Source organism: Danio rerio, chromosome 18, assembly GCF_052040795.2.
Source record: "Danio rerio strain M-AB ecotype USA chromosome 18, GRCz13ab, whole genome shotgun sequence".
In the NCBI taxonomy this organism is placed as follows: Eukaryota; Metazoa; Chordata; class Actinopteri; order Cypriniformes; family Danionidae; genus Danio; species Danio rerio.
Window position 1 is genome coordinate 18,506,018 of NC_141038.1, and position 117,001 is coordinate 18,623,018.

Consider the following 117,001-nt stretch of genomic DNA (forward strand, 5'->3'; position numbering starts at 1 on the left):
ATTTCTGCTAAAGCACATTAAACTTTTAAATAACACACATTATGCCTTTTTAGCAACTATATTTAATTGTTTTACCCACCGCGTTGGTTATAATGGAAATGATTTTTATTTGCATTAATTAATTGTCCTGTTTATTACATCTCTGAATTGATATTTTATAATTATATGTTATTCAAAGTTTATGTATAACTTTTACCTGCTTCATTTATGGACCATTCATATACGAGAAAAACTTTTAAAAGGAAACAAAAGGAACACAACTATTTACCACAAGTAAAATTGATTTAATGGACGATGGAAAACTAAAAGGGAAGTTTTTGGTTACATGAATCAGGAGCATTTTCAAGGAAGTACCACAATCTTTTTCTCGAGTTTCTGCTGAGGGAAGATGAACCTCCTCATGACGTCATCCAGTTCCTCGAGAGCGATTTGAGCATGAAGTTTGACCACATCATCTGGGTCTGATCTAACAACCCACTTTAGAGCCCGATACAGCTCCAGCAAAACATCGGCAAGAACCTGAAAGAGACAAAGAAAACACTTAGCAAGCAGATGTCCTGTTACTGTACAACTCAATGTGAGAAAAAGAACAAACGAGGAGAAGAAAATAATGAGTGCGATATATGTCTCTTGAGGCAGATGGTCTGTTGACCTTCCCTTACAGCTGGAAAGTGCTTTTGTGTGCAGTCAGCTGTTTTAACCTCACACCAGCCGCTGTGACTTATGGTTTACCTGGACGAGCCGTCTTATTACTCACTGCAACAGCTGGACAGAGTAACAACCTTTCCTCATACCAGAAAGAGTTTTCTCAAGCTACATCCTGGGAAACTCAACAGACGGCCATGACAGATTTGACCTTGCATTCGGGCCAATGCCAAGGGACATCAGCACCTCAGTCTGTGTGGTAAAAACTGTCCCATAAAGTGCATGTGCAATTTATCAGGGGTATGGGGACAAACTAGGGTGGACAATGGTGCTGTAAATCAGGAGGTCAAAAGTATAAAGGGTCAGTCGCAGAAGCAGTGGTCACTTTAGTCTACTCTGAGGTCATGGGATGAGAACATGTGTGTTTATAGAGAGTCTAAGATTTGTTTAATGTGAACAAACCCACCAAAATTCCAGATCCGTAAAAAAACTAAGCAGATGGAGATTCTGCAGGCTGACATGTGTAAACTTGGCCATAAATATATCATTTTATACAAGAATAAACTGCTGGTTTTCATACAAGAAGTTTCCAGTTTTCGAGTGGTGGGCCATTTATATGGATACACCTTAAAATACAACCATAAATAGGGAATGGTTGGTGATATTAACGTCCTGTTTGTGGCACATTAGTATATGTGAATCATTGATGTTCTCTTATATATACAGCATATAGTATATATACACTTTTTTTTACAATTCATCTTTATGTCTATAGCGCCTTTTACGATGTAGATTTTGTCAAAGCAGCTTAACATAAATAAAGAATATAGAGCTATAATATTTGTGGAATAATACAGCAATGCATTAAAGCACTTCAGACAGGGATGAGAGTAGAACAAGGATCCCTAATTACCGGAGTTTCTACTGGGACACAAGAATGCAAAATTACTGAGATTCGACTTTACTGTAAGCTACTTTTTAAGAACTAATATCATATCTGTTGACATCGCAGATCGAACACGTCATGCTAAAATTCTAATCATCTGAATGTTTTACCAGGTTACAACTCTTTTGCAATAAGACAGATACTGGAGTCTGTCTTTATAAGATTCATAGTTACTCCAGCAAGAATGGGAAATGAACTTCTCTCTCTCTGAGTCTGTTTTGGTAAGTTACATTAGCTTGTGTTAGTTTGTTGTTGTATACATTTGTGATATAGGTTTAATTTCACATACACCCAACCCCCAGATTTTGCACAAGAGTAATACATTCTACAAAGGCAATGGGCAGCATTAAGTATCTTTTTCATGAAATGTCTGACAGTATTGATTTATTTCATGACATTTACAATATATTATCAATTTATTGTTAATATTATGACACCAAAAAAACAGAATCTTGCCCGCATGGATGGAATGTCAATCGGCTAACATTCTATTGACAAAAACAAACAAAAAAAGAGAAGATTTTAATCAATAAAACACAAAAATCATTCAGTGATGTCATTTATATGGTCTCAAAACAGGATGCACATCTGTTGAAAATCCCTGCTAACAGTCCAGTGGATCAGAGATTCAATGTTCTCACATCTACATAAGATGAATCACCGCTCTGATTGGTTAATGTAGTTACAGCCCTAATTCAGAACTTGTGATATGTAAAGGTTTTGAAGAAGATTCTCATGAAACTTCAAATCCTAGAAGTAAAACTATTACCTATACACATCCATAATTATTAGTTTGACATATGTTGATGTTTTTGCACAAAAAAGTACTTTTCAATGACAGCAACCAACAAAGAGCTCGCTGGTATAGTAGGGACAACATTAACATTAACAAAGATTTAAAAATGCACAAATAGTCTACAATTATGTTTTTGATATGGTTTAGATACATTGCTTGTTTTCATCATGCACCCAGTGACCTGTAGGAGATAGTGTGGAATGAAAGGCATTGTTTGTAAAGTGATTGTGGCCGTGGGAATGTGAGTGATGATTATACAGAGCAGTGGTTGTGTTCTGCTGCAGGTGACCACTAAATAAGAGACTAGAAACTACAGCTGTTGCTCATCAGGGCAGATGCTGAATGAGTTCCTCCCACTGAACATGAGCACTGATGACACCACATCGGAAGACCTTACAACCTACTCTATAACCTCTCACACACACACAAAACACAGTATTCATTAACCTCAGAGAATGTCCTTCTGTTTCCAAAATTGTTTTAAAAACAATGTGTTTTCACTTTAAGAATCTGGTCTCATGTTGAAACTTTCCTTTTCCACAATTAACGGAAAATTCAGGATTAAAAACATCCTGTAAATAAGAATAATCTATTGAATGCCGATGAATAAACGTACAAAGGAAAGCTATTAAATTGATTAAGTGACATTAAACATTCATTCATTTATTTATTTTCCTACACATTAGTCTCTTTTTCAGAGGTTGTCACAGCAGAATAAACTATTTCTGCACATGTTTTACGCAGCCGATGCCAGTCCAGCTGCAACCCAGTACTTGGAAACACCCATACACATTCATACACTACGGCCAATTTAGTTTATTCAATATACCTGTACCCCATGTTTTTGGACTGTGGGGGAAAACGTAGCACCCGAAGGAAACCCGCACGAACACGGGGAGAACAAGTAAACTCCACACAGAAACGCCAACTGGCTTAGCTAGGATTCGACACCAACCTTCTTACTGTGAGGCGACAGTGCTGACCACTAAACCACCGTTTCAACTTTCCATCCATAAAAGACACCATTTTTATAGATATTAAGCTTCAAAATAAGTAGAAATGTTTCTAAAGCACCAAGTCAGCATATTTAAATAATTACTCGTGTATTATGTGACACAGAAGGCTGTAATGATGGCTGCTAAAATGTCAGTTTTCCTTGAAAAGTAAAAATTGACAATAACCAATAGATAATTAATTATTTATACTATTAGTATGTACAGAATTAGTATTTAAATTGGTATAGTCTGTTATTTATGTGATTTATAATGACTTATTTATAATAAGTAATAGCCTAGTGGTTAGTGTGCTGACATATGGTGCGTAATCACTTCAGGGCATCCTGAGTTCGAATCCCGGCTCGAGGACTTTTCCTGACCCTAACCTCTCTCTTTCTTTCTCCCACTTCGCTTCCTGTCTGATTACTGTCCTATCTAATAAGGGGCAAAAAGGCTCAAAATAAATAAACAAAAATGTGCATAGTTTAGAGTAGGTAATATTATTAGTTATTTATTCATTCATTCATTCATTCATTTTCTTTTCAGCTTAGTCCCTTTATTAATCTGGGGTCGCCACAGCGGAATGAAGCTATTATAATGAACTTATCCAGCATATGTTTTATACAGTGGATGCCCTTCCAGCTGTAACCCATCACTGGGAAACATCCATACACACTCATTCACTACTATTTAGCTTACCCAATATACCTGTACCACATGTTTTTGGACTTGTGGGGGAAACCGAAGCACCCGCAGAAAACCCACGTGAACACGGGGAGAACATGCAAACTCCACAAAAAAATGCCAACTGACCCAGCTGGGGCTCGAACCAGCGACCTTTATACTGTGAGGCGATTGTGCTACCCACTGCGCCACCGTGCTGCCAATCATTGGTTATAATAAATATATATTTGTAAACAATTAAATAACATCAAAAACATTGTATTTCTAATTCTAATTATTCTAATATTAGGAGCAATAATAGAGCAAGTCACTGTTCTGTATGATGTATTTTACCTTTATTAAAGTATAATATTCAATACTGAACAATTTGTTTTTTTAATATTTAAAAAAATGTACATTGATTTATCCTAAAAATACATATTTATTAAAAATTACATCAGGGGTGCCCAAACTCGATCCTGGAGGACCAGTGTCTTACATATTTTAGTCCCAACCCCAATCAAACACACCTGAACCAGCTAATCAAGCTCTTTCCAGGTATACTAGAAACTTCCAGACAAGTGTGGAGCTAAACTATGCAGGACAGTTTGGAGGGTTTGGGCACCCCTGAATTAGATAATTTATACTTTTATAATTTGTTTTTTGCACAAATAATGGCTTTTCATTTTTAAATACACACATACATATTTAAACTACTCACCTGAGTGGTTTTATCACTGAGGCCTCTGAGAACCAGAGCGATGACGTGGACAGCAGCCCTTCGAACCTCTGCTTCTCTGTCCGTCTTTATCAGAGACGTCAGACACATGCTCAACTGCAGAAACCAGAACACACACACACGCACGCACGCACGCACGCACGCACGCACGCACGCACGCACGCACACACGCACACACACACACACACACACACACACACACACACACACACACACACACACACACACACACAGGTCAAACACAAAGAACAAATGCAGGCATCTGCAATACCGCACTAGTTGATCTTAATGTCAATGCTACGGGTCGATTGATGCTTGAACACATGCACGCAGGTTTGCAGAAGGCTGATGGTCAAGACGCTTGAGAAGGGCCTGTTGCGGACCAGCTCTTTCATGAATAAGCAGCTCAGTTAGTCACGCTGACAGAGATGCTTATTCATGAAGTTCTCCACAAAGCACTGCCGCAGCTCAGTCGCTTACTGGAGATTTTCTTAACCGCCGTATGCACAAGCACTGAAACATAAACAAACTGCTCTCCAACTGTGCAGAGAAGTCACACATTTCACTTACTGGCAACAAGGATCAAAGAAAACAGCATTTAAATTTCCTCAAGGAAATGTTACTGTCACTTCCAAAGCAGCAGAAGTGTAATACTAAAATGTCAGATGAATACAGTTTGCATAAAACTTTAGCCACACGTATTCATCAGTTTGTATTCTTTGAAAACACAGTCTCAAATTGATTCGAGTCAGTTCATTTAGGTATATTTTATTTACATATGAATGTTTTAATTAACTAAAGTAAACAAAAATATTTAAAACTGTCTAGACTCAAATAAATGTATTAAAATGAAGCATGTTAGAAAGAGATCAGAAATGAGAATATGAATGAGAATACTCAATATAAGTCATTAATAAAAAAAGACAATAGCTAATCACTAATGCTAGAATAACACTGGAGACTCCTAAAATTTTATCGCATGACACCAGAGGGGGGAGTAAGTCACACATGTGCAAGTCACAAGCAAGTCTCAAGTCACAACCTTCAAGTTTCAAGCAAGTCAAGACAATTTTTGTCAGACTCAAGTCAAGTCACTGCGTATTTCAAGTCACGTCAAGTCGTAGACTTAAGTCTAACTCGAGTCAAGTCATGTGACTCGAGTCCCCCATCTCTGCTATATTCAAAAATTAATCAACACATAACGCAAACATCACTTTTACAGTAAGTTAAGTATTAAGCAGCTAAAAATCTCAGAATACTTCTGTATGCAAGTTAATTAAAGAAAAAAACTAACGGCAATTGTGACACTGGACTTAGGCTGGGCTGATAAACGATATTACATCGAATCACAATAAAATGTATGTCAATAACAATAATAAGCTCTGGACTTTTTTTTTTTTTTTAATCTATATTGATCTTAGAGCCAATCACACAGCAGAAATGTGCAGCAATGGGAATCTAAAAGTGTGTTGATATTAGAGATATAGAATTTTCGGCCACCGAAATATTATCAGCCAAAAATATTATGTCATTAAATGTACCCTCTAATTTTTGTGGTTTGATTTACTCTTTTCAATCTGGAACTAACAAAACTTTTACAACTGATACCAAAATATGTATCGTTATCGTTCAATATGGAAAATAATTATCGAGATTGCATGTTTGCCAGCCCTACACTGGACCATAATGATCTTTTTTTTTATGTGAAATTTAAACACCATCTGAAAGTGTTAGACACCATCTAAAATTGTTAGGGATAGGAAATAATTAGGTTGAAATACAACTATTTGTAAATCTAGAATCTGAGGTTTAAAAATTATTTATTTATATATATATATATATATATATATATATATATATATATATATATATATATATATATATATATATATATATATATATATACATACAAACACACACACACACACACACACACGTATATGTAAGTATATATATATATATATATATATATATATATATATATATATATATATATGTATGTATGTATGTATGTATATATATATATATATATTTTTTTTTTAAACCTTCATAAATTATTAGCCCCCCCTTTTAAATTTTTTTTCTTTTTAAAATATTTCCAAAATTATGTTTAACAGAGCAAGGAAATTTTAACAAATAAAAATAACAAAAATAAACACAAAACATGATAACAAATATAAAACACATAAACACATACGTGTGTGTGTGTATATATATATATATATATATATATATATATATATATATATATATATATGGAGAGAGGGAGAGAGAGAGAGAGAGAGAGAGAGAGAGAGAGAGAGAGAGAGAGAGAGAGAAATGAAGAAAATTAGAGTGAAAATTACCTTTACAATTGTTTAAACAAAGATGCATATTACTAAGAAAGAATTAAGATAATTAATTATGATATCTTTAGAGTAAGAAATTAGCAAAACATCATCATGGAAAATAGATCTAATATTTGTTGGCATAAAATAAAAATTCATAACTGTGGCCTATTTAATGTATTTGTAGTTATTCATACAAAAATATCAATACAATTTAAGAAGGTTTTGTAGTACAGGGTCACAATTCACCAACAATTTCAGAAATTTCAGTCTAAACATTCTAAAAACAAAATGTGATCATTTAAAATATCACATTTTATAATATAATATAATATAATATAATATAATATAATATAATATAATATAATATAATATAATATAATATAATATAATATAATATAATAGAACAGAATAGAATAGATTTAAAATGTAACTATTTCATTACATGATGCAAGCACCTCAATTTGAGAACACACATCAATTGTTACATAAAGATTTTAAGTCATTGATTTAAACAAGCAAATCAACTGAATTGATGCAGTTGGTGTTCATCCAACACACCCATCACCCATCTGCTCAGAAACCCTGATCTCAGCACTAGTAGTAGTAGTAATCTTGTGCAGAGGGATGTGCTTGTTTACACACACACACACACAGCTGTGCAGAGTAAAGAGAACCCTGACATCACAGCAGAAGCAGCCCTGGGCATCTGCTTAAAAAGAACTAATTACAGACTGAACTGAACCGCACACAGATTGAGCTTTTCAGCAGCCGGGCTGGTTGTCTTGACGTTTAGGTGTTGAATGCTAGAGTGGTCAGACTCGTACCTCTTGTGCCAGTGGTCCGAGTGAAAAGTTGAGACGTTGGCAGAGTTCACCCAAGTTGGAGAGGCTGCTGGCGCGAACACTGCTGTCCTCGTCTCGTGTGCCGCTCAGAAACACACCAATCAGAGGGCGGCCATAGTGTGGCGCGAGGTCGCCTACAAGACAAAGACAGGCTTTAATTTATTATTTGTATTTTTGGATGTGGTGTTAAGGATTTTTCTTTCTTTTTTATTGAGTATGGTTTAAAACCAAGTAAAATTACTGTTAACCTTTTTATTTTGTTACTCAGATAAAAATAGATTTAGTGATATTCATTAGAGCAATGCTGTATGTTGTTGCTTTAATTGAGAATTTACCTTGCACTTTTTTGTTAACAATTATTATTATTTATTTGTTTAGGATATATGGGCGACGCAGTGGCGCAGTAGGTAGTGCTGTCGCCTCATAGCAAGAAGGTCGCTGGTTCGAGCCTCGGCTGGGTCAGTTGGTGTTTCTGTGTGGAGTTTGCATGTTTTCCCTGCATTTGCGTGGGCACACTCTGGGTGCTCTGGTTTCCCCCACAGTCCAAAGACATGCGGTACAGGTGAATTGAGTAGGCTAAATTGTCCGTGGTGTATGAGTGTGTGTGTGGATGTTTCCAAGAGATGGGTTGCAGCTGGAAGAGAATCCGCTGCATAAAAACGTGCTGATAAGTTGGCGGTTCATTCCACTGTGGCGATCCCAGATTAATAAAGGGACTAAGCTGAAAAGAAAATGAATGAATGAATGAATGAATGAATGAATGAATGAATAGGATATACGTTTTCGGATACTGATTCCAATGTCGAATTTTTCAATTGTTTAAATAACTGTAATTAAATTAAATATTTACAAAAATAAAATATTATGTGCTCTTTGGAATATATAATATCCCAATATTTACCTATAATAGGTAAATAAATAAAAATTATCTTAAAATGACAATAATACTGTTTATTTTGGTGCAATATATCATACAACAAAAAATAGATATCATGACAGGCCTAGTTGATGACTTAAGATAGAAATCTGTTTATAACATTATAAATATTTTACAGTCACTTTTTACTTCATAAGACACTGAAAAATGGAGTCTGAAAATTCGGCTTAACCAACACAACAATGCATACATTATTAATATAGTAAAATACAGAATTTTGTAACTGTATTTTAATGAATATCGTAATTATTCAAAACTACAGAGTAATGTAAAGTGATATTAAATAGATATGATGGGGAATTAAAAAAAAAAACAACAACTCTGATTCTTCCTGATACAACACAGACAGCAAGAAGACATGGAGTGAGAGTTCAAGCCTGAATGCACAATGACAAACCACAAACACACAAAGATGAAGTCACCACTCCAATCTCTCCATCTCAGTGTGAAAGTCTGAGAAATCTAAAGCCCATTTCTACAGTATGAGCAAAGTCACCAGTTTTTTTTTTAATTATATTTATGTGTGTGTGTGTCTGTGTGTGTGTGTGTGTGTGTGTGTGTGTGTGTGTGTGTGTGTGTGTGTGTGCGTGTGTGCGTGTGTGCGTGCGTGTATTGTGAGGGCTCAGAAAAGGGCTCTGACAATTAAAAAAGCTCTTAGACTAACTATTAGGATTATTTAAAGTAAAATCAAGGATAACATTCGACAAACAGCCATTAAAACATCTACCAGGAGGGTCCAGAAGCTGCTGATTTTCCTGGCCCTGTCTGATATAGCATTCAAACTGTATAAAACCTCCCAGAAGCCATGTGCCAGGTCCTATTCAGACATCAATGTCTGCTTGTTCATCTGACCAATCCTCTAAACACATCAAAAGCCCTTTAATGGCTATTGTGAACTAGATCTATGAGCAGAAGAAAAAAAAACACAGAGTGTTAAAGCACACTTCTTTGATGCCACGCTTCTTGTTAACAGTGGCCATCTGTCTAATCCCCTATTAAGTGATCTTAAATCAGAAATCACACTTTTGATTTTCGACAGAGCGGATGTGTGTGTACTTTACGAAACAGCATGTTAAATGTAGCTCATACAAGTTATTAGTCAAGGATTTGATTAAATGAGTGTCTCATTAGATGATACTGATGAGCTGAAAATGTAAATGGAGCTCGAGTGTGTGAGTGAAGTGTGCGATGCCCCCTGCTGTGTGCGAAGACGCTATGAATGTGACGGAGAGCTGTGAGACTCTTTGTGCGATTTCGGCCGACTGGAGCAGCTGTTGGGCTTTTTTTCAGAGCGCGGTCTGTTAGAGTTGAGGAGTCGGGCCAAGACGACATGCCACAGACCCAGACTTGATCTTCGAGACACAATGAAGAACCGCACTCTTGTGCTAGGGATAAGCCGCTGCCTAGATCTAACAAACAGGTCCTGAAATAGATCATGCTTATTGAGAGCAGTAAAGAAAGAAAGACATTGTTGGTTAAAAGTGTGGGATTAGTAAGATTTTTAAATGTCATTTGATCCTTCGGAAATGATTGTACTATGCTGATTTGCTGTTCTATTGCAATCAATTTATAATAATAATGATTTATTTATATTATTGATGTTGAAAACAATTATTTCCTTCTTTTTTTAACACTTTATTTTAATTTTCATTTGAAAAAACTTACATACATACAGTACCACCTAAATCTTTAAAAGAGAGAGATGAACCATATATCACAGTTCTCTTAGAAGTACTACAGTATATCAAAGGGAATTTAGCTTACTACAAAAAGGAACGTAAAACCCTACCTTTCACCCCACCCATCTAACATTAATCAAAATGTTTGTGAAAGGTTTTGGTCCCACTTTATATTAAGTATCCTTAACTACTATGTACTTACATCAAAAAATAAATACAATGTACTTACTGTGTTTATAATGTATTTGAGAACACTTGTGGTGCTTTTGAATTGGGATAGAGGTTGGGTTATGGACAGGTTTGGTGGTATGGGTAGGTTTAAGGGTGGGTTAAGGTGTAAGGGATGGTCAACAGTGTATTTACAAATGTAATTACAAAAGTTAATTAGAGATTTAATTACATACATGTATTTAATCAAGCATAAGTACACAGTAAATACATGTATTTACATAATAAGTACATTGTAACAAACTTTTAATTCCTATTTATATATCCTAAGTACATATTAGTTAAGGCCACTTAATATAAAGTGGGACCAAGGTTTATATTAAAAAAGGCCTATTGTACATGAGTAACATTTACAATCATAATATGGAACTGGCTGGCACAGAAATTAAAAATTGAAGCAAGGTGTACATAGACAATGAAACAAATAGAGACAAATATAAATATAAAAAATTAAATAAAATAAATAATGAAATTAACATACAATAGTCTAATAAAAGTCTATGGGCTCTATTTTGACAATTCATACGCAAAGTGCAAAGCGCAGGGCGCAAACGCATTCAGGGCGTGTCAGAATCCACTTTTGCTATTTTAAGGATGGAAAAATCCGCTTTGCGCCATGGCACATGGTCTAACAGGGTTGAGCTTTTCTCTTAATGAGTTATAGGTGGGTTTTGAGAATAAACCAATCAGAGTCTCATCTCCCATTCTCTTTAAGAGCTAGTTGTGTCGTGCCATAGCACATTAGCTATTTACATGATGACTCTGTAAGTGGAAAAACTGAATGCATCACTAGAAAGAAAACAGTTAAAAAGAGCATCTACAAAGCGAGAATGAGAGATGAGCCTTCACATTATTTACTTTCACTTTCAGTCTCGTGGATAGGGAAATATGTTGTACGCACAGACATCCATTAGCATATAAATAATTAATTTTGTTTGTTAAGAGCAAAGGTTTGTTTTAAAACTATTTCTAAATTTAGTTCTAATTTCCAGCAAACGAATAAATGATTAAACAGCGTGGTGCAAAGTAAAAACGACTCTTGCGCAGTGCTGAAACTAGCAAACAACAATTGCGTCTCTCCTTGCACCGGGTGTATGATAGGGCCCTATATAAGTTCAGTCTATTTGCAAAAACACAATGAATTGTTTTCAAATCATTTTGAAAATGGACAATTTGTCATTTAGTGTGAATCTCAGTTCTAATCTGTGTGAATCTAACTGTAACAAATTTATCTAGCTCACATTTTAAAGGTGGGAACAGCACCAGTCTTTCGGGTTTTTTGCAATCCATATACAAAATAGAATTGCTAATAATCTTTTTTACAAAAAGATTACAAAATAATCTAGCTCCTGTTTATATAACCAACCTTCTGTCTCGCTACAATCCAACTCACTCTTTAAGATCTCAAAACTCAGGGCTTCTGGTAGTACCTAGAATAGCAAAATCGAGTAAAGGAGGTCGAGCCTTCTCTTTCATGGCTCCTACACTCTGGAATAGCCTTCCTGATAACGTCCGAGGCTCAGACACACTCTCCCAGTTCAAAACTAGATTAAAGACCTATCTGTTTAGTAAAGCATACACTCAATGCATCACCTAGCGGGTTTCACACATGCTTCTGCATCTTGCTTATATACACTATGAACAGCAGCTACGCTAATTATTCTCTTTATTCTCTATTTTCACCTGGGGATACTCATCCCGAGGTCCTCAGATTATGCGGAGTCACTGATTGGATCCAAGACCAGTGACGAGATGATCCCAAGGTTTCCATATCCGGGACCAGGCCATATCCTGAGCTGCTGCTGCGCTGATGGTCATGGTGAGTGGAGAACATGTGTCTGATTCCAGCGACGCTCCAGGGACAGACGAGTCTTCGCTGAGGCCATCTTCCAGCCTCCACCGCGGTGACTGAAGCTCTGCACAAGACTTTTGGCCAGCGTAGAAATTAAAATGGTCGTGCCCAACTGAGTCTGGTTCTCTCAAGGTTTTTTTTTCTTCACTCCCATCAGGTGAAGTTTTTTTTCCCTCTCCGCTGTCGCCACTGGCTCGCATGGTTCAGGATTGGTAGAGCTACGCATCGATGAATTTGCTCTTCAGTGTTGGAACTCTCAGTAATGATTAAATCACACTGAACTGAGCTAAACTGAACTGATCTGAACTTAAACACTAAAAACTGAACTACACTGTTCCAGTTACTATGACCATTTATGTGAAGCTGCTTTGACACAATCTTCATTGTAAAAGCGCTATACAAATAAAGCTGAATTGAATTTAATTGCGTGTCCAATTCTAGGGTCAGATTCCAGATTCATTAAATATACACTACATTTCACTACACTTCAAAAAGAAATTTAAATATAGTTTTCCAGTATGATTGCAATTTACTGCATGACCATAAAGAATGAAACAGAGTTCCTGTTGACACTTTGCAATTATTACAACATGAAGAGATTGTTGGATATTGTTTATGAAGTTTTGATTTAGAATAATGGAGCCTATAAACGACCTTATATTGAATCAGGTGATGTCTTGTGTTCACAGAACATGGATGTACATTACTTAAGTATTCATCCCACCCGTCCTCACAAATGGTAATACCCATTTCCTCTTGGCAGTCCTGTTTTATTTGATCTGTGCTGCTGTCCACCTACCCTAACAGTAGCTTGTAAAGGTTAGATAATTATTTCCTTCTTAAAAGAGTTTATTTTTAGAAATTTAAGAAAGTAAAAAAATATGAAAATGCATCCGATTTCTTTTTACAACATAAATGACTTTACACTCCCTCTTGAACAATTTAATGGAAAAGTTCCCCCAAACTTGTATTTACTCACCCTCAAACTTTTGACTGGTAGTGTAAAAAGGCACTAGAGGCAGTGTCTGTGCTCACCCATGGCTCTGCTGGCTCTCATTAAAACCTCGCCCACTTTAAGTCGTGTCTCGAGGAATCGTTCTTTTTGGGGGGGACCGTCACTCGCCCCGGTCTGATACTCTACCAGCAGTCTCTGCAGAATCTGCTCAGGGAAAGAGTCAGCCAACACTGCCAAGCCTGAAAAAGAACAAAAAGAAGCAATATATTTGAGAGAAAATCTGACAGACCCTCTTCAAGGCAGAATGAATATAAAACAGGCTACCATAGCATTAAAAAGATCATTCACACAAAAAATAAAAATGCTGTCATCATTTAGTCACCCTTTATTTGTTCCAAACCCGATTGTGTTTTTTTTTAAATTCTGTTGAACCCAAAAGAAGATATTTGAAGAATGTTGGACTACCTTAGGGTGTATTTTTCCAACTTTGGATGCTAATAGCTACCAGTTCCCAACATTCTTCAAAATATCTACATATTCCTTTATGTTCAACAGAAAAAAGCAGCTCATAAATATTTGAAGGCACCTGATGAAAGAGTAAATGATGAGTACATTTTCATTTTAGGTGAACTATGCCTTTCGAATCTTAACTCTCTTGCTCCTTACTAGGACTAAGAAGGGTTGAGAGAAGGTCCTGCATGACCATTCATGGGCAAAAGGTGAAATCATGTGGGTTGCAAACAGAGCGGCATTATGGACCCAAAATAGACCACTCCATAACAGTTTGTTGGCCCAGAAACGGTGTCCCTGAAAACCCCATAGTTGTTCCTTAAATCAGTGGTTCCCAACCTGGGGTCCGCGCCCCCCTAAGGGGGGCGCCAGAGTTCACAAGGGGGGCGCGGGAGAGGATAAGTATTGAGGTAGAAAAAGGCATAAAAATGCTCCACTATTATATAGGGCTGTACAATTAATCGAAAATCCGATTTCGATTTCAAACGATTATAAAAAAGCATTAATCAAGATAAACGATTATATGCATCATATACCGCCACCTTTCCAGCTGTGCACGCGTTGCTCTTAAAAGCGCGAATGTGTGTGTGCAGCACGCACACGCAGCCAGAAGCATGCGGCCAGTCAGCATTCGCTCTCATTTGCACACTGAGACGAGCAGAGGAGCGCAGACATCTAAAGTCATTAACGTGAGCGCTTTAATGGTCAAATAGGTGTCAAAACGCGGTGTTTCGTGATTATTTATATTAGCCCCCATTTGTGTAATAAACAAACAAGTTGAGAATCAAAAGACGTGAAAGAGAAACCATTAAAGAGACAGCGCGAAATTTTCCTGCTGCCGCCTGTTTTATCATTAATCAAACATAACGAGAAAATGCTTCTCTGAAGGATTTTTGTAGCTAAAGTGTTTTTCTTACAGTGAAGATGCTTAAAGCAGTTTGTTTAATATTTTTATTTAATTGTATTTATTTCTCTTTCCTTTGCAGGCTGGAAAATAACTGTATGTAAACACTTGAAGTCAGAATTATTAGCCCTCCTGAATATTAGCTGAATATTAACTTTTCCTGCCCAATTTCTGTTTCATAGAAAGAAGTTTTTTTTTCTGAACATAAAAGTTTTGATATATCATTTCTAATTACTGATTTATTTTATCTTTGCTGTGATGACAGCACATAATATTTTACTAGATATTTTTCAAAATACAACCATTCAGATTAAAGTGCAGTTCAAAGGCTTAATTAGGGTAATTAGGCAAGTCATCAAAAATATTTATTGCTTAAGGGGGCTAATAATATTGACCTTAAAATAGCTTTCAAAATATTTAAACTTGCTTTTATTCTAGCTAAAATAAAACAAATAAGCCTAGAAGAAAAATATTAGAGGAAATACTGTTAAAATTCCTTGTTCTGTTAAACATAATTTGGGAAATATTTATAAAAAAAAAATTCTCAGGAGCGCTAATAATTTTATTGTATTTTTTCTGATACTCGTTTTGAATAATCGTGATTACAATTATGACCAAAATAATTGTGATTATGATTTTTCCCAATATCGAGCAGCCCTACTATTATATATGTATTTTTTAGTACCAAAAAAAAAAATCAAAACACATGCTTAAAATTCCAACATAATAGTACAAATAATTAAAATAAATAACTTTAAATAATTATTTAAATTTTGCTCACTTGCGCAATGTGGTTGTCCAACTTCTCGTAAAGGCAAAATCAAAACAAAAATGGCAGAGAAACGTAAATGCAATGATTCTTTAGAGGTGAAGAAAAAGATTAGACAGTATGTCAAAGCCTACCTAAATTTTGGTTTTATTGAAGGCCAAGACAAGTTAAAACTGATTATTTTATATTTTGTATACATATTATATATTAATATTACACAAACACACACATACTGTATATATATATATATATATATATATATATATATATATATATATATACAGTACATATGTGTGTGCGTGCGTGTGTATTTATATGGTGGGGGTGCTCCAATGTTTGTATATGTTCATGGGGGGGGCCCCTAAGAAAAAGGTTGGGAACCACTGCCTTAAATAACCTAAGACTGATATAGTAATTCATAAAACTGCAGATCAATATACAATGCACCATTTAAGTTTGAGATCAGGTAGACTTTTAAGTCTCTTAGGCTCTTATTTCAGTAAAATTTCAGTACATTTCAATAAAATTTCAGTAATCTTGTGAAATTGCAATTTAATAACAGTTTTATAACCTTTGATGTCATTTTAATGTGGAAAAAAGAAATGAATATTGATACCTTTCTTACTGACCACAAAACTGAGTAAATAAACTGATGGTAACACTTTACATTACGGTTCCATTAATTAATGTTAGGTAATGTATGTATTAACACAGATAAACAATGAACTATATATTTCTAACACTTTTTATTACTCGTTTGTTATACCTATAGGTTGTTATTATATAATATAATACTTTATTACATGTTATTATAAGTTAAAAAACAGTCCTTCATTGTTAGTTTATTTTACCTTACAGTACATTTGCTAATGTACTTTGGATTTTAATAATACATTACTAAATGTTAAAATATGATTAACGAATGCTGTACAAGTATGGTACATCCTTAGTTTATGTTAGCATATATATATTAACTAACATTAACTAATGCAATCTTACTGTAAGGTGTGACCAAAATTATTTATATATGGGTAAAAGAATACTTTTTTAGTGACTGCATCAAATTGTATTTACAAAATCCATCATACAATTGATACAAAGAAAGAATATCAAACCCAAGTGTCTATTTAATTGTTTCAAATATATTTGAGCAAAAAAGATATCAGTGGAATAACATATAACTGTATTTTATAAAAATGACAGAATGGACCTCAAAACAACAACATCTTAAGTTTTTATTTTTAAAGCTTTAGTTGGTAAATTAACACAGTATCGTATCTAGTTTGTTGGATTAAAGCTCAAATATTTATAATACCAGATCAGCAGATATAATCTTACTTAAGATGCCATTTTTTCACACAGAATTAGGTTGATCAGCATTCTTTAAGTATGTTCCATATGTATGGATTGAGCTATACTAATATATATATATATATATATATATATATATATATATATATATATATATATATATATATATATATATATATATATATATATATATATATATATATATATACATACACATACATACATACATACATACATACATACATACATACATACATATATATATACACATACATACATACATACATACATACATACATACATATACACATATATATATATATATATATATATATATATATATATATATATATATATATATATATATATATATATATATATATATATGTATATATATATATACATATAGTGTGTTCAGACTTAAAAACCTCTAAGTGGTGTTTGAAATTTCCAGCGAAAATTAAAACTTTTCTCTGCCTTCTTTGTTTATGTTGAAATACTATTCTTCAAAGACCAGGAATAGGACTTATTTTTTGCCATAATCAAGATACTTCTGAACCTACACAGACGAGCCTGATAAAAATAGCTTATTTTAGAGGAAAATTTCAGACAGCATTTAGAGGTTTTTGCATCTGAACACATACAAATACAGTAAATTACATATGAAATCCATCCCATCTATTGCTATATTTAAAAATATTTTAAAGACTGTTAATTTAGAACAGTGCATGTTTTACAATTGATTATGGTTTATTTAATGTAGGCTATGTGTGTGTATGTGTTGTGACATGTATTTTTTTGTAACTCTGTCATATGCTGCCTGTCTTGACCAGGACTCCCTGGAAGAAGAGATATTGTATCTCAATGGGACATTCCTTGTTAAATAATGAAACAAATAAATAAATAAATATAATCATTAAGCGGAACATATAGATTTTAATATTTCAATAAGTATTCTGACCTGTACTCATTAAAATACGTAAAAGATTAAGTGATTACAATAAACTGTATGGCATTTTAAATTAATATAAACTTGTTGACAAAATGCTAAAATCTAGTGTATTTTAAAATACAGTTTCTTTACAATACAATTTCTGGCAAAATATTAAATAATTTATATTAATAGGTATTATTACACCATTTTGGCTTTGACCAACATATAAATTCTACATTAATAAAAATTTTTTTCACAATATATTCAATTCGAAGCCTCAAAATATGTTCTATTATTTATAATCACAACCACAAATAAACCCGATGATCATGCTATTACTCAAAAAAATCATCATTTAAACATTTAGGCAATAACAGGTGTAACTGTTATATTTCGCTGCATTTCTGAGAAGTTCAGGCTTTGTTTCTCTGGAATAAATGAATTACCTTGAATGGCGGACAGATACACAAAGGAGTCTTCATGCTCCAGGTTTTCCAGAAAGAGCTGCAACACATTAAAAAAATTCACCAAAATCTGAGCCAAAAATCAGGGCAGTGTTAATTAATTCCTTCATCTAATTATCACTGACAGTTTTTCAAGGAGCCATTAGCTCAGCTCTCAGCACACTTAACAGAAATGCAAATTAAAGCTTGTCTGTGGCCCGCGGTTTTTGAAGATTTAAATAAGTTTGGGTGAGCTGAGAGAGAATAAACGATTATGGCAAAATTAACACAACAGATAATACATTAACAGAACCAGAAATACAATTCAAATCATACTGAATCGAAATGAAAAAGAAGCTATTCACATCCCTGAGGTACACCTATGTTATCTGGTCTCCGCGTCCATGTTTAAAGGTGAATTGGTTGTATGTATGAAGCGCTGGGCACAGAAGAGGCTTTTATTAAAAGAATATTAGATGAAACGCTGCAGAAAGAACCTCATCATAACTAGATCCCATGAGAGTCTTCAGGCGCCCTCAAGCAAGAGGTTTTACACACCAAACATCTCACCTCATTTATAAAACATGGTCTAGACCGTCACCTACCCTCAAAACACAGGAGAACATTGAAAATCGCTGGCCCAAATAAACAGTGTCATCCAGGGAAGAGTCTGCACAAACTCCCAGGAGAGATGTCTATGGGACACCTGGCTTGAGCATCAGAGAGAATAATGCAGGTTCTATAATGATGGCTCGCATCAAAGCTCAATTCAAGAACTCTGAATGACCCGAAGAAGCACTAAAGGGGAAATTATTTAGTAAGTTAAAAATCTAAGAAAATTCACCAGACGTTTGCGATCTAAGAATTACAGCTGGAAATTATACACTGGATAAAAAGATAATACTACAAAAATGACAGATAACTAAAAAGGTGTGCTTACTTTATTTAATTATTGTTTGTAATAGTGTATCTATTCATGATCATGAATCATCCATTGAAGCTTTATACGAGAATTGCTTTAATAGGGAATCGAATGTGCAGCTTCCTTTTAAAATACATGTACTTGCCACATTATAATTAAAACAATTATAATAATAATTGGGCCCGTAGCCAGCCTGGTGAAAGTGGGCCTTTTTGCAGTCATTCATTGCATTTTCTATTTAATTATGAGGTTTAAATATTGAATTTAATCACATTTTAGGCACTATTTTTATTTATTTTTTTGCTGGATTAGCTTGTCCGATGGTCATCGTAACCATACTTTTTGATGCACCAAAAGTATATCCTAAAGATTTAGAATAAATAAATATGAAAACAATACTTGTTTTGAAAAGACAAAAATAAGAATATGTTTAAGTTTTTAATTTATTAGGCAAATACCAAACTGGCCAGCACATTCAACTTTCCTCAATCAGAATTTGGGATGCCGAATTTGGCACGGTGTGACTTCAGAAGGGGAATGACAGCTAACACAGAATTCTGCTTGCTCTTAAAGCCTTTTTCAATGGATTATTTTCACAATTCATTATGGAACAGCAGTCAAAATGAGCTCATGTATGGGACAAATTCTGGATCTTTTTAGTGAGGGGTGGGTTTTTTCGAACCACCCAAACCCCCTGGTTATTGGGCTGATGATAATAATAATAATAAAAAATAATAATTTCTTACATTTAAATAGCACTTTTCTGGACACTCAAAGCACTATACACATTTTTGGGGGAATCCCCCATCCACCACCAGTGTGCAGCATTCACCTGGATGTCACGACAACAGCCATTTTGGACCAGGCCGCACACCAGCTGATTGGTGGAGAGGGGACTGAGTGATGAAGCCAATTATGATATGGGCATGGTGGACAGAGAGCAAATTTGGCCAGGATGCTGGGGTTAAACCCCTACTCTTTTTCAAAGGATGTCCTGGGATTTTTAACGACCACAGAGTAAGGACCTTGGTTTAACATCTCATCCAAAACATGGCTCTCACTGACAGTATAGAGTCCCCATTAATATACTGGAGCGTTAGGACCCACACATACCACATGTTGAGTGCCCCCTGCTGGCCTCACTAACACCACTTTCAGCAGCAACCTAACTTTCCCATGTGGCCTCCCATCCAGGTACTGACCGGGCACAGCCCTGCTTAGCTTTAGTGGGCAATCATGTGAGAGTTGCAGAGAGCTAGCTGCCGGCAATGCATTTGTAAATGTGATGCTTCATATTAAACATTAGATAAAATGTATCCTTTTTTCATAATTCCCTATATTCCTATATTTTGTTTATAAGATGCATTTTATGTTCACTGTGGTACGCCGACTGCTTGTCTATGTTATTTTTGTGTTCATACAATTAAAAATTTTTCAAACAACAATAAAATAAAATAAAGGGACTAAGCCGACAAGCAAATTAATGAATGAATAAAATAAAATACATTTTAACTAAAATAAGTTTCATTGAACTTTAATTAATATGCACTGGGGTCAAAATTGCATTAAGAAGGCCAAACAAAATCACTTTATATTCATTTATTTTTTTAATTTTATAATTTATTTATAATAAATTTTTGTTAAATAAGTCATATGAATTAACCAACTGGTAGCCCTAAATAAAACCAAAACCTTTAAAAAATTATGAACATAATTTAGTTCGCCTCACTCCAAATCTAGTCCTGTGAATTTACAACTTAGAAAATATTTATTTACATCAGAACAAAATGAAAAAAAATTATAAAAAGAAAAAAATCTGAAATAAAAAAAGAGTATTTACATCAGAAAAAAGAATGAAAAAAAATCTAACAGACATTTAAATGTCATTCATTAAAGCGATAATGCAAAAAAATATTCATTAAATACAACAAGCCAAAACTAATTAAAGTAAAACTGAAATTTGTACTATACAAATACTGACAAGTCTGTCTCATTAAGCACTAATCCCTGCACGGCTGGCTTTACTTGTTTGATGTTAACTGGATTTATACAAACACATATATAAATATATTCCACTCACCGTTAATAGTTTGTCCTTGTTCTGCAGTGCTTCTCTGTCTCCATCTCTAAAAGAGCAAGTCAGTGAACGCAAAGCTACGGCTCGGGTGGGCACATCTGGGTCACAGGCCTCCAGCATGCACTCAGAGAAAGCTTTACTTGGTGAAATCTCAGGAAAGTCCTTCACTCTGGGTTTCGTACCAGGGTCTGCTGTATGTTTGGAATGTGAAAGTGGTTGTGAGGGGATCTGGGATCTGGAAGGAGCTCTAGACGAGGATGTAGTGGCTGGACTGGATTTTGAACTGTGGTTTGCAGGTTGAGCAGGACTTTGGGCTGTATTGTGTTGGCCAGCAGTTTTCAGGACAGTCTTAGGGTGATAAGCCCCATGTGTGGCAATGGTAGCCCTCAGATCAGAGGCCAGCTCCTGGATCACTGGTTCTGGGTGCTGCTGGGAAATCTGCTCTAGGTAGGGCAGCAGTTCAGCCATTGATGAATAATCTTCTGGAGTGAGCTGAAAGGAGATATGCGTTAACATTTGTCCGACATGCAGATTTTAGGTCTTAACTAATATGCACTTACATCAAAATGTAAATACAATTTACTAAACATGTTCATGATGCATTGAAAAACAATTTTGGTGCTCTTTAGATGGGATTTGGGCATACCTGCCAACATTTGTCCCTGAAAATCTTGGACACTAGGTGGGTTAGGTTCGGGTGTGAGGTGTCTGAATAACATTGTTAAAAACCAGGTACTGTGTACTGTGGTGTTAGTAACTGTACTATGGAGCATGTTTCATCAAGCCAATGCGATCGGATCATATACCAAAGTTGGCGAACCAGGGGTTTCACAGACTGTATCAAAATGCTGAGGACTGGGAGTTGAACTTATGGGAGTTTTCCAGGAGAAATAATAAAACGGGAGTGTTGGCAGGTATGGATATGGGTATGATTTTGCACAGGTTTGTTGGTATGGGTAAGTTTAAGGGTGGGTTAAAGGATGGTCAAAACAGTGTAATCTTAAATGTAATTACAAAAATAATTGCATAAGTGAGTAAAATGTCTAATTTTACACTATACCTCAGCAGCTCCAGAGAGAAGAGTGGCCACAAGCCCCATTCCCATACTGAGAGTCTGACTCTCCACAGGGCTGTCAATGCCACGCTCCAGGCTAACACAAGCCCTCTGCAGCATGGACACTATGAACCCCACCACCTGTGTGCAGAGAGCAAACACTGTTAGATGAACGAAGCATTTCTACTTCCGTCTAATGTCGAAAAGTAAAGACAAATCGGTTAATATGGAGCCCGAGACTGCACTATAATGATCACTACTGAAACTATGACCTAACCATAACCCCACAATCATGATGCCACATCAATTTTTAAAAAGTATATAAAAACATTCATTAATTAAATGAATAAATACTTTTTTAGAAAAACAAATACATATTACAGCACAATAAAAAGTGCCTTATATGATAGAAACTACTTGATTGAGTGATGTCATTTACAATGACAGAAAGCATTTTTAACCTATACTGCAGCCAACCACCAGGGGGACATCAAAATGTTTTGCTTCACTTTTAATGATGAGAAGGTACAATCAGTTGGGAAAGAGAAAGGAATAGATTTCTTGCATATTAATGTCATGGAACATTACAGCCTTTTTTGACACTACAGTATTACTAAGTGTATTTTCACAAAAACAATTCTTCCTGCCTTTAAAGGATTGTGTTTGCAACCATAGTACCCCATTTTTGTACTTTTGAAATTGGATTTTCAAAAGATTTTACAATGAACATGCACCACAAATATATTGCAATGATTCGATAAAAACATTGCAAGTGTCATCTGTAAGCAGAAACGAGATATAAATGTGGTATATGCAGAAGTATGCAGAAGGACTGAATTTTTCAGTAGTCTGGGTCAAATGCTTCCAGTGAATTTCATTCAGTTACAAAATCGCCGTATTTAAGGTCTGTTTTCTTTAAAAATCAACAATCTTCAGAGCCTGAGTGATATACAAAATAAAGTGGGTCTCAGAATGTACAAGAAGCACTGCATTAAATTGCATTTTTTCCGCACCTTGTCTTTAAAAAATGAAAAATTATTTTACCTAACGGGCATGTGCGTGTAAACAGATTTTCATTTAGTTTTAGGCTTGACAAACTAAATGAATGCTGAAGTCTATTTAACTGATTATATTTTAATTACATTACAACATCGATGCTGTAAACAAAACCATATAAAATAGAAAAAAAACAAATGAACCATTCACGGGAAGTTTATCGAAATAAGAAGAAACACTAGCAGTGCATATGCCCTATTCTCTCTTCTATGCTTGCAGACTGTCAGTTATGCCTGTCAGCAAAGCAGGTGAGAAAACATAAATACATTAATTTTTCACTAGTGTTATTAGCATCATCAAATTAGAAGCAAACCATCCTGGAGTTAGCATGGACCACGAAGGTTTTAAGGTAATTTGTGGACAGGGGGAGGGGGGTCATTATTTAGAAAACATTATTCTTAGAAACCAAATTCAAGGTGTACACCAAAAGAGTTATTGTTAAAGCCACTTTAAACTAGCATAGCTGCTATATAAGCCATAAGAGGCTCATGTATGTGCCCTAAATAACAGTCTGAGAGATTTCTTTGTTGTGCGTTAAATGGAACAGATATGGCCAGCTCTATTGTTAGATGGCCTACGTTACTCTTACCAAAATCTCAGGAGATTAGAAGCAGAAAATGATAAAACAGCTTTAAAGAGATTAGAGTTCAGAACTAACGCATGGCTATATTTAAATAACGCTGAATGAGGATCTCTATCACACCTGAGTGGGCTTGCGGAGCAGCTGCGTGTGAGGAAGACCCTCACACATGATGGCTAGTGTCTGCAGAAGAGCGAGTCTCTGTCCGTGTCCACTCACACGGCCCAGCAGGTGCTGCTCTAACTCCAGCAGGGTCAATGATGAGGTGTCCACTTCCTGCTCGACATCCTCCTGCTCAGCAGCCACAGCCGTTAAATCCTGCAAACAGCATGAAACGGATACATCAGATGAAGAAAAGGTTTCACTGTGCAAAGGACCTGTTTAAACCTGGTATTTTGGTCAATTGGTTAGTTAACATCCAGATTAGGGAAACACGTCTGATTTTCTAATCCATCCCTTCTGTCTACCTTTGATCACTTTCCTGATTTCTTCGGGGGGATGGGCACTATCTGAACTTCAGATCTTTCAAGCTAATAAAGTTAAATAAGCTTTTACAATGTATATGAATGTTAAAGAAGATGATATGGAGGAAAGAGCAGCAGCTTTCTGCTCTCTGACAGTTTCAAAACTGCATCAAATATTGTGGGGTTGCATTACAATCAGGACTGCTGGGAGAACATTGTGTTTTATGGGGTTTTTTTACCTTTAAAACCAAATTTAAACGTCCCATAAAGTATTTTGAAGCATGCATTTCTTATTAGAAATTTGACTTAATCTTAACTGAAACATGAAGACAGGGTGGGACATATAGTAGCTCCTTCCCCTTTAAAAACTAGCCAATAGCGTTTTGTTTAGTCACATCTCTGCCAGTCAGGTTTGTTGAGCTCAAGCGCTTTAAATGAAAAACAAATTAAAAGTGCCTTGAATGGAGCCTTTCATGTCAGATACTAGTAAGCATTTAACTGGTCGAAAGATTTAATGAGAAACTGATGTATGAGGTGATGTAAAAACAAAATTGATCTATTTAGGTGAACGGGACAAACTGTAAGCTTTGGATGTTTATATCAGGTTTATATCTTCTCATTTGCAAATTTTGTCAATGTTTAAAAGCACATTAGCTTACATACATCCTTAAAACTGACAAACTGATAATAACATCTAAAATATTGATTTTAAATCACAGGACTTCTACATTTTCTGCATTTTTAGAAATGATTAGGGTTGTGTCATGCAATGTTTCAATATTAAATATTTGGCCAGCAAGCAGGTAGTAGGTGGTCTTTTTTGGATGTTCAAACACATTTGACCACTTGAGTGTTAACACTAAAAATTAATTCTATTTAAATGTATTTTTCACAACCTCTAAAAGTGATCTAAAGTGATCAAAATGCTGTATTTTAGACCTCAGTTACATACTAATTTAGTTAGATTTGTAAACTCTTAATAGCAGATGTAAACAGATCAAAGTGTAGCATCCTAAAACAAATCCAGTGAACTTGGTATCTATTTTAAATCTCAATCCACTTTCATAGGATTTGTAAAAGTCAGTGTCGCTAAAGATTTATGGAGGCAATTTTCCAAATCTTTAGAGTAAGCACAAGATAATACTTAAGACGTGAAGTTCTAATAAATCTCTTTTCTTCATATTGAAGCCTTCTTGTGTAATTATTCTTGCTTTAGATTCTTGCAACAGCTTAGAGTGGCATAAGTGGAACAGTCTGGCAGAGTTCAGCACCTGAAGCAGAAGCAGAAAAAACTCTCCAGGCAGGTCACTATCCTTCATGTCTCCCAGTAACTGCACCAGACACTGGACTCTCCACTGCTCGCTGGAGACCTTCTCATAAAGAGCGTCATCTTCATCACTGCCAAAGCACACAGCAAAAAAAACAGGTAATTATTTGATATGAAATGTAAAAGTTTATTACAGTAACTATGGCTGCAGTTTTTCATAAAAACACACTCAGTCTGGACCACAAAGTCTTATGTTGCAAAGGCATATTTCGTTAACAGCTTAAAATACATTGTATGGGTCAAAATATTTATTTTTCTTCAAAAACAGTTGTAATATTAAGGAAAGATACTGTTCCATGAAGATGTTTTATGAATTTCTTACCGTAAATACTCTTGAATCATAATGTTTTTAAATTAATATGTGTTTGAGCACTTTATTCATATAGCTTTAAACCTGATTTTCTCTATATTTAGATTTAGTTTAACCCTCAGATTCCAGATGTTCAAATGGTTGTGTCTCATCAAAATAATGTTCCTTCCTAACAAACCACAGACCAATGGAAAGCTTATTTATTTAATAAATCAATTTCAGAAAACTGACCATTAAGACATCTATTTTATATATAATCTTAAACATAATTTATCCAAAACAAACATAACTTATTGTAAATCAAGTAGTTAAAATATTGCTACTTTCCGCAAAAGCCAATGCACTACTGAATACTGAAGGGTTTGGGTTTAATAATACCTTATTTGCTCTCTGACTGCAAGTCTGGCCCCTCCTTCACTGCCAGGTGAGAACTGAAAACCACATTTGACTCCACACACTTCTCCTACAAGCCCACACAAGCGTTTTAGCAGCATCAAACCTTCAGAGCGCTCTGAGTGAGACAGGCACCAAATGACGATCTCCTGGCAGGATGAGCTGTAATAAAAATAATTAACATTTCCCAAACACACAGTCTAGCACTACACTATAAATGCAAACTGACCGTAAATGAGAGACATTCTGTTTGGTGAAGCAAAATAACCCAAACAGTGGTGAGATGACATTTGCCAGAGCTTTCAGGAGCACATTTGATGTACTGTTACCCACCACGCAAATCTGTCCAGAATAAAATAACATAAATAAATGATGATATTGCAATTGCATTGTTTCATAAAAACTGATGATATTACAGAGCATGGCATAAACAATACAAGATGCTTTGCTCACTTTATACATGTCCTCGATACAGCGAGTCAGCTCCCACTCCTCCACTGCATCCTGGGATAGCTCATCACCTGCAAAGGTTTACCATTTTATTTTTAATGCTTAAATAAGTCAACATGTGCAACTTAAATCAGACACTAAAATCAGGGTGTGAATTACAGGGGGGTTTGATCAAGCATTAACCCCCCTAATTAATGCATGATCCCCCTGAAAGACATCAAAACAAGATGCATCAGGGGTCAGCCCTTAAAAAAGTGATTTGTAACTTATTTAATAATAATATTTTATGTTAATATGTGAATAATTAAATAATAATAAATAAAAATTTAAATAATAAGTTATGCAACTATGCTTTTGACCGCCTTTATAACGGTTCATACCATTGTGAATCAGTCTATGCAAGAAAATATAAATTCAACAGTCAGAAACTGGCAGATCTAGAGCACCGATAGACACCGTAGTGTTCACGAGACACTTTTCTTGAAATATAGATGTTTGTGTCTACATATAGCCTGAAAATAAAAGAAAATTAGATGCATAGTTTGTAGAGTTTGACCTACAGTAACCTCTTACTTAGCTTATCAGAGGCTATTGTATGTCAGTATACACTAAATATTCTTAAAAACAAGGAAAATGTTGATGTTTTATTAGTAAATATGATCTTATTTAAACAAATACATAAAATTGATTCATTGATTCTAATTCGCACTCTGATTAAATTGCAAAATGGTGTTACATTAGCAATTCCATAAAAATAAAAAAAATTTAAAATAAAAAACCTTGCCCTGAGTTTTTCCTCATTAATCCAAAAATGTTAAATAAGACAAAATCAACAATTTTAGTACTATGAAGTGCCGACTCTTATCCTTTTGATTAGCATGGTTTCTTTTGGAATATGCAGTTTCATTCACAGAATTTCTACAAAGTATGCTGTATACTGTAAACTTGCAAACTTTTTTGGTCACATTCCTAACGCTTGATTATTTTCCTCATTTAAAATATAAAAAATGTTAACAGATTGATATTTTTCTGACTCCATAACTCTGTGGTTATTTGTTTTGGAAAATATAAACAGATACTTATTAGGGGTGTAACGATACACAAAAGGCACGGTTCGGTTCGGTTCACGGTTTTGGAGCCACGGTTCGGTTCGGTACGGTTCGGTTTCTGTTTGCTGTGGGGTTAGGGTTGATGTTATGTTAACAGCAATGCTAAGGGACAATTCACTTAATAACAAGAACATCTTAACTTTTTCTTTATTAACTTTGTCATCGCATTTTTAGTACAGTCAGGATACCACTCGGGTGCAACTAGAATTAAATAAATACCTCCAATATAGACTAGTCAGAAAAAACTATTCTCTTTAGTGCAGCCATCTTAACTAAGTAAACTAAAATGAAATAAATAACTGCAGTGTAGACTAGTGAAAGATCTTCTTCAAAAACACCATAATATCCACATTCTCCGATGAGAGGCTTGATCTCTGTGCTGACACAGACGCTCATTTTTGATTATATGGTTTCATTTAGATAGATAGGTTTCCGTTTAAATTAATGAAAAATATACATATAATGTGCTTGTAAAGTGTTTTTTCATGACATATTCACCAGTAAAATACATTGCAGTTGTGTCAGAAACTAATGTTAGGGTTGTTGCCGGCTGTATGTTTTCCTCCCGATCACTCTCTCTCTCTCCCGCTCCCTCTATGCCGGTCATTTATGCAGGTCTGCCTTCACGACAGCGGATGACTGTCATTTCCGAAGGTCCGCCTTTTTGACAGCTGATTGGTCAGGAGACCGATCTATCATCATTTGGCGACGCAGCGCGGGAATGTAAAAAGCAATTCAGGAAGAGCGGGAGAGAGAGCGCTTTTTCCTTTGATCTCGTTTTTCGTGTATTTTTCTGACATGATTATGATTTTCGTTGTTTTTGCTTAACTTTCGTTTGGGTAAAATTATTTTGCATTACTTTTGCCCACTTTAAGAAATTTTGTGAGGTTTGTACATTTTTATTTCAATTGATTTGTATATTATTTTTTGGATCCGCTCCTTCCCGACAATATAGCTGTTCACTCTCAGTGTAAGGTGGATAGGGAAAATGTCATACGATTTCCATTTTGCAAACACGTAGAAAATGTATTGTTAAAGACATCAGGTAAGAGGTGAAGGTCATCTTTGTTTATTTTATTCAGTATAGGGAAGAATGCGGCGCTCAGCGATGAAGACCTTTTTTTCTTTTCATCAGTTTTAGCGAGGTAAGAGGGGTTATTCATGAGTTAGAATTGTTTTATTATATTTATTTCTTTTGTTTGTCTTCACTATCACCCCCTTGCTCGAGTTTAACTCATTTTTGTTTGATACTTTTGTTTGAATTTGTTACTTTATTATATTATTTTTATTAGTGTAAATATTTCTCTTTTTTTGTATATTTGGGCATTATTCTGGTTTCACTTTTGTACATTAAATCACTTTTGTTGGCAGTTCTGTTGCTTACACCCTCACATTGTGAAATTACCACACTTTTTAAATGTTTTTCCTTACAAGTAAGTTTCGTGAAACAGTTGAGACAGACAGGCAGGCGCTTTGTCTACTACACGAATTCTATTCCTGTACTCAACTGGAAAACCAAAATGTTTCCACACAGATGACTTAAATGTGTCTGGGGGATCTGCAATCTCAGTACTATGTGAAGCAGCCGTCCTGCGTCCAGTAGTAATGAGCGTGATGCTTACTCAAGTCACATGACATAACATGCACTAAAAAACTAACTTTAGAATATAATATTTAGAAAAAATCCTCATCATTACTAAAACAATTTAATCAAATATGATATTAAAGATGTGTTTAAATTGGTTCAATTAGTTAGAGACAAGTGACGTCAACCTCAACAATGGGCAGCAGGGGGCGTGAGAGTACCGCGGTACGCCACGAGAGTTTCGCGATACGTATCGTGGTTGGTGTATCGCGATATTTCGGTTCGGTTTTAATATCGTTACACCCCTAATACTTATATATAATGTTAACATATATTTTCTCAGTGTATTTTTTACTGCAAATGTCACATCCATAATGCTGGAATTGCTCATATACTAACCCGCTGCACAGCGATGAAGGGGGGAGAGAAGAGGATCGAGCAGGAATTGCTGCGCAAACTCAGGCCGATCCTGCACCATGATGATCGCCGCCCTGGTGGCCACTCTCTGGAACTGCTGTGCAGTCAACTTGTCTTTAAAATGAAGAAGCTCCAGAATCTAATCCAGTGAAATTATGCCATGATTAGAGTTCGTTTTTGACCTTGCATATAGGTTTGTGGATAACAAACAACAAAAAGGGTACATGCACAGCTGGTGTTTCTTCCCCTACCGATCAACATCCGGTGAATGGTTAATGTGACTTTTGAAAAATTTTATACGGTTCCTTCTACAGCATTGATGTTGTATCGTAATTAAAAGAAAACAGTTAAATAAACTTAAGCATTTATTTAATTGTTCAAGTGTAAAATGGGGTGACACGCCATGTATAGGCATGCATCATCAGGTTCAGCAGGCAAGTGTAGAAACTGCATTGAAAATACAGGAGTAAAATACATTTTAATATTTAAAAAAATAAATGAAATTGAATGCAGTGTTTCTTGTACATTCTGAGGCCCACTTTATATCATAAATCTCTCAGGCAGTGTAGATCATTGTTTTTTTTTTAAAACAGACTTTTAAAAAAAATTTATAAAAGCGTACAGTTTTGTAGTGGCATACAGCTTACTGAAAATTTAAAGTCCTTCTACCCTATATACTCTTACTTTTGTTATTATAAGTCTACATGTATTTTTGCAAAACAAACATGAAATATGTCTGCAAATAAATAATGATGGCAATAATCTCCCTCTTTTGACCGTATTAAGAAAAACATCACTTTACCTGTGGACATACTTGACTGTAATAGTTTTCAGCAGAGGGCGACTGCTGAGGGCAGGCAGCAAGAATCTTGGACACAGCATCACACTTCCTCCATTCAGAGTCGCCACCTGCTGGTCAGAGATTTGAGACACAGGTAAACATAATAAAACCACATGCTGAGTATTTATAACTGTCATTAAACTGTATGATCTCCCATGGAATAATAAACCACTGGAAAGAAGTTGGGGATTTGAAGGGAATTTGCCAGTACAAGTAATGTATTGGTTCATACATTTTTCCACTACTATTCAAAAAATGAGGATTATATAACTTGACTGAACCTGCAGACGCGGCTATTTATAGGATATATGCAAAACATATTTGCCCGCTCACAGGCTTATCGCTTCATCAGTGTTATTTTTATGATATCTAGCCATTGGAACTCACAGGTTTGTCTCCTTTACGGAGTGGAGCTTTTTAGGGTTAATTATAATATCCGAGGAAAAATGAAGGTGGTTCCAGGATGTTGCATTTTTTTTTTTTATCTTGTTGGGGGAAAAAGCGGAGAGGAAGAACACAGGTTGCAGTGCACTTGCAAATCTATTTGGACTCACAAATATGCAATGTTTAAGTTTGATGAAGAGCATCTAAGCTCAAAACATAACCTATGATGAGAATTTAATATTTAGGAATGGTGGTGAGCCTACTTTAAAGTTTTTTTGCCAAATATTGCTAAAAATGCATACAACATATACAAAATAGGTTATCAGTGATACTTTATTTATTATTCTTCTTCTTATTATTATTATTGTGTAAGTGTTTTGGATTTTATTATCATGTAAGCTGTAAATGTATAAAAAAGTATTAAATATTCATTGAAGGCAGCAACACCAAAGCTCCAATAATAAAAATGTATTAAATTAAAAAAGCTGACACAAAGCGTGAGACACGTGACAGCTTTTTTAATTTAATAAATTTGTATTTTTGGAGCTTTGGTGTTGCCGCCTTTAATGAATATTTAGTTAGCACCTTTTGTGTTTTTTGGCTGAGCACCCAGTTAAGAGGGATGTGCATGCTTTTGTACATTTTTTAAAAAAATTATTAAGGTAATTATAATATGGTAAAATTAAAAAGGTAAGTTGCATAAAATGGACTTTTAAAAACTGTATGAATCAGTTTACAAACACAAATAGGTTATGGGTTTTGAAAGCACTTTTATAGTCAGACACATATGGTGATTATATTTGTAATATAAATAATTTTTGCAACAAGAAATGCAGTATTGGTAAACAATTTCTTTCAAAAAATATTTTAAACACTTTTTTGAGTATATATTGTCTATATACTATATAGTCTATGTGTGTGTCTATAAAACAGTAATAATGTGAAATAATTGCATTTTTTAATATGTTTTGTGTTTGCATTCATTTTTAAAATGCTATTTATTCTTGTGGGGAAAAAGTTAAATTTTGAGCATAATTATTCAAGTCAATGGTTTTTACTTCTTTTTTTACCACCAAAGGTTTGGCTAAATACAGATTCAATCAGGCAAAAGAGTTGGTAAATACATTTAAATTAAATCACAGAAAGATCTGTATTAAATAAATGTTCTTTTTTTAAGCATTGCATTAATAAAAACATCCTACTATTTCACAATATTACTGTATTACAAAGTTGATGAGAAAAGTGACTTCTTTAAAATTGAAAACAATAATAATGTTTATCGCAAACCTGTGACTTCCACTATTGAAAATCTTGTCATTTTGTTCAAATGTGAAAATTCCAATGTTTTTCTGAAACAATCAGCACTCTTTGAACTCCTTAAATTCATCCTTACCTCCGGTCCCTTCTAGAATGGCCCTCACCACAGCCTGAACGCCCTGTGGTTGCATTAACCTGTCAGACAGCAACTGTCCACTCAGTCTTCTCAGCCATGGAGGAGCCTGAGCAAGAGCTTTCCCTCCTGCTCTGGATCCTGAAGATCCCTACAGCAGAATGAAGGTAGAAACCATGGTTCACAAAGAACATTATATTATGTGGTCACACACATACAAACCAAAAATAATTTAGAATAAAGCAAAACAGCCACCTGTTTAGGACCCCCTTGGAGAACAAGCAGTTCTTTAATGACGATTGGCTGATACACTTTTCCCAAAAGATTATGGAGTGATTCTCTGCAGGACTTGCGCTCCTCTACTGTCAGACACTGTGAAACATTTGCAATAACCAAATAATCTAGCATTAGACAGAATGAAGCTATATTATATAAAATTGTATTATATTATATTATATTGACTCTGGAGGTCTAATCTGCTGTGGCGACCTCTGATAATCCTGGACTAAGCTTAAGGAAAACAAATGAATGAATAAATGAATGTATGAATGAATGACTGAACATTAACATGAATGAATGAAACTGGTAATATTTACTGCTATTATAGCAATTAGGAATTACAAATAGGAATTACTTATATTTTAAGTTTTGATAATTAGCTTTGATTTAGTTTTTTGTTTGTTTAGTTTTTTTTTTTTTCAGTTTAATTACCAACACATTTGGTAATACTTTACATCATGACGAGCATTAATAGTACGCAATACATTAGTAAAAGAATATGTTTCTTTTAAAAAAATGTAAAAAATGCTCTGTATAATTGTATTTATAAGTATATTTACTTATTTATGAAACCATACTGTAAAGTAAACATTTGTTCGTTTTCCATTATTATTCTTACTCCTATTATTTAAAAATATTAATTGTTTTATTTAAAATTATTGTTTAATTAATAAAAAAAAATGTAATTTAGTTTTTATTTTCAGTCAGAAAAAATGCTTTTTTTCAATTACTTCACTACATATATCTCCTCCTCTGTGCACGTCAGGAATCACACATAGTTTAGGCCAAGCAATTAAATAGAATAGATTATTTTAACTTTATTTTTAATATAATGCTATTTTAATAAGTTTTGTAAGTTTTAGTACTTAAACTTAATTTAGCCTAAATTTCATGTAATTGTCTTTATAATATTTTTATTTAGCTATAATGAGTTTTTTTTTTTTTTAAGTGTAGGCTTTTGTACTTCAACATAAAAAAGTTTAGTTAGCTACAAAGGTAAAAAATCTAATTTGTTTATAAATAATAATCTTTTCTTTAACCTTTGTGTTTTCATTTATTGCTTAATATCCAATGTTTTACTTTAATAACATTTAGGTTTAATATTCAGCTCTATTTCAGTAAAGCATTACAAACATTTACATTTTAATATAAAAACATTTCCAGGATGTTTAAATTGAGTTCCAGAATATTTCAGGTTTCCTTTCTGATTCTGCAAAAATAAGAAAAGTCCCTAAAAAGTTCAGGTTGTCCATTGCTTTGGAAACCCCCTTTTAAATATGTGTACAATTTCACCTTATGGCTCTTTGCACCATCTCCATCAGGCCGCTGGGGTCGATAAGCCAACTGACATAGTGCCGCCATAATATCACCCAGATGGCGTGTAAAAACAGGAGTTGCCAGAGACGAAAGTGCAGACACCTCCAGCAGCACATTAGTCGTGACAAGAAGTCGCCTTTCACCCGCAGGGGCCACATCAAGTCGGACTGCCCCTTCTACAGCTGCCCCAAAAGCCGACCTCAGTCCCAATGCTACCCCGACACCGGGAGCCAAATATGGGCAGAGACCCAGAGTGACCACAAACTGCAGCACAGCACCCAGTGTCTTCTGCTGGGCCACACTGAGAACATCTGGGGGGAGTGGAGGAGCTGCTTCAGGGGTTGCCAGATTTGGTGCCGCAGGATGTTTGTGAAAGGCATCCAGGAGGCGCTTCAGGTGTCGAGCCAGGCAAAGCAGCAAGAGAAGACATTCCTGGACAAAGCTCCATGTTATGTCCTCAGTGTCCCTGTAGAACCATGTGACGACTCTTCTGACCTCTTCCAGAAGAGGACGGACTTCTGTCAGATCTTTTGCCTCTGAAATTTGCTCCTGAAGCTCAGACAGGTTCCTCTGGAGGGCTGAAAGCAGCGCTGCTTCTGTGGTTTGACCATCGCTCAACTGCCCATCTAGAATGTGTGCCAGAACATTTTAAATGTATATTGGATTTCAAGATTTGTCATTAGTAGGTACTTGTTTTGAATAAAATGTTCATTTGAGTTTCGTAACGTGTCTTCTAAATTTCAATAACATTATTATCATTTAGAGCAATTACTTAAAAAAACAGTAATAGATTAATATAATATATTTCATGTTTATACACACACACACACACACATATATATATATATATATATATATATATATATATATATATATATATATATATATATATATATATATATATAAATATAGTATAAATAATAACATTCATATTGGTGCTCTTCAAGACACGTAATCAGTAGTCTAAATAATAAACACAGCTTAAAGTTTTACTCAGAACAGGATCTTTTTTTCCCGACATGTATGTAAGAAATTTATAAAACCTAAATTTTACACAAACCTCCACAAAATAATATATTTAGCTAACGTTAAATGGCTGTCGCTATTTATTATTGAATGTGTGGGAAAACAAACACTGAAAGTGATTAGCTAGTCTTGTTAATATGTCAGTAACTTTACATGACAAAGGGTTAAAAATGTTATTTGTGCTTTACGAAAAGAATAATAGTATAAAAATTGTTCAAACAATATAAGGGCGAGTTAATAATGACAGTTTGGAACTGTTATCTGATAGATTCTTTAAGACTGTAACGTTAAAGTACTGGTTGAAATTAACGTTAGCCAACGAATAATGATAACAGAGAACGTGTTCTGAACAGGATTTGTCCGCTCTTGTAATGTTTTTCTTACCTCGAATAGGTTTCGTTAATATACTGAGAGACTTTATTAATGCTGTGGTCATCTTGCTCCTCACAGCAATGTGTTGCTTGTAAGACTGTCGCAAAGCTTCAACGTAACTACGGTTGAAATTAAATATTTTCATAATAAAAGTCCTTCGATCTCAAACGCAGCAGGTTTATGTAAAAAAGAAAACAAATACTTTAAAATATAACTGTAGGCCTACTCTAAAAATATAAGTGATCACAGTAAGTGTAGTTGTGTGAAGGATAGTGTAATGTGGTGTGAATAATACAAACTGTTTAAACAATGTATAACAACTAATAAGTATTTTGAGGATGACTGACAAGGGTTTTTGGTAAAATTGTCTTTTTATAGTCAGTTTATAGTGACTTTTTTATTTTAAAAAATCAATAAACAAGCCATAAAATCAGAAAAATCTTAAAAAAAAACAAAAACAAAGCTGCTTTCCTCTCTAATTGCTTGTATTTGACTTATTAATAAAATTGTGAACCCACAAAAAGCAGAATAAATACTGCAATTTTTTAAAAATAATCATCCTCATTTTATGGTAATTATGATAATACAGAATTGTTATACTTTTCACATGCATGTCAACAACAAACTTTAAATGATAATTTATGAATGAATAGTATTAATTATTAATCCTCCTGAGTGAAATATGATCCAGAAACCTTGACAGTTTACCCATTTATAAATCTAGATAAAGATGAACGAACCCATCACTGATATACAAGCATAGACTTTATTCAGTTTGTTTTACAACATAATACCATTTGGACAAACTACAAAAACAAAGCATTCTGAATCTAATACATTCGATTGTTATCATTGAAACATGAACTTAATATAACTATTCTTGTCATTGACAAGATTAATATTTCACGCCCAATAAGAAAGAAAGTTGAGCGCAGATCAAAAGTTCACATATTTGCAAACCTTACATAAAAGTTCAATAAATAGTAAATAAGTTATTAATATATAAATAAATAAAGCCTAAATAAAGTAGTGTTTTACTATATTACAAGCAAATCTTTCTTGAAAGAGTGTTGGTTTATAAACTTTGAAATAAATCATGTGACACATGCAACCTTTAAGCTTACGAATGTAAGCATATCAAATAATGTAAGTACCTTATAAAATTGTATTTTAAAACAAACACTACTCGGTACATGAGACACGTCTCTACAGATTGGTTCTTAATTTGTCCTCGGTTATTGTTTAGGCACTGCACAGGTACAGGCCACAGGCACTTGCACATGTTCAAATGTGAAGGAGTATTTATCCGGGTCAGACGGGCATGGGTGCTTCTTCAGGAATACATGAGTTTTGAACACAGGCACAGAGTTGTAGGATCTGTTTAACTCCCCGTTAATGATGCAGCCATCACACAAACACTGCGCTTCCTCATATTTTGAGGGGTACATGTCTGGGTTTTCCACAGTTCTGAAGAATACAAGAGATATACAAATTAGCTATGATGCAGGACAACACTTAATAAAAGTATAAATGACCTAACAAAGTTCTTGTTTCAAGTAGTTCTCAACTTTGAGATATTTGTTTTTTCTTTTTGAACTCAAAATAAGATGTTTTGAAGAATGTTGGAAATTAGTAGCCATTGACCACATCAGGGAAAAGATTCCAAGACTCCATAACATAACATTCTTCAAAACATCTTATTTTGAGTTCAACAGAAGAAATAAAAACTCAAATGTGTTTGAAACGAGTGAAGAGTGAGTGAATAATAAAAGACTGGTCATTTCTGATGAACTAACCCGTATTTACGCAAATGTTTGAATGATTGTATGTTGTTAAATAAAAACTACAAAACAGGTTTGTTCTCCATTAATTTGAATAAATAAACAAATTGCTGTTTTTAATTAACCAAAACGGGCAAATCAATATGTGAAACTATTATCAAAGTACTAATATATCAGCATATATTTAAGGTTGACTATAAATTATTTACATTAACAGTGAACGGTCTGATTAGGTCAGTAGTTACTTAAGCTGCTTTTTGTTTTTGTTTGTTGTATTTGTGAATATGATGTGAATGTCTCAGTTGCAAGATTGTGTTACTTGATTGTTAAATGTTCAGCATGTAAATAAAAATAGCAACAATTAATGATAAAAAATAATTAATATTTCTAGCTTTACGGTCTAAGATTTCTAGCGTAATGTTAAGCAGGTGTTATAGAGTGGATGGTTTTCTGTACCTTGTCCGCCAGGGGGACAGCGAGCGATGTTTGAGATCATCGGAGGCAGTGCGGACAAAATCCTCGCAGGATCCTGCCGGGTGATGGACGGGCTGGACGGGCGGGTGTCTGGGTGAAATCAAAGAGCGCAGCAACTTCTGGTGCGCCTTACTGAACCCATGGTCACAATCTTTGAAACAGAGATGTTTTCCTTCCACTTTGCTCTCCGACAACCAGACGAATAATAATCCAAAAAACAGCGGGGACTGCAATAAATTCAATACACAAATTAAATTAAACATTGTGATAAAATCTGTTTTTTTAAATATAGATGAAATTAATAATTTCACATATTAACGATTTAACTTTTATTTCTGTAAAATAATCACAGCTGTAAAGTTTCTTTTGCTACTTACCCACATAGTTTAATATCAAAAGTGACTCGGAGTGATTGTTAAATACAGCTCAGGCGGTGTCGGGCCTCAGCTCAGGACTGTTATACTTTTCTGCACTGCTATGAGGCATTTTTATAGGCAACTTACCTGTATCCATCACTGGGGAAATCCGAGTCCTATGAGGAAATAGTAATAAATATTTACTTCCTTGCTTCCTCTTTCAAATGAAGCGATGTATACGCAAGCGTATTATGCTCTATCTGTAAAAAAATAAAGTCCTCCAGTTTTTTTGTATCTAACGTTAAAAGGATTTAATTTCAATTGAACACTTCGCTGTTTGTATGTTTAATTGATAAGTTAGACTTGCTTTGCTCTCGTCAGCCGCTAATCCCCCTTTTCCTCATCTGAACTAACGTTAGCAGTAAATGATTTCATTCATTAAACGCGGTACTTCATTCATTAAAACATGCTTATTCTGTCTGCTTTGACAAGAAAGGAAACGTTCAACTAAAGAGAAATACTGCAGGACAATTTATACATTCGCCTCATCATCAACCAGCATCTGGCATTTTACTAAAACTAACCGGTAACAAAGGTTTCATTCGCTAGCTAACGTTAATTTGAACCAACAATGAAAACAACTCTACAATCAATAAAAGACATCGCTCATCTTAGAATATTACTGAAACCATTAATTGTGTTTACAGTTAATATACTATAGTAACACATATTTGAAATAACTAACATTATTAAAGGTTTATAAATGTCTTAAATAGGTTGTCCATTAATAATGCATTAACAAGTGAAACCTTATTCTAACATCTTTATTTAATACGCAGAAGATTCACACAGTTGAAATAAAAAAAAATCCCCCTTTTTCTGAGCATTTTGTGACCTTTTTGAATCCTTGGAAGAGTGAATGTGGAGATAAACTGTGGGGGCCCCCTGGATGTTTTGGAGATGACAAATAAGCCCTCAATAACAGGACATTCATTAACTAAAACAAGGTTTTTATGGCAGTTCTGTCTCTCTATGGGGTTGCCATCACGGGACGAGACCAAGTGAATTTCCCAGCATCATCCAGATTAGCCACATCTCCCCAGGAGTCCCCTAAACTTCATTGTCTATACGTTCTGCCGAGAATGTGAAACTGAAGATTTAAGCCATTAATCAATCAATCTGACATTAAACATGCCAGAAACAAAAGCTTGTTTGATTTCCTTTAATTAATTAGTTAAAGGAAATCAAACAAACGTAAGTCAAGTTTGAATGACAAAACTAGTTTCATCATTTTGATATGCACTGATAAAAAAACAGTGACATCATGGCCTAATTATTAAAAACAACTTAAGTAATGTGGGTGTATCATAGTGAAGCGTTTAGGATTATTGTGACGTTGAAGTGTACAAACAAAAGGAAGATGTATTACGTTCCAACCCGGTCAATGAATGATCTCACTCAATTGCTGAAGGTGTCGATCGGAAGCTGAGACAGCAGAATAGTGGAACAACAAACAGGGACAATAAACGAATAAAAGCAGAGGAACCCATGATGGAGGAGTGCACACACTGATAAAACACCCCACAGTTCTTTCCATCGGAGAGAAATAGTTCCAACAGATTATTCTCTTTATCAAAATAGTTTATTTAGAAGCTTTTTTGTCACAAAAAGCAAGACTGAATTATTCCTCATCTCCAGGCGTCCCCATTGCAGCCTCTCACACTTTCAACTAAAAATGAGGGACAAATAAAATGCAGGTTTTCACTTGGAAAGCTAGTGGGAAGGGAAGGGGAGGAAAAAAAACAAAGCAGAATCTTTAAAAGAAAAAAGAAGCAACATTTCACATCACTGTCATTGGTTCTCTGCAATCATAGTTTAAGCAACGGGAATTCTGTCGTCTGGCTGTGTAGATGAACATGGTGAAAACGGTAAACGCTAAACACATGAATGTGGAGGATAGACAAGTTCACTGGACTCTCTGAAAAGGCAGTTTCAGATTTGTTTCGTTTTTTTTTAGTAGGACAGATGTCAAACGCGTAGATCTGACACATTAAACAAGTCTGTCCTCTGTAACTCCTCAGAAAATGACAGGAGAAAAGCAAGCAGAATATGGCAGGATGAAGAGCAAATATGTGCAGTGGATGTACAGTTTATCTTTGAGATGCACTACAGTAAAGACTCCATCGTTCTGCAAAAACAAACAAAGTGACCGGCGCCACTTCTCAACTTTATCACATCAATATAAAACCTAGACAACCTCTCTCTGAGGGCAAAATGAGCAGAAATGAAACGACGGCCTCTTTTCCCCCACCGTTAAGACATTTACGGGATGCCTTCGGAGTTCAGAATCATGACCATTTCCTTTATTTCTGCCAAACACTGGGCATTGAGCACAACATGGATGTCCCAGATGATGTTAGATTAATTATTTCCCAGGGATTTTGGCCCGTTTGCGGGCTATGGCGTCCTCCACAGCCTTTAACTGTTTTAGGAGCTCCTCGCGGCGTGAAAGGGTGCTGCTTGGTTTCCCCGGAGCAGAACCAGAAGCAGAGCCGGATCCGGCGCCAGGCGCAGGAGGTTTAGCTGCAGATGCAGCAGCAGGACCTTTCCCAGAAGACTTGGCTGGAGGAGATAAAGGACGCTTCCTGGTGGGGAGAAAATAAAGAGGTTGGACGATGAAGTACAAATGGGATATTTTTAAATCTTCAGTCTCAGTCATATGATGATAAAGCTGGTTATAAAACACCTTCAAGCACATAAAAGGAGAACTAAAGGTGAACAAACATGGGGATTTTCACTGATTTATACCAGCTAGACTAACAATAAATCTGCTCAACATAAAGAGTAAACTAAATGTGTATGTTTGTACTTCTACAAAGATACTAATATCTCTCCTGCAAACAAATTTGAATAAGTGCATTCTTATTTTCTCCCTACATGTTATCAGTCGACTAATGGAAATCACCAGACATCTGAAGGGATATTCAGAAGAGTGCGACTGAATTGAAGTCAGACAGATCATATCAGATTAGAATTCACTTAGTATTTTTTGATTGATTATCTTTTTGTGCTATTAGTTTGCTTTCTTATTCATATTTACAAAGCATTTATTAAAGTTTATTCATTCATATTTTGTCATTTAATTTGATTTTCATTCCTGTTTATTAACATTTAACAAAAATTTAAGTTAAAATTTTAGAATGAGATTGTGCATTTCTATTTAAAAAAAATAAAGGTCCCACTTTATATTTAGTTACTTTAACTAATATGTACTTACACGGGAATGAATCATTTGTTTCGATGTACTTGGTGTGTAAATGAATGTTTTTACATTGTACTGGAGCTTGATTAAATACTTGAGTGCATTATGCTTTAGTTATCTTTGTAATCGCATTTATAATTACACTGTTGACTATCCCTTGAATCTTATCCCACCCTTAAACCTATGCATACCACCAAACCTGACCCTATAATGACCCGTATCCCACCTCAAGAGCACCAGAAGTGTTCTGCAATACATTATGAACACATGAAGTACATTGTATTTCTATTCGGATTTAGGTGCATAGTAGTGTAAATTAATATGAGGAGGGACCAAAATATACAAGTATATTAAAATTATATGATAATATATCATTATAGACTACATAAATATTAGAATATTATAATTGTAAATGAAGTTATCAATTAACTAATGGAAATCACCACATATCTGAAGGGATATTCAGATGAGTGTGACTGAATTTCAGGCCACAGATAAGACTCTATAAAATCACATTGTTCTTTTGGTCAGAAAACAACTGTCCTCTGACTGAGCTCGGTTTCTCCAAAGGATTTTTTTCTCATGATTTTTTTTTTGTTCTAAGGAGTTTGGATCACCTTTGGCTTGTTTTATCTGTTTCGCTCCACTGACATTGAATGCGACTGAAACCTACTGAATCACTGCTGCTGACTCATTGAAACAGCACTTTACATAGTCTTCAGTACAGTAGTTTATAGCAGAATAAGACTGGTTTCATAACTAAGAATTCTATTCAATTCAATTGATTCAATTCAACCAATCATGACAAAAAGAAGGCAAAAAGAAGTTGAATAAAATGCTGCTTTTATAATAGTAAAAGATTGTTTAGAATCCTTTAAAAATTAGCATGATGTGACCTGACTGAGAATTTATTTGGAGTCTTGGATACATTCTCACGGCTGTCATATATATTTTGAGAGACAAGTGCGGAAGATCTTCAGTTATTCATCAAAACACCACTCTCAGCTGCCTGGGTGCCACTGGGATGTTTGCTAATAGTACAGTGTAAAAACATCCTAATTAACAGTTTCCTGTATTTTGTAATTCATAGGTGTTTTCCAATTGTTAACACTTTTAAATTTCATTATGGGACCTTGATCTCTGCATATACTATTTTTGATATTCAAGTTTAACAAAATGTCTGTGTTGGTCATGTAAATTAATTGGTCACATGAAAATGGTTAAATTAAAACCAAAGAATATTTGGCCTGTTTTTTGTGTTTTTGTTGTGATACACACACACATAAACACACACACAGCTGAGGCCAAAATGATTAGCCCTCCTGTGAATTTTTTTTCTTTTTCAAATATTTCCCAAATGATGTTTAACAGAGCAAGAAAATTTTTACAGTATTCCCTATAATATTGTTTCTTCTGGTGAAAGTCTTATTAGTTGTATTTCGGCTAGGATAGCAGTTTCTAACTTTAAAAGGACAAACCATCGTTACACAATGACTTGTCTAATTACTCTAACCTATCTAGTTAACCGAATGAACCTAGTTAAACCTTTAAATGTCACTTTAAGCTGTATAGAAGTGTCTTGAAAAATATCTAGCAAAATACCATCTACTGTCATCATCAACAATAAAAGAAATCAGTTATTAGAAATGAGTTATTACAACTATTTTGTTTAGAAATGTGTTGATTTCTGCCAAAACATTGAGGGGAAAAATATATAGTGGGGTTAATAATTTACACTTCAAATGTTAAATTACTAAATTGTTAATGAATCACTTTGATTAAGCATATAAATACAAGCACAATTTTTAAATCACAAATTTGTTTTTGTAATTTCGCATTTTTTTAGACCTAAAAAATAATAGTAAGATAAACTCTCTGCTTGAAGTGTATTTAGGCCTTAAAAGTGTGATGACTGAAGAGAACAGTGGCATTTGGTGAAAAAACTGTCAGTGTGTACCTTTCTCCTTGTGACGGCATCGGGCGAGGACCCTGACCTTTGGGCCGCTCCATTCTAGGAGACATCGGGGGCCGTCCAGGCATTCTCCTGTCTCGACCTACAGAGAGTTTATAAAATAATGCGTTAGCAAATATTGCAAACTAATCCTCTGACTGCATTTTTGGACTTCTGTTGAGGCAAGAGATTAACCACAATCAGATATGGACTTCTGAAGTAGGTTTCTAATGGGCATTAAAGCTGCATTTAAACAAAACTGATTTATTAAACAAATATATTCATTAAAATAATATTTTAGTCATCAAACATATTTAGAAATTGAAAGATAATAGAATAAAATAATAGAAAAAAATTACAACCAACAAAATTCTAACTAAATTTCCCATTATTTTGCTTCTCTTAATTTTCCTCCTTTTAAAAGTTTATTGAAACATTTCACAGAACAGAACATTCAGTGATAGCAGCAATAATAAAACAATAAATAAAAAAACAACAGAAAAAAGTAACACTAGATGTAAATAAAAACAAATTACAAAAAAAACAAAGTTTCAAAGGAGCTTGAAATACTATGTCCTCTTCAGATATATGGACATATGGGACATTCTACATGTAGTATAGATTCAAGTTTTTCTATCCACTGTACTATTGTGGGAGGGTGTGGCTTCATCCAATTTATTGTAATAGTCTTTCTTGCACTTAGTAAAAGTATATATAGTATATATATCTCTGGTTTTTATTATATATCCTGGGGTATCCCTTCAAGCAAGAAAGACAGGGGAGTAAAAGGTAGATCTACCTGCATAATTTTCATTATCTCAATCTTTAACCCTTGCCAAAATGCAAGTATCTTCGGACATTCGTAATTACCCACATTCCCGTAACCCCTTCAGCATTCCTCTGACTGTGGACTGTTAGCATATTTTGAAACCATCAATGGTGATCTAAAAATACCCTTATGAGATTCTGAACATATGTTTTCCCAAATATCATCCTCAATTTTTTTATTAAGTTCGGATACCCATTTTGCCTTTATATGAAGGGTATTATCTGTTGAATCCAGAATCAGTCTATTATATATTTGTGATATTTGTAAAATGTGTCTTATGTGTCCTTTTTGTTTTTTTATATCAATAAAATACTGTTCCACATTAGTTGGGACTTTTTAAAATATTTCCTTTTCTTTAAGATTTGTAATATAGCTTCTTAATTGTAAGTATCGAAAGAAATCGCTTGATGACAACAGAAGTTTGTCTTTAAGATAAGAAAATGAGTGCATAGTTTTTTTTTTTATTAAATAACTGATCAATTATCATAAGACCCTTATCGCACCATGTTTTAAAAGTGGCATCCCATTTGGATGGTAAGAACTCAAAAATAAATTTGGTTGTACTAGTATTTGGACTGTTATCGTTAGTTTTTTTGTTCGATAAGCTCCATACCTACAAAGAGTTCGTAAAATAATTCTTTATCAAATACTGCAAAGTAATGCTCTGATTGCATTTCTGTACTTCTGTTGTTGCAAGAGATTAACCACAATAAGATATCAGACTTCTGAAGGGGTTTTCTAATGTAAATTAAAGCTGCCACGTGGTGTTGCTTACCTCCATCAGGTGACATTGCCATCCTCTTGCGGAGAGGCGAAGGGGGTCTCTCTTTATCAGAAGGAAAGTACCTTTTCCTATTGCTCCTGTCGGTTTGCTGCTGGTCAAAGAGGAATAAAGAGGTCACTGAACCATCGTGTACTTCTGCGCAGCTCCATGGCCGTGACATTCATGTGTTTTCTCCCATTTACCTTGTTGAGCAGGGTGAGCTTGATGTCCTTATGAGAGCCATATCCTCCTGGAGGACCCATGGGCGGTGGATGCATTGGGTGACCTCGGTTTCCAGATCTAGGCATGTCAGAACTGGCTTTGGATGGGAGACCGGATGGGTCCACTCTCTTTCGCTCGTCTTTGAAAGGCTCGTCTTTCTTTGGTGGTTTACCTGTAAGAGTTACACCACAAAACACAAGTGTGATTATTTATTCTATTATAGACCGCTTTGAGGGATGTAAACAATAATGATGGTCCTAATGAATTTCCTGTATTACACCTCTAATTTTCACAGCATCAAAAAATCCAAAAAGATTCAAATTCTGTTAAATAATGTTATGGCAGCCATATTAACATTAAGATATGATTAAACTGCCTTTTGTTACAGTTATGGTAACAAGGGGGAAATGGGCCAGTGACATTGCCACATTGAAATGGTCTATAATACTGATTGCTTTAGATGATTTATTTTCTGGGTAACACTTTAGATAATGGTCTATTAGTTTACTAGCATAACTAAGTATTAATCATAGACCAACATTAATGATTGCCTTATTAATATCCGAAGTTGTACAAGTTATCATTAGCATTAGTTAACTACTCTGTAACAAAAATGAATGAATAATGTAAAAAATGTATGACTTATTGTTTGTTCCTGCTGGTGAATATATAAGTAATGGACCATTATTTTAAAAGGTTTTAGTTTTGATTTTAGTATAGATTTTAGTAATTCTGAACTTTTCTTTTATTATATTTCTTTCTTTCATACTAAGCATTTATTGATGTTTAACAATTTCATGTTTAAACTTAATTGTATTATATTATTATCAGTGTTTTTTATGACATTTAATTAATGCTGAGCAAAAAATAAATACGATTAATTGCATCCAAAACAAAAGATTGATGTCACAGTATATATGTGTGTGTGTGTGTGTGTGTGTGTGTGTGTGTGTGTGTGTGCACTGTGCAGAATTATGTATATATAAATACACATACGCATGCTCATATTTGAGAAATTGTTTGTTTATATTTAGATCTAAAATATATATGTATATGATTTAAATTATATAGATATTTAAAATTCTAAGTAACAAATTGGTTTGTATAATTTTGTTATTGTTATAATAATACACATATACATTATGTATAAACATATGTTATGTACAAAACCTTTTATTTGTATGAGATTAATCCTGAAAAGGTTTGTATCAATTCCAGTATAACTTTTTGCAATTTTTTTATGTGCTTCTTATTTATTTTTAAATATTATAGCATTATAATATGATTATATACAGTGTAAGAATAATTAAGCATAACCCCATTTTGAAAATGATTATTTTATCCATTTTTCAGTGAATATAGGCAATGTATTTTGTTGCATTTAAGCAAAACAGATTTAATAAACTAATACATTTGTTAAAATAATATTTTAGTCACCAAACATATTTAGAATTTAAAAGACAATACAATTACTTTCAAGCAAAATATTGCAAAAGAAAAATTACAGCCTACAAAATTTCAACTACATTTCTCAGTTTTTTTGTTTTTTTGCTTCTCTTGATTTTTCCTCTTTTTAAAAATGGGATTTTGATATTTGTTTATTTAAATTCAGTATTTAAATTAACCAAAAATTTATTCATATTTTTAATATATTTAAATTTAGAAGTTTAGTGGGGAAAAATATGTTTTTATATACAAGTGTAATCATCTGGAACAAATGACCAAAATCGATCAAGGAAATAAAAGACTTAAGAAGGTTCAAAAAAGCTATCAAAACATGGTTGTTTGATGAAGATAATTAGTTTTCATGATGTTTGAGAGTGTTTTATTTTATATGTTATTTGATTGTGAATTAAGTTGTGGCTGGAGGGACATCCGCTGCGTAAAACTGTGAAAAATGTGGAGGTACTGTTTGTTTTATGCATCATCTGTATTTGTAGCCATACTTTGTTTTATTTAACAGCGATGACCACAATGCAAACAAGCCCAGGGCTTTGTGTTTTTTATCCTTGACAGTTTTTATTTTAAAATGGGATACCTGTGTTTTTGTACAGCTTGTCTAAAATCTGTCAAAAAAATTTGATTCGATTTAAAACTTGTATTTAATATTTTTCTATTACATAAACTTGGCTATACTAGTTTTTGGACTGCTATCGTAAGTCATTTTGGAAGATAAGCTGCAGATTTGGCTTCAGTACTGACTAATCTAATGTATACGCACAACTATAATACTGTATAGCTGTCCATTAAAAATATGAATTTAAAAGAGAGATTTGTGAGGGGTGTACTTATATATGCTGAGCACAGTAACTATTTTCCCGTTTGTAATGTTTACAAACTCAAGTTTACTCAAATGCCCAACAAATGTGAAGCCACTGACAACCAGTACCTCTCTCTTTGTTGGGGCCCCTTTCCCGTGGGGGGCCTCTGTCCTTGCGAGGATGTCCTGGTGTGGGTGAACGGGAGCTGGCGGAGGACACTGGACTGGCCAAATCAGCATACATGTCATCAGAGTCGGCACTCCTGACCGAACTACTGCTGGAGGAGGCTGAGGAGACCGACGACACACTGCTGACCGAAAGAGACCTGCCAAACAGAACATTTAATAGACGGTTCATTATTCGATGTGACACTTGATGGATACAGTCAATATAGATTTAATACAAATGTTATCTATTGTAAGTGCACAATATTTTAACTGCATGGGTACACTAAAATAGAAAAGAAAAAGTCATAAAAAGTTGGCACACTTAAATTAAATTAGTCTTTTGAGAGCTAAAGTGAAGATTTTTTTTACTTTTTGCTTACTTTTTATACATTTAAACAAAAAAACAAAACTTTATTTCAGATAGATAACATAAAACTGGTGGTGGTGTCGAGAGACCCCACCCCTTATGACTGTGAAGCTCTTTAGGTGTATGACCATACACAATAAACGCGCTATATAAATACACATGACATTACATTACATAAAAAAAATACAGTAGAGGTTTTTCAAAGCCTCCCATATTATTATTAATATCGTTAATTTGAAGCGTTAGTTGAAGTGCATTAACACGTTAATTAATTAATGAAGACAATTATTTTATTGTGCAATAATGCAGTTTATATTATTTTAAAGTCAAGATCACTGGCTCTGACTACACGCACCTACAAACAATAGGTCACCGCTGGGGTGGGGTGTCAAACGTTGGCTTGGAATGATCGTCATCACACATCTCATGACTCTCGTGACTCATCATGACACTCGCTCTAGCTCACTCACAGGATGTTTTTTACTTCAAGCAAATACAAATATTTATTCATTGTCCAGTACTAATTTGAAGTGAAGTGTTAAGCATTGTTACCCACACTCGAACATGGTCCTCTGTTCTAGTGCAGTGTTTAGATGCTTCCTTTGTCTGTGAAACACATTTCAGTCTTTACTAATGAGCTGATGATCTGAAACGGGTGTGGAGACATGGATAATGTGTAGTGTTAGTGGTCCTCCAGGAACATGGTTGAGAAACACTGCTCTAGTGCGCACATAGAGGGAAGTGAGAGAGTGCACACACACACAGTGAGCATACACCCAAAGCAGTGGGCAGCTATTGATTCCAGCACTTGGGGAGCATTTAGGTTTTAGGTGCCCAACCCAAGTGCAGCTCCGCTGAGTATGGAAGGTATCACAACCAATCTTCAATTCCTGCCGATAACAAGTCTAACTCCCTAAAAATTAGGCCATAACTGCCCTTTAATATACAGTTGAAGTCAGAATTATTAAACCCCTTGAATTATTAGCCTCACTGTTTATTTTTTTCCCCAATTTAGGTGTAATGGAGAGAAGATTGTTTCACACATTTCTCAACATAATAGTTTTAACTCATTTCTAATAACTGATTTATTTTATCTTTGTTATGATGAAAGTAAATAACATTTTACTAGGTATTTTTCAAGACACTTCTATACAGCCTTAAGTGAAATTTAAAGGCTTAACTAGGTTAATTAGGTTAACTAGTCAAGTTAGGATAATTAGGCAAGTTATTGTATAAAGATGGTTTGTTCTGGAGACTATCGAAAAAATATATAGCTTAAAGGGGCTAATAATTTTGACCTTAAAATGTTTTGAAAAAAAAATTTAGTTAATAGTTGGTATTTTGTTTGAATTAAAATTTACTACATGACCATTAAAAATGTATGTTTTATACAGTATGAAAGGAGCTCGGACTTACTACATCCACCATTTGTCATTATCAGATGACCTACGCACATCTGCTTAACTTCCATTCATGAATTCACTTGCTTTGCATCATGGGATAGCGTAGCATCCATCAGATGCGCACTTCAGAATCTCGCCGGAAGTAGTAGGTAGATTACTTTTACCTACTGTTTCTCAAATACTATGAATTCAGACTAACTGAATTTAATGTACTATATAGTATGAATATGTGCAATTTTGGATGTAACCATGGAATATAGCCAGAAAAAAGTCTATTTGCAGCTTTTGAGAATCAATATCAAATCAGCCACTTAAAAAATAACTTTTTTTGGCACAGGCCTAGTTGGAACACTGTGTTGCGACATACCTAGACTTGTGGGATCCGGACCGGGAGGCTGAGGCAGAGGAGGAACGAGATCTTGAGCGTGAGCTGGAGCCAGAATAACTGCTGCCACTTACACTGCCGCTCACTGTTCGCCTGCAAGAGAAACAGACAGAAACCCAGTCAAAATATCAGTCATGCACTGGAGATACTAGTATAGTTAGTTAATATTTAGCTAGTGTACAAGTATAGTTAGTGTACTAGCATGCACTAGAGACACTAGTACAGTGCAGTTCAAGAACAAATGACTGCTTACTACAGGCGACAGATTTAGTTTAGTCTGAAGCAGTTTAGTTATAGAACGAGCTCATATGAACTCGAGGAGGGAGTGAATTAATCAATCTGAACATAAAGATTCAAAGATTTTTTAAACATTTTTTTATGATCAAGACCACAGATGAGTTCTGCAGTCATTCAAAAATATTCAAGCATAAAATCCAAAGCAAAGGGAAGCATCTGTCACATTTTTCTGCGTCACCACACACAATGTTCCTCTTTACAAAAAAAACTGCACAAAATAACACATTAAACGGAAGCTAGTAATTAAAATGTATACCGAGAAAGTAGGCCACAAAAAATTACAAAATGAACTATAAGCTTGTATTACATTTAGCATATGAACTACCTTTTCATCTGCGCTCAAAGGGATTTTTTTCATTCAACTAATCTTTTCCCTCAAATTTGATTTTCCCCTTATTTTCTTAATAATCATTTTCCTGGATTCTGCTTTAGTTTTTCTCTGTTATTACCAACCCTGAAACATAAAATAAGTTAATTATTCATTAGTAGGGATGCACCGATATGGATTTTTTGGCCGATACAGATAACTCTTCATACTTGGAGATATATATTGGATATATATAGGCCGATAGCTATAAATATTTCAAAATGTTATATTTTTATCCAGCAAACTTCATAAAAGATTGACATGCTCTTATGAACTGAAGAGTCTATACTCAAAAAAAAAAAAAAAAAAAGCTATAATTTCAAAATTGCAAGGTGATTATAAAGACTCATTTTCCAGATTTCACATAAATCAGCATGCAAAATATAAATTTCCTTTTCTTCATAGCAAACTAACATGCAACTTGACTGTTGCATAAAAATAATAGGTTAAATAACAAAATGGGATTTAATTAACAAGCAAGTTAAATAAATTTTAAACAAAATGAAAATGAAAAGGCTAAGGACTAAAACCAGCTCAAAAGTTCCTGAATAATACATGTTACAGTAATGTACATATGTAATGTCCAAATAAGAGGTGTTTTAACAGTTCAGAGCCACCGTACAAGCGAAAAGCTAGATTCATCCTATTTGGCGTTTTAGATTCTTTTGAACACATGTAGGTGCTGCTTGTCAGTCAGACAACGCTTCTGTGTTTGTTCTTGCTGTGAATTGCGGGAAAAAATGATCGATGAAAAGTTTAGATAAACCGCTTTGAGTTACACTCAACTGTAGGCGGAGCATCTAAGCATTGAGCACAGATGACTTTATGACAAACACAGAGCATAATATAAAGACAGAATGTGTGACGAGTTGAGAGCTCCTACGCTGGATTCAGTGGCCGGCGCACCGCACCTCTCCCCCGTGCTGCTCTAAAGGCTGTCAGATCAGTGTGTGTGGGTGTGTGTGGTGACAGCCCTTACGCAGGCTTTTATAATCAATATGAATATTCCGATCTAACTGAATAAATTTTTACATCAACAACACATGGCAAGCAATGCATTGATAATAACAAATAATCATATTAGATTACAAACAGCCCAACGAGTTGTTTAGCACGTGTGCATCGCTGCTGTGATGTTTACACATGTAATATTTTTCAGAGGCGATTTAATGCAAAATACACAATGACACTCAAACAAACATCTCTACAATGATAAGGAACATGGTTATTAACGCACAGCAATACCACATGAAGGACGGACTTTAAAGAAATAAACAATGTGAGGAAAGCTCCATTAAAGTGCACTGGACAAGTCTATGTGGAGCCAGGCAAACTGTTTATTCGAGTCTCAAAAAATTCGATTAGCTCCGCTATGATGTTATTTCACTGACAAATGTCGTGAGCCAAGAGCGCATTCATGTAATACAAGCGAGGGAATCTCTGCTTGTGCACCGATTTCCTTTGTTTGTGGACAATCTCAAAATTTGTTTTTCTCAATCTCAAATATGAACTGCTCCCACACAAATTTTCTTGTGCGCTCTCAGTAAACTGTTTCCCTCTTCCTTTCGTGCTTTTTGCTATGATTTTTACAAGTACACTATTTATTACCAATAGCCAAAATATTAAAATAGACTTACATAACACAATTTTAATCTAATAAACCATCCCATTTTGGCTGTATGTTGTATGATGAGATATTTCCAGTTTCAAACACTTAAAAAGACACAGAGAATAGTTTTATTTTAAATACATTTATTACACATCCAAAAGGTGCACCATACTAATAAAATAAAATAAAAAAATTAAATATAACTAATGCAAGCAGATATGTAACTGTGCTTACAACATTTGTCAGTGAAATATTGCCATACTCCGCCAGCCCAAACACATCGATGACATTTCATTCGCCGCGCACACTGAGATTGGCTATTGCAAGTTGACCTTTTTTGTAGTTGTAATACCGCAAATTACAATTGGACTAGTGAAATAAAGAACTACAACACCACGAAAACCTAGCAACAACAACAAAAAAAAGAATTTAAATGAGCATTAGATATAGCGTTACATGGACTTCAGAAAAATAAGACCTGTGCAAAAATATTTAAGACCTAGAACAGCGAATTTAAGACTTTTTAAGGCCTTAAATTTTTTAAAACATTACATTAACTGATAAACATTCTGCAAATCTCTCCACGTTTTCCACAATGCATTGCAACCACATGTGTGTTCATGCAACTTTGGTGAATAAAAAATCTTTGACTACAAAATAAAAAAAAATAAAAAAACGTGTCAGATCACATGCTTCAAGAGTTCAGTAATGATAGAAAAGTACAGAGAGCTGGCAGTCCTTTAGTGAAAACCTGAACACTTTTTTGGCAAAGCACCCATACAAATTCCTGCCTGTGTAAACAGACGTTTTTTTTTTTTCTTATGTTAAACTGTTGAAAATTGTACCCTGCTGCTTTAGAAAGATGATGAAACAATACACCTTTTCATAAGCTTCCAGCATTTCAAAAGTATTAAACAAAAAGAAAAATCTAAACTGTAGAATATTCTGTTGACAAACATTTCTTTAGCAATGGGATATATGCACACAGACTTTTAATTTCAGTCAGCCAGCCCTAGGGCATCCAGTAATTTTTCATCCCATACAAAAATTGACGCGTTTAAGACCTGATTTCTTTAAATAACAGCAAGCTTTACTGCCTGGCTGAGATATAACATAAAGCGGGTATCAGACCAAACAAGACGCTGCAAAAAAAATGATATTTTCCCTCACCATGTCTTTAAAACATGAAAATTAATGTTACCCCAGTATTTTCAAAGAAATTTCAGTGCTGGCCTGCTGCTAATGATGACGCCTGAATTTAAACAATCTTTTTTCTCTTTGTATGCTTTAACAACTAAATGGATGCTTAGGTCTATTTAACCGAGTGTATTGTAATTAGATTAACCTCCATTGAAAAGTCACATAAAGCTTTTACCAGAAGATCATCATTGACTGAAAAACACTAGCTGTGCATATAGCCCATTTATAACAGAGCATACTGTTGAAGTAGCAGTAGTACTTATGTTTATTGCCATATCATCACCATTTGTTGTAACATGGCTTATAAAATTGAATGGTTGAACACTTTAAAATAATGTTAAATAAGTTATTTATATACTTTCCCTTACTATCTTACAGCTTTTATTAATAATCATAGTTTAACATTTACTAATGCAAATCCAAAGTACTTGTTGACATTACCTAATGCACAAGAAAAAAATTATTTATGTTCATTAACTAACAATAACAAAGATGAATAAATATTCTAATAGATGTATTGTTGATGTTATTAAATACACTAACTAGGGTCGCAGTTATGAAAAATCATAATTGTTGATTATTCCATTGAAACTGTAATTGTAATTATTACAAATGTACATTTATTTTTGTTTTCATTTAGTATTAAATAGCTTTTTTAACCACTGTTTGAAGCAACTGCATGCCATTATATCATATATAAAAATAACAATAATAATAAACAATCATGGATATTCTTATTGCAACAAATGTCAATGTTATGGTGGTTTAGTTCCTTTAAAAACGCATGAAAAATATGCATGAAAGTGAATATTATAATCAAATGTTATACTGAACACTGTATATAAACTTTACTGTATAAACTAAAATAAACAAGAGCAGGGAGTGAGCTTGTCTTTTGTATGTTTACAAGAAAAATTGTAAGTTTTTAGGGTCCATGAATACATCTCTAAAAATTCAATTCAGCAAATGTCCACAATGTCATTCAAGTATAGCTAAATTGACACAATGCAAATACTAAATGTTTGTATCTTGACTTAAAAAGACTTATGTACCTTACATCAACCAAAAGGATTTTTCAAATCAGTTTTTTTTAAAACTGTAATCTTTTATAAAATTGTGTTCTTTTGTGCGCAATCAGACTTAATTCCACAAAAACGAGAAAAAGAAAGATCTTTCAGATATGGCAAGTTACCAACAACCCACAACACCAAAACCACAGAGCAACAACCTCCTCCAGGTTTTGCATGGGCAAGTACCAGCAACACTTCCAGATGTTCCTGAACAGCATCTGGTCGAACGCCAATGACATAACGACAGTTGATAATAAAGATGACAAGTCACAAAAACCTCTTTGTGCTGAAGCATTAGGAGCAACCAGCGGGACAGGAGATTTTCCTGAACGCCCACACAGGGTATTCCACATCCACAGTGAAACCTCACTCTCACTGCTGCAGGTCACAGAGCTGTGACACAAGCTTCCCTGTAGTGGAAAGAGGATTTCTAGACACACACACAGACGTATTCAGTGTTGAGCCTAGACACTGGTGAGTGGGTAATGGTTCCTATGCAAATCCACTCTAAACAAATGTCAAATCAACCGCAAAAAGAAGGAGAGAAAAAACAACAACAACACAAGCATACTATCAAGCAATGAACAAAAAGTCCAGCTCTTATGGTGATGCAATACTTTAACCCAAGAGAAAAATTTGCTGTGTATCACATAATATGTAGGTCATTGCATGCACCCCTCCTCTTTCTCTTAGAAAAAACGAACTAAAAAGATTTAATAAATAAATGGATGAATACAAAAACATTACACAAATCCATCAAATAAATCACCATGAAATGCAAAAATACCAAAAGCAATAATCATAATATGTAAAGATCTAGAATAGTTTGAACAAGCTTTTACAATTATATCAATTACTATTAGACAGTTGCCTTACTGTAAATAAACATTCAACTGTTCTGTATAAGTCAATTCAGAGAAGCAAAGTAGCTATTTGTTGTTAAAGCAATCATATTTTCTACTAAAATGACACTATGTTGAAAAACATGAAAGTATACAGTATACAAAAGGTTTTTATTTTAAGTAAAACATTATTCTATATAATTCCATGTTAACTAGTTTACATGTATTATAACGATCATTCATTATTTTATTTTATTTTATTTATTAATCTGGGGTCATCACAGCGGTATGAACTGCCAACTTATTCAGCATATGTTTTACGCAGCAGATGCCGTTCCAGCTGCAACCCATACACTACAAACAGTTTAGCTCACCAAATTCACATATATCCAGGCCTTGACATTAACACCCGCCAAACCACGGGGAAAGTCATAAGCGGGTAGATTTCAGCAGTGGTGGGTAAGACAGACACTTCCACTAGCCACTTTGGGCTGGTTGAAAATAATTTTACTGGATAATAATTCTTAAAAGCAGGGTTCGACAATAAGGATGGTCCAATATGCATGCAAAGACGATCTTAGAATTGACAAGCAACACGACTGGCAAAAATAATTGCGTTTGCGCGAGCAATAGAAAGTAGGTGAATACCGAATGAGAGGATAACCACTCGCGCTAACAGTTGAGGTGATGCGTGCGACTGTTTAAAACGCTTGCGCGCTCCCGTTGCCTTGCGTGAAGCAACTGTGTCTAGAAACACAACTGATGTGATCAGTTCTCTTTCTAATAGACTAGACAAAAATTAATGAACATGCACCCACAGTCTTGCTGCTTTCAAGAGTTCCAGATTTGTCTTTTTGTAAGCAGCACTGGTTGCTTTCCCTTTAACCTTTCTTTGAACAGATTATTTATGTGTGTGTGTGTGTGTGATCATCCTTTCATCAGATGGTATGTTTTTTCCTGCTTTCTTTTGTGTTTACATGGTAAATTATCATTTTTTACAATAATATTGCTTTAATGAGAGATTAAATCCCCATTTATGTGTAGTTAACTGGTGATCTGGCACCTTAAGGCAGGACAGATTACTGTGAAAATGCTTTGTTAAATAAAAAGTACAGTATACAGCTATTTTTTGCTTGTTTAAAAGAAATAATTAATTGTTTATGTTTGGTGTGGTCGGAGATAAATTTGTTAAATCCTTCATTTTGAGCTCTAAAAATTATGTGAAATAAAAACTAATTGTAATACTATAAAACTATTATGCATTTGCTCATGAAAATTGACGCATGTGGATATAACGCAAAATCTAAATCAAGTAATTTCTGCATGTCAAAGTCATATTTATGGGTATAAAATATATTTTCCCAACAATAAAATTGTGGCTAGTGAAAATGGTGAGTGGCTAGTAATGTTGGAAAACTACTAGCCACAGTGTTTGGTAATCAAAAAAGATAATGTCAAGCCCTGCCGATATCGCATGTCTTTGGACTGTGGAGTGGAGCACCTGGAGGAAGCCCACGCGAACACGGGGAGAATATTATTAAGATGATGAATCAAAACATTTTTCAAGGTGCAGTAGGTGATTGTGGTCAGAAACATTTTTTGTTGTTCTGGTAGAAAGTCTCTTCACATTCCAATATTAATAAATAAAGTAAATTATCTAAATGTATTTATGTGTATTTTTATTTTCTGTTTGAGGCATAAAACTAAAAAATGTTTATCCAATACAAAATTGTTGGGCAGACAATTTCCATAATTCTGATAAGTAGCCCAAACTGTCTGTCAACTAATGTAGATTTGTACCCCGTTCACACAGACAGATCCTCCATTTGCGCGTTCTCTCACTCCACGTTCACTTGTAAACAAGAGAGCAACATCGGTAAAAACAAATGCTGAATCAATATTGGATTTGAAAGAAAGATGCACCATGGCTGAAGTATTTCTTTTAGACATGTAACGTTATGTTTTAAAACCATTTTAGTCACGTAAAGCTGATGTAGATTGTGTTGTGTTATGAATGGGTTATATAAATGGAAGTGTTGTTCAGCTACTGAAATGTTCCAGCCAAAGACTGATGCGTCTATTTTCAGTTTCATAAAGTTCCTTTTACAGCATTGATAATGTAGATTTTTATTTAGTTTAACAACATAACATAAGTAAATAGCGCTATTCAGCCTAGCCTGCTTTACTGAGGAACCTGTGACACTCGCCCTATATTGTTTACCATGCTACTTTAAATATTCGGTCTGAAATAGGATGCAAGTATGGCTTAGTAGTAAGTGTTATTCCTTCACGCCACTGGGCAAACACCAATAAGCATACAGTGGCTGCTTTAGGACAAAGCGTGTGAGACAGTGAGACCAGTGATCCTTGCATGGATGAAATATTGCACATTATGACAAGTTTTGCTTGCTAAACAACTGAAAACATGCTAGATATAACACAATTTTTCATTGAGAATTGTAGTATTACAACGTTTTCTAACTGGGGAATGACATGATCTAGTAGGTCATCTTTAATGTGCGCGTTTGTGATTTCAGGAGGCGTGGAACGGCAGGGGAGGAATTGTGTTTCAAACTTATTACGCTAACTGGTTAGCAGTTAGGCAGATCAATTACTGCACCATTAATAAATCTTAAAAGAAACTATTGCATGTTTGACTCAAATGTAAAAGAGTGTAGTTTCTATTGTCTATACATCAGGGATTCGAAGCTGTCAAATAGATAAATTACTTTTCAGACATAATAAAAACAAAATTAAGGATGTAATTAGTCATTATTTGCTTACTTTTTTAAAGCACCCTACCAAGTACTGTGATAGTTAGTGGCAGAACATAAGGCAAGCTGTACCTGCGAGGTGGGTTGTGCTGCTGTCGTTCTTTCTTGCGTCCTTCTCTCATATTGGGTGGCTCTCTGGGCTCTCGGGGGCCAGGAGGTCTTCCGGGTGGACGGGGGTTTGGGGGTTTTACTGCCTCTGTAATTGGCTTGGGTGGTTTCCCTGGCTGTTCAGGCAATGATGGGCTGGGCATCACTTTGGGAGGCCCTTTGTCCCTGCGAGGAGGTGGCAGAGCACCAGGCTTCAACGGGTGGCTGAATGAAAAAATGCAATTTCGTGCACATGCAGTGAGTGAACGGCAGGAATAGATATGACAAATATAACTAGAAATAAACAAATATAGCTTCGTAACTAATTCTAAACCACATTATACACGTTTCAAATAACATTTGATCAATTATTCAAATTCTTACCTCAAACTTTGTAGTGTATATATTTTTAAAAAATATTTTAAATGAGCTAAAAACAAGTTCATTTACCCTTTTGCTGCAGCAGGAGGCTGTTCAGCTTTGTTCTTGTTAGCATTTCTTTGTGCCGAGGGGCTCGGAGAGGGTGAAGAAGAAAATGATCCCGATCTAGACAATGAAAAATAAAGCTTTTAATAACAGCAACCATTCACAGTAAAAGTTCTGGGAGTCATAATAAGTTAGCATGACTAATCATGACATTAATGTAAACTGTAATGTCTTGCCTAGAGCGGCTCCCGCTGAAGGAGCTGTGCTGAGAAGAGTGGCTTGAGTAGGAACTCATCGAAGATGACCGTGAACGAGATCGAGAGCGGGAAGAGCCAGAACCCGTGAATGAAGAGGACCGGGATGAAGACCTGAAATGTTATAGAAAGCAAGAGCTAAAAACATCACAATATGGATTAAAAGGAGGGCTTACCCTAAAACAAACATTTCAAAAAATAAAAAATTCAATCAATGCTCATGTTTACCAATCTTGACTGGCTTTCTTGAGTCAAACAAAAGTTGCTTCTGATTTTGTCTATATACAAGTCAATTGTGTCCAAAACAACATTAGATCTAACATAATTTTATTTCATAGCAAATTACAAACACTGAAATCAAATGCTATATAGTTGGTGCTACATTTGGTTTGAAACGTCAAAACTGGTAGTTAAAAAAGTAAAATAGACGTATATACTATGAATGAAATTCAGTAGTGCTACATCAGCCATTTGGTTTAGGCATAAACAGAAAATCTGATGCATTTAGTAAACAAAACGTGAGATCTTTCAAGAGTTTTGAAGTCACAGTCTGATTGGTTGAATTCTAAATGATTTACGTGAGCTGTAGTTTTACATTCTACACGGTCCACATGACAGCAAACAACCACATATAGGACAAAAAGCCATGTCACAAGGCCGTCAACTAAACAATGGGTTTTCAGAAGTTGTCCCTGGTCAAAAAAACACGCATAGAAATCCAGTCCTTCTGCTGACAGTGTGAAGGTCAAGCTATACAAGACTATGTCCCACGTATTGCCCAGGTGTTGTTACCCCCCCCCTGAGGCCAAGATGTTTCAATAGGAGCTCTGCATGCTTGGAGTTTTTTCCAGGCGCTATAAGTTGAAGAATGCTAATTTTTGAGCAAACACATCACACGTCAATGTCACTTTTGACCCTGCGGTGTACTCTAATTACAGTGGATTTTGATTGTTTCTATTGTCCGAGGTGTCAGCCAAGCTTAGTGCTTGTCAAAAAAGTGCCTAAAGATCAACATTTAAGCTTTTTTTAATCGTCTTTTTTACCAATACTCAAATTTTTTGCTGATTTATTTTAAATATAGATATTAAATAAATGTTTCTGGCCCTCTAACACACACACATACAAAATCAAATACAATCTAAAGCTATCAATACATTTTTACATTAAAAACATTATCAATACATTTTTTACATTAAAAAATGTCATGTGAAATACTTTACCAGTGCTGTTGGGGATGTTTTCATCCACTCTGGGGTGGTTTTGAGGTATAATTTTGAGTTAGATAATTTTTTTAAAAACATGATAGAAGAATTCAACATGTCTTAAAGGAAAAGTTTCGAGTGAATTTTTGATGCATAAGGGGGTGATCACACCATACGCGCTAACAACCACAAGCATTTTGAGCGCTGCTTATGCGCGTCGCGTGCCCTGCACGCTTGGCACTTTAACCGCCTGCTACGCCTCGAATTTTTGCCCTTGCGTGCAGAGCGCTCTCAGCAGAAAAAAAGTCAACTCTGAGCGAAAAAAGCATGTTATGTCAACATTACATGTGTTTGTGTTGTCAAGACAACAATGGAGACTTTTGAAGACGGAGGAGAGACTAGTGGTTACTGCTGTGGGTTACCCAGAGCTGTATGACTTCACAAATGATGTATTTTACAATATTATTCATTATTAAAATTATATTAATATTAACAGCAACACTCTCGCACAATATTCAGCTGATTCAGTCATTGACTATCGACATGAAAAAGGGCACCGCACTACTTTTTTTCTTGTTCGGTGTGATCGGCCCCTTAGAAGTTAAAATGCACACCTATAAATCAATTACTCATTCTTTCCTAAAAAAAATAAAATAGGCCTATAAACTACTGTGTATTGCAACAAGTATATTACAACTAGTTATATTATTAAACATATATTTTTTTTTATTTCCCTAAGATTTAGAACCAGGTTTTAGTGACCTTGCAATAGTCAAAAACACATAATTTTCCATTCTTGTATGTAAAAAGTCCCAAATACAAGTGTTTTTGCAAGGCCATTCAAATATATTGCTCATTTCTAACTAGGCATGGGATAATAACCATTTTCAAGGTATACAATGGTTTGGAAAAATCAAGGTTTTAATCTCGCCAAAATTTTCTGTTATACCGTTCCTAAGGTATATGTACATTTTTTTTGCTTTGTTTTTTAGTATCTTCACTAGTGAAGACAGCAGAAGTCAATGATTCTTTGAAATATTTAGCCTGATGTGTTTACTGTTCAAAAATATTCTAAATGTTTCTCAGAATATAATATATTGGCTGAGTCCAAAATCACATACTACTCAGTAGGTACTGCATTTGAAAATGTGTTTACAACTCGACCAATAGAAAAGTACGTTCTCTATAAAGTATGAATGTAAGAAGTATGAATAGCTTAGCGTATATCGGATGTGCACTTCAGAATCTCACTAGAATTAGTAGGTCATCCAGGTACTTCTCACATACTGTTTTTCAATTCCTATGAATTCTGACATACTACTCGGCTCTCTTTATATTTTTAGCCTACTATATAGTATGGAAGTATGCGACTTCGGAAGCAACCTTTGTGTTCAAATTGGAAAAAAAGTTCTTGTTTTTTGCCCAGACATTTAAAAAGTATATACAATACTGCGAAACAGTGATATTTTTATCCAAGTTTATCTTACCGTTAGAATCTTATACTGGCTCATGCCTATCTCTAACATCTGATAGCAGCAGAATGATCGCAGCTACGGACAGCTGCTGTGTTAGGAGAGCAGAGATGACTCACACCTGCACACATCATTTACCCCTTCACGTGTTATAGCGTTGCTGATGAGCAGACCTGCGACTTGCTCTGTGTGTATATTCGTAAACAAACACTTGCTATCGGTTCATGAGATTGGCCAGATTGGAGAGTACCGATCAGGTCATGAAAAGTGATTATCGGCCGATACCGATCTCCGGCCAATCGATCAGAGCATCTCTATTGATGGTGCCAACTGAACTGTAAAAATGACCAATTTTTGCTCCTCCAAACAGGGAAAACCACCGACAAACAAGAATGCATGACTACATTGTGTCAAGGCTTTGCCATTTTTATGAAAGTCAATGGGGCAAAAAGAGCCCCTAACATAACAAAAGGGCATTCAATTTGAACAAATCAACAAGAGTTAACTCTAATTTCGATCAACTTTTTCTTAGAATAAAAAACCCTTATGGGCTGCTTTTACTAACTGTGAATAACAGTTAGGGATGTCAAAAATCACAGATTATAGTAGCAATCAGTACTGTAAATTTAAAAATGGAAATTTCCTGCTAACATACATATGTGCAGTTTGTTAAACACCAGTAAATGTCAATTGTGTTCACATACTGAACAGATATGATTGTGATTGGTGTCAATCAATGATCCCTGTAGCCAATAAGAGAGAAATTACACCAATGTTTTTCTCAGTAGCGCAATGACACGTGTCTTACCTAGATGAATTGGAAAGGGAAACTGATGATCCAGATGGCCTATGTCGCCTACGGCCACGTGGAGGAGAGCCCATGAAGCCTGGTCGTCTTCTAGGAGACTTAGACCGGCACCAGGGGTCGTTCCATTCATCTGGCCTCTTGGTCACCGAGAGCATGTCCTTCTTGGTTGGTGGCTCCATTGGCCCTCTGTAAGGAATAGCAGAGAAAGAGAATTTCAATAATGCATCTATAGTCTTTCTTTATTTGGCAAACATCTCAGTCCTTTAACAATACAAACAACTGCAATTTTTAGAATGAAAACCAAATGTTTGCCATTAGCAGGCTGATTTTCTACTTTCTCTGTTAAAAAATAAGCTGCGTCATTGAAATGGTAAAGTCAGTATAGATTTGATACCATGTGAGTCTTCTTTAAACAAGAAAATACCTGTTCATTTCCTGAAAAACAATAGAAACCCCCCCAAAATCAGCAAATGCTGTTATCAGATATCTTCACATAAACACTACTGTGCGATGTTAATTTTCAGTGCCATACGTTACACACCAAGTGATCATGGTGAGGCCGATTTGCTATAATGGAATTTTTGAGATTTAACTTCAGGTAAAATTACAGCAAATTGTAATGCATAGATGCAATGTTTACGGTTGCAGCAGGGTATTCACTTCTCTCTTTCGAAGCAATCTTTTCATCAGGAAGCTTAAGCTGCCAACAAACTTCTCATAAGTATCAAATGTCTCTTCTGTCATTGGTTCGTGTGAATACCTTATGTAAGTCTTTGTAACCAAAAGTATGCATGACTTTCCCTATTATTCCGACAAAACATACTTGTTAATCTTAATCAGTCAGGTGATATTCAAGGACAATTTCTTAGCACTCTTGGTGTCTTTAGGAAAGTTTTCACAAGATGAGCTCAAACATCAAGGCTTTTTAAATTTATGTCAACTGATCGGTTGTGAGAAGCCCCATCTTTAATTTGTCAGCTGTCACAAGTGATAAATAAAGAGCACAATTTGTCATAGGACTGCATAGCTTAACTGTTTGTTTTGTGGAAAAAAGAAAAAGAAAGTCGTCCAGTAACATTTTCAATCAGTACTATCAATCTCAGTGCTTTCCATACATAGATTTTACTTGAGCGGGCGGCCCAGGTATATTAACGGTTGCCCAAGTATATTTGGTGATATTTATTTTTTTATTATTATCGTCTTTTACATTTTTTTGTATCTGGCCAATAGCCAAACACCCACCATCGACTAACTAGTGGAAAATCTCCTCTTGCCTTACACGTTGTGTGTGCGCAAGACAATCTCATGTGCTCTGCAAAGACTCACATAGACATGCCTTTTTGGGACTAAAAAATGCATCTGTCCGGGGTTTCTAAATTTCCTAAAATGTTCGAGATTCAGCTTTTGGTTTCGCTTTCTAAGCTATCGTCATTTTTATTTAAAGTCTTTAAAAACATTATATAATTAAGACTTTGATCTAAACGACTCAAGTAAACTTTTCAATCCCCTCAAAAAGGGCGAAATTACATCTAAACTGGCTGCAAAATATATGTACAACATTACAAAAGGTTAATTAACTCATTTGCCTTACTTAAACCGACACTTTTTATTGTTATTATTATACTTTTTAGATTTTTAGTACATAGACGTTTTTATTCCTTCATGAAATTTTTAAAATTTGAAGATGTTGATTTATTACATATTTTATACGTAAGTAACATGCTTTGAGAATACTGTACACAATGTCAGCAGCAGATTTTACCCGTCAGTGGGTGCACATGGCTCCTGATCAGAATAAAAGAACAAATAGCGGATTTCTTTTTTTCTTTCAAGAGACTTAAAAAACAAAAGAAAAGAAACAGTGTCATAAATAAAAACATTGCAAAAAATCACTTTTTTGTGGCATGTAGGTAACCATGTGCTGTGGGTAAAAGTACAGCGAGTATACTTCAAACATGTGGGAAGCACTGAATCTGATATGGCACCTTAAACCTATACACTTAAATGGGATACAGCACATTCTCTGAGCTAACCTGTGTAAAAATGGTGATGAAAAACACTGGCACCTCGGTGAACATCTTAATCGAACTAGATTTGCCTTGACTGTAATTCACTCTTTGTGCTGTTTCTATATAAAGATAAAGAGCAGAGACTACACAGCAAGTCTAAGAACAATGTCCAACGTTTACACATTAATTTGTGTGAATAAGCACTTCAGACAATGCGATTAAAGTGTTTAAATATCTTATTACTCTAATTTAACTCTGTCTATAACACTTAAAGTTATATGACTCTGGATTTATAATTCTAAGCCTAGTTTGATCAGTTTGAACTAGAGGTCTCGATATATCACAAATATCACAATATTTATCCAGGAAAATCAAGATTCTTTCAAATGTTTTGCTGTATTATTAACATCAAGTAGACAATAATACATTTTTACAGATTAGGGACATCATCAGAGTGAGAAATTGTCCCCTTTAAAGTCCCCATGAACTAGAAGCTGCAACCATTTTTTTTTGTCTGTATTGTGACACAGTTCCTAGAGAAACTGAATATTAAATAAGAAAACTGGGCCTGGCTTGTTTTTTTGTACTACAAGTTGAATGGATGTAGTAAAGTACGCATTTCATTTAGAAAAATTGGGAAAGGGGTTTGGGGAGATATATTACAACCTTACATGCTTAATCTCCTCAGGTGAGCATGCTTGGGGGAAAAAAAGCACAGCCACATATGCCATTAATGTTTAACCGGCGAGGAGTTAAAACAAATAAGACTAACACATTAAGTTCCATGACTAATTCTATGAATTGCATGAGTGTATATTGGATGTGAATTTCTGGCATGATGTAAAACAGTTATATTGAGACAGAGGTGCCAGTATTGCAACAGGTACAATGAGCACAATATTACAATATTTTTTTCAAAAGCAGATTGCGAATACTTGATCATTTACATTTACATTTAGTCATTTAGCAGACACTTTTATCCAAAGCGACTTACAAATGAGGACAAGGAAGCAATTTACACAACTATAAGAGCAACAATGAATAAGTGCTATAGGCAAGTTTCAGGTCTATAAAGTCTAAGAAGGAAAGTATTAGTAATTTTTTTTTTTTTTTTTAGTAATTTAGTTTTATTTTTTATTTTATTTTTATTTTGAGCACAGTTAGTGGTATATCCAGAGAGGCAATTGCAGATTACATCATAAAACATCATATCACACACTGCAAGATTGAACAGTGTGGTGTTTGAATGAAGTCAATTTTATTGTTTAAAAGCTCAGCATGGCAGACTATCAGGGGCTATTCACAGTTTTAAAAATGTATAAAACAATTAGCGATGTATTTATTAGCCATATCTGCCACATATACCCCGTATTGGTATTGGTATGTTTAGCAGCCCTTGGATAATATGATAAATAAATAATGTATTTTTCAAATTAGTAAAATAATAATAAAACCTTTTTTATGCATTAAATAGGCAAGTTGCCATCAAATTAATTTTTATTAGTTAAGAAATCGAGATCCCAATTTAGCAAAAGCTTCAATATTCATGCACATCTTGTCAGAGAAAAGGTGCTCAGTCATCACTAGTAAATTTCATACAAAGGCCAGAGGGCGCTCTTGCATGGAAACTGCAAATACCCTGCTAAAAACATTTTATTTAATGTGGTATTTCCACATGCTTTAAGATGTTAGGTTAGCAGCAACACAAAGCCCTAGCTCACATATAATCTACGCAAACAACTGTCAATCCGCAGAGTGGTTCTCAGATTTCATTACTGTGTTGATTACATTTTCCACGATTTAAGGTTATTGCACACTGAATTCGAAAATTTCGCACATTAAAAAATATATTCACTGTCACAATGCCTCCAAAACTTTCGTCCATCTTAAAAAAAAAAAAAAAAAAAAAAAAAAAAAAATATATATATATATATATATATATATATATATATATATATATATATATATATATATATATATATATCGATCGAACCGGGTTAGATTTTTTTCTGCTTTTCACATCCGAATAATCGCTTTGAGAAGTGTTTTGGCAGTTCAAAGCTACCGTACAAGCGAAAAGCAAAATACAGAATGTCGTTATTTTAGCAACAAATAACTTTATGACAAACACAGTGCATAAAATAAAGACAGAATGTGGCAGACAGTTGAGAACCCCTGTATGCTGGATTTAGTGACTGGCGCATCTCTGCCCTGTGGGAGGGTGTGTATGTGTGTGTCCATACATATTCTGGCGCAGCTCTTTGATAATGAGCTGAACTCTCCTTCCTCAATGCAGGATTGGATGAACACAACATGCAGCCTATTCCTCTTTCTTCTTCTCCTTTGGAGAAGAGAACAAAAAAAAAAAAAAAAAAAAAAAAAAAAAAAAAAAATCGCTGCTTGAACTGATTTGGAAATGTTTTTTCGTAATGGATTAATACGCATAGGACGCATAGGAATTTTTCGCATGTGAATACGAAAAAAAAAACGCATACGAAAATTTCTGCCTTCAGTGTGCAAAGACCTTTACTCTGTGTAGTAAACGCTGTACAATCTGAAAACAGCTGCTGGAGATTTACAGCTGATTACAGAGCCGGCTTTACTGCAAAAATGCACAAAGAAAGGGGAGGAAAAAAACACATTCGATTAAAAAGCAGCCCTAAGCATATACTTGCAATGAGCCTGATTTGCAGCTATCAGACTGATACCTCATATGAGCAGTTACTCAATATTTAATGACACAGATTAAATTTTGGGCCACAAAAACTTGATTGGGACATCCCTAGCCTTTAGTGTAAATCGTTTTGTCAAGGAAATATTGTGGCCTATTTGCTCTATAGTAACAAAATAATAACCGCTTACCTTAATATGCAATTCACTTTTTCCATGAGTAATACTGAATTAACAGTGTTATGTCTGAGTTGTACTTGGCCGCCATTCAAACACCATACCAGAAAACACAGATAACATAAATGAAATGGAGACACCACCTCATATTTCCCACACAGTTCCTGTTCTGCAAAGTTAGTAAACAGTTGTTTCCGGCAACTTGATGCCTAGTTTACAATCTTAAGTTTGTTTATTTCCCCAAGAGGATTTCCCCAGCATTTGAGCTTCATGAGGTGATAACCATTAATAATATTTAGAAATTATGTCGTCATTTTTGTTTGTGGCTTGCTCCCTTATAATCACTTATATGTGAATTTCTCTGGATATTTATTGATGGAGCTCTTCTAAATCAGACTCAATTTCTCAGAAAAGGTGGAAAAAGTTTCTCATTCCGTTCTGGCAGATTAAACTTGTCAAGTACATAACATTAGCAGCAATGCCTGACCAGTTGAACCTCCAGTAACCATATGGGCACGTTGAATTTCTCTGGATATTCCAGTTCAAATGCAATATTGAGCAGCAGTTAAAAGTGTGGGAGTTTTTGAAAGAGTTGCTCATTAATCCTCAGCTTAATTAAACATTCTTACATTAAGCTATTAGCTAAACTGAGGTATTTCCACATGATGTACACTAAAGTATGCCTTGAAATGACTAACGTGATTCAGCTAAGCACCTGGAATGTCCTTTCGGGTGATGTTAAAGTAAACAAACTTGAGACTATGTATTGCAGGGTATCTAAAAATAGAACAGACAGGCCGAGCTATTTTTAGATGTAGAATCTGAGCTCATTTATAATTTCCTGTTTGTAGGGAAAAAAAGGAAGCACATCATTCTGTGAAGAAAGTGCATGCAGATGTGTAACACGGCAAATCCCCAGACTAAAAAAAGGGTATGTGTTTCGTGTAACTGCATAAACATTTTTTTAACATCTCAAAGCATGCTATCAGATTTAAGGTCATGTTTTTTGAATATGCAGTTTTACATTTAGAAATAGGTCTAAAATAGCCTGCGAATGCATTTTTATGAAGACTTCTAAGAATAAATGCATTATATAATCCATGCGACAGAAGTTATATAGCAATATGTTAAATGACAGCACATCAAAAGTAAAAAAAAATTAAAAAGCTATTTATACACTCAAAGTCTGACTTTATTTGATCAAAAATAAAGTAAAAATGTTATATTGTAAGTAAGTACCACTTTCTATTTTATCTGGAATGTTTCCAAACGTAAACGTGTGTAAAAGATTTACACATCATTTCATCATCGCACTTAAGGGCATGTGTCAGAGGTACTGGTTGGGTTTATCTCAAAGCCAACATACTGGTTGACTTTTAACCTGGTTCATGTAATGGAATTGTTCTTGTCGTCATATACATTGTTTGTAAAATCTATCTCAAGGTTGCGTTAAACCAGAAAGTTCCTCAGCTAGCTCCAGGCCATAAACCTACAGAGGTTCACAGAGTTTAGCAGTGCTATCTGACGATCTTTCTAAGAATCACTCAGGAATTAAGACACTGAGGTGAGGGATACACTGTATATACCGCAAACACCTTATAAAATAATACACACTCACTTTATTTTAACTGTTAAAAAAATCCAGCTTGCTTTAATTTCTTAATTTGATTTATAGAAAATTAACCCAAGATGGGAAAACATCTGGACTAAAAAATAAAGAAATGGAACTTAATTTTATGACTGACGATAATGTGAAAATCCATTTGAATTAAAAAGCTATATAAAATATAACAATGATAATTTTGTAGGCATGTCAAACAACTTTATGTGACTAACCAAAGAGATTTTCACAGATAACGCATTCATTTTCTTTGTTCTGTTCATCTGACCTTATCAACGGAGTTCACCTAAAAGTATTTCTTAAAGCCTGTAGACAAAAAACAAGTCCTTCGGTTTTCCTGATTTCTGATCCCTGCAAATTACACTGGGGGATATCGCATACAATATGCAAGACTGAAGTCACTGAATTGTTTTCCTAATCACAGGATCGAGCGTGCATTAAACACGGGGTGTAACCCAATCTCCTGGAAGATGATGATGAAACTCCTCTTTGGAGGTCACACCTCTTTGGGCAGGTTATAAAGGTGTGCTGCACTAAAAACAGACACATGTATTAAAAGACATGCAGGCTGTAAATCGTTTATTTTGGCAGATCATAAAACATAAAATTTTATATAATGCAACGGTACACTGGAGTCACAGTTCAGTATGTGCAACAAATCTCCAGTACATACCTTTTCTGTTTATTTTAAACAGGCAGAAGTGTTGTGTCACAATCAACTACAGAACTGAAGGGCTTTTTGTGATGCAAGAGAACAAAATAATGACAATATTAAAAAATAAATAAAATTAGGAGATTGTATTAAGTTTTTAAAGGTTAAGTTCAGTCTTCTCCTTAAACAACAGAAAAAACAACCCTGTATTTAAATGTAATATTCAGAAAGCTTCAGAACTGAAGACTCCTTTAAGGAAAATGTAACACTGTGTCCATCCATAACAGCAGGTGCAGCAGACCAGAGCTAAAGTATGTGTGTACATAGGCACTCACTTACAAGCCTGCGAGTTCACACGATGAGACAGTATCTTATACTTTCGTTGTTTGACAGACGAGTGTGACTGTTATACACTGGCGACTTTTGCAGCACCCCATGTTTGGACAATGTGTAAAGATATAACTATTTCAACTTTCATCCACAGCAGCGCTCGTTTGTCATGCATACCGTCAGTTTCCTAGCTGCGAGTAGACTTAGTGTCCCACTAGTGACGATATACAGCCATATCGCACTGTTACGAGTGTGATATTGTGTTTATACAACAGTTCGACGGCATAATCGTGTATAAACAGAAAATCCAACAAAGAGAGTCTAAAAATTCTTTTGTATAAGGAACTACTTTCTTCCACTGTTCATACACATCTGCAGCTGACGTCAGAAAAACAGAAAGCATTGCTACTTCACCAACGTAATTTTAAAGATAGTATTTGAATGATTCTCTAGCGTAATGTCTAAAGTGAAGACAAAACAGGTGATTTTGCTCACATTAAGATTATAAAGCTGAACAGCATGAAATGCCATCAGTCTAGAGACATTTCCCAGTATTTCTGTTGCAATAAGGAGATCACAACAATTACCCCTGAAAAAGCCAAAGCAACGTGAACACAATCAGATTACTGTTGTGTTTGCGATAAGTAAAAACATGCAAGCATTTCCTCTTTCTTTTTTTACTGAAATGGTTTGCAGTAACGAAAGCAGAAGACTCATTAGAAACAAACAGACGGCCAACTAAAAAGTAACTCGGACTTGTACAAAAAATGGCCAACGCAAAATACATACATTCCCGATATGAGAGTCCCATCTCACAATCAATACACTACAATTACTATGGTATAAATACAGCACTACAACATACAAAAGAGAGAGATTGAACTAGAATGTCACTCACCAATTTTATAACATTTTGATCAGCTGTAGTTTTAATATACGCAGAGCTTTTCTCCTCTAAGAGCTTATTATGCAGTCTCTGTCATCATCTTGTGGATGGACAACATCAACATTCGTAGCAGTGCGATATGGCCATATATTGTCACTGGTGGGACACTACTGGCCTGTTTCCACTAAGTAGTATGTTTGGTACGGTTTCGTACGCTTTTAAGGCCGTTTTCACTGTCAAAAGGTGTACCGAACCGTACCATACCACTTTTTTGGAACCCTTTCGAAAGGGTACCAAAAAAAAAAAGGGTACCAAAAGGCGGACCTAGATGCGCAACTGAATGCTATTGGTTTACAGAGATACGTCATTGCTTACGCAACAAGCCAGAATAAAAACAAAAGAGCTGCCATGTTTAAAATACACAGCCGAGAGATCTTTTACAGCGTAAATATATATACACATAACAACGAGCCATGGTCAACCCGGGCTTAAACAAACCTTGTTGTCGTCTTGATGAACAGCCACAATGCCAAAAAGAAGAGCAGATTTACCCTGTGCCCCTTAGTTTTTTACGAGCTTTTGCTTTCTTGCTTGCGCTTGCTCCGCGTCTATATGTGAAATAACAAACTTCTTGAGCTGATGATAATAACGTGTGCTTGATTATTGACATGCTTTTGAAACCAACTGACAGAAACTGACAAAAGCGAGAGCAAAGCATGAAAAAACAAAGGAGAAACCGGAAAAAAAGGAGCACTTTTTTTTTCAGCAAACGTGAACAAACTGCCATGTTTAACTATTATCATCACCTTTTAGACTAATATGAACTCAGACTGATGGAATGGAACAGAGGCTACATGTGCTGAAGATTACACACAGATGAGAGGTTTTGATGGTATATATTTTGTGTTGTTTTTAAACCTAAATGAGGTATAAATGTATGCTGTGTGTAGTTCTTCTGTAGTTGTGTAGCAACATAACAGAGACTGTAAGGGTCTGTATGTGTTCATATATGTTGCATTTATTTATTTATTTATTTAATATAATTACAGACGTTACAGTAGGCTATTTTGCACTGTCATGGATCTGCAGTTATAATCAAATCCTGTTCATAAAAAAGTTAGTAATGAACAATTATACAGAAGTATTTGTGTATAAAGCGTTTGTTTTGTGAGAAGTGTCAAGTTGACATTATTTTGTACATTTGATTCCACTTTAATGAAAACATTTTATACTTGATTAATGGAACCATTTAGCAGAAAACGGCATGTTCTACTATAGTTTTTAGACCTAGGGCACTGCCAGTTTGGAACATCGCTGTGTCTGACGTCACCGGGTTGGTTCAGTTCCCTCAGCTGAACAGATACAGTGGGAGTAATGGATTGAACACAAAGAATGCAAAGCCTAATTCAACCCTATGCAAGAAGTTGTGGACATAGAGCTGGTGCAAATACATGTGTGTCTAATAAAAATATATATATTTGTTCTATTTTTTCTTTTAATTACCGATCACACGGAGAATTGACAGCCTAATTGAACCCAATGCACAAAGCTGTGGGCGTGCATCGCAGAGCTGGTGCAAATACAACAAATACAAGCATTTAAGTTTCTTAAGTAGTGTATTTTTCTTTTGTTAAAAGCTTTCGTTTGTTGCGCTGTGGTCCACTCTCTCATACTGCTCCATCGCTGCCTGACGAGGGGGTTTACATTCAGACTAATCCAACAATTAAAATCATACATGACTTCATGCTTTACTAAGCTTGTGGATTATGTCAAGACATATTCCCTTTTCGAGTCGATCAACCCCATCTCTCAACATGTATGAAAAATAAAAACAACGGCACCCATCTTACTTTGGTTTAAACACGAGCAGAGGTGAGAAGCTGTAGTAAAGACAGCTGTTACGTCGGCACCGGACTTGGTTGAAACCCAGACAGGCAGTCAGGCAGCGTAATACAGAGTGGACCAAAGTGCATCAAATGATTGGTAATTAAAAGGGAAAAAATGAAAAATAGAATATTTATATATTTTTATTAGACACGCATCTGATGCTTGTGTTTGCACCAGCTCCACGCCCACAACTTCACACCATAGGTTAAATTAAAATATTTCAAATAAACAAATCAAATAATAATTCAATAATCATGATCGAGTTAAAGGGTCTGCCAAGCTGAACAGTTAAAGCCTCTGTTTTTGCTCTGTTTTTAGTGCAGCACACCTTTATAACCTGCCCAAAGAGGTGTGACTTGCAGTTTCATCATCTGCTTCCAGGAGATTGGGTTACACCCCGTGCTTGATCCTGTGATTATGAGAACAATCCAATGACTTTAGTGTTGCATATTGTGTGTGATATTCCCCTGTGCAATTTGCTGGGATCAGAAATCAGGGCAACTGATGGACTTGTTTTTTCCTGCAGGCATTAAAAATTTTTTTCCTAATTGTCCTGAGTCTATTTTTAGATAAACTCAATATTATGCATATATGCAACACAAATAAAACAAACCATTGTTTTACAATAAATTGCCTAATTACCTTAATTTGCCTAATTAACCAAGTTAAGCCTATAAATTGCACTTTAAGCTTAATACTTGTATCTGAAAACTTGCTATGTAAACATTTCAGGTTAAGTTTTATGTACTGTCATCATGGCAAAGGTAAAAGAAATGAGTTATAAAAAACAACTAATATATTTAAAAATGAGTTAAAATATATGCAGGGGGGCTAATAATTCAGAAGGAGTAATAATTCTGACTTCAACTGTACAAACATATAATACATACAGTGTATATATCATCTGGCCTTATTAACTTATTAACCTTATTATTAAGTTCACCTAAAAATAGACTCTGCCCAAATATTTCTTTTTGCATGCAGAAAAAAACAAGTCTATCAGTTTTCCTGATCCCTGCAAAGTACACTGGGGAATATCACATACAATATACAAGACTGAAGTCATTGGATTGTTCTCCTAATCACAGGATCAAGCGTGCATTCAAAGCGGGGTGTAACCCAATCTCCTGCAAGATGATGATGAAACTGCAGGTCACACCTCTTTGAGCAGGTTATAAAGGTGTACTGCACTAAAAACAGACAAATGCTAGATAACAGAATTACAGAGCATGCCGCATGTAACTGTTCAGCTTGGCTAATCATAAAATATAGAATTTTATTATATATTAGGAGTGCAACGATATACTGGAGTCACAGTTAAGTACATACCTCTAATTTGAGGTTACAGTTTCGTACAAATAAGGTACAACAGGAATAACATCAAATCTCCAGTACTTGCTTTTTCTGTTTATTTCCATTATTGGCACTCACTCACAAACTTAAGAGCTCACACAATGATAAAGTATCTTATATTTAATTTCTTTGACTGATGTGTATCGTTATATCATTATACACTGAAAATCTTTACAGTATGTCTGATAATATTTGTTCTTCTGAAAAAATTCTTTTTTGTTTTATTTCGACTAGAATAAAGGCAGTTTTTAATTATTTTACAAGCCATTTTAAGGACAAATTTAGTAGCCCATTTAGGCTATATTATTTTCCAATGGTCTACAGAACAAACCATCGTTATACAATAACTTAGCTAATTACCCTAACCTGCCTAGTTAACCTAATTAACCTACTTAAGCCTTTAAATGTCACTTTAAGCTGTATAGAAGCGTCTTGAAAAATATCTTGTCAAATATTATTTACTGTCATCATGGCAAAGATAAAATAAATCAGTTATTAGAAATGAGTTATTAAAACTATTATGTTTAGAAATGTGCTGAAGAAATCATTTTACCTTTCTATTTATTTTTCAATGCTTTATCAACTTTATGGTAGCTCGCAGACAAACTTCTGAAGTGCCTTGCAACTTTGTAATTTGCAGTGCATCAAAACAATGTTTTCAAGCAGCACCCGCAATTCATTCTTAAAATGTATAGTTTGCCAGTGCAGTCAGCTCTCTCCAGTCAGGGTTCAACGCTATGCCCGATCGGGCCAGTGGTTCTGATTTTTACTTGCCCGGCCAAAATTTTCACTGGCCCCACCTAAAAAAAAAAAGTTAATAGCTATTTGACTGTGTGTGTGTGTGTGTGTGTGTGTGTGTGTGTGTGTGTGCGTGCGTGTGTGCGCCTGCGTGCGTGCGTGCGTGCGTGCGAGAAAGGCTTAACGAGGTTAATTAGGTTAACTAGACAGGCTATGGTAATTAGGCAAGTTATTGTGTAACGATGGTTTATTCTGTAGACAGTCTGAAAAACAATTAGCTTAAGGGGCTAATAAATTTGACCTTAAAATGGTTCATAAAAAATTAAAAACTGCTTTCATTTTAGCCAAAATAAAACAAATAAGACTTTATTCAGAGGAAAAAATATTATCAGACACACTATCAACATTTCCTTGCTCAGTTAAACAAAACTTAGGAAATATTTTAAAAAGAAAAAAACAACAAAGTGGGGCCAATAACTCAATATATATATATTTACAGTAATTTTTGAAATGTTTTTTAAGGAAAATTATTCAGTTAATCAAGGCTATATTTATTAAATGTAAAAAAAATAAATTGTTAAATATTCATCAACATTTTAAATAACTGCTTTCTTATTGTATGTGGTTTCAAATAAAATTATTAATCCAGACATTATTGCTTTTATTACTATTACCATTAATAAATATAATAATAATTAATATTAGTGATTTCTGAAGGATAATGTGACTGGAGTAATGAAGCTGAAATTTCATCTGTAAAATCACTGGAATAAATTAATAAATTAAATGATAAACTACTTTTGAACAATTATTTTATGCAACATTTCACAATTTGTATTGATGATGAAATAATTGCAACCTTGGTGAGCAGAAGAAGCTTATTTTAACATGTATAACAATTATACTTACCCCAAACTTTTGACCAGTTGTGTGCACTTTAAAATGTGCACTTTAATTTTAACAACCCACACACATCGTCACCAAATATAAATCAGAGAGGTCAGACTTTCTTATACAGAGCCTCATTTCAATTGTCAGGTTTTGTAAAAATCTATCTATTGAATTAATCAATCTATTAAAGAAACGTTGGCTAGAATTCTGCATTTTAGGCTTACATTATAGAGAGACAGCAGATGAACTGAGACTTCATCAGATCGCGAAGATCAATGTTGATCTGTCTTTTGAGCTGTCAGAGCGGAAATGAACAAAACAACTGGCCTAACACAACATATTAAATGATTAAAATATGGAAAAATTATCAGATATTAACTTCGGTCAATTTTCCTAACGGATAAACCGAGATCAGGTTGGATAAACAGTTCTCGGTAATATTTCAGCATGCTTTCACTTTCGCATTTACCGGTAAGAATGACATCTCGCCCTACTCATCATTCTCTCGTCATATAGCCGTATATATGGCTCTTACACAATCATAATACACTGTGACATAGCCTGGGTGGTTAGTTTGTTGCATTGTTTTGTTTTCTCACTACAATCGATCCGCTCAATAGAGCAGAGACTGTCTCATTCAGGCGATCTCGGACTGATTGATTTGGCGCGGGCGCGGATGCGAGCGCGGGCGCGGATGCGAGCGCGGGCGCGGATGCGAGCGCTGAGCGCAACTGCTAGATATATGCCAAACAAACCGCGCTAACAGGGGAAACGAGACAGATTCTGAAACAAACGTCTATGTGTTAAAGCACCGTAAGATTGTATTTGCATACAATTGACAGACAGTCGCAGCACGCAGCTCTGGCTCGATCTGGCAGGCAAAAAGGCAGCACTGGCCCGATCGGGCCAGTAACATTCTGTACACTGGCCCGAAGGTCTCGCACGCTGGCCCCGGGCCATCGGGCAGTCCTTATTGTTGAGCCCTGCCAGTAGGAATATTTGCGAACATGAATTCTGATTTATTAAAAAGCATTTGAGGAAATACCTTTAAAATGATTCATCTATCCAGCCACTGATGTGGATGTTGTCAGTTCATTTTCCTTTATTTTGTCAAAGAAAACATCACAATAGAAGCAGCAATGCAGAACATGACTGCATTTTGGTTGTTTTAACTGGTTCGGACCAGAGAAATCATTGTGGTGTAAAACGAAACTAAAACCTGTGGAAAAATTCTACAATGTATTATTGGCCACCATAGCTTTGGACCTAAAGAACCTAACCATGGGTGTGAAAGCACCCAAGTAAACAGGGAACATTTTGAAATATATAAATTAGGTAAAAGAAAACAATGATCCTTGTTTACACATTTTATAATCATAACATTTTGAACTGTAACAAATGTTCAGATAATTGCTGACATAAAGACTCCTTTTGACATCACTCATTTTCAAAAAACAAATCTGAATGACAAATTCTTTTATATTTCATCACCTCGTTATTCAGCTCAGCTTCTGACGTACCACGATGAAACCTACAAAGCCAATCCGAAAACATATAGTTGCACAATTCCAGCATTGCAAGAGCAGACGGTCATAAACAGCAAACAATAGCAAGTGCTCTACCTTTAACCTGTTTTGTGGCATACGTAACTATTCTGTGCTATAAATAGGACCAAAAAAAGAAGAAAGAGGATTATGTTTTAATGCTTCCACCCCCATTTCTTGTATTTGTGGTTTGGCATAGTTCCAGTTCGACTAATAGTTCTCTTTTTTTTCTCCACAGGTGAAAAATATGCAGGTACATGAGAAAATGTGACATTGTAGAGCGTAGAGTACACCTGCGTGCAAAGCTGTGAAAAACACAGAGCTAATGCATAATGACAGGGAGGACAACAGTTCAATTAAGACTTCAGAACGCCTTGACAGGATGGTGAAGTCTGGAATATTACAGGCTGGTGAAAGTCACAAATTAAGGAGAAGCAGAACAATAGATCAATACATAACAATGAAGCGGGCGACACAGAGGAATATACCAGATACTAACACAATAAAAAAAAAAGAGAACCAGAATCAATTCCACTTCTGGACAACCCGTGCTTCCAAAAAACACAGTTCAAGCAAGCAAACAAACAAACCACAACTGCCTATTTAAAGAAAGATTTATTTAAACGACAAACTACAGAAGCACATGCAATGAATTTGATTGTCAATTAGGAAATAAAATTCTAATTTAAATAATAAAAAAGTAAAGTCACACTTTATTTTGATGGTCCATTTGTTGAATGTAAGTTACATTAAGTCGACTGTTAAGTTGGGATTAGGGTAGACTTGGACAATAATTCGATATCAATATATATCGCAATAGATTTTTCAATAACGGTGATATGATTTTGTAACTCATTTCCAGAATTTTGAGATATATATATATATATATATATAAGATCTATACATTGTATCATTTGTCACTGAATGACTTTCAGTGCTCAGCCATCAGGAAGAGCGCAATGTCACTTGTATGATGACGTACAATCACAGACATGCTGCCAGCAGCCAGCAGGTTCGGCTTTTAAGTTCCGATAAACTTATAGTTTTGGTGATCTGCAAAATGTGCGGGAGAGTGGTGCCAACTAGCAGCAGGAACACATCAAATCTGTTCCGCCCAATAGAACATACTGAGAGTCAGAAGATGAGGCATCATAAAAGTTTAAGCCAACCTCCCCGACACCGAAATTATGTTCAAAACATATATGAAACTTGCGCGTATATACATTTAAACTTGATGTATGCATACACCCACATACATATAAACTCGATCCTTGCAAATACTCCCACATTAACACACGCACATTCATAACTTCATCGCTGCATTTACTCCCACATTAACACGCACATACATAACTCCATCCTTGCATATACTCCCACATTGACGCACGCGCGCGCTGCATGCTGGTATAGCAATCGAACAAACTCACAAAATAAAATTCACAAACATACTGATCAGGAATCTGGCTATTGTAATGCTGATGAAATAGAAAGAATGTATTTAATAGAGGTATTAAATCTGTTAAATAATAAAAATGTGTTATATAAATATTAGTCAATATAAATAGACTATATAATTTATATAAGAACTATTTTATGTTAAACCTTTTAATTTAATTAGGTAATTACATAAACAAATAAAAAATACACAGATAGACCCCTTAAAGGACGTTCAAGATGAGAAGCAACCAGAACTATGAATATACTCATCTGTTTGTAAAGGTTAAATACAAATAAAAAGTGAACATTCATTTTATGTACTTTTTTATTTAAAAAAAATAGTTATAAGAGCCTGGAAGTATTAAAGACTTTGTGAATTCAGTTTGCAGACATTTGTAGGTACAGACATCTATTGTGTGCGTTCTTGGCAGTTTTTTCCTGTCTTTTTTAATATTGTCCATATCGATATCAGAATTATATTGTATCGACCGAAATTAGAAATATAATGCAATATAAATTTTTGCCATCTCATCCAGCCCTAGATTAGGGCCAGTGTAAGTTGACATGTACTTGCAAAGTTTCTTATAGTCAGTTAAATGTTTGTTGAAGAAGCAGTATTAACAAAGCAGACAGTCAACTAATACTCAAATGCAACATCAAAATAAAATGTTACCAAATTTAATTTAAAAAAGCAGAATTTAAAGGATAAAAAAGATTGTAAAGTTTATTTTTATTTGGTAGAAATATTAACACAATTATGAGTTGTATATTAATGTATTTGTAATTCAAACAGTAAACACTATGCAAAATTAAATTTCTAGTTTTCAGACAATTTCTACTTTATTACAAAATTATATATTTTTTAAAGACACCAACATGAATGACTTCTGTATTGTATTTGTTTCTTATAGTATTCTATTTATATATTTAGACATGGACATCACATCAAAGTTACAGGGTTTCTGTAGATACCATAAAAACCTTTTTAAGACCATTGAGTATTAAATTTAAGACCTATAACCCAATATCAAAAACACGCATATACAAAGAGAAAATGCAATAACAAAATTAGTTGCAAAATAATTTAAAAAAAAAATTGACCGTACTGAAGACATGTTAAATGAAAACAAGCAAGCTCTAGTTGTAAACATACACTTTCTTTTAACATAACCTGTCTTTAAAAATAAAAATTGACAAATGTTTTAAAAGTTTTTAAAACTATAATAAACTAAATGTATGCACAACAGCCTGTCCAAGTTCGTGTCCTCAGCAGTAAAAACATAGAGAATGTTATTTCAAGGAAAATAATGCACGCCAGATTGAAGCCTATACTTTACTGAAAAGAACCGGCAGTGAATAGCAGGTTATAAAGTTGTAAACAATGTTGAGTTTGTTGCACAGAGTGATCATTTTGCTCCTTAGTCAGGAGCTGCGCAGGTAGTAATTATGATTTGCATGTATGTTTTTTTTTCTCAAAGGGACGGCACCTACGACATGAGCCGCACTCCGCAGTGAAAGTTTAATTGAAAGTATGCACGTCATTTAAACGATCAGTATCACATTTTAGACTTATTATAATAACAAGCATTTGATATGTTTTTCTTTCAAAGCAAACACATAGTGTTGTGCATGATAATAAACATTTAAAAGTGCCAGTATAACTACTCTATAATATTGATATAATATAATATTATTATTATATACTATAATATTGCAAGAGGGAATCAAGCAAGTGGATAATAACAAATGTCTTATTTTACCATCGGAGAAAAATGTCTAATAATATTCTCAATGACAAATTGCAAGCATATGTCTCAAACATAATAATTCAATTTCAGAATTTTGAATAGTTGCATTCTGTTGTATCACGTTACTGTTCATTAATGACCAGGGCAAATTTAAAGTCTATTCCACTCCACTGTTCCAAGTCTATACAAAATTTAGCTATTTAACTAACAGGAGACCTACACATAGGGCTAATATAATTATTATTTTACCATATATTTGAGAAATAACAATAATAATAGCCTACTTATATTAAACTTTATTTTACATCTACAGAATCACAAGAAAATCTTAAACTTTATTCCAAGCTAATTTTTAAAATAATTTATCCAGAATTGTGCAGCTCTTTTACAGTTGCCCATCTGTTTTACAATTTAATAGGCAGAATAAAATAATATTCATTAAGTTAAACACAGTTTCAGGTATTTTTAGTGGTGGTGGTAATGCCCCAACTAGTGCCGCACAAATTTAGCAATCGTCCCACATTTGGTTTTGTTTAATGATGGTCTTGCTAGAACATATAGTTACGCTCTCAGGGCCAAGGCTCTCAGTAACGCATTCACCATAAGACAACCATTTAAACCTGCACCACATTGTGTATTTCGCATGATGAGAAGTAATACAAAGGACAACTAATGGACAAGACGTGCATATGAAAGGAACTGCAACCGATCGGACGTTGCAGTTTCTGAATAAATTCCGTGATCCAGCCGCAATGGTATTATAATGTAAAATATCAAGCCTAACTCTATCAGATGCAGTGGCCTGAAGCAAATCAATGCAATAAAGTGTAACTTACTAGCTAAGCATGAGGAATTTATGAACTGACATAGCACAAAACAAAAATGAATAAACCTCTGAATGCATGTTCAAGCTGAAAAAAACAGTACAAATTAATACAAAAATAAATCCTTTTGGAAAAAGTCCCTATTTATAACAATAATAATGAGTTTATTTTCACTGTAGTTTTACAAAAAGGTTTAACTTATATTATTATCATTATAAAAGACTTGTTTTCAGTAATTAGATCTGGTTACATTTGATCTTTAAATGACAGGTAGCAAAGCTCTCAAGGCTTGTTTATAATATATTAGAATTATATAATTATTAGAGGTTTAAGATAACTACATATGTTAATAAACTCCACACATTTTTTGTGGGAAAAAAACAAACTATTAAATTATAAATCAATTGTTTTGTGAAATTAAAAATTAAAATGATTTTTTAAAATAATTTTATAATTATAATAAACTTTAATAAAAAAAATAAAAAAGCCATATCACCCATTCCCATTATATTTATACAAGTTATCATATAAAAACCCTCAAATTGTAAAACAAATCCCCCCCTACCCCAAGTATCAGTCAATCAAATGTGGTGCTGAGACACAGTTTCATCCACTGCCAAAGTTAAGAAACGTATTGCATTATTTAAAACATCAATTTCCTTAAAACAATCAGTCTTAATCTGTAGCATCAAATGATAGAGTAGCGATGACCCAATAACAATCAATACGCACAAGCAAACACTCAAACTTGCCTTGACACATTTAGGCACAGCCAAAAGAGTGATCATGCACACCTTTCAACGTCAGAGGGAATTGCTTTGTGTGTCAATATAAGATGACAGTCCTGTCTTCGCCACGCCTGGGAAATGGCTCACGCCATGTCCAAACATAATTGTTTCCTTCCTGCATTCCTTAGTCAAGCAAGAAAACTCCCTTCTTTCGTGATCACGTGCTTGATACTGTATAGGGGTGATTTACGTCAGCTTTTTTTAAAGACGTAACAATACACAACAATGAATCTCACTTTCACCTGTGTTGTAGGTGATGCAAAGTTACATAGCAATTCCAAAATCATGCAACGTTTGCTAGTTGCATGAGCTTATTTCCATGACATATCTGCAGGTTTCAGGAGGATATTAAATAGCAAAATTCCTACCTTAAAACACTTACAAAAGTTTCATAAGTAAATGAATTATTGGTAAATCTGAGACACATCCTCGTATTTTTATAGTGCAATATAAATGGAGCTGCATTGGGGCCAATGATTATTCTGATAATTCTAATAATTATTTAGCAATATTTTTGTAAAATAATCGGATAAATAAATATTTTTTCATTTGACATTTTGCTTATTAAAAATATATTTATTAATGTTTTATTATTATTTTTAATATGTAAAAATGCAAAAACCACAAATCGAGTTCAATGATCTTTAATTTAGACATTTTAAAGCTTAAAAAAAAACAAATTATGCTTTTAAACAGTTAAAAGTTGTTCCCTCTGTGATCGTAACAAAGTTAGGAATAATCTAGAAGTAAAAAATATCTATATTAATTCGCGGGTCACAAGTGTTCTGAACCAGTGATCTGTGAAAATTATGGTTCAACCGTGATCCGGTACATCCCTAATTATCATGGAGGCTATAGTCTTCTTGGAGGCATTTACTGTAAAACTCTCTCAAGCCTTGAAGGACTAGGGGTGCATGCTTTTTTTTCCCAGCAGCCAGTTCTGTACCCTTTATTGATTAGGCAGCTGTGTATCCTGTTGATAGCTCCTCAGTCATGTGAGCAGTCAACAAATCTATAAGGCATACGTTGAAAACAAATTTCATTATCTATAATAATTCAATTCCTTGTTACAGCCCTAAATAGAAACCAAATAATGTACTGTCACACCTCTTTAAATTACAATAAAAATTTTATAGAGGACTAAAAATGTTGTAAACATTTTCGTACATTAACTTAAAGCTACAAACAACAATAAAGAGTCTAAAAAAATTTTATTCAAGCTTAACTTATTGGTAAGGCTTACATGAACAACCTATGACAAACATGGAATTGGCTGTTTTTTTTACATTATCTAATCTAGTAATTTTTTTTGTCCCAATTACTTGTTGAAATTAGTTGGGTTGCCTAACCTTTTTAATGAGAGAATTACTTAAACATACATTAGTCACCTTTCCTGCAATCTGTAGTAACGCATCAAATCAGCATCTGTTTTTGTAATAAAACTAAAAGAATCTGAAAGATCAATCTTTGATTTATAAATAAATATCATATTCATGCATCATCTTGATTTACTGCTATTCGTCCCCTCATAAAAACCGCAATTACATGTTGAATGAAAAAATGTAAACTTACATTTAATGTCTAAACAAATGTTTTAGCTTAGAATGTTAGTTTCTCATCTGTTTAACACTTTGAAGTTTGAAGTTTAACAGTAATTGATTTGCTGTCAGGACTATAGCCTGCAAAATGGAAAAAAATCTTGTGAATTTCTAACTTTTACAGATAAGGATTCACCTGTGAAATGTAAGGTATGTGCTGAGGAAAAAATGTTGAATGCTTTTACCATTATAAAGCAATGTCACGGACCTCAGAGGATACTCTATGCATATGGGTTTGCTTTAAAGTAAAGCTTTTCAATGTAAGAAAATGTGTTTGAAAGAAAACCATGTGTTTTTCCAAAATCAGCTTAGTCTGTCTCCTCTGCTGTAGCTCATATGCATTTTGTCTATAGAATTATAATATTCACTATTGTAAATCAACATGACTGGTAGATGTGTCCATGCACAATGCCCAGTTAATACACTGTGGATTTGTGTTCACTGTTGATAATTAATTATTAATAAAGTTGATTACTGATTATAAATTCATATACAGTTATGAATTTAACTGATAAGCCATTTGAAAGAAAGAAGTGACTTACTATTATTTGTCTTCGCATGGTAATCAATTCATGAATGACAAATGTCTAAATATTACATCACTTTTTTCCCAAACAAAGGGTAGTATTGTTGTTCAAAAGCGGAATGGAATGACAAACCTTACTTTCTATATAACAATGATGTATTTAATCTTGAATAAAGCATGAGGCAGTTTAATAAACCACACAGTGTGAGCGCAGTGGAACTGAAACTCCACGTGTACAGATCAATGGTAAGGGCATTAAGCATGATCATGCATTTTTCTAAGATTTTGTAAGGAACAATAAAACTTTCTGGTGACACTACCTATGCACAGCAGGTTACAGCTAATTAGGAATGCACCAAAATGAAATTCTTGGCCAAAACCAAAAAACGAAAAAAAGGGAAGCAAGGCAGAAAACTGAAATAAATTATGCCATGTGTTAGTACTAGGAGTGTGACGAGATGCTTACTCCACGAGACGAGACACGAGATTAGGTTCATGAGAACAAGAGACAAGATCATGATTTTTAAGAAATCTTGAAAGATGAAATATATGAATGGAAGATAGTCTTTTATTCAACTTAAAAAGAAAAAAAAGGAAAGCTATTTAGCTTTTTTTAAATCAATATTCAATTAATGGTATTTTATATTTATTTTAATGAATTCTATGCAGTAAAGGAGATGTACACACTGCTAAATATTTAGCTATAAATTACTGACTGGCTTCTCCCCTGTACAGTTTCACATGAGAAATCAAACTCATTTTCATTCTTTTCATTCTCTTTCTTTCAGCGAGATTAATTTATGTCCCCATGACAATCTCTGATCTACTGAATGTAAGTGAAGTAAGGACTGATAGGATAGTTGTTTTAATGTAATTTGATACTGTACGCAAATAAAAAAAAACATCATAAACGAACGATGAACTAGTGTTTGGTGATAAGTGTTTGTGTGTGTGCAAATGCATGGAGATGTGTGTGTCTGTGGTCCTTTACTGACTGGGTAGGTGCAGAAAATAGTGTCAAACAGCAATTTGTGTATTGCTTAAAGCAGGGGTCACCAATCTCTGTACTGGAGGGCCGGTGTCCCTGCAGGGTTTAGCTCCAATTTGCCTCAACACACCTGCCTGGATGTTTCAATTATACCAAGTAAGACCTTGATTAGCTTGTTCAGGTGTGTTTGATTAGGGTTGGAGCAAAAATTTGCTAGACACCAGCCCTCCAGGAACAAGTTTGGTGACCACTGGCTTAAAGTATGAATCAGCCTTATCCTGTGGCGAGAGATGGCTAAAAACCATGTTAATAGTTACGGTTTTTAAAGGTCTGTACTGTACTCTGAAAATGCGACTGAAATAGGAATACTCCATGCCTTAAATCTATTTCGTGTTTACAATGATTTCGACTTTCAGCACATCTACGGATGGGTATCGTTAAGGTTTTCATGTTATTACTACTTTTATCGATACCCCTTATCGGTTGGGTACTTTAATGGTTCTCTTATTGGTACTTTTTGTGGTGTTATTCTATATATAAGAAGTCAGAATGATTAGCCCCCCTGAATTATTATCTCCGCTGTTTAATTTTTTCCTCAATTTCTGTTTAACAGAGAAAAGATTTCTTCAACACATTTCTAAACATAATAGTTTTAATAACTTGTTTCTAATAACTGATTTATTTTATCTTTGCCATGATGACAGCAAATAATATTTGACTGGATATTTTTCAAGACACTTCTATACAGCTTAAAGTGATAATTAAAGGCAAAACTTAAAGTTAATTAGGTTAACTAGGCAGGTTAGGGTAATTAGGCAAGTTATTGTATAACAACAGTTTATTTTATACCTTATCAAAAACAAATTAGCTTACACACACACACAATCATGTTTTTAATGTAAAATAAAGCAAAACCAAATGGTTTGAAGGAAAATAAGTTCCAGTTTTTAACCTTTTTTCTTTTAAAGAAAAATCAACATGTTTGTCTTTTTTGGCAAAAGTCGAGATATTTCTTGGTTTCTCGTGCTTGCTGCAGTTGAAAATACCCTCTTTTAGTTGCAAAATGCATTTAAATAATCAATATTCATGTTAACAACATAAAAATTAGCTTTTTATTTTAGAATTTCTTAATAAGAATAGTTTATTATTAGGATATATTTGCAAATACAGTAATGTAAAAGCATTTTAAATGTTTAAGATTAATTTTGGCTACTACAAAAAATACTGCTTTCATTGTAAAAGAATGTGTGTATTTATTTAACTATTACTATTATACTAATTTTAAAGAGACCTTATGTGATTGACTGCTAGCAAAACAATGTGGATGATGTACCTTTAGCTAGGCAGTAGAAACTTTTCATTTGTCTATTTGCAGTTACTGCACTTTTGAAAGATGCTCAGCCAGATTGCTTGCGTTTCTGCTTGTGCAAGAAAACAACTTGTTGCGTTTGTGCACTCGGGAAATACAAACAATTTATTTCTCTGCCACTACGCAAGCTTACGAGCTGTGTGTATGTGCAAGCCTGTGTTGCGAGCTATGTGTGTGCGCTTAGTGCAAGCGTCCACTGAGCATGCACAGCCAAGAACTGAAGGCTTTTATGCTTGACATGCTCGCCTTTGTACTATTGGGTGAAAACACAAGCATTTCTCCTGTGAGACTGTCAACTGTACAGATGAATATCGCAAATTAGAAAAGGTTGATCAGTTACATTATGCTACTGTAAGTAATGTTTATTCAGCAATAGTTCTCCAGTACCAATAGCAGAACCTTTAATGTCAGAGCTTATCGAAACTTCTGTCTTTCATAATGTCGCACCGATACTGATAAATTACAGAGTTTCAGTACCCATCTAAAAGCATATCTAAAGTGCTATTCCATCACTTGAGCCCTAATTTGTGTGGCTGGAGTTGTAGCCTCTGTCGGGTGTGGCATCCCCGAAGTTCGGTTAAAAGAAATTTTTATGTCACAAACACCCAACAAAAAACGTGACATGCACAACACTGAGACCAGCCTAGGTTGCCAGGTGTGTGAAACGGACTTGATTTGTGGTTCAAATCCAATCCTGCCTCCAATCTTCAATGTTAATTTCACCCTCATGCTTCATCAGAACATCACAACTCACAAGACAACTTTTCACCTCGACACGGGACATAGATCTCATCACACACCTAATTAGTACCATTGTATTTGAGACTAAAATCAATTTCTGTTTGCATCACAACACGCTGAAAGCAAATGGTCTGTTCTGATACTGTTTTCTGGCACCTTTCTGGACTTTGAATGAGTCTGAAACCTAGCTGTATTTGAAAGAAGCTTTCCAATTTCATCGAAGATATCTTAATTTGCATTCCGAACACAAAGAAAGGTCTCAGGAGTTTGAAATAACACGAGGGGGAATAATAATACTAATAAAAAAAAACATTTTGGGTGAATTCGCCCTTTAATAGTACACAATTTAGTCTCTTTTACCTCCAAACTGACTTGGAACAAAACTTTGCCTTTTCGTTTCTCAGCAATTTTTTTAATATGCACATGCAGGGCCCTTTAGTGTCATATTTATCCATGACAGGCTTAAAACTGCTGCGGTACTAGCATACAAGCACTAAGCAAAACATTGTTTCAATAGCTACTATTGTTAAAAAGCATATCCATATTTAACCCGTATGTATAACCCAATACACATTTATTTAGTCAATACTGCAATCTACCCAAGCTGTCTTAATTACTACATTCACAAGAAATGGGATAAGAGTCATTTGAGACACAACAAGGTTCTATGAAGTCAAATCAATTAGGTGTGAATTTCTCTCTACTCAGACTGGTAAATGACACCATACAAGTATCTTGGAAAAGGCTTACAAAAAGATCATTGACCCCCCTTGAGGGGATTTGGAAAAACTAGATGGAATATTGCCCATGTTTTGTGGAATCTTGGCTTCATTAATGAAATGTGAATCTCTTTCTATCTAGGAAAAAAAAGAGCTGACCTGTCATGACCAACAATGGTGTAGCCATGAGATACAAACAACCTGGAAATTTCCCATAAAGTGACCATAATCTAAACATGCAATCTGAGTCTGTGGTTATGCAAGTGCAGCACATTGATAAAGAAGTTAGTGTGTGAGGGGAAACACGAAAAGACTATTGTGATAATGTCAGGAAAGACCATAGCGCCGGAAGATTCAGAGTCCATGAACTTCCAAACAGCTTGCTGTAGACAGTGAAAGTAACAACAGTCTTTAGCTCCTCAATTTGCAATGAACTCTCAGTTCCACAAATGCAGATACTCGCAATTAGCACATCAAAACTGTAGCTTATTTCTGCACTTCTCACTTCTAAATAAAAGAACCAATATGGTGTTCATGCAAATCCAAAACCACAGCTTGTGTCAGCTTAAAATCTGACAGACCAGCATAAAACAAAACAGATACTCGAATGAATTCAAAATGCCAAAGGATTTTGTAGTCAAATTATAAATCCATTAAAAAATAAGTATCAACTAGGGGTGTGAATCTACACTGGTCTCATGGTTTGGTTATGATGATCATGCCATCAATTCGGTTAAATTCGATATATTGGTGCATCACGGTGCATTGACAATGCTTTCCATCCAGTTTTATATTTTACTTAGCAATACATGAATTCTTGTACAAAAAATGTATAATCTATGAATAAATTTATATTTATATATTATTCGTAATACAATTTTGTCCTTTAATACAAGCAGTCAAATATATGAACTGCACCTTTAATTTTTATCTGCTCAAAGAAAACACTCTTTTTAAATGCATCAAGCAAAACTCAAGAACATGCACAGAAAAACACGAGCAGTTATAGCAAATATACTAATGTAAATAATATACCGCTTGCTTTTTGAGCGTTGTTGAGCGAGTTCTTAAACGCCTGTGATTAATTACGCATTCAACAGAAAGGGCTGCTTTTGGCTCTTGCGCTTTTTAGCAAACAGTGACAGACACAGATGTTAAACGGCCTCAGCGATCACCTTAGCCCCTATAAACAGCAAAGCAGAGGAGAAAGCCCGATCTGCAGACACGCTCGTATCTGGATCCACAAGTATAGTTATTCAGACCCCCTAGTTTTTCTTGATTCCACAATTGCTGAATCCTCATCCTGCAAAATTCCTAATTTGAATGCAAAATAAAACTCGCAAAAATACGTATATAATCTCATAAAACATTCATATAATCAAATTATATTTATTTCAGTTTGCAATTAATTGTTTTACAAGACTTACAGACAATGCATACGCAGCACACGTGATGTATTAGAGTATCTCTCATTACATGGGAGTGGGGGAGAAATTGTTTTGCAGCCTGTGCAGTGAGCAGATGTGGATGAAGCGCGAGTGATTTACATGTGAAGTCACTGCAAAGATTGGATTAGACATCTTGTGGCACAAATTGTGCTTTTTTGCATTTGACGCACTTCAGACTAGAGGTCGGCATTCGACCAGAGCATGATCATGCAGATCATGCGGGACCCGACCAGATTTCTGCGGCGCGGGAATTTATTTCCAAATAACTCGCGGGAGCGAGATGATGTCAAATGCTCTAGGGAGTGAAATCTGAGTGAAACTAAGATTGTGGCTAAAATAAGAGTTATACAACCTTCCTTTGGCTTAATCCTTACTGTTTTAGATCTGATCTTGTCTGAGACCAAAATAAAAAAAAGCTTTATTTTTTTTTTCTGTGTCATTGTGTAAGATTGCACACCTAACACAGCAGGCTGCCTAATATGGTAAATTATATATATATATATATATATATATATATATATATATATTTTTTTTTTTTTCCCAAAATTGTCAAAATTGCTAATTTCTGAGAATTACCTCAACAAAATCAGTCATATTTAATTGCAAAAAAATAAATAAATAAAAAATAAATAAATGAATAAAATAAAAAAATAAAATAAAAAAATAAATCACAAGAAAAAATTTGTGTAAAACTCAGAGGTCTGGTTAATGTTGTAACAGCGGAAAAAGGAGATAAAACATTACCTTACGATCATGCCAGCAGGTCAAAGCGGCCACAGAGAGTGAGTGAAAAAGAGTTTACAGCTTCCATTTATTCCTAGCTGGGTTCTGATGTACTTCTCTGATGTACTCATAAGCAATGAATTGTGCACAGTTACTGAACCAATACCAAATTGTTTGCGTCTGCATTGAAGAAACAATTAATTAACTCTAAATATTAACTACCTATGGACTTAACCCAAAGAAGCTATTACTGAAAAAAAAAATGTAATGAAAAAGTCAAAACAAATATTTTTATGTTACTTTAACTTATCTTAATAAGTTAATCAAATCAAACAAAACTTTTTAAAGTTAAACCAAGTTTCTTGTAGGATACAGATGTTAATTTTTGATGCAATTAATTGAGTAAGAAAGAAAATAAATGCTTGATGACAAGACTTCCAATTTTTGTTTCTTTTGCATTTTCATCACAAGACAAAGTAATATATTAAGAAAAATAAATAAATAAGAAAACAATGATAAATAGCATAACTTAGTTGTAATAAAAAAAATCCTAGATAGATGCAAGTTGAGATGACAAAAAAGTTGAAGGCATCAATAATTTTTTACAGTGTAGTAATCCTCCTTTTCAGATTCAAAAATTGCGCACAAGTAAGCTACATAGCAAATTATACTATACAAACTGGTATAAATCTGCACAGATTTATTGCTTTTTAATGTGCAACGAGCATTAGACACTATGACTCCTTTGTTAGTATCCCAATTGAGAGTATTGTGAATTTTTTCAACTCACCTTGGTGGCATGTTTGTGGGCGATCGTGGTTTGAGCGTCTTCTCCTTCTCGTCTTTTTTCTCTCTTGGCTCTCGAAGAGGTCTTTCTCTCGGCCTTCCCTCCTTTTCGTCTCGTTTCAGACGATCCCTGTCCCATTCATCCTTCCTACGTCGGCTGTCCTTCTCCCGTTCCCGTTCTCTCTCCCTCTCTCGCTCTCTCTGTCTGCGCTCCCGTTCACGGTGGTCTCTCTCACGCTCCCGCTCCCTCTCACGGTGCCGCTCGCGTGGATCTCGTTCCCGCTCTCGGTCCTGATAAAAACAAAAAAATCTCTATGTCTAGCATTTGAAATGAACACTAGATTCTGATCATAATACAGCAACTTAAATGTCATTATTTTTGTCAATTAAATACATGTCACTATTATGTAATATAACTTTGGACATCAAAACCTTTGCTCTTAAGTATCAGCTAATATGTAATATATAAACCAAACTGATTCATCTAGTTTGATCCGCAAGTCTCCAGAAAAGACATGATCAGGGATGTAATGACTCACAGGGGAATGGGTTGAAAATTGATGCAAGTGTGTGACAATTCCAATCAGTTGGGATTTTAAGTGAATAGATTCATGATAAATGTTTTATGTAACAGCTAACAGTTGTGTGTACTGCCCACTTGATTAACCGTAAAGCTGCTTTGAAACAATTATTGTAAAAAGCACTATATAAATAAACTTGAGTTTAATTGACTTAACGTGTACTAGTGGCAAACAAGAGCAACGATCTCCACCGGTTTTTACCAGTTCAAATTTGTACGTTTAAATGGATGACAGTAAACATGACAAGTAGTGAAGAGAACAAAGCTGACAACAGGTATGTTTCCATCCAATAATGCGAATGAACTTTATGCGTAAAACTAGACTAACTCATAAAAGCCGCGCTAAAAAAGCAGCGTTTCCATCTAACTAGTCAAAGCCTACAAAAATTAACTGGCACCAAACACCAACAGTAAAAACTAAATTTGCTGCAGTGGGAGAAGCTGCGTCAATCTTTTCATCTAATAGATGACTTGCGCCTCAGAACACAATCCTGACACTCAGTAAATGCGCGGTGGCATTTGAAGGTGTCAGACACGAAGCACAGAAGCTCTTGATTCTGGAGGTCATTAATAATATAATAACACTAATACTGAGATGGTTAAGGCATTAAAATGCAAAGAAATAAACAGTAATTTAAGCCTTGCTACATTTGTAATTCCATAAACACATAACCACAATTTATATCATTATAAAGATAAGCGTGTTCATATAAACACTATAAATAAAGACTTTTCCCTCAATCCCCGGGTCTGAATGCAGACTCAGTGCAGCAGGTCTCTTGCCCTGTCTAATTTAACCATTAGCCCAGCTGATAATCTAGAGGATTTAGGCAAACACAGCAGCACATTGATGTGTCTAAATGTGAATGAACTCCTGATAAAAGATAAAGTCCACCATTCTCCAATTCTCGTACTGCTCTCCTGACAAAAATGCTTGCAGCACACACAGCTTTGCTGTATAGACCCTGACAGGGTCGCGGGGAAAAAACATGCAAAAAAAAACCTGTGGATCAAGGAAACAAACAGATACGACCCTTCATGAACAGCTAAATACTGTGTGCCGTGGGTCCATGGACGCGTCTTACCCAGTCATCAACGTAGGATCTCACAGCTTGGCACTGGCAGGTCTGCCTTGCCTTCGGAAAGCACATGCTCTCATAAATAATTAAGAAGCTGGCTCTTCTTATAGCATAAGAAAACTCCACTAGGAATAATCATGAGAAACCAATTTTGATCCTGCCCCAAAAATCATTTTAAACCCGGAAGCTGAAATTAGCTGACAAAAGCTCAAAAAATTATCCAGTTTTCCCCACAATTAAAGCTAACAGATGCTAACATTGTCCTACCTGATGCTCAATACACACAAATCTGTTCAAATCTCAAAAAAAGTACTCAAGGGTTTTGTGAACCTTAAAGAAATTAATACATAATTTTTGATAGAGTTTGGGGACCTTTTTTTTTTTTTTTTAAAGATGGTGGATTTGGAAATGTTTTACTAGGTGATTAGTAAAAGAGGTGATATTGTATTCTGATGAAAAATACTAAGAAGCCTTTTGGTTTGTTTGTTCACTTGTTTACTTGTTGGTTTATGTTATATCTGACACATGGAAATGTGTATGTACAAGTTAAAATATAACAAAAAGGAATTGGTAAAAAAAGAATAACAACAACAACAACAACAACAACAACAACAACAACAACAACAACAACAATAATAATAATAATCAAAATAATAATAATAATAATAATCCAAGAAAAGAAAAGTGGATTTAAATTAAAGATACGGATTTTGTTTGAACAGGGTTTTTCCCTGCATAAAAATGATCAGAAATCGCAGTCACGGTTACCATTAGACCTTATGCAATGCCCAGGCACTGGTCACGTATTTAACTACATATAAATGTTAGAATAAAAAAAATGTTTTACTTGATAAGATTACAAGTTTATTGCAAAATGTGTTTTTTTACCAAGTAGCAAAAATGTCATGATCTAGATACCACCTTTGCCCCAATTTGAACTAGGAAAAAACCTGTTGTTTTCATTTTTTAATTTGACTTGGAATAAAATTGACTTAGACAAAAATGCATTTTAATTGTACAGAGAAAAGTGCAGAATTTGAGAAATAATAGACAGATTCTTTTCTAAATTCAGTTTGTTAATAAAAATAGTTTGAAAAAAAATCGTATTATGAGATCAGTATCAGGAATCGCATTGAATCCTTAGTTGTGTGAATCGTTAAATCACTTTAAGAGATGAACAGTCTCAATGTAGGCTTCTATTCCAAAATAAAATTGGTCAGAGAAAGCAATGTTTTGCAGTTTCATTTTTGCAAATTTCATTTCTGCATGTCATTTGAGCTCCCAAAGAGCCAAACATGTTTGTTTGTTCTAGAACAGTTGAGCTTCTGTTTATGTTAGTTGATAAAGGTTTAGCAAGTAAATCAGTTTCTATAAAATGCATTAATTTCTTTATAAATGTTGATTAAATCGTTTGAGTTACTGATCAGAAGAATGTTTTAAAAATCCACAGTTGTGGGTTAAAAGACTTTAAAATGAAATAAAAAAATATTTTTTAAATATCTCAATCTGCGTACTGAAAATATTTCATCTTATGAGTTTCATGATATATCATTTTGGTTAAACTAACAGTTTAAAGCTTGAATTTAATTGTATTATCTTTTCTTTAAATAGGTTATGTGACAAAAATATTGCTTAAATAAGTATATCCGTTTAATAAATCTGGTTTGTTTAAATGCATCAAAATACATTGCCTATATTCACTGAGAATTGGATATAGTCAATTATGCTGGGCACTGTAGGTCAGCTTCATCGTATTAACTATACTCCTAAGTATTAAGCGAGTTTAGTTTTCAATCTATATTTAATTTAAGTTTGTTTTTAAGTTGTAGCCAAATGATCAAAGTTTAGTTTTTTTGTTTATTAAAATTTATACCCAGAGAGCGGTCCAAACCTTTCAAGAACAAGAGCTAGAATAGAATTAATCTGGATTGAAGAGGTATAGTATTTCTATCTTGTTCTACCTTATTAATATTGATCCCCTGAATTCATTTTTCTTCTTTAATTGCCTGGGCAAGAGGGTCAATGTACATGGCAAACATTAGGGGAGAGATGGGTTGACCCTGCCTAGCTCCTTTTTCTAATTTGATCTTTTTGAAAGACAACCATTTATTTTGATCCTAGCCTCTGGGTTAAAATATAAAAATTGAAAGCTTCAAACTGTATCTTCATAGATAAACATATCTATAAACTACATCACTATGTACTCACAGGATAGTAGGGCAGAGGTGTCTCGGTGTACTGCACTCGAAAATTCTCATACTGGCCTCCTCGCCAAAAAGCTTCCATCTCATAATCGTAGTATGGGTCGCCATAAGGATCACTACTGAAGAAACAGATTTTATAAATGTGAAATAAATGGAGAGGAGGTGCAAATTAATTTATAGTGGTTTAGTCATGGTGGATTTTATGGTACTTACCCATAACCTGGCTCTCTAAACTCCATGTCACTGCAATGCAATAAAAAGAGAAACATTTATATATAAACATTTCATTCATGAGTTTTTTTAACAATAGGAATCCAAGATAAAATCAACATGAATAATCATGAAACAATGCTACTGTATGTGATTCATCTTTAATTAGCAAAATGCTGCTACAACATCATGACATCTAAAAACTATTCAAAAAGAAAAGGAAAAACAATACTTTAGAAGGAAAATCAGTAGGATTTCCAGTGATCTGTGACTTAAGACAACAAGCGGAAAAGATGACACTGTGATAAATCACTGTTAGGTCATACCCAGCATCTCTGATCTCTCTAGTAATGCGATAACCACCGCGTTCCCTGAAGAAGTCGTTTTCTTTGTCGAAATCTCGATCATCTTCGCCGATGGTCACGGTGAAACGTTTTTCCTCAAAATCTGGCTCCTGCTCTTTACGTATGGTGGCTTTTTTTAACACCTGAACGAAAGCATTTGTTTTTGTAGTTAGATGCATTGAACTCTCTTATTTACCAAGTCTAAGCAGATGACAATGAATTTTTATTTAATGTCACATCAGAAACAAAGGCTACTTTTATGGTAAGAACATTTCATTAATAAATATACAATCAAAAACAACAAACAAATGAATACAGAAATTAGATAATATTTTTAGTGTTAATACATGATAAAAATTGAAAGAATGTCCTTATGACAGTTTATTTTATAAAAAACTCTTCTGCACTAAGGACAGTCCTGTAGAATGTGTTTTACAGTAGGAGGAACTGTGCAGACCAAACACTAAGTAGGGTCTTTACCTTTAAACAAGAAACCAGGAGTTATTCTTGTATGTCCGATACGACATTGGTAAAACCAATTGATCAAATAGAGTCTTAAAGGTCTTAAATGTATAAGCAAACTAAATTTACTCGACCGATCTCAGCTGCCCTAAACCAACAGTATTGGTGATTAAACTCACTGGCCACTTTATTAGGTTCACCTTACTAGTACTGGGTAAGACCCTCTTTTGCCTTCAGAACTGCCTTAATCCTTTGTAGTGTAGATTCAACAAGGTACTGAAAATATTCCTCAGAGATTTTGCTCCATATTGACATGATAGCATCAAGCAGTTGCTGCAGATTTGTTGCATCTATCATGCGAATCTCCCGTTCCACCAAATCCCAAAGGTGCTCTATTGGATTGAGACCTGGTGACTGTGGGGGCCATAGGACTACAGTGAACTCATTGTCATGTTCAAGGAAACCAGTCTGAGATGATTCATGCTTTATGACATGGCGCGTTATCTTGCTGGATGTAGCCATCAGAAGATGGGTACACTGTGGTCATAAAGGGATGGACATGGTCAGCAACAATACTTAAGTAGCCTGTGGAGTTGACACTATGCTCAATTAGAACTAATGGGCCTAAAGTGAGCAAAGAAAATATCCCCCACACCAATACACAACCACTACCACCACCACCAGCCTAAGCCGTTGATACAAGGCTTTCATGTTGTTGACGCCAAATTCTGATTCTACCATCCGAATGTTACAATAGATATCGAGATTCATCAGACCAGGCAATCCAATCTTTTATTGTGCAATTTTGTTGAGCCTGTGTGAATTGTAGCTTCAGTTTCCTGTTCTTAGCTGACAGGAGTGGTACCCGGTGTGGTCTTCTGCTGCTTTACCCCATCCACCTCAAGACTGGATATGTTGTGCATTCAGAGATGTTCTTCTGCATACCTCGGTTGTAACGAGTGGTTATTTGAGTTAATGTTGCCTTTCTGTCAGCTCGAACCAGTCTGGCCATTCTCCTATGACCTCTGGCATCAACAAGGCATTTGCGCCCACAGAACTGCAGCTCACTGTATATTTTCTCTTTCTCGCCATTCTCTGTAAACCCTAGAAATGGTTCTGCATAAAAATCCCAGTAGGTCAGCAGTTTCTGAAATACGCTGACCAGCCTGTCTGGCACCAACAACCATGCCACGTTCAAAGTCACTTAAATCACCTTTCTTCCCCAATCTGATGCTCGGTTTGAACTGCAGCAGATCGTCTTGTTCATGTCTACATGCCTAAATGCATCGAGTTGCTGCCATGTGATTGGCTGATTAGAAATTTGCGTTGAGCAGTTGGGCACCTAATAATAATAGAACCTTTAACAGTACCTAATAAAGTGGCCAGTGAATGTATACATTTATTTTTATGTTAATTTACCAGTACATGTAAGCTTTTTGATCACATTAGTTTTTTTCATCTTACATTAACATACATGTTTACATATTTTCTCATACATGTTTCTCAAACATGCCCAATAAGTTTTTAACTTGCAGTCTTAATGTTAGAATGTCAAGTAGTCAAGTAATAGTTTAGTTTTTTTTCTGGTTCAAAAATCCTTAAAACTAAAGATAAAGATTACTCTAATATCAGGTATTCTAATACATCTGTTTAAGCACTGTATATCATCTTAGCTCAGCTAGGAGCTTGTGATCACAAAACCACTGCAGAACACAATACACTCATTTGAATAAAGGAGTTTCCCATGCAAAACTCCTTATTGTATAATACTGCTTAACTAGGACAGGTGCTTTTTAAAATCGATGCAAAAAATAATACATCCAAAAAACTAATGAAAAAGAATGGAGTTGATCATTGTACCTCTTTGGCATGTCTAAGGCCTCGTTCCCAGGCGCTCTCCACTGGAGGATCTAGAGGAGGAGGTGGAGGAGGCAGCTCTTCCACAGCCGGAGCTCCCTATAGAAAAGATTATTCAAATGTTCAGTTGCAGCTACAAATTATATCATAAATCCAGCTTTCCAAACAGTGTTTCATCTTATCCTGAATCACTACAGTGAGTCTGCAATAGGCAAGTATATCTGTATTATACTAGCAAAATATATTTTTAATATTTGCTCAATATCTGTGGGAAAATTAGCAGCGGATCCAATGCTCATCCACAGGAAGCATTTAGTTTATTTTTGATAATTGCTAGAGTGCCAAAAGTTTCAAACCGCAGCTTTACCTGCTCCAGACTGATTGAGTATAATTCATTTGAATTACATTTTATATACATGAAAGAATGATTTGATCACTAACTCACAGAGATTTGCTTGTTTCATTACTAGATTAACAAATTTACTCAAATTTTGTTGCCATGCCAGTGGGTAGAGACAAGTAATATTAAAAAAAATATTGTATCATTTGGTCAAAAATGTTATAATAATTGTTTTATTATTACTTGTCTCTAGCTGCTGGCAAGACAATAAAATTGAGTAAACCCCCTTTTGAAGGTTCACTTCATGATTCAAATGCAGTTTGTATCAATTTCATTCTTATTCATGATCACAGACATACAGTAAGTGTTCATAAATGAACTAAAGTCACAGGATTTGTGGCAATTTGACTGTGACAGAAATTATTTTCTGTGGTTGAAAATGATTAAATATTGAAGTGGTATCATATATACGCATGCCAACTGCTCTCTTTGGATCAGCAGCAGCATGAATACAGATCTGAATGTTCCAAATGATGTTAATGTTAATACATCACTAAATCATTTAGATTGCATTGTATCGAATTTTAATTAAAGCCATGTCAGTTTTAGGTGTCTTCCATATGTTTTTGATAGCTTTTAATGTGCAATTTTGAAATGTAATGTAATTTTACTCCTCAATGCATCTTTTTGTGATATTTTTAATTGCTGTAAAAGAATCTTGAATTCATTGGAACCGTCATGACAAACACAATTCAGAATAACACAAATACAATCAATACAACAAAGTCCACTCAAATAAACAAACGCAAGTTGTTTACATCAGATGTTTTACATTAATATATGATACAAATTTGGAATCATTTAGAAACAAGACAGAGTTGGTCAAATTTTAAGGCAATTAAAAGAGTGAAAAAATAATTTAAAATCTTTATTAACATGGCTATTTCATGACCAGATGGTTACCCTAATGAAGGCAAGTGTTTGCTGAAACGCTTAGGTGCTTTTGTAATGTAATATAAGCTTATTAATAAAGGCTTTTAAATAATTGTTTCCACTTTTTTTTAGTTTCTTGGACATAATTTTGCTGTTTGTCTCTATGTATCCCTTACCCAATGAGCACTGACACATTAGATACCCCTGAAGCACTTTTTGATTTTAGATTTTTAAGACCAGGTTGGAGTTAGAATGGAGACCAAACTCTTACAACAATTTATACCTGCCAACACTCTCGTTTTCCCGGGAGTCTCCCGTATTTCAGACCCTTCTCCCGCCCATCTCTCGTATTGTTCTGTCTCCTGGAAACCTCAGGAATTCCACCGATTTTAGTACAGTCCGGGTAGCTTTTTGGTTAAGTCCCCATGCGCACCGAGCCTCTCTCTCACCACCTCTTCACTTTGTGTGCAACCGCGCACATCCCCCCCCCTCCCCCAACCCCCCCACAATTTTTTTTTTTCCCACTTCGCACACCCCCGGATATAATCTTCTGGATTTTATGATCCAAATGTTGGCAGGTATGTAATAATCAACTTTGCAGCTTTAAGCTTAGTCCAAATTTAAGCTTGATTTTTAACTCAGGAAAAACAAAATAGTGCAATGAAAATTAAAACAGATGGATACCCAGGGGTTAGCAGGCATAAGGGGGTGAGGCCCGCCACCTGCTGCTCCTCCCGGAGGGGCTCCATTTGGAGAGAAGGGGTCTGGCTTGGAGATAAGTGAATAGTTGCCCTTATCATTGACTCCTGGATGGATAAATCTACAGATCATCCCCCATGTGCAGTTACCTGTCAGAAAAACAAGGTAGCTTTTAAAAAAAACAAACTATTTAACATCTTTACAATCTAACTAGATACAATATTAAAACATTACTACTACCAACATTTAAACACCTTGCTTTTACCCAATTATCAGCAAGATGTTTTCAAATAAATTACAATTATACCATTTAGTACAGTCAGTAATAATTTCATACTGTTTTTATATAGGTACAGGCTAGTTATTTAATTCTTATATAAAGGATAATGGAACATTAATTATATATTTACTTTTTTATATAGTAATATGAAACAAAGTGTGCACTTTACAAATATTCTTTACATGCACAGCTGAAGTCAGAATAATTAGCCGCCTGTTAAATTTTAATTCTTTTATAATTTTCCCCATGATGAACAGAGAAAACAGCTTTCTAAACATAACAGTTTTAATAACTGATTTCTTTTATCTTTGCCATGATGACAGTTTCTAATCTTTTACTAGGCATCGTTCAAGATGCTAGTATTCAGCTTAAAGTGCAATTTTAAAGGCTTAAGTAGGTTAATTAGAACAACTAGGCAAGTTATTGTACAACAATGGTTTGTTATGTAGCCAATTGAAAAGAAATATTGCTTAAGGGGGCTAACAATATTGACGTTAAGCGTTCATTTCAGCTAAAACCAAAAACAATACGACTTTCTCTAGAAGAAATAATTTTAGCACAAATACTGTAGAAATTGCCACTTGAGAAATATTTGAAAAATAATAAATATTTACCAGAGGGCTAATAAATTTGCCCTCGATAGTAAACAACATACTTTCTGTAATTTTAATCAAAATCCAAATTAGGATGTAGGATGGATCTCTGATCCATATACGTACATATAGCAACATTTTAAATTATAACTAAGCAGTAATATCAAAGCCCCTATGTGCTGTGAAGAAAGATACGGTATTAAATTACTCCCCCTAGTGTTGTAATTTGGGCATACAGAAAACAAAAGCGCATGCAAATTTCATGCAAATCAAACTTGCACAAAATTCCTTGATGATAACTGGCTTTGTAATACAGCCTTGAGCTATATATAAAAACTTAAGATATGAAAGTATATCAAAGTTAGTTAGATGAGGCATTTAATTTAGAAAGGTTGTTTGTTTACATTAAAGGTTCAGGACACCCTGGAGAACTTTTTTTTATATATTAACAGATTTGTGTGTGTTGAGTCATCAGTTAAGACAATGTTAGCACCTGTCAGCTTTAATTGTGGGGAAAACTGGATAATTTCGAGCTTTTGTCAGCTAATTTCAGCTTCCGGGTTTAAAAATTATTTTTGGGGCGGGATCAAAATCGGCAACGTAGCGAAGTACCGCAAGTGCAATGATGACGCGTCGGTTTCTCATTATAATTCAAAGCTGAGTTTCCTTATCCTATGAGAAGAGCCGACTGCTTAATTATTCATGAGAGCACGACAGCACGTGCTTTCCGAAGGCAAGGCAGACGCAGACCTGCCAGACCAGTGCCAAGCTCAAGCTGTGAAACACGGACCCACGGCACTCAGTAGCCGTTTATGAAGGCACGTATGTGTTTGTTTCCATGATCCACGGGGTTTGTTGCATGTTTTTCCCTGCGATCCTGTCAGGGCCGATCATACAGCAAAGCTGTATGTGTGATGCAAGCATTTTTGTCGGAAGAGCAGCATGAGAATTGGAGAATGGCGGATGTTGTCTTGTATCAGGAGTTCATTCACATTCAGACACATCGCCGTGCTGCTGTGTTTGCCTAAATCCTCCAGATTACCAGCAGGACTAAAAGTTAAAATACACAGGTCAGGAGACCTGCTCCACTGAGTCTGCATTTAGATCTATGATTCAGACGCGGGATTGAGGGAGAAGTCCTCATTTATAGTGTTTATATGAACGATTATCTTTATAATGATATAAATTGTGGTTGTCTGTATATGAAATTACGAATAACAAATGTAGCAGGTCATTAAATTACTGTTTATTTCTTTGCATTTTACCTTTGTAAACTATAAACTCATGCGTCTCCTCACGGTTTGTCTCAATTTGTGAGCTAACAGCCATCAACAGTTGTTCGCTCCCCTTCTCGACTGCTGGCCACGCCCACTCCTGCCCTATGCTCGCGGAGCTCCACGCCCATTAATCATGCATCTTTTGAAAAAATTCTGAAGTAGACTTTAACCGAAAGTGGGGGGTGTCATGGCCCTTTAAACAGTGTAATCATATGTATGACAGGCCTATTTAATTAATTACTTCTTAATCTTGTTTTTATGTGTTGACACAAATCGTTCACCTTAACATTCCCATACATTGTAACAAAACTACCTTTCATGAAAAACCTGCAGATGGGTCGGGGTCTGATCTTTCGATCCATAGGGTCTTTCACCTCTCCTTCTTCAAGATCATCATCCTGAAATAAACAGGAAAGACTTTGGTTACCGATGTGCATTTAATCATTTGGCAGATGAGTTCAAAGTGGTAATAGAAAAATAGAGTGATAGAAGTAATCAAAGCAACTATGGGTGTGTGTATACAGGTTTATATACTGTATTGTACTTTTTGCATTATATACTGCTTTGCATCTGCACAAGTCTAGTTTGCATTCGCTGTGCCCATAGGTGTAACTGTGTTGTTTACAAGCGTTTATTTTTATCTTGTACATTTAGATTATATTATATGTGTAATTGTATTTATTGTAACTTTTTTATACAACTTTTTGAATTAATATTATCTGTTATGCACCTAGGGTCTGAGAGTAACGCAATTTTGATTCTCTGTATGTCCAGTACATGTGGTTGAATTGACAATAAAGCAGACTTTGACTTTGATGTAGTTTACAGCAGTAGTTCCCAAAGTAAGGGTTGGGACCCCCTGGTGGGTCCTGGGACAATGACAGGGGGTCGCTTGGTGATTTCCAAAATCAAATAAATTCTATGAAACAATTAGAATTACCAGATTTTACCCATAACCCACAGAAGAAAAAAAATGCAGTTTTTAATAGTAAAAAACAATAACATGGAAATGAAAAGCAATCAGCCTTTAAATATTTTTTTCATTGGATTGGTGTGTTTATCAATCCTATAAAAATCCAATAGTACATCCATTTGTAAATATCACCATATTTAACTACACTTATACCCGTCTCCTGCACTTGCTGCTATTGCACTCCTGGTTAGACCTAAACTGCATTTCGTTGACTTGTACATGTGTAATGACAATAAAGTCGAATCTAATCTAATCCAATCTAATCTTTACGTTAGATTAACAATACAGCCATAGTGTCAGCTGCAGCAGATTGATTTTATAGCACAAGTTTAAACTTTGAAACCTTTATGGCAATCAAATACATTAAAAATAAATACAGGCCACAACTGAACATTCAGAATGATCTCCAAATGGTCTCCAAACTTAAACAAAGAATAGATTTGTGCTGAAAGCATTGTGTCTACCAGTCTCATAAGTTGAGGTAAATATAAAATTAAACAAATTAATTAAATGACTATTAAAATTAATTATTAATTATAACCACCTTCAAGGAATTTGGGGGTCATGAGTCACTGGCATTGTTATTTAAGTGGTTGCGGGCTGAAAAATTTGGTATGCTGGCATGGGTATGACTTAGTTGTATTCTATTAAGGGATTTTACGTCAATATAATTTAAATGAAAACTGTAATCCAAAATGATTAATATCATACTTAACAGGGTCTTTTGAAACGCAATATTTACCACAGGGTGGCTGAAGGGGTAGGACTGTACAATTAGCAGTTTTCACAGTATGAAAAACATTACATCTATGGTGTGTCCCTGTAAATCATGTATACAAGTATGTGTGTGTGTGAAAAAGTTCAAATGTTGATAAAGATCTTTAGACAATTTTTAGTTTTCAGTTAAATCTAAGGGACATTTGGAACCAATCAAATGTATTTGTTTTGTTTTTAAACTAACATCTTTAATCTGCAAACAGACAGAAAATGTTAAAAAAAAATTTAATTATGGCTTTTACATTGTTACACAACATTCACACCAAATAAATGCTCTGAGCTCTGTATTTAAAGACTCCTGAAAAACATGAATCACACATCACTTTCAACTTTGATACTAATGTTAAATATTTCTTAAGCATCAAATCAATCTGTAACACTTGGGATAGAGTAATAACCACAAATTAAAGAAAAATTAGCTTTGCAATAAAAGGAATACATTTTATTTAAAATACATTAAAAAAATATTGTTTTAAATATTAACATACATCATTTTACTATGATATATACGGCGATTACATTGTTATTTTATTTAGCACATTATTGTTTTTCATTTACAAAATGCTACCAACTCTAAAATTGTAGTAAAATATCTAATTTAAATATAAATTAATACATTATGTGATGAGTTCATATTCAAAGAAGAAGTATTTTCTATTGTTAGCATAAAAGTAGTGCAATTTGTTATAATAATAAAAAAAACTAAATATTGCATTCAATGGCTCCCTCTACTGTTACAACCTGGCTATACAATACAAGCAAAAAACCCTCATGCTCAAACTTCCACAAATGCTGTCTGGTTGCATCCAAACCAAAATAATATTAATAAAACAAAAAAAACAATATTAATCTGCAAAGTCACAAATGATTTCAGTATACTTACATCTATCTCTCCCTCATCGATCTCTCCATCATCCTCTTCTTTCTTTTTATCACGGAACGAATCTCTCCTCCCTCCTTCCCTCGAGTCCTCAGATTTTCTCAGGGGTGTGTCTCTGTTATCCGGAGGCAGAATGGGTTTCCTTTCCTTCCTCTTGCGCCTCTTTTCCTCCTCTTCGTCCTCCTCCTCTTCATCTTCTCCATCCTCCCCTACAGCAGGCTTCTCTGGCTCGTCTTCCTCAGGAGCAGCAGCGCTCGGCTCCTCTGGAACCTCTTCATCATAATCCAGCTCGTGTTCATCCAGATCTCTGGACACAGAAGACTCATCCTTCAGATCGCTCACAACCATCGCCGCTCTCCTCCGCCGCCTTCTCTCCTCTTCCTCATCCTCCTCTTCCTCAAGCTCTGCCTGGCCAAGGCCGGATTTGGTTGTCGTCTCATCTTCTTCCTCTTCCTCATCATTATCATCTCCTCGCTCTTCCTCTGCTGGAGTAAATGGTCGCTCATGTTCTGCCGCTGGCGAAACAGGATCTGGAGATCTTGGCGTCTCTAGGATTTCCTCCTCAGGAGACTTGATAGCATTCTGTGCGCTTTCTTGAACCCTCAAAGCACCCTCTTGTTGGTGGATGTCTTCTCTCTCCTCCCGGTCCAACTTGTAATCTTCCACATCCGAAAGCTCCTCTGGATCTTCTCGGCCAGCAGGCAGCCTGTCTCTGTCCTCAGAGTCTGAGTCTCCTCCATGCTCCGGGACTTCATTTTCATCGTCATTCAAGAGCTCACTGTCTGATACTCCCTTGTCTGCTTCTGCTGGGGACTCAGGCGACTCCAGCAGCTCATTGTCAGAGAGACCCTTCTCCTCCTCCTCGGGAGACTGCGGGGACTGGGTCGGGCTCTCAGGTGTATCCATTAGCAAGAACTCTGAAAAGGATATTCAACAACAGACAGAGTTTGTTTGTTTTAAAAATAAAAAAAAGATGAAAAACATGTAACATTTAAAACAGTTTAACTTTGCCACTCACAAAAATTCATAATAAAAAACACATACTAAAATTTGGAATGACAAAATGTTTAATTAAATTAAAAACGAGTCACTGTTAAACAGCTAACATTATTTATAATCAAAAAACAATTACAAATATTTATTTTTGATCAAATATTTAAAAGCTTCAAGATAGCATTAAAATATATTTAAGAAAAACACAAAATATTAAGATACAAAACAATTTTGGTTAATATCTTAGATACTAAACTGACAGTTAAAATACTAGTTTGCAGCATAAATAATACCTACTGTTGCACATGTGTAAAATAAATCTAAACAATACAATGAAATGTCTCTTAACTTCATTTAGTAAATATTTTTTTATATTGTCTAGTAGTTCTTCTAATTGTTATATATATATATATAGTGCTCAGCATAAGGTACAGCCCATTTTGAAAATTAATATTTTCATCCATTTCTCAGTGAATTTAGGCAATTTATTTTGGTGCATTTGAACAAAACAGATTTATTCAACAGATAATTTAATAAAATAATATTTTAGTTACCAAACATATTTAGAAATTGAAAGAGAATACAATAAATCCATGCTAAATATTGCAAAAACACTTTACAACTAAATTAAAAACAAAATTTTTTTGCACAACCAACACACACACTTAAAAATTAAAGCTATTTTATTATATTTAAAGTAGGGCTGCATGATATGGAAAAAATCTGAAATTTGACATTTTCAATTTCCTGCCATATATATTGCGATATTCATATAATTTCAGCAGATGACTTGAATACCACTTTATGGAATTAAATCATTCATTTAGATTGATTGGGATAATCTTGTGGCAGAGTGAATCAAACAAATTGCAAGCATAAATAAGATAAGATTTTGTAAAGACAAAAGTGAAATATGCAGATTTCCAGAGAATCAAACAGTAGTCAAATATTTAGGTACAGTAATTAAATTATTAAATGCAATGTAAAATAATACAAGTCTTCATTGCTGATCAATCATAATCCCAAATTATTGCAGATACTGCGATGTGACAACTGCAAATGCACACAATGCGATATTGATACTGAAATGATATATTGAGCAGCCCTAATCTAAAAGAAATCAAACATATATTTTGAATACGTATTTACATATAATGCACTAATATTAGTTTATCATATTTAAAAACAACTAAGTTCATTATCAAAAATGACATTAAACTAACACTAATATCAAAATCAATAACAAAAATAAGGGAGTCGAAGCTTAAATACTCTGTAGGGTTGACATGACACTAAACAAAGCATTAAAACATATATTTCTATTGTTAACATTTAGAAACTAAGAAAAAAATGTAGATTTTGTAAACAGAAAAAAATACATACCAAAAATTAAGAATGACACAACATTTAAAAAAAATAAATTAAAAAATAGTTAAATGGCTAACACTATTTATAAACAAAACAATTACACATATTTGTATGTGATTGCATATTCAGAAACCAACATAAAATTTAGTATATTTCTAAAAAGCTCAGAAAAATACAAAATAACTGAGGTCAAGTTATCTTTTAGACACCAAACTGACAATCAAAACACTTAAGAGTTTAAATTTGAATGAGGGTTGTGGCTAATACAAAGCTAACAGTTTCATCATTGTCACAACAACTTGAAATGAAGTGAAATAACGTTACAGCCAATATGACAATTGTATATAAATAGTCTTGCAAATAGACAATATTAAACGAGTTATTTACGTTCTTACCAGTTCTGCCACAACAACACACCTGCATTAGCCTGCTAGCGTAAAATAGCATAACCGCAATCAAAAGTTGCCATACCACACAAAGGCCAATCATTAAATTATCTGGAACTTGTTTACCTTCAGATTTAAGGCAATGGATTGGTGAGAGGGAGACAGACACACGTCTTACTAGCCGCTTTATCTTTAACGGGAGAGTTCGTTGATGGCGGTGCGGCTAACAGGCCCAAATCCTGCCCGCACACTAGAAAACGACACCATTTCCCACCTTTCCGACCGATCGCGCCGCTTAAACGTCAATAATAGCACTTAAATAACACGTACTTTACTTTCTAGGTCTAAATGCGTGAATTGCGCCACTGAACGACGTTTCTTCGGTGCACACGGGCTAAAATTGCATGCAACAATAAAGCGCTCCCTCCTGCACAACACACGGACATCGCGAATTAAAACACATTCGGTCACCTTTCAAAGCACTGAGTCTCGGGAGACTGGGGTCTTAGTGTTGGGAGTCACCCGGTCTCTCTCCTTGGGGTGACTGTGCTCAAACAATGTACGATCTGCTCGGGATTCTTATTTTTCTCTACCGGAAAAATGCATAAACCCTGCACGACACAGTGAGAGCGGCCATTACCCAGACGTCATCACATCGCGACCACATGATTTTTTTTACGTGAAGAAAGTAAGATGTTATTAAATTATTATGCCGAAATAATTAAATAGCCATATGTTGAATCCTGTAGAATACATAAAAAATACCGAGTAATATATTCATAATTTGAAAGAAATAATGAGGTCATACACAAAAGAGCAAAAATTATAGGCCTACTGGTATCTTTAAGTTAACTTAACCTTTTCCTTAACTTATAAACATGTGATTTTGGGTTTTTATGTTAAGGATCGCTCTTTAAAAGATGCTGGTTTTATTATAAATTTAATTTTATTATTATGTAAATTTCACATACATAAATCCAAGTTTTCCAAAAGCAAACCTCTCTTCATGGTGTTAGAAAAAGAGATTCAAATGTATATAAAAGTGATTTCCAAGTCTCAAAATAGAAAAGCAATTAAAACAATTAATATATGCTCCTCCTTTAACATTTTTACATAAAATGTTTGTATATATGTATTTCCTGTAAAAAAAAAATAAATAAAAAGTGCATTACTAACTCTTGTAAATAACTAAAATTATAAATTGTGCGAAACATATTTGTATGTAATTTGATAATTATGTACCCTCTCCTTTGTTTTTTTTCTTTTTTTCTTCTTTTTTTTCTCTTCTTTGTTTTTTTCACTTATTTCATTCTTGTTAAGAAATGTAAAGTGATTGTATTGTATAACAAAACAACTGTAACTGTACATGCTGGTTCTTGTTAATAAAAAAAAAAAATAATAAAATCTTTAAGTTAACTTTCATCTGTCAATTAAAGTTAGTTTAATTGAAAAAAAAAATATTTATTGTTATTATTATTATTATTATTATTCAGACAAATAATACACTTAATAGGCCTACCTATCAACACTTATACAATTAACAGGTTTATTTACAGCTTTTCTCATTAGCTAAAACACAATTTCTGAGCTCTTGCTCCATTTTCGTACACTTTTACAGTTTTTTTACAATTGCTATGACAGTTTTTTCAATACATTTAACAAGTTTCTTAAACTCTTAGCACGGTTCGCACAACATCCATCTTTGTGTGCTATACAATTAACACATTTCTTGTTGCTTTGATACAAAATGCATCCAGTTAACACCAATTTGAAATGCTTGAACTTCTTTTACACAAAAGCTCAACCAAGACCAAAACAAAATAAAGTCACAGTCAAATTTACAAATGCTTTCACACATGCAGTGTGTACAGTTATGTTCTAAACACAACTTATATGGGCCAAAGTCAAAGTGAACAGCTGTTCATATTGTGAATTGAAACACAAATATATTCCCTGTATTTTATTCCATGGCCAATGAGAAACAGCTTATTGCTGTTGTGTAAATACATAAATCACAGCCGATTCCTAGTTATGTACCACACTCAGGTTTTTCCAATCACATAATCTAAAAATGGACTCTTTGGGCTGATCTTGTGTGGAAAAGGAACAACAAGAGAATTCTTCCCATGATGCCTTGCCAGAGAAGATATCAGGTGGGATGTGCATGAGAAGGTGGCCAAATGCAGAAGATTAATTTTGTATAATTATTGCGGTGCTTTTTCTGTTTGTATATCATGCAGTAATGTATTGTATTGAATTTCTACAGCAAAAGAAACATAATGCATTTAATCAACCCAACAAAACAAAAGTGTAGAGAGGGTTTACAGTTTTTCTTGTTTGCTTTGACCTGGTTAAAGAAACTAGGTTCCACTTTTTTTTTCATTTTCACTATCCCAGCAGAGCAAAAGACCGGTCTTGCAAATGTGTAAACTCTTTCTCATTGGGTTGACACATTTTCCCCACCATTTTTCAAAACAGCTAACACGGATGTCATTCAAGCAGTCCAAACTCCATTGTTTTAGTTATGGTATCCAAACAGAAACCATCTATTCCTAACTATTAGACACTACCAAGATCAGTATGAATTCAGTGAAGCACCGGTTTGACACTACTTCACACAAATCTTCAAAAAGCAATCAGTCTGCAAACCTTATAAAACGGTGGAAGGTCTGTGTTATTCTGTGACAGCATGGATGGAGGAGGTCAATAGTGGCTATGTCTTATACTCACAATAGATTTGACTGTATATTGGTTTACATGTGTTTTCTCTAATATTTACAGTATTTTATTACTTTTGTCTGTTTTTACAGTATTTCAGTTTTCAGCCACAGTTTAAAATTGTCATGAATTCAATATAAATGTAATCAAAGCACATCTTATTCTGGATTCAATTCTTTGCAAAAAGGCAAATTTGACAGCCCAAATAGAAAGACAACAAATGACATTGGCAATAGGCTACAATGACAAGCAATGGTGGTGCACTGAGTTCTGTATTTTGTATTTTGTTGTCCATTGTGTAATGATTAATTGAAAGAGCTCATATACTTGTTTGCAAGTTGTGTTGTTTGAAGGTAAAACTAGCTTTTGTTGCATATTTTAAATGTTTTGACACGGTATGTGCCTTTTGCAAGCAAAATGTGTCATTTTGACCATGAGTGCCGCTGTTTAGGCCTGTGTGTTAACTGTTTTGAAAATGTGGAGTTTCAGTTGACAACTGCATCCAAGCAATCGAGAAAAACTGTAAATATAAGGGTAGACCCGACACATAAAATAATGCAGTTTCTGTAATGTCAGCTGATGATAGTGTTTTTTGTCAATATGTTATGATTGGCTAAATGTTCCTGTAGGATGAGAACATGTGTTAGTGTTTTAATTAATTATTTGATTTTAAAACATGTTTGCAGTGTTTTGTTAGACAAGGTTTATTGTGTTAGTTTATTATTGTATTTTGAGCATTAGTTTTGGGTTTAGTTTACAATGTGTGATTTTAAACATGAAATGAACTGTTTTGCCAATTGTGTGTTTTAGGTGTGTTGATGCGTTAAGACTTTAGCAAACTTCTTAAATGTATTGAAAACACTGCCATTGTAAAAAAAAACTGTAAATACAATGATTTATCTGCTGAGAGCGGGAACAGGTGCACTTTAAACACCAATCACGTGTAGAAACAGAAAGCATACAGTAGCATAAAACAAAACCATAAACATACTGTAAGTAAAAATGTATGTTACGTACACTGTAAAAAATTTGACCTTAAATTCACAGTAAATTACTGGCTAATAATTGCATTACTTTCACAGTAAATTACTGTATGTAAATTCACAGTAAATTATTGTGAGGTAGTTCACAGTAATTTACTGTGGTTTTGTCACATTAAATTATTGTGAAATTACAACCATATATTGTAACTTTACAGTAGATAATTAAGTCTGTTACAGTGATTTCACAGTATTATCTTGTAGAATTAACTATATTTTACTGTGAATTTGCAAAACGATTACTGTGATTTAGCAGTAGGTTGCAGTTTAAATACCTGATTTAACTGTAAAGTTACAGTTATATCCCGGATTACTGTAATTTAACAGTTTGGTGCTGTAAAATTTAAAAGCAATTTTAGGTCACACAAAAATGAAAATTCTATCTTGATTTACTCACCCTCAGGTTGTTCCAGCTCTGTTAAAAATGTTTTTTTTTTGTTAAACACAGGAATAAAAATATCAAATATTCCTCTTTGTGTCCAAACAACCTGAGGATGCGTAAATGACGACAGAATCTTCATTATTGGGTGATCTGAAAAGACTCTAAAATCAAAATAAAAACAAACACACATACATTTTACAGATTTATTTAACAGCTTAATGACATCTGTGTAAACATTTCAGAAAACTTTCAAAAGGTGAAGGTGAAGCCTCAAAAAATACTATAAGAACATAAGAACAAAAAAATCTGACATCATATGTAGCATACATATAAAAAGCAGTGCTTCAGAGTGCGCTCTCTCTCTCATTTTATATATATATATATATATATATATATATATATATATATACACACACATGAGAGAGAGAGAGACAAAACTTCTTGCTAAATTAGGCAGTCGTCTATTCAAGGTTAATCATTTTCCTGATAATTTTACACACTTGCTGGTTGATGTGTCTTCTCTGCTTCTTGGACTTCGTCTGTCTTCCATCTCCAAACTGGTGCCCAAAAAGCACCTATAAGCAAAAGAGCAGACAAACAGTTAGCTTCATACAACACTACTGGGACAATACTGCTGCACTACAGAGCAAAATTACTGTTAGCTCAGTTTGAACATGCTGACAATACTGTAGCTCAGTCAAACTGCAATCATTTAAACAAAAACATCTGAAAAACATTTCCATCACAAACACACAATCAAGAACAGTCCAACAACAAATAGTGGTTTTAATGACCTAGGCAGAGCATTTTAAAACAGTTGATTTGATTTACACCTTCTGTTTACAGACTATAATCTAATGCTGGGTTCACACTTATTGCAAAGTTAACACATGCATCACAGTACTTGCTCTTGAATACTAGCAGGATGTTTCTTGCATCAAGCTAATTTTTCATGATTTGAATATTAGGAAAATTTTGCAAAAAAAACTTGATTGAAGTGATATAGCACTTGTGTTGTATTCATTTCAATCAAGTTTTTTGCAAATATTCCAAATATTTTTCAACGTTTTTTGAGTTTCACTTAATTTGTGCTGCCCAGTAAAAAATGTCCCACTATTTATGCATTTGCAATGACTTGCATGTAATCCACTCACCTGAATAGGTAACTTCACATATGGTATAAGAGCCCCATCCTTTTAAAGACAGCTTCCCCTCTGGTCTCCAGCACAGACAAGCAAATTGTGTCTGCAACACGGCCCTTTATAACAAGGGGACAAGGGGAGTCATGACTTGTGCTCCTATACATTCCTTGTTTAACCCCCCCAAAACAAGCCCTCAGTTACAATATTTATTGTTGACATTACCTTAAATTCCAGAGTGCAAAAGGCATCTTCAGCATACTTCAGTTTCAGACCAGATCCAAAGTCAGTTGTGAAATCCAGGTGAGGTCCCATGACCACTCGACCCTCCGAGTCCAAGGAATAAGACTAAAAGGGGTAAAGAAGGACTAAATTAGAGGTGTTTGTGAATAATTACATTTTTTTGTAGAAACAAAGTTGACATTCCATGCTCTGCCTATTAAAAACCAAGCAAACAAACACACATGCCCAGTAAAATTGCTAATAAAAATAAAAACTATAGTTTAAAAAAATCTTTGTCTAATATTTACTACTACTGGAGGTACTGGTGGAACTTCTGGAAGAAGAAAAAGAGTTTGTACAAGAAACTGCTCACAACAAATCTGTAAAAAACCTGACATTTAAAAATCTAATAAAAATGAGGAAGGCATCAACATTACCTTTAATAATCAAGCGAGGGTTGATTGGTAGCATCAGTGTTTCAACATCAATGGCTGTGGCTGCAAAAAAATATGAATATAATAAGATTAGAATAAGACTCAACCTAACACACACACACACATACTCTCTCTCTCTCTCTCTCTCTCTCTCTATATATATATATATATATATATATATATATATATATATAGGTTTAGATTGTGATAATGAATTTAGGTTATATTTGTGTGCTCAGAATTTACACTCACCTTACACTTCAGCTATTATCAGGTACACCTGAACACCAAAAAATAAAATCTACAGTTAGTGACAATATACAATTAGTTCTCATTAGTAAATGTTAGCACTGCATTAACACCAGTGAGAAATATACAATATGTACTGTGTTAGTGTTAGTTTAAAAGAATACAACTGAATTGTATTATAAGCCTCATTTAATAAAATAGGTAAGACTTGTTTCATAATGAGTTTATTTAACTAACTTAACGTTAACGTTACAGTGAACAAAATTAACGTAACTTACATGATGGTGACTAACCGTAACGTTAACTTAAGTGAAGGCCAGAGCTTACCTTAACTTTAGTCATTTCACCTTTACTTCAGTCTTGTACTGAAACAGAAAATGCAGTTAACAAGAAGTTAATTAAAGAAAATTCCCTTTCTTTTTTCAGGAACTAACGTTAACGTTATGCTAATACCTCAGAAAACACTACAATCACCATCTGGCGTCGTTAATTTCTTGTTTTAAAAAAAGACGCGCTTAAACCCTGTACGTGCGAGTACAACTGAAGTACTCGGTAAATTCCTGCTAAATGACATGCACTATACAGAAATACACATACAACAATCATTTAACGGACAAAAGTCATATTTTAACACTTACCGAGGATGAATCCCTTGGGTGAAGAGACGACGCGTTGTCTGTGGTGATGGCGCTTGTTTGCGGTTGAGTCGAGTCAGTTCTGTTAAATGAATCGGCTCCTTTAAGTGAACAGTAAAGAGTTGAATTCGGCTCCTTTAAGTGAACAGTAAAAAGTCGAATTCGCCTGAAAACGATTCCGTTTTGTATAATATTGTAAGACGCAAACATATAATTCATTAATATTTCATCATATTGCTTGGTTCGTGTACTGCTTGTACACGAATTGCTTGTTGATGACTATGAGCTCATGAACACGTCTGATAAAATATCTGAATCTGATTCAATGTCACACGAGTCCTGAACCGAAGCAGTGCAAAAGTAATATATTGATTGAAATATAAAGTCAATTATTTTCTTCGCCATTCAAAATATTACATATATCTGATTTCAACAATAAGAATAAAGTTCGTTTGGAGTGTATTAATTGAGAATTATTATTTTTTCCTCCCAGGATTCATTTTGCACTAAGCTGCATCAAGCTGTAATGGTGGATGAGAAGGCACATAATATTATAAATATTGCTTGTAATATGTAATGAAATAAAGTTTTAACACTTTTTCATGCGAGAATGTAGTTCTTCAAAACTCAAATCTGTGGATTGTTAGTAAAGATTGTGTGTAATTTTAAGTGTGTTTTGCCGGTAGCGGAGATCTATGACCTCCAGGCGGTAACGGCGCTCATTACTCATGTATCCGCCGAGAGGCGCCTGTCTTCAGGCTAGACATTGGGACAATTGCCCCGTCTTCGATGGCTTCGATATGCGTCCGAAAATGATGTTTTAACTGTTTTCATGCTAGAATGTAGTTGGTTAAAACTCTAATCTGTGGTTTATTTATATAAATAAATTTTTTATATATATATATATTTAATTCTAAATTAAAGATTAGTGACCTCCAGGCGATGACAGGTGCCCAATACTCATGAAACCGTCTAAAGCAGACATTTACCCTGACATTGAAATAATTGTTGGCTGTTTAACAGTCTTTGGTTTCATTAATTAATTACTTTTTATTCCAGTTTATTATGTTTTGGCTAAGCACACAGTTATGTTCATTAAATATTATTTCCTATTCTATGTTAACTGTATAAAATTAAATAAAGGTGCAGTACAACCAAAAAGATGTTGGTAACCAAATCGTTTTGGGGGCTATAACATTCTGTTATTATCTGTTAAAAGTTCATTTGTATTAATTTCTACGTTGAATTAAAAAAGGTTTGAATTTCTATAACTATAGTGCAAAAGATATAGCCCTTTTCACAGTAATTTGCTGTAATCATGCTACCTGCCGTAATTTCACAATAAAATTATGAATACAACATATTACTGTGAATTTTTCAGTTAAATACTGTGAAGGGATACTAATGTAATTTACTGTGAAAAATTACAGTAACTTGTTGTGAAAACCTGGAAATTTTTTACAGTGTATATGTAAAGCAAAAGTATACTGTATTCTGCAGAATACAGTAAGAGAGCGTGGGGTCTCGGTTGGGAGAAGCGTCTACCTGGAGAAGCATCACATAGGTGTAGGGTTGGCCATCAAGGAGAGCCGGGCTGAGCAGGTTTCTTCTATTCTCATTCATTCATTCATTCATTCATTCATTCATTCATTTTCTTTTTTGGCTTAGTCCCTTTATTGATCTGGGGTCGCCACAGTGGATTGAACCGCCAACTTATCCAGCACGTTTTTACGCAGCGGATGCCCTTCCAGCCGCAACCCATCACTGGGAAACATCCATTCACACTCATTCACTCACATACACTACAAACAATTTAGCTTACCCAAATTACCTGTACTGCATGTCTTTGGACTTGTGGGGGAAACCGGAGCACCCAAAGGAAACCCACGTGAACGTGGGAAGAACATGCAGACTCACAGAAATGCCAACTAACCCAGCTGAGGCTCGAACCAGCGACCTTCTTGCTGTTAGGCAACAGCACTACCTACTGTGCCATCGTGTTGCCCCGTCTTCTATTCTTTTCTAAAGGAATTTAGAAATTAGGATTTAGAAAAGGTGAATATTCTGTAGGTTCAAAACTACAAATTTTGGACCAGTTAGGTGGGGTTTGGCCCAGAACAGCCCAGTGTCCTGTCACTTTTAACCTATTTATAGGCCTATACTACAGAAAAAGCCATGATTGGTTAGTGATCAGTTACAGTTTTTTACAATGACAGTTTTTTTCTATACATTTAACAAGTTTCTTAAAGCACCAACACACCTAAAACACACAATTGGCAAAATGGTTAATTTCATACTCAAAATCACACATCATAAAATAAACCCCAAAACTAATGTTCAAAATACATGGTTTTACCATGTGAAATGGTTTAAGATATTGACGACAGACTCTACAATCAGTTAAATGAGGTCAAGCAACAGAGAACTTAGTTCAGCTAATGTGATTTAGTGTTTTAGCAATTGTTTTAGCAATTTAGCAGTTTACAAAAACTGTAATTGAATACTACTACTACTTACAGAATTACCTTCCAATACTAATACCTCCAGAATAAACTGACATATACCCAAACATGTATTGTTATCATCACAAGACCAATCAATCAATTAACTAAAAATAAACAAATATAAAAAAAACAACGTATGTAATAGTCTCAAATTTTAAAAAACGAAAAGTAATAAATGTCTGATTTAACAAAAAAAATCTTAACTGATTTAACAATCAATCAATAAATTAAAAAAAATAAATATAAAAGACAAAATATATGGAATAGTCTCAAATTGTGAATCACACAAAAAAGGAAAAGTGTAAAAATGTACAAATTAGGTAAGAATAATTAATAAATGACTGATTTAACAAAATGACACAAAATAAAAATGAATGGAAAAAGTAATAGATCCTTAAAATAACTAATACTTTGCCAGGATTAACGCATTAGTATTAAAAAAAAACAAGCACAAATCAAAATTGACCAAAATAATACTACAGTTAAAATAATTGTATAAAATATACAATTCAAAGTGAAATTAAAATGAA

At 34.5% G+C, this 117,001-nt stretch overlaps 3 protein-coding genes and 1 long non-coding RNA gene across 25 annotated transcripts; all 4 read right to left on the reverse strand.

Moving 5' to 3' along the window:
- Positions 1-263: 263 nt before the first annotated feature.
- Positions 264-35,935, reverse strand: tango6 (transport and golgi organization 6 homolog (Drosophila)). 6 transcript variants are annotated; one of them, XM_087293063.1, is made up of 18 exons: positions 35,844-35,935; positions 34,410-35,059; positions 33,093-33,209; positions 32,841-32,988; positions 31,025-31,131; positions 30,205-30,361; positions 27,115-27,182; positions 26,891-27,003; positions 26,647-26,823; positions 25,903-26,029; positions 24,291-24,485; positions 22,538-22,672; positions 21,481-21,969; positions 18,482-18,539; positions 13,688-13,846; positions 7,939-8,090; positions 4,767-4,880; positions 264-519 (listed from the first exon to the last, which is right to left on the reverse strand). In XM_087293063.1, exons 1-18 carry the CDS (start codon positions 35,893-35,895, stop codon positions 343-345), a joined length of 3,195 nt encoding a protein of 1,064 aa, XP_087149189.1. In that variant the 5' UTR covers positions 35,896-35,935; the 3' UTR covers positions 264-342. The 6 variants fall into 6 exon arrangements, with proteins under 6 accessions (XP_087149189.1, XP_087149193.1, XP_087149188.1 ...); XM_087293067.1 differs by having other exon boundaries at positions 26,647-26,779; positions 31,025-31,134; XM_087293062.1 differs by having other exon boundaries at positions 31,025-31,134.
- Positions 35,936-36,578: 643 nt separating this feature from the next.
- il17c (interleukin 17c) lies at positions 36,579-38,947 on the reverse strand. Its single transcript, NM_001020788.2, is given in 3 exon segments — positions 36,579-37,298; positions 38,069-38,313; positions 38,464-38,947. Coding segments are annotated over 3 exon segments (483 nt in total). The 5' UTR covers positions 38,470-38,947; the 3' UTR covers positions 36,579-37,066.
- Positions 38,948-40,065: 1,118 nt separating this feature from the next.
- On the reverse strand, positions 40,066-107,794 carry zc3h18 (zinc finger CCCH-type containing 18). 17 transcript variants are annotated; one of them, XM_087292063.1, is made up of 19 exons: positions 107,620-107,794; positions 104,405-105,318; positions 102,085-102,169; positions 99,607-99,770; positions 97,653-97,748; positions 95,313-95,473; positions 94,990-95,019; positions 94,781-94,892; positions 90,918-91,204; positions 62,461-62,646; positions 58,961-59,092; positions 58,749-58,844; positions 58,284-58,484; positions 50,035-50,145; positions 47,859-48,055; positions 45,451-45,641; positions 45,260-45,356; positions 43,662-43,758; positions 40,066-41,087 (listed from the first exon to the last, which is right to left on the reverse strand). In XM_087292063.1, exons 2-19 carry the CDS (start codon positions 105,305-105,307, stop codon positions 40,868-40,870), a joined length of 3,366 nt encoding a protein of 1,121 aa, XP_087148189.1. In that variant the 5' UTR covers positions 105,308-105,318; positions 107,620-107,794; the 3' UTR covers positions 40,066-40,867.
- A 3,931-nt stretch (positions 107,795-111,725) lies between these two features.
- LOC147839698 (uncharacterized) lies at positions 111,726-113,747 on the reverse strand. The gene is made up of 6 exons (XR_015514887.1): positions 113,660-113,747; positions 113,336-113,363; positions 113,087-113,146; positions 112,653-112,775; positions 112,443-112,546; positions 111,726-111,863 (listed from the first exon to the last, which is right to left on the reverse strand). It is a non-coding gene; the product is annotated as an uncharacterized LOC147839698 (long non-coding RNA).
- Positions 113,748-117,001: the final 3,254 nt, after the last annotated feature.

Coding starts and splice junctions, on each gene's coding strand:
- tango6 (XM_087293062.1), bottom strand. CDS start 35,895: ATGACCACAGCATTAATAAAGTCTCTCAGTATATTAACGAAACCTATT. Junction 30,362..31,024: donor ACAGTCAAGTATGTCCACAG/GTAAAGTGATGT, acceptor TCACTGGATTAG/ATTCTGGAGCTTCTTCATTT. Junction 520..4,766: donor TCAGTGATAAAACCACTCAG/GTGAGTAGTTTA, acceptor TGTCTCTTTCAG/GTTCTTGCCGATGTTTTGCT.
- zc3h18 (XM_087292049.1), bottom strand. CDS start 105,307: ATGGATACACCTGAGAGCCCGACCCAGTCCCCGCAGTCTCCCGAGGAG. Junction 58,524..58,748: donor CCTCCTGCTGCAGCAAAAGG/GTAAATGAACTT, acceptor TTTTTCATTCAG/CCACCCGTTGAAGCCTGGTG. Junction 43,759..45,259: donor GGCAATGTCACCTGATGGAG/GTAAGCAACACC, acceptor AACTCTCTGTAG/GTCGAGACAGGAGAATGCCT.